At 36.1% G+C, this 142,850-nt stretch overlaps 12 protein-coding genes across 20 annotated transcripts; 6 read left to right on the top strand and 6 right to left on the bottom strand.

Moving 5' to 3' along the window:
- The first annotated feature begins 9,458 nt into the window (after positions 1-9,458).
- LOC103938295 (interactor of constitutive active ROPs 3) lies at positions 9,459-14,738 on the top strand. Of its 2 annotated transcripts, none has more exons than XM_009348301.3 (4): positions 9,459-9,683; positions 11,037-11,124; positions 12,190-12,400; positions 12,712-14,738. In XM_009348301.3, exons 2-4 carry the CDS (start codon positions 11,105-11,107, stop codon positions 14,380-14,382), a joined length of 1,902 nt encoding a protein of 633 aa, XP_009346576.2. In that variant the 5' UTR covers positions 9,459-9,683; positions 11,037-11,104; the 3' UTR covers positions 14,383-14,738. The 2 variants fall into 2 exon arrangements, with proteins under 2 accessions (XP_009346576.2, XP_048444795.1); XM_048588838.1 differs by lacking the exon at positions 9,459-9,683 and adding an exon at positions 9,719-10,813.
- Positions 14,739-15,855: 1,117 nt separating this feature from the next.
- On the top strand, positions 15,856-17,511 carry LOC103938297 (40S ribosomal protein S23). The gene is made up of 4 exons (XM_009348303.3): positions 15,856-16,006; positions 16,708-16,863; positions 16,946-17,072; positions 17,186-17,511. Exons 1-4 carry the CDS (start codon positions 16,002-16,004, stop codon positions 17,324-17,326), a joined length of 429 nt encoding a protein of 142 aa, XP_009346578.1. The 5' UTR covers positions 15,856-16,001; the 3' UTR covers positions 17,327-17,511.
- Positions 17,512-31,331: 13,820 nt separating this feature from the next.
- LOC103943778 (dof zinc finger protein DOF2.1-like) lies at positions 31,332-33,615 on the bottom strand. The gene is made up of 2 exons (XM_009354127.3): positions 33,164-33,615; positions 31,332-32,402 (listed from the first exon to the last, which is right to left on the bottom strand). The coding sequence occupies exons 1-2, from the start codon at positions 33,194-33,196 to the stop codon at positions 31,521-31,523; spliced, it is 915 nt and encodes a 304-aa protein (XP_009352402.1). The 5' UTR covers positions 33,197-33,615; the 3' UTR covers positions 31,332-31,520.
- A 20,246-nt stretch (positions 33,616-53,861) lies between these two features.
- LOC103938299 (arogenate dehydratase/prephenate dehydratase 2, chloroplastic) lies at positions 53,862-58,695 on the top strand. Of its 2 annotated transcripts, none has more exons than XR_007260065.1 (11): positions 53,862-54,226; positions 54,323-54,390; positions 55,709-55,801; positions 56,239-56,439; positions 56,520-56,600; positions 57,059-57,154; positions 57,229-57,306; positions 57,443-57,532; positions 57,630-57,706; positions 57,907-57,988; positions 58,106-58,235. XR_007260065.1 is itself a non-coding variant. In XM_009348306.3 (11 exons), the coding sequence occupies exons 1-11, from the start codon at positions 53,929-53,931 to the stop codon at positions 58,163-58,165; spliced, it is 1,215 nt and encodes a 404-aa protein (XP_009346581.2). In that variant the 5' UTR covers positions 53,866-53,928; the 3' UTR covers positions 58,166-58,695. The 2 variants fall into 2 exon arrangements, 1 of the variants encoding a protein (XP_009346581.2); XM_009348306.3 differs by having other exon boundaries at positions 53,866-54,226; positions 57,630-57,697; positions 58,106-58,695.
- Positions 58,696-59,210: 515 nt separating this feature from the next.
- Positions 59,211-61,585, bottom strand: LOC103938300 (NEDD8-specific protease 1). 2 transcript variants are annotated; one of them, XM_009348307.3, is made up of 2 exons: positions 61,426-61,585; positions 59,211-60,346 (listed from the first exon to the last, which is right to left on the bottom strand). In XM_009348307.3, the coding sequence occupies exon 2, from the start codon at positions 60,320-60,322 to the stop codon at positions 59,648-59,650; it is 675 nt and encodes a 224-aa protein (XP_009346582.1). In that variant the 5' UTR covers positions 60,323-60,346; positions 61,426-61,585; the 3' UTR covers positions 59,211-59,647. The 2 variants fall into 2 exon arrangements, with proteins under 2 accessions (XP_009346582.1, XP_048444841.1); XM_048588884.1 differs by having other exon boundaries at positions 59,211-60,361; positions 61,426-61,573.
- Positions 61,586-65,045: 3,460 nt separating this feature from the next.
- LOC103943782 (V-type proton ATPase subunit a1) lies at positions 65,046-74,653 on the top strand. 2 transcript variants are annotated; one of them, XM_048588882.1, is made up of 18 exons: positions 65,046-65,316; positions 67,008-67,052; positions 67,877-67,999; positions 68,146-68,253; positions 68,617-68,730; positions 68,824-68,997; positions 69,145-69,282; positions 69,555-69,662; positions 69,801-69,908; positions 70,020-70,168; positions 70,946-71,099; positions 71,821-71,981; positions 72,738-72,944; positions 73,056-73,239; positions 73,332-73,415; positions 73,687-73,880; positions 73,969-74,028; positions 74,449-74,653. In XM_048588882.1, the coding sequence occupies exons 1-18, from the start codon at positions 65,173-65,175 to the stop codon at positions 74,651-74,653; spliced, it is 2,460 nt and encodes an 819-aa protein (XP_048444839.1). In that variant the 5' UTR covers positions 65,046-65,172. The 2 variants fall into 2 exon arrangements, with proteins under 2 accessions (XP_048444839.1, XP_048444840.1); XM_048588883.1 differs by lacking the exons at positions 73,969-74,028; positions 74,449-74,653 and having other exon boundaries at positions 73,332-73,489; positions 73,687-73,828.
- An 899-nt stretch (positions 74,654-75,552) lies between these two features.
- LOC125479520 lies at positions 75,553-79,560 on the top strand. Its single transcript, XM_048588968.1, has 4 exons — positions 75,553-78,176; positions 78,321-78,434; positions 79,104-79,184; positions 79,340-79,560. The coding sequence occupies exon 1, from the start codon at positions 76,393-76,395 to the stop codon at positions 77,347-77,349; it is 957 nt and encodes a 318-aa protein (XP_048444925.1). The 5' UTR covers positions 75,553-76,392; the 3' UTR covers positions 77,350-78,176; positions 78,321-78,434; positions 79,104-79,184; positions 79,340-79,560.
- A 1,342-nt stretch (positions 79,561-80,902) lies between these two features.
- Positions 80,903-82,189, top strand: LOC103943824. Its single transcript, XM_048588710.1, has 3 exons — positions 80,903-81,606; positions 81,721-81,729; positions 81,964-82,189. Exons 1-3 carry the CDS (start codon positions 80,903-80,905, stop codon positions 82,187-82,189), a joined length of 939 nt encoding a protein of 312 aa, XP_048444667.1.
- Positions 82,190-84,306: 2,117 nt separating this feature from the next.
- Positions 84,307-94,483, bottom strand: LOC103943826 (protein NRT1/ PTR FAMILY 2.3-like). Its single transcript, XM_048588709.1, has 5 exons — positions 94,381-94,483; positions 91,368-91,585; positions 90,559-90,676; positions 85,663-86,089; positions 84,307-85,147 (listed from the first exon to the last, which is right to left on the bottom strand). Exons 1-5 carry the CDS (start codon positions 94,481-94,483, stop codon positions 84,307-84,309), a joined length of 1,707 nt encoding a protein of 568 aa, XP_048444666.1.
- Positions 94,484-100,198: 5,715 nt separating this feature from the next.
- LOC103943783 (protein NRT1/ PTR FAMILY 2.6-like) lies at positions 100,199-105,279 on the bottom strand. The gene is made up of 4 exons (XM_009354136.3): positions 105,076-105,279; positions 104,707-104,924; positions 102,533-103,077; positions 100,199-101,110 (listed from the first exon to the last, which is right to left on the bottom strand). Exons 1-4 carry the CDS (start codon positions 105,170-105,172, stop codon positions 100,267-100,269), a joined length of 1,704 nt encoding a protein of 567 aa, XP_009352411.2. The 5' UTR covers positions 105,173-105,279; the 3' UTR covers positions 100,199-100,266.
- A 19,533-nt stretch (positions 105,280-124,812) lies between these two features.
- LOC103943784 (protein NRT1/ PTR FAMILY 2.7) lies at positions 124,813-129,633 on the bottom strand. Of its 5 annotated transcripts, none has more exons than XM_048588803.1 (6): positions 128,997-129,633; positions 128,642-128,857; positions 127,238-128,522; positions 126,889-127,106; positions 125,971-126,509; positions 124,813-125,753 (listed from the first exon to the last, which is right to left on the bottom strand). In XM_048588803.1, exons 3-6 carry the CDS (start codon positions 127,326-127,328, stop codon positions 124,934-124,936), a joined length of 1,668 nt encoding a protein of 555 aa, XP_048444760.1. In that variant the 5' UTR covers positions 127,329-128,522; positions 128,642-128,857; positions 128,997-129,633; the 3' UTR covers positions 124,813-124,933. The 5 variants fall into 5 exon arrangements, with proteins under 5 accessions (XP_048444760.1, XP_048444759.1, XP_048444761.1 ...); XM_048588802.1 differs by having other exon boundaries at positions 127,238-127,760; XM_048588804.1 differs by having other exon boundaries at positions 127,238-127,550.
- A 670-nt stretch (positions 129,634-130,303) lies between these two features.
- LOC103943786 (mitogen-activated protein kinase 3) lies at positions 130,304-132,835 on the bottom strand. The gene is made up of 6 exons (XM_009354140.3): positions 132,610-132,835; positions 132,403-132,532; positions 132,014-132,151; positions 131,568-131,900; positions 131,008-131,191; positions 130,304-130,892 (listed from the first exon to the last, which is right to left on the bottom strand). Exons 1-6 carry the CDS (start codon positions 132,765-132,767, stop codon positions 130,723-130,725), a joined length of 1,113 nt encoding a protein of 370 aa, XP_009352415.2. The 5' UTR covers positions 132,768-132,835; the 3' UTR covers positions 130,304-130,722.
- Between the last annotated feature and the right edge of the window lie 10,015 nt (positions 132,836-142,850).

Here is a 142,850-nt window from a genome sequence, read left to right as displayed (position 1 = left end):
AGAAATAGAGAGTAATATTTCTGCCTATAAAAATAGGTTTTATCCAACCGTTATGTATTTTTATTTTTTTTTTAAATACTAGCTAGTCGTTTTGCTACGCTAGTTCACATTTTTCATGTACCGGAAAGACTCACAGGTGCATTTCAAGCTCCCTATGACCCCATCATGGGATTCACCATCGCTAGAATCAAAAAAGAGGTTTTACCCAACCGTTCTATTGGATAATAAAATTCTATATCAAGAAATATAAAAATAATATACAATTTATATGTGAGAGTTCCACTTCTAATATCACCAAGGTTTTTATGATAAAACTTCACGCCTAAAAAGTTTATCAACTTCAACATACTTTCTCTTATGAAAACTCTCAATTACCCTATTCTCATTGTAACATAAATGTAACATCGCTATCATTATAGTGAAAATATAACTCTTGGACGGCGATAACAAAGCCTAGTTAATGATGAACCATGAAAACAAATTGCGTTAATGATTTCATCGAACCAATCTTTGACATCCACAGTTAGTCGTCAAATCTCTATTACCCATGCTAACCACTGATTGAACTAAACCAACTCCTTAATAGAATGTTTACTAATTCGTAATCAATTTGAGAGGAATTGAATTGAGGATAAATCAAAATCGGATTCTTATGAAAGTTGTTTAGGATAGAAAGCAAAAGGTCGCAAGTGAAGCTTCTGGAGAGAGCAATGAAAGAGTGAGACTTGGACCCCAAAGATCCATAATCTGTCTCTCATAGAGATACTTAGATCCAACCTCTAAAAATTCCTTTTTAAAAAGCTAAGAATATCATTAAGGAGAGGGCTTTTGCCAGCTAATCGAGTGCCTTTGCCTTCATCGTTTCCAGGTAGGCTGGGTCAATCATAACTCCCTTGACTGACCTCTTTAATTGGGTCGCAGTCAGCCCTTTGTAGTAGGGTACACTGAGAGCACCTTTCAAGTTAGTTGACAAAGAAAGAAAAAAGGGTTTCATCGTCTTTTTCTCGCTTTCACCTGTGATTGCAAAGGGATTTGAGGCACAAAATTGTTTGGATTCAGAATAGGAATGCTGGTGATTCCATAAAAGTTGTTTACTAAATACTCTTGAATCAGAATTAAAATTTATACTAAATTGCCCACATTCTAAATAAATTAATTTTGGTGCTAGGTAATAACTTAAATTTCCATAACAACAAATACTTATAAATTATAAAAACTTTCTTATAAATTATAGAAACTTTCTACTCTTTATAATAAAATCCATAACTTTTTTGCCACTTTTTCACCTCTTTAAAACCTGATTTTTTTTTTCCTTAAAAAAGATAAATTTTGTTGCGATCTCACTTTGCAATTAAACATTTTCCAAACTGGTATAAATACACCCAAGTCAAACTTCGCATATTATAAAATATTTGGGGTACAATAGATATAATAGATAAAAAATCATGGATTCCTGAATTCAATTTCCACCTCCCGCCACATAATCCAATTCCTCATTTGGAAGAGTTGAATTCCATTTTTCATGTACGCTCCACATAATTTTGATTCTTATATATCTTAATATACACATGAGTAATCCGCACTCAAAATCAGAATTCTTTATTTTTATTCCAATTACAAGTGCGTAAAGGCATCCTCAATGGGAGCTTTATCCTTCATGAGGCTACTAAGAAATTTCATCTCCGATGAGTTGAAAAATGGGGCTAGATCCACCATTGAGACTAGCAACTTTCTTTCTTGGTTAACATAAAATTGGCCTACATCTAACCCCAAAAAAATGGTGGGTCCCACCCAAAAAGTAGCAACTCATATTTTTTAATTCTTTTTGCTTACATATTTTTCTTGCAGTTTGGCAAATTAATGATTGTTTTAAAGTCTATAAGAATTAAAATTTCAAATTGATTTTAACGTTCATGGGCATTGGTGGGTGAAATTTTTAAATAAATTTATTTCAAAATTGTCTAATACTAATTTACCAATTGGTGCTAGGTAAATTGTTGTGTTATACATGAAAATCAAAATGATTTCAGATGGCGAAGTGGGGGTTTGTATCTTTCAATAGATGAGATTGAGATATGAGAATCTAATCCAATAAACAGTTCATAAGTGATGAAATCTAACTTCGTCAGAATTTGGGAATGATTCATAAATAATAAAAAAATTAAGATAGTACGTCCAAAAATCCTCTTAAGTAAAGCTAACACAAGAAAAAAAAAAGAAAAAAAAATCATCGCACGATCAAACTACTACGTAAATAAATAAATTTAGCCAGAAATGGAAAGAAATAACCTCTTATTAGGAGAGTGTTGAAAACATTGGCATTGTTATGAATGCCCACACACAGATTTTTCAATGCCCACAAATGTGATGTAGACTTTGAAAGCAAAAGGATTGTATTTTCAAAATCAGGTGATGTAAATTTCAAAATGTAATAATGTGAGTTGCTCTATAAATAGAGCACTCGACTGCAATCAAAACACATAAAAAGAAAGGAAAGATAAATAACATCAGTATCTATTCCTTCCACTTTTATTAGTTATTCCCTTGTATTATAGTTATAGTGTAATATTTTAACCTGCTTCGATCCTGTTACTAGTAAAGGTTATCTTTCCAACTTTTACCTATTTATAACACGTTATCAGCACGACTCTTTAAATACAACCATTTCTCATTTCTCTTCGCCGAAAGAAAAAAAAAAAAAAAAAAAAGTTTCCTCTAAGGATTCTGCCTCAACTGCTGAATATACCCCCGCGAAGAACTGTTTGCACCATGTCTACTTTTAGTTCTCAACCTAACAGTTACATATATCTTTGATTTCTTGTTTGGTGTAGATCTTGATTACTAACCTAATGTTTATTTATGTTAATTTTACTGCAATTCAAGATGGTGCGGTACAATCGCCCATCTTGAACTGCAAATTTAATCTTACTGCAATCCAAGATGGTGCGATATCATTGCCTATCTTGGACTGCATATCTAAATTTACTGGAAATTTTAGGTGGTGCGGTATAATCACTCACCCTGCTCTGCGTATTTCAATTTTCCTACTATTAGAGTGGTGCAGAATAGTCGCCCATTGTATGCTATGAGAATGGTGCGGTACAATCGCCCTCCTCATTCATCATGTAAATCTCGAGCCAGAAGTTTCGAGTGCTTATCATTTTGGCCTGAAGATCAAAATGAAGAATTTGTAAGAACCAAAAGTTTTAACACTACATCTCTCATATTACATATTATTGCAAGTTCTTACACATCTTAGTTTTCTTTCAGAAAAGAAAATGGCGAACTTGGCAAAGCTTGATTTTGTTGCCCTTGATATTACTGGGAAAAACTACCTTACCTAAGTAGTGGATTTCAAGATCCATCTGAAGGCAGAGAATCTTGCAGAAACAATCAAGGAGGAGAACAATGCATCTTCTCAAGATCAGGCGAAGGCCATGATCTTTATCCGTCGCCACTTTGATGAATGACTAAAAAGTGAGTACCTAACGGTTGAAGATCTGTTAGCTCTCTATAAGGCATTAAGAAACAGATACAATCACCAGATAATGGTGATTCTTCCAAGAGCTCATTATGAGTGGACTCACGTAAGGATCCAAGATCAGTGGCTGAGTATAATTCTACAATGTTCAGAATTAATTCCCAGATGAAACTCTATAGGGAAACAATCATTGAGGAATATATGCTGGAAAAGACTTTCAACACCTTTCATGCCTCTAACGTGCTCCTGCAATAGCAGTATAGAGCGCGAAGTTTCACTGAATATAACCAGCTGATCTCTGTGCTTCTGGTTGCTGAACAAAACAATGAGCTCTTGCTGAAAAATTATCATTCCCGACCTACTAGATCTGTAGCATTCCCAGAAGTGAATGATACTTCCCTCGAAATGAACACCACATCCTTTGGTGGCAAAAATCATAAACAAGGACGTGGCCACATGCGAGGACGGTGGAACGGGAAATGCAAGAATCATAGTGTCCTGTTTCACAACCAGGTTCTAAGGCATAATTCAGGCCTAAGCTTCAAAAATGTAAATCGCCACAAAAGCAAAGCTTATATAAACAATGCTCTCAGAAACTTTGAAGGAGCATGTCATAGGTGTGGTGGCAATGGGCACTGGGCGTATACTTGTCGTACCCCAAAACATCTAATAGATCTGTATCAAGCCTCCCTCAAGGAGAAGGATGTCGAAACCAATTTTCTTGACTAGGCTAAACCAATGGATATACTTGATCCAGTGTGTGACTTATCAGGGCAGTTGAACACAACCCACTTAAAGGTCTCGGACTTCATGATGGAAAGGGAAAATAAAGTATACCAGTCCGATTGAATCATTGATGTTTGATGTACTTTTATTATGCTGAACTTGTAGTTTAAAAACTAGCATTTCAGATTCAATAAAAGTGGAATTTAAATTTCATGTTATAAATTGCTTTTAACTGTGATTCCTTTACTCAGAAAGCATGGATAAAAATTATGGCCATTCTCAAAACATGAGAAATGTCGGAGATATTTGTCTTGCAGACAGCGCAACCACGCATGTAATACTTCGAGATCGAAAGTATTTCTCAAGCTTGATGCTTACAAAAATAAAGGTAACAACAATATCAGACCAATCAGATGTGATTGAAGGCTTAGGGAAAAACCAAATTATGTTACCAAATGGAAAAATATTGTCCATACAGAATGCGTTATACGCTACTCGATCTACTCGAAATTTGTTGAGTTTCAAAGACATACGATTAAATGGATATCACATTGAAATAAAAAGTGCAGAAAATGTGAAGTATCTATGCATTACCTCCAATGATACACACATAAAGACAGTTGAATCATATATTGTCATGAACCAAAAATTCATTGATTCAAAAGTCTACATGCTTTGGCATGATTGTCTGGGTCACCCAGGATCTACCATGATGCGTAGAATCATTACCAACTCTAATGGACATCCATTATTGAGCAGACACATTGTTATCTCAAATGATAACCCTTGCAAGGCTTGTTCTCAAACAGAGTTGATAAGTAGACCATCACAACTAAAGGTTGATGTTGAATCCCCATCATTTATGCAAAGAATTCAAGGGGATATTTGTGGGCCTATTCAAGCATCATGTGGACCACTTCAATATTTTATGGTTTTGGTTGATGCATCTACCCCATGATCACATGTTTGTCTCTTGTCTACTCGGAATGTAGCTTTTGCGAGATTTCTTGCTCAAATAATCAAGTTGCAAGCACAATTCCTTGATTATCTCATTAAGTCAATCTAACTTGATAACGCTGGTGAATTTACGTTTCAAACTTTTGTGATTACTGCATGACATTGGACATTGATGTTGAACACCATGTTCTTCATGTCCAAACTCAAAATGGTTTAACAGAAGCATTGATTAAGCGGCTTCAATTAATAGCTTACACTTTGCTTATGAAAACAAATTGCCAGTTTCTACATGGGGACATGCCATCTTACATGCAGCATCATTGGTTCGATTGAGATCTATAGCCAACCACCAATACTCATCGGTATAACTCGTGTTTAGGTATCAGCCAAACATTTCACATTTACGAGTTTTTGATTGTGCTGTTTATGTACCTATTACACCACCACAACACACTAAAATGGAACCTCAGTGCAGATTGGGAATTTATGTAGGTTTTGATTCACCATCTATCATTAGATATTTGGAACCCTTGACAGGTGATATGTTTACAGCTCCTTTTGCTGATTGCCACTTTGATAAGACAATATTCCCGTTGTTAGGGGGAGAAAATACCGTTCCAGAAGAACGGCAAGAGCTGACATGGGTTGTTCCCACCTTATCTCATTTTGATCCATGTAGCACTCAATGTGAAAATGAAGTGAAAATGATTGTTCATCTTCAAAGTATTGCCAATCAAATGCTAGATGCATTGAATGATGATATGAAAGTGACAAAATCACATATACTAACTGCAAATGCACCTGCAAGAATTGATGTCCCTGTTGGACAAAATAAAGTGGCAGCAAATGATTCATCTAGTGCACGCCTAAAGCGTGGTAGACCACTAGGTTCAAAATATTCAGCCCCTTGAAAGAGAAAGACGAGGGAACAACCGAATCCACATGAGATCATTCAAGAAGAAAAAATGAATGACACATCCACAATTCATGATTCTATACTTTCAAAAAAAGAAAATGTCTTTGATGAAACACATGTACCTGAAGAAACAGAGGTACATGAAAGCAAAGAAATCTCTATAAATTATGCTTGTATTAATGAATTGTGGGATTGGAATGAAATAATCATCGATAACATGTTCGCATTCGCAGTCACCACTGAAATCATATTAAGTGATGATCTTGAGCCTCACTTTGTTGATGAATGCAAACAGAGGCATGATTGCCCTAAGTGGAAAGATGCAATCCAGATAGAATTAAATTCTTTGGAAAGGCGAAATGTTTTTGGTTAATAGTCCAAACCCCGTCTGGTGTAAACCCCGCATGTTACAAATGGGTATTCACAAAAAAACGCAATGAGAAAAACGAGATTGCGAGATATAAAGTACGACTCGTTGCACAAGGCTTTTCGCAAAGACCTAGAATTGATTATGGAGAGAAATACTCCCTTGTAATTGATGCAATTATGTTCCATTAGTTAATAAGTTTAGTGGTTTCAGAAAAACTTGACATGCGACTTATGAATGTCATCACCACGTATCTATATAGAGAATTAGATACTGACATATATATGAAAGTCTTAGAAGAACTTAAGTTGTCTGAAACAACTAATAAACCACGAGGTATGCTCTTAATCAAATTAAGGCGATCATTGTATAGGCTGAAACAATCTGGACGAATGTAGTATAATCGTCTCAGTGATTATTTGATCAAAGAAAGGTATATCAACAATGTCATTTGCCTTTATGTGTTCATTAAGAAATCCAACCGTGGATTTGCTATAGTGGCAGTATATGTCAATGATATGAACCTAGTTGGAACCCCTAAAAAGCTCAATAAAATTGCTGAATATCTAAAAAACGAATTTGAAATGAAAGACCTTGGAAAAACAAAATGTTGTCTTAGCTTGCAGATCCAGCATTGTGCTAGTGGAATTTTGGTCCATCAATCAGCTTACATTGAAAAAATCCTGAAGCGAATTTGGTATGGACAAGGCTTATCCACTCAGCACGCCAATGGTCGGTCGTTCTTTGGACATTAAGAAAGATCCATTTCGTCCAAAATAAGATGATGAACTGGTCATTGGTCTGGAAGTACCATATTTGTGTGCAATAGATGCTTTATTATATTTAACACAATGAACTAAACCATATATAGTTTTTTCGGTCAACTTGTTATCAAGATGTAGCTCTGCTCTAGCAATTCGTCATTGGAAGAGAGTCTAAGATGTATTGAGATACCTTCGTGGGACAACAGATATGGGTCTCTTTTACTCAAAGAAATCCAGAAATGATTAGATTCTTGTTGAATATGTAGATGCTGGTTTTCTCTCTGACCCGCATAAAACCCGCTCACAAACTAGATACATGTTTAAGAATGGAGATACAACAATCTCATGACGCTCAACAAAGCAAACATTAGTTGCTACATCTTCAAATCATTTAGAAATACTTGCTTTACATGAGGCAAGTCGTGAATGTTCTTGGTTAAGATCAATGATCCATCATATTCGAAATTCATATGGTCTACCTTCAAAGACAGATACTCCAACTGTCATTCATGAAGATAATGCATCATGTGTTGTCCAAATAAAGGAATGATTCATTAAGGGCGATAAGACTAAATACATATTTCCAAAGTTTTTCATTGCACATGAGCTTTAGAAGGTTAAAGTTATTGAAGTCAGACAAATATGTTCCAATGAAAATCTGGCAAATTTGTTCACTAAATCTCTACCAAAGTGCACATTTCAGAAGATAGTGCAAAGTATCGGATTGCGTCGACTTACCAAACAGCTAAATTTGGAGAATGCGGAATCAGGGGGAGATACGTATCAGGGGGAGCATCCATGATATATGCATGTTGTATTTATTTCCTTCGATTAAGATTTTTCTCACTGGGTTTTTCCTATTAATATTTTAACGAGGCAATATAAGCATATTTAACACTATATCAATAATCCAAATAAAGTTGTACTCTTTTTCCTTCGCTATGGTTTTTTCCCACTGAGTTTTTCCAAGCAAGGTTTTAATGAGGCAACTGATGTTGATATGTGGGCATCCAAAGAGGAGTGTTGAAAACATTGACATTATTATGGATGCCCACACACAGATTTTTTAATGCCCGCAAATGTAATGTAGACTTCAGAAACAAAAGGATCGTATTTTCAAAGTTATGTGATGTAAATTTCAAAATGTAATAATACGAGTTGTTCTATAAATAGAGCACTCGACTGCAATCAAAACACAGAAAAAGAAAAGAAAGATAAATAACGTCAGTATCTATTCCTCCCACTTTTATTAGTCATTCCCTTGTGTTATAGTTTTAGTGTGATATTTTACACCTACTTTGTTTTTATCACTAGTAAAGATTATCTCTCTAACTTTTACCTATTTATAACAAAGAGATCCTTTATAAAGCTCAAAAGATTTCTCGAAACTTTTAGCAACTACATTGACCAAATTAAAAAAAAAAATTAAAAGAATAGTCACCAAATGTAGTTTGGCGCCTATACATAGTGACCAAAATTTTGAATCCGTGATTAAGTGGGTTCATAAAAAGAAATGGAAAATGACTAAACAATTATACAATAATTAGCCTTGTTTTTCTTCCGAAAAATGATGATGACACTGAATTTCACTTTTTGTCAGAAAAACTTACAGAATCATTTAAATCTCACTTGATTATCATCGTGTGATTTAAAAACGTTAAAAATCAAATCAAGATGTATCATATAAAATACAAACTTGAAATTCATAATCAACCATTAAACCACTCCGCATTGGTTATACAATCCTTAGCTTCAACCAACTAAAACTTTTTCACGTTTTTTAAACCAATAATTTATTGTTCACATTCTTATCTTCAGCTTCTTACTGAATTTGTTTCCCCATTTCTGGGACCTACTACATGAATGCACATGCAAGTAATATAAACTTCGATACAATTATACAAATTGTCCATTTATCGGTATACATGTATTATGTAAATTGTTTTTTATTTTAACGAATTTTTTTTAATGTGCCTGTGAAACCGTGGAAACAATTACGTACCAAAAATGCGAGACACAGAGTGATTAGACATAGAATTTTGTTTTTTTTATAATGCCAAACTGTTCATAGGAGTTTGAAAAACACAAGAGACGGATAATATATCCAACTTCGGACGTAAAGGTCGAATCAAATCCGGTTTTATGATCCTTTTCCCATGAAACGACAAATATGTCCTCCTCTGTTTTCTCTGGCACTGCGGTTTTTAACTTTTACATCTCTCTCTCTCTCTCCCCTCCGCTCCTCTCCTCTCGTACACGCACTCAAAAAACAGTCCACGCTCTCCACTCTTCAAAACTCCCCCAACACACAAAGCACAAAAATATCCAATTTAGAGAGAGAAAGCCTCGAAAACTGCAACAGCAAAATTGGAAGAAGAAGAAGAAGAAAGTGAACAGTTTTCATACTCTTCGGTTCTATCTGCTTCTCTGCATTGTCAAAATATACATCATTATCTCCCACAAGCTCACCAAGTAAGTCACATTTCTCCCTTTTTTTTTTTTTTTTTTTTTTTTTTTTTTGGGTAATTTTTTGTGACCTCTCTCATTTAATCTGTCTTCATTCAGTCATTTGTGTGATGTGAAAATGTGGGAAGACAGATAAGAGCCCTATTTTTTTTTGCATTTTCAGCATTTTGTTTTCTGATGTTTAATGGGTTTTCCGTTTCGAAAATGGGTTTCTGTTTCTTTTTCTTTTCCCACATTTTCTAGGCAACCAAACATGGTTTGTTCTTGTTGTTTATCCTCATAGTTTACTGGTTTTTTATTTTTGTTTTAAATTTATGTTTGTAGAGTCTCAAGGGTAATGATGCTTCTTTTTAACTTCTTTTCGGATGAAATTTGAGCATAAAAAGAAGCTCCTCTGCTGTGTGATACATCACAATCCAGCAGCTTCTCTTTTTCTGCTCAAGTGCTTCAACATTTGCAGGCTTTTCATTGTCTTTTTCCGGCTTCAAAAAAGCAGAATCGAATCTCAAAAAGTTGTTCTGTACAATCAAGTTCTCAACTTTCGCTTTTCCTCTTCAGTTTTATTTAGCTGCATTACTTGCTTTTCTGCAGATTCTGATTCCATTTTTTTATTTTATAGTCGTTGGGTTTATGTTGTCTTTAGATCTGTTTGTTTCTTGGGAAAAAATGATACACTTCCGAGAAAATAGTGTTTTCTTAAAAAATCAAGACACAACCTTTGAGAAAAGAAAACTATTTTTGTGTTCATCAACTTCAAATTAGTCCCCCCATTTCACGGCAGAACTGGAGGAGGCGACCCTTCTTTTTCTCTCTCTCGAATCCGAAACTACCCTTGTATGAAACAAAGTTAACAAATGCTCGTTGTGAGGATTAGGGGTATTTCTGTAATCATGATTGGCTAGCTGTGCTTACAATGATGGATCATGAGCACATGTGGGACTAGTTGCAAGAATTTTTTATAATACGAGCGATGTTGCCACCATAAGCTACACAAAGGAGATAAAAGAGGGCTTGGGCCCGAGACTTTGTAGTGGGTTGAAAGCGATATTACTACGTTAAGCTACGCTAACAAGGGAAAGAGGGTTTGAAACTGACAGTACATAGTGGGTTGAAGGCAATCCACCACTTGCAACTCGGTACCAAGCTTTAATTGGTTTTCGAGATACTATTTTTATTTTCAATTTTTGGGTTGGATAAAATGGTTGGTACGGATATATAGTTGGCACATCTTTGCCATAATGTCTTTCCGTGTGAATGATAAGAAGCACATGTCCCTCATGAACCCGCTTTATTTCTTTGAACATTTAAAACATTGGATTCCCTCGTCCCGGTCTTGTGATCTTGTTTCAACTGTTTCAGGTCTTGGTGGGTCGAGGGCATTCAAGTAGCGAAGCGCAACTTTTGCAGGTAGAAAAGGCAGTTGCATTATGCAGACCCCTAAAGCAAGGTAACTTTCGCTTGCCTTTTTATGTGATTGGCATCTTGTTCTCCTCTAAATAAGCTTGTTCGTGTGTTTGCTTGTTCAAATGCGTCGTTGGTTTGTTTTTTCTGAGGCAGGAGGTAATGATGTTCGTTAATGTTGCATATTTATCTGTATTGCTATGTGTAATCTAATGAGGTTTAGTAGTACTAGTGTTCAGCGATGCTGCAAAACCGATGTCATAGCAGTTTCTCTTTTTTCGTTCAAATAAACTCAAAAGTCCTTGGTAACCATATCTGTCTATCTGCATCATCGTAAAGATTTGGCAACTTGTTGTATCCTTCCTTTGAGGTAACTCTGAGGCCTCTTGACAGCTATACTGCAGCATTCAGGACCCACTGGAGCTATCGAAGGACCATAAAGGGCTCCCCTTGGACCAATTAAGCAACTTTAGTTGCATAAACTCCTCCGGCATTAGATTGATTTATTTGTTGTGAAATTTGTTTATACTTTGATTTTTCGTTCAATGTGGGAAAAGAATATTATCATTACTTGCTATCAGTGTCATTATTTAAAACATCTTACCTAATGAAGGAAATTCATGTCACCATGTTGCATTTGGCAAACTCAAAATTTAACTTTCCTGGTAACCAATAAATCTCATCACAAAATTTTTGTAATTTTCCGCATCGTTCTCTGTGGTCATTGCAGGAAATGTTTTCTTGACTGTGCGAAGTGTGGCAACAAAGTTTATGTGGTTTTCTTGGTCTTGGTTTGTGCGAATTGTTCCATGTTATGTGGGATTATTACTTAAGGATGTTGGCATTTGACGATTTCAATAATTAGGATTCTCAAACTTTGAGTAATTTTTTTAATGGAGAGATAGAATGCAAGTTTTGCTGTAATTCAAACTGGATAGAATATAGAATTAAAACATCGAAGCCGAAAAAAAGGAAGTTATAACTATAGTATGTTCGTTGACAGAAACCCCGGACTGCTTCTATAGTTTCTGAAGCTGAGGATTCCTGTTGCCATTTTGATTACTAGAAGCTTTTGATTGTTATTATTTCACTGATTTTTAATTTTTATCAGAAGTGGCTCCTCTGAAGTGCCTCGAAGGGTCTCTCCTCCTCGAAAGGTCTCTCCTTCTCAAAAGGTCTGCTCTCGAGTTGTTCGCCAACTCAGGCCAACTGCATTGGAGACTGCTGATTCTGCATCTACTTCAAGTCAAGCTAAAAGAACACCTAAAGAAAGAAGCCCAAAAGTCACTGAGCGGCGGTCACCCAGAAGTCCATTGTTTGAGGTATTAACAAACTCCATGAGTCCTGCTCTTTCACAATCTATAGAATGCTGTAACCACTGGAGTGCACAGTGTGTATAGTCTAAACCCTGGGTGGAATTTTTTTTTTCCATCTTAAAGTTATCTGACACAATTTGACACATTAATATGAACTCGTCCTATATCTTTCCCAAAAATTACCTTCAATTGGGTACTTTTTTCTGTTAGTGGCGGGATTTGCAAGTATAAGTGCTTGGATTGCATGCACCGTCTATGTCTTTCTTGAGATAATTTGCAAGAAAAATTCTAGAACTTCATCTCTGTTCTTGACACAGAAGAAGGGCCCAAGTAGAATATCTGAATTGGAATCTCAGATTTCTCAGCTCCAAGAGGATCTGAAGAAGGCAAAGAACCAGCTGCAATCATCTGAATCATGCAAGAAGCAAGCTCAGCAAGATGCCGAGGACTCCAAGAAGCAAGTACTGGCATTGTCTTCGAAGCTCGAAGAATCCCAGCTGCTGCTTCCTGAGCTTTCTATTTCCGAGGAAGCTCGTGTTATCAAGCTTCACAAGATTTCACAAGAAAGAGATCAAGCGTGGCAGTCCGAGCTTGAGGCTGTGAAGAAGCAGCACTCATTTGACTCAGCTGCCTTGGCATCTGCCGTTGATGAGATTGAGAGGCTGAAGGTGCAGCTTGAAGCGGTAGCTGCATCTGAGGCTGATCAAACAAAGCATGCAGAATTAACAAATGCCGAGCTTCAAAGCTTGAAAGAAAACTTGGCAGAAACACTTTCTCTTGTGGAGAACATGAAAACACAATTAAAGGACTGTAAGGCGTCTGAAGCTCAAGCACAAGCAATGGCTAGTGACACCCTACTGCAGCTGGAGTCCGCGAGAACAACAATGGAGGCACTCAGGTTAGATGGCACGAAATCGACAGAAGCTTACAAGTGCATTTCTTCAGAGTTAGATCAATCAAGGGTGCGTGTAAATTTACTAGAAGAACTTGTTAGCAAACTCAAGGCTGACCTGATTAATGCAAGCAGCAACGTTTCACAAAATCAGGGTGGTGACAATGACCTTCAGCAAAAATTTGGAGAAAAGCAAGAGACTATGGAGTCAAACCAAACTGAGGCAGAACTCCATGACTTGAAGTCCGAAGTGGCACGGCTAAGATATACTCTTGAAACTGCTGAGACCAAATACCACGAAGAAAAAATTCAGAGCACCGTGCAGCTAAGAAGTGCTCATGAACTAGTGGAGCAGATAAGATCTACATCTAGTCAGAGAGAGGGGGAACTGGATGCATTATTGACGAAAACCAAAGCTGAAGTTGAAGAGTTGAAAGCCCACCTGATGGATAAGGAAACTGAATTACAAGGCATTGCAGAGGAGAATGAGGGGCTCAATTCGAAGCTTGATAAAAGCCTGTCATGCCAGAGAGAGTATGAACTGGAAAAGGAATTGAAAGAACTAAAAGGGCATGTTACGGATTTAAGGGCTCATTTGATGGACAAGGAAACGGAACTGCAGAGTATTTCAGAAGAGAATGAAACACTCAGGTTGGAAATCAACAAAAGCCAAAGTAAAGTTAACAATGAGGTAGAGGTGGAAGTAGAGGCTGCAAGGTTTGCAGAACGAGAGGCTCTCGTGAAGCTTGGCATTGTGATGGAGGAGGCAGACAGGAGCAGCAAGAAGGTAGCAAGAGTGGCGGAACAGCTGGAGGCAGCACAGGCAGCCAATGCAGAAATGGAGGCTGAACTTAGAAGGTTAAAGGTGCAGTCTGACCAGTGGAGGAAGGCAGCTGAGGCAGCTGCAACCATGCTTTCACCAGGAAATAACGGCAAGCTGATGGAGAGAACTGGATCATTGGACAGCAGCTATAATCATGTCACCGGGAAGTTTGGCTCGCCTGACTCTGAAGATATGGATGATGATTTACTGAAGAAGAAAAATGGAAACGTGCTAAAGAAGATTGGGGTCTTTTGGAAGAAGCCGCATAAATAGAAAATGCAGCCGGGCAGGTTGATAACACGATACATCCATCAATTATATGTGTCTTCCATGTTTGCAAGTATTGTTCTTGCTCATATTTTCTAACTAGCTTTCTAGTTTTCGGGGCATGGCTACCCCGGTTTGTTTAAAAGTTGGCAATCTACTTAGCTTCCATTGCCGGTGTAGTGGCTGCAATGCAGAAATATTTTGGTTCATTGTGATGAATTTTGCTGTTTTATTCGAATATTGATCTTTGCTACCATGAGTGATGGAAGGTATATGTATGTATTGGTCAGGGACAAGATTTACTGTTATGCGAGACAATATTTGATTAGTAATGTATTGGTCAGGGACAAGATTTACTGTTATGCGAAACAATATTTGATTAGTAAAGTGTCTGTTAGTTGCGCTGTTATTTTCCCTCAATTTTTAGGTTCTGTTTGCTTAGTTCCTCTGTTAATTGTTGAACAGTAATTTCCTATTTAAGATTGGCTGTATGAACTTTAAAATGCCACCGCACATGGTTTTATGTCAAGTCTTCCATTAGCTCGAAGTATTCCATGTCTTTTGTTTGAAATTATTCTCCCAAGCAAAATGTGACATTGGATTGCAAGATCACGTAGTTTACAGTTCCTCTTCATTTGGAAGTGAGAAGTTTTAAATTCGAATCTAATGAATAGCAAGTTTGATACTAACTTATTCTTTCTATCCTTGGTGTAGATATATTGTTATAATACCAATTTATTTTCCCATCACATGTTTTAAAGTATAAATTATTATTTACAGAATTTTGAAGTGCACAATTCTGAAAACTTTTGGAATGAAATGGATAACTTCTAAATTTAAGGTAGATATTGAAGGAACATGAAGAAAAAAAATTTCCTTTCTAATCCTATTTTGGGAAAATATTAGAATGTATAAGTTTTCATCTTGAGTAATCTATCTCCTACCCTTAAGTTGGTCGCAGTTTTTCATTTTTATCTTCAATATACCTTGAAAATAGTGTGTCATCCATTCCAATTCAATTATCTATACCAAACGAGGCCAAAAGATAGCCATTTAGTATGAAAAATTTATGAATTGCGGCTAGAACTCCTTGATTCTAGAGGCATTTTTATGTGATCCGGAAATATTGTCACATACTATAATATTGATGAGCGACATAATTGATATATTTCACTTTTAATTTATATTTATAAAAAACAAATACATACAGGTATGTGCAATAATAACATCACATGACAATGTCCTCATTGCTAAAAACTCTCTCAAATCACCAATTCACCATGTGAAAAGCGCCCGTTAAACGAGTAATACACTTTTTAAAATACGTAATAAGTATTTATATGAAAAGAGCTAAGATAGAAACCTAAAAATCAAAATAGAGGTTTTGTGTGGATATTTCCATCACAGTGGGCTTATGTGTTGGAAGCTTATATGAGTTCACTATGAACAGGCCCATTATGTCCGCAAAATTCTAACTTGTAAGCCCAACGGGAAGGCGTGTATTTAAGCAAGCGCGATAAGCCCTTAGGGTTTCTTATTGCTGCTAGCGACCAAGAAGCTCTTCTTCTTCCTGCGGCTCCAAGTCTCTCCCTGCTAATCGCCCACTATCTTCTTGTTCCGTCACCATGGGGTAAGCTTCCACTTCCTTCTTCCTTTCAATCTACTGTTCGCTCTCTGTTTGTTTTCTCTGAAACTGTATTCTCGATTGAATTTGTCGCATAAATCTGCTTGAAATTTCTGTAAATTTGTAAATTATGGTTAGACAAAGTAGCTTAAGGAGGAGATAGATTCTTTTGCGACTGAGATTATATTATTTACTGGAAATTATTAAACCTGTTTGGATCCGAGTATCGAATGTATATATGTTCGTGTTTTGAGGATTATTTCGATTTGTATAGTTTCAAATCATCTGTTTGTTTCGATGGATAATGGTCCTAGTCGGATTACTTTTAGTGATTTTTATTTGGAAGGACAAGCTTTTTTAGTGTTATTTTTTGTGAGGAAATGTTTTTTTTTTAAATATTACGAGAAGATTTATTTTTATGACATTAAAAAGCTGTAATCTTTCAAAGAAAGATTTTCAGTTGAAGGGTTTACAAGTTGGGTTTTAAGTTCTAGAAGATGATATTGTGAATGTATTAATGCAAGTCATTAACTTCCAGTTATTAGACGCCGAGAAAACAAGCTGGTGTTGTACATTTTGATATTTGAAGTGGTTTGTTATTTGATTCTTTGCTTATTCATCATCGTTGCAATAACCAATGTTTCTGTTATAGATTCTAAGATGTTGTAGGACTAAAATGCCTTAACCCTGTTACCAAATTTCTACAGGAAGACGCGTGGAATGGGAGCAGCTCGCAAGCTGAAGACCCACCGTAGGAACCAAAGGTGGGCTGACAAGTCCTATAAGAAGTCCCATCTTGGAAATGAGTGGAAGAAACCCTTTTCTGGATCTTCCCACGCAAAAGGCATCGTTCTTGAGAAAATGTAAGGAAAATTCAGATAGATTCATTTTCTTCCAAATTCCTTTAAAGACGATAAAACAATATTTGGGTGTTTAATTATGCAGTGGTATTGAAGCTAAGCAGCCTAACTCTGCCATTAGAAAGTGTGCTCGAGTTCAGCTTATTAAGAACGGAAAGAAGATTGCTGCCTTTGTGCCAAATGATGGTTGCTTGAACTACATTGAAGAGAATGTGAGTATAGATAGTGGAGACAAAATTTGTTGCCAGAATTTGGCATTCATGTTAAATCATCTTAGCTTCTTTAGGTTTTTTTCGGTTGTACTGATTATTGTGGCTGTTTGCAGGACGAGGTTCTTATTGCTGGATTTGGTCGTAAGGGTCATGCTGTTGGTGATATTCCCGGAGTTAGGTTCAAGGTGGTGAAGGTTTCTGGTGTGTCACTTCTTGCCCTCTTCAAGGAGAAGAAGGAGAAGCCAAGATCTTAAATTTCTTAAAAAATGTTTTATCTGTTGTGCTACTTGGACATTTTGATTTAGAGACAATTTTGTCAGCATTTCATGCCCTTTTTGTTTCCCTTTTCTCCTGCTCCCTTACTCTATGTTCGGATGCTTCTGTTTTAATGATGGAAATTTCTGTGGCTAAATATGATTTTCATTTCCTTCGTAGTGAATTGTTTGTGTTCACCGTTCTTGTTTGTGCGAATTGCGCATTGTTTTATTCCCATTTGGTTCCGTTTGGGTTCTGAGTTTGCGGTTCTGCTCTTGTTCTTAGTGAAATGCGCATTGTTTAACCAGAGCTGTCTCTGAAATTTCAAGAGCCGAAGGGGCCCTTTTATAAGATGGTTTTTCAAAACGAACTTTAGGACAGATTAAATAAAAAGTAGTTTTTCAAAACGAACTTTAGGACAGATTAAATAAAAAGTAAAAAGAGGCATAATCATAATTTTCACTCAATAATCAAATGCACTTCAATCTAAAACAACCAAACAAGAAAAAAAAAGTTTCAAAAACTCTATTTTCAAAGTTTCACTTCAATATATTGTTGTAGACTTATTTGACTGAAGAATTATAGAGAGATTGAGAGAGAGGGTGTGGCAAGTATAAAGAGAATTGGGTGAATTCTGAGGTGTGTTTACTCACCCTCACTGGCCTTTATTTATAGTAGTAGGAGAGGTTAGTTCCTTACCCCAATAGATTCACAACTCTGATAGAATATTATCTCAATCACAACTCTAATAGAATAATACTTAAAGATGCAATATGATAGAATCCCATAAATCCCCTAAGAATTTCCTAGGATTTACACAATCACATTTCTGACTTGATTAGTACTACAACATACATAACATTATTATATAAATAAATTGAAAAAAAAATCGTTTTTAGGTTGTGATCGACATTTCAAATATCTAATTCTGTACTCCAAATTTTTATATTAAAAAAAAAATTACACCTATAATGAGGGCAATGAGATTTTAAAGTGCTAATAAAAACTTCAAATTTGGGGAGTGTGCAATTGCACCTTTCACTCCCTCTCAATGCCCCCACTGTGTTTAACCCCCTTGTGGTGTTCCATTTGGGTTCTGAGTTTGCGGTTTTATCAAAATATATATTTTAACTGAATACGCTATTTGTTTTAAATTAGTATTTTCCTTGTACTCTAGATGTGCCATGTACTCTTTGAATAACAACATCAAGATTTCTTCTCCCCAATTACTTGGAATGAAGCTTCGTTGTTGAAAAATCAGCAGCAGCTCATGTTGCTAGCAAGTCATGAGTGGACACGTGTCCAAATAATTGATTTTTTTAATCATAAATTGAACACGTGTGATTTGCTAGCAGCAAGAGCTTCTGCTAATTTTTTTTCAGCAGCCAAGCTTTGTCCAATTACTTGGGGGATGGGGATGTTATTGTGTGCCTCTCGAGCCAATAATGCCGCGGCATGTGAAAAAATTTAGAACTTAAGGCAGTCCGTCATTAGATTGGGAACCACCGCAGTGGCATAGGTAACTTTCTCTTAGAGTGGCATACATGTTTCCTCTAAGGGTTATAGATTCTAATATTCCTATCCTCAATCTTATTCGATATTGGTACTTCTCGTCGAGTCCCATTCTCCTAACCTCCGTGTTTATTATAATTGTGGTTACTTGCCGTCCAATCTAATTAAACGGTGAAGGGAAAAGTACAACAGCAAAAGTTGAATGACCATTGTTCAGTCTGATACACAAATATAATCAGGTCTTGAATATAGAAGGATGGTTTGACAAAATGTTGGCATCCTAGTCATAATTAGTTAGAGCTCTTGTGCTTTCCACTTTCACTAGCTTTTTACTTGCATAAGTGTGTTCAACTACTTAGTATTACGATCTAGTGGTATTTCTCTTTACTTCTAAGTGAGAGGTCTTAGGTTCGATTCTCGTCAAAAGCGAATTTGAATCATATTATTGTTAGCTCATTGTAAGACTAAGCTCATCCCCTGTCTTAGTGTGTAAATAATATCATTCGTTTAAAAAAAAAACCAAAAAAGTTACTTTTTTCTGCTCTGTTTGTGTGGTTGACCCAACTTCAGCCAACCAATTGGGCCGGAAAAAAGCCCAATAATGAATAAAGCATTTTATCAACTGATTAGTAACAAATAAAGCATTTGATCTATGCCACCTTGAAGGAGGAAAATCCAGCGTCCAACGGAACACTCAAATCACAAGTAGAAGTTTTGCATTTGATCTTTCCTTGCAATTCCAGTTTAAAGGTTTTTCCGATATATAGCTGGAGTAAAATTCTAAATGTTTTCTGGGGATGATTACTGGTGCTATGCATCCAGAGGCTATGCTTGAAAGTATCTTATCCGATATTAGGCGTTTAGAACAACAAGGTCAGTAGGATGGCCTTCATAGGTGGGATTGTCTTAAGCTGGAGTGGTTATTCAATAGCTTGGTTTCTGATGTAAACGTTTCCATTCGAATTTAATCAAATTTCTCTTTTGTTTGACAAAAAAATAAGGTAAAAGTCCTAATGTGGCATTGACAAGTGACAACAAATGTCAACAACAAAAGAGTTAATTAATAATGTTGAAAGCTATTAACCACTTACCCTTGAAATTATTAATATTAAAGTCTTGAACTTAAAAGATTAAAAATTGCTATAGCTAAAGCTGACAATTTTGAAGTGTCATAAAACCTTTTTGAGTTTAAATTCCAAACACGATTATGATTTTCATGGAGTGTTTTGGAAACAATTTCCATCTCCAATACATATAAAGAATTCGATCTTATACAAATTAACAAAACATATTGCCAAAATACCATGTTTTTTGTAATCTGACTTTGTGATGGATACTTTAATTTCACTGGAACATAAGGTGGATGGAGTCTAAGTATGATTTTAGACAGGGCCAACCCTAAAGGTAGTCGAAGTAGGCAAGCCGTATAGGGCTCGCCAATTTTATGTGTGTGCGCGCGCACGCATGCTCGAATAAGACGCGAAATAATAGCTTAATTACTACATTTGCGTCTAAAAAACGCGAGATATTTGATATTTAAGTAGTGTTCGTATATCTTTTTTCTTTTGATATTAATTTTAATGATAATTGATGTAGAAATAAATTTTTTCATATATTTATTTGTACTTTTTATACATATCAATGTACAAAGGATTTGGCATCAGAGAACTCGACCCCATTTCGAACGCTTGCCTTGGGCCCCAAATTCTCAGGGCCAGTGTTGGAAATGTGCCCTAAAACCAATCATATGATGATACTTTACGGACATTTCAAACTAATGTAGTTTAAAGGGCAAACATTATTGTTTGAGCCGTCTCATATAAATGTTATATGCTTAAACGATAAGTCCAAGGAATATGTGATTGGAAGAATGCGATCTAAAGAAGTTAGATTCATGAGACCATTCTTTCGTTGACACATCCTAAACGTTCCTGATCATAGGATTGTCAATTGGGCATTGACAGTCCGTTAAGATCAGTACGTGCTATGTCTTCTCTCAGGGAGAGTGACTAGTCTCGAGTCATTGGTGTGTGTGACATCAAGACAAGTACGTAGGTGCTCAATAGAGAATGAGTTCACTGAACACGATCAACGAAGAGTTCTCATATTCATGTCACATGAGAACTCATGGTTGGGATAATGCAAATTAGTCTTTTGACCTGAGGCATCACAGTTGTCTTGTGGTTAGGTCCTTAATCTTTGATTATGTCAACGTCACTCTATCAGGGTGTCCACGGCATCGTTGGGGTTAAGCCACTTAGCCATGGAGGCAAGTGAATGCGCAACAAGGGATCTCTAACCTTCAAACTGTTTGAGGGAGAATACTCTATGATATGATTTGGAATCTCTGGCCAGAGTATGAATGAAATGTTGGAATGCGTTCCAGATCACATTCAAGGTAATCATATAAGCACAAGATTCACATTGGATAGTAGACATGAATAAACTATCAAACCAAACAATGTGGTCAAGAGTATTGTATTAGAGAAAGACCGTATTGCATTTGTAATCCTAAACTGAATAGGTTCTCCACCTCTTCTGATTAGCTTGGGTAACCATGATATGCTGCTAGGTGTCACTCATGGTTTGTGGAAGCCCTAAAAGTGTATTATCACTAACGGGAGAATTGAAAGTAAGTTTCAATTCACAATCGATTTGAAAGAGTTTGAATCGCCCACTGCCTCGCTAAAAGGAACCTAATGGATCGTACACCGTGTAAGGTAGAGATTGAAGATTCAACGGAGATGAGTAAGAATAATTAAATGGTTTAATTATTTATCTAAGGCTAGGATTAATTAATATGTTAATTAATCAAACGAATAAGTTCGTTAAAGACCTCGGGTTAGTTTTGGGCCGCAAGGCCCAATGGGATTTGAATGTCAAGCCCATTAACTCAAGTTGTATGACAACTTGAATAAAACAAAGGGCTTGAAAGCCCAATAAACCTATAGGCTAGCCATGTGTAAAAGAATAGGGCTTTTGGTCCATTAGGTCACTTATTTGAAGGGACTATATAAAGGACTTTATAGCCTAAAATTTACTAAGGGTTATTTTTGGGGAAAGGATGAGAACACAAGCTCTCTTTTCTCTCTAAAATTTCAGCCACCCTTGAGGAAAACATCTAGCAATCTTACTTCCTCAAGGTCACTCATTTCTTCTTCAATCTTACCTTGGTGTGGAGACTTAGAGGTTCTCAATTTTGGGAACTTGGAGAAACCTTTTCATCCATCCAAATCCATGGATCTAAGATGCAAGGAATGAAGGCCCTCTCTTTGGGTGATTAGCCTTTGCTTATGCAAAGAGGAATCTACAAAGGTATTGATTTCTCAACTCACTTTGTTTTGAGTTGAGTCTTGGTTCACCTATCTACTAGGCTTTGAATTTCATGGGTAAATGTTTTGTTTTAAGTGCATACAAGCATGATTCCGCCTTTAATTGTTAATTGCATGCTATTGATGTTGCTTAAATGAACATGTTTTTCACAAATTTTCCTTCAAGTGGTATCAAGAGCCTAAGTCTAGTAGTTGGTGAATCCTTTTGGGTTTTGTAGTTCATAGTTTATGATTTGAATGTTGTAATTGTTACAAGCTTTATTCTTGCTTCTTTGAATGTAAATTTTGTTAGAAAATTTGCCATCTCAAATGTTGTAGATGTAGTTCATATGAGCATGAATTTTGGAGCTAAAATTTGGTGCCATGTTTTTTGGGAAATTCGGCCAAATCCAAAGGGTGGAATTTTGGGTTCTTGTTTGACTTGTTAAAATTGTTTTAAAGTGACTTTTGGAACCCCTATGTACCCTAGTATGGTTGTATGTTATTTCCCTTAAGTTTGAGTGGTTTTGGGATGTTTTTGGGTGAAGAATGTTCATGGAGCTCTTATGGGTTTTCATGAATGTTCTTCATTGTTCTTGATATGTTCTTGCCAAGAACAAAAGGTTTGGTGTTTTGATTCAAAGTTTTGATTTATTTCATAAAGTTTTTGTTTTGAAATATTTCTTATGTTTAAATATATTAGATATTTATTTTGAAAAATTAAAGAAATTTTAGTGGGTTTGGTGTGTAATGATTTATTCCATTACACACACCCCACTTACAAAAACTTTGAAATTTTTTTTTATTACTTTGCTTCAAAATCAGCTACCCTACTCAATTAGGGTCCTTGTGGGGCTTTCATGCAATTATATAAAGTTTTGATACTTTTGTGTATTTGCATTTTGACCCAAAAGTTTACGTTTTTACGTAAAGGTCCAAAATCACTAAAAGGACAAATTGTTTTGCTCCTTTAATGAAGTTTTATTTTTTTGTGGAAATTTTGGGTTCTAGTTGTAATTACATGAAGTAGTGGACTTTTGTGTTTTTACAAAGTGACCCCAAAAGTTTAAGTTTTTGCAAAATAGCCCAAAAGTTGAGGTTAATTGCACTATGGCCCAAACAAGTTGAGGTCATAGCATTTTGGCCCAAATTAGGTAGAGAACAAAATTGTTTTGTCTCTTTAAATGAGAATTGGATTTTCATTTCATTTAGCTCCATTTAAATCAATTCTATGGATACAAAAACCAAATGAAAATGTTGCATTCAAGTTTAATTAGTTAAAGCGTTAATTAATTAAAGAAAGGGTGATTATGAACCTTAGCCTACGATAATTGAGCTATGTGAAAGGCCGTTTCAAATTTGTTTGAACCATGGGAATGTGTAGATTAAATTTTGGTTGTAATTTGATATGATCAATTGTTGTAAAAGAGCATAAGCTCTTCTTTACTTTAAAGTAATTTGATTTGATCAATTGTTGTAAAAGAGCATAAGCTCTTATTTACTTTGAAGTACTCCTTTCTTGTTTTATTCGATATGCATGAATTTGGAGTAGTTGGGTCCAACGCCCAATAAGACAACACGCCTTAATGTGATTAAACGCGTAACTAAAATCAATCACCATCCCTAGACCGAGATTCAACACTAGGCTCGTGTTGAATCGAATCAAAGGTTCATAGTCATCCTAAGGCCCTAAGGCAACTATATAGTCCATCAATGAATGCAAACCTTATGTTAGTAGTATCATATACTCTTGCTTTAAAAACCGTTTTAAAAGCTTAGTGGGAGTATTATATACAACTAAATCAATCAAATGGACCAATAGTTGTAATAGGACCAAAATGTTTTAATTGGATTAAAATGTATGTTTATATGTGATGAGACCTAAAAACCCTCAACCAAATCAATATTAAGTTGATAAGCGAGAGATGCTTTGAATATCTCTTCGTGGCCTTCCACCGTGGTAGGCTCCAATCGTTTGTGACTTGTACACCGGCTTCACCCTATCATGGGGGAGTACAAAGTGCATGCTTACACTCAGGAGGAGTCTATACGCATATGATGAGGTGAGTGTAGGCAACGAGGATGGCCAATATCATATCATTGTGAGGCTATTCTTGAACCCCTTCATGAACTAAGCATGGTGGGAATAACTTAACTAAGTGCAATGGCGCCGATATCATATCATTGTGAGGCAACATTCTCTAGAGGCCAAATAAGATGGGTACTTGCATGAGATGCAAATGAGTAAGCGTACTCTCTCATTATTATTAATGCTAGCCAATATCGTATCATCGTGAGGTGGGCTTGGTAATAGTGAGCCTCCCATACCCTACTAAGAGTTTCCTCCAAAACTCTCGAATTCCGATGAGGGATATGGAATTTGCCAAAAATAGTGGGTGGTGCTATTTGATTTAAAGACCCGAATCAAATGGCTTAAAATCAATCAATTTATATTCGTTATGTATTTGTTTACCAATATATTTGCAAACGCTATCCAAAACTTGACAAAGAAAAACCGAACGCTTTAATTTCCGGACTTAGTTCTACAATCCCAAAGATTGTCTTTAATGACTTGTAGATGTAACTAAGTAGTCTCATCCTCACAATCTTCCTATTGATAATGTATCATTGGAAGAGTATGTTAGATAAGTCTAACATGAGAAGGACAACACTTTTAATGTCATAATTCTTCAAATACAAATTGTTGTATGAAGAAATAAAAGTTGCTTTGAACAACCCTTAATCAACACAAACTTTAGTGCTTGTCTCTTTGTTACACGAACAAGGAACTTGAGAAGTAAGCACAAGGGCATGGACACTTTATGTGCCATGATTCTTCACTTACAAAATGTTGTATGAAGAAATGAGAGTTGCCTTGAACAACTCTTGAAAGTTTGTTATTATGTTTAGAACATAATGGTTGGTTGACAAAAATAGTCCATTTATATGGACTTATGATGATTTTGAATCATTGAGTGTTGAAGTGTTAAACCACTTAACGAGACGGAAACTAGGCAAGGACTTCACCTTTGTGTCCCTATCCTAATGGTTCACTAAGTTTATTGTAAACTATATAGTGAACAATAACCGCACGCTCTCCAAATCGTTTGATGTGTATAACACATTTGAAATGAGTTTCAAGAGAGATAGTGGGAGTTTAGGGACCATGACTATTGTAATCAAAAGGGAAGTCAAATGAAGAAGGCAAAATAACTCCAAGGGAACAAACTTTCTTTATGAAAGGATGGACATTGGAAGGGGTATTTGCAAGAAATGTCTTGCAAGTGTCAAGAACACACTTTTCGAAGGTGTTGTAATATGTTCTTGAAATAGTTCAAAATAGTTGGTTCTTCTACTTGAATGCATGATTCCGTATTAGTAACTATGTTTTACAATTGTTGTAAAAGTGTGCTAATAAAAAGTAGAAGATTAATGAGAGAAGAGAAAGTACTTCACATTCGGAAAGTGAATAAAATATAGATCTCTGCGAAAACGGATTGTACTTACTTCCTCATATGAACTACCAAAGAAATTGGAAAATACTAAAGATTGTCTTTACATTCCAATTTTAAGGAACTTAAATCCGTCACTATAGTAGAGATGGATAAATGTTTTGTTTGACAAAAACATTGTTCTTTATTAATCAATAAATTAGATTATTGTAAATTGGTTGTCTCTATAGTAGAGATGATGTGGTAGTTTAACTGTTTAGAATACGATGATGCTTAAAACCCAAAAGGTTGCAAGGTAGTGACTAATCCCAACTGAGTTGTGATACCTCTAAAACATAAGTTACGAGTTGGTCATAGATGGATGCTTTGGATCGTTAGATCCGGATCCAATACCTTCTTGTTAAAATTGCATAGAGGCGAAATGTTCGAATCTTTATTCTTTTGGAAAGAAGAAAGAATCACAAAGTTGTTGAGGTTGATTCACTTAGATGTTAGTGGCACTTGTCCACAACATAATACTACTCATATTGTATGACATTCACCGAAGATCACTCTCGGTTGGACTATAGTTTATTTTGAATAAACACAAGTCCGAATACTTTGCAAAAGGTTTCAAAGAATTCAAGAAATGTAAGTAGATGAGTAAGACGTCTAAAGTATTTACCTCCTTAGATTTGATCCAAGGAAAAAGAAACACTTTAGATTAATTTCCTTGAAAAATATCAAGGAAAGTAGCATCATAAGATAATGAATTTCTCCATTAGGAGAAGAATGAACATAAATAAGATTTAGTTCGTTGGACATTATCAATTACCCATATATATATATGATATATACTTCTAAGACATGATTAGTTGTAGAGATTCATCCATCATGGATCTTAGCAAGCTAGTGGGAGCCATAAGCGTCTTATGAGAAAAGATCAATTGTTTGATTTCTCATAAAGATGTAAATGAATCTTTTGTTTACTAGGTTTACAAAAGATTAGTGGGAGTTGATCATATTCTTAAATTTGAATATATATATATATACATGATATATATTAATTTTGAAAATGAAAGGAATTCTTCATCGTTAAAGTTATGACTTTAAACATTCTATAATGATAGAATGTATATGGGAGACATGGTCTATATACATGGGATGGAAATCTATAATGATAGATTTCAAGATATAATTGGATTATATCAATCCCTAAAATAGACAAGAAATGCTAGGAAGTTTCTCATATGATGATAAACTTCAATTAGAATGACAATTCTAGTGAGACTAGGAAGTTGTTCTTCTCAAAGGGAATGTACCCTTTGACTCCCAAAGAAATAATGCGTAAATAGAATCCTTTATGCATACGCAGAAAGGTGATTTATGTATTTCATATTGTATGAAAACATTGATATAAGTCGTACCTAGAACGGTACAAGATGATATCAGTGCAAGCCCAGGATCAGAACCATGGCAACTGTCAAGTGAATCCTTAGGTATTTAAGAAATACTAATGATGGATTCCTCAAGAATGAGGAAGAATTAGAGTAACGTAATGGAAGCGTAAATGTATTAGATTATGAATCTAATCCATCATAGAATATCTCTTCATTATGAATGAAGTGATAATGAGATATCTCTTTATTATGACTAAAGAGATATTTGGGTGGAAACGTTAAAAGTAAATGACTTTAATGTGTTCCATCATGTATGCAAAATATATTGCCATATAGAAGCTTACAACATTGTTGTTTGGATGGGAAAGTTCATTCATGAACTCTCCATTCGGTTCCAACCAGAAAGTGTATGACACTAATGGGGCGATAGCTCAAGCCAGGGAATCAAGGTCTCATCAAGGTCCGAACTAAATGAGAGACTGAACCACATGATTGAGAATCATGTATAATGGTGAAGTCGTTATTCTCAAGGTTGCTTCTATGGATAACATATAGATATCCATTGTTTAGGCCTACTACTCAGCCATTTATGAAATGAATTACAGAAGAGGTACAATCATATGATGACTAAGCTGATTGGCTCTAGTGCAAGTGGGAGATTGTTGGAAATGTGCCCTAAAACCAATCATATGATGATACTTTACGGACATTTCAAACTAATGTAGTTTAAAGGGCAAACATTATTGTTTGAGCCGTCTCATATAAATGTTATATGCTTAAACGATAAGTCCAAGGAATATGTGATTGGAAGAATGCGATCTAAAGAAGTTAGATTCATGAGACCATTCTTTCGTTGACACATCCTAAACGTTCCTGATCATAGGATTGTCAATTGGGCATTGACAGTCCGTTAAGATCAGTACGTGCTATGTCTTCTCTCAGGGAGAGTGACTAGTCTCGAGTCATTGGTGTGTGTGACATCAAGACAAGTACGTAGGTGCTCAATAGAGAATGAGTTCACTGAACACGATCAACGAAGAGTTCTCATATTCATGTCACATGAGAACTCATGGTTGGGATAATGCAAATTAGTCTTTTGACCTGAGGCATCACAGTTGTCTTGTGGTTAGGTCCTTAATCTTTGATTATGTCAACGTCACTCTATCAGGGTGTCCACGGCATCGTTGGGGTTAAGCCACTTAGCCATGGAGGCAAGTGAATGCGCAACAAGGGATCTCTAACCTTCAAACTGTTTGAGGGAGAATACTCTATGATATGATTTGGAATCTCTGGCCAGAGTATGAATGAAATGTTGGAATGCGTTCCAGATCACATTCAAGGTAATCATATAAGCACAAGATTCACATTGGATAGTAGACATGAATAAACTATCAAACCAAACAATGTGGTCAAGAGTATTGTATTAGAGAAAGACCGTATTGCATTTGTAATCCTAAACTGAATAGGTTCTCCACCTCTTCTGATTAGCTTGGGTAACCATGATATGCTGCTAGGTGTCACTCATGGTTTGTGGAAGCCCTAAAAGTGTATTATCACTAACGGGAGAATTGAAAGTAAGTTTCAATTCACAATCGATTTGAAAGAGTTTGAATCGCCCACTGCCTCGCTAAAAGGAACCTAATGGATCGTACACCGTGTAAGGTAGAGATTGAAGATTCAACGGAGATGAGTAAGAATAATTAAATGGTTTAATTATTTATCTAAGGCTAGGATTAATTAATATGTTAATTAATCAAACGAATAAGTTCGTTAAAGACCTCGGGTTAGTTTTGGGCCGCAAGGCCCAATGGGATTTGAATGTCAAGCCCATTAACTCAAGTTGTATGACAACTTGAATAAAACAAAGGGCTTGAAAGCCCAATAAACCTATAGGCTAGCCATGTGTAAAAGAATAGGGCTTTTGGTCCATTAGGTCACTTATTTGAAGGGACTATATAAAGGACTTTATAGCCTAAAATTTACTAAGGGTTATTTTTGGGGAAAGGATGAGAACACAAGCTCTCTTTTCTCTCTAAAATTTCAGCCACCCTTGAGGAAAACATCTAGCAATCTTACTTCCTCAAGGTCACTCATTTCTTCTTCAATCTTACCTTGGTGTGGAGACTTAGAGGTTCTCAATTTTGGGAACTTGGAGAAACCTTTTCATCCATCCAAATCCATGGATCTAAGATGCAAGGAATGAAGGCCCTCTCTTTGGGTGATTAGCCTTTGCTTATGCAAAGAGGAATCTACAAAGGTATTGATTTCTCAACTCACTTTGTTTTGAGTTGAGTCTTGGTTCACCTATCTACTAGGCTTTGAATTTCATGGGTAAATGTTTTGTTTTAAGTGCATACAAGCATGATTCCGCCTTTAATTGTTAATTGCATGCTATTGATGTTGCTTAAATGAACATGTTTTTCACAAATTTTCCTTCAGCCAGCCCTAACTTCAAACACTCCCATCAAATGCGTCAACACACTAATCTTTTTTTTTTTTTTTTTTAACAGACGATATTATCTACATGGAGAAGAGAGTGGGTTAAGCCTCACAATGAGCTAACAATAATATGGTTCAAATTTGTCTTTGGCGAGAATCGAATCTAAAACTTCTCATTTACAAATAATAAGGAATACCACTCCATAGTACCTCGACACACTAACCTTTTGAGTGTGAACAAAAGCATCCATGTTGATAAAAAAGAATAAAATCGTCCATCGCATTTAAGTTCAAACTTCGTACAAACTTTGAGGGGGAAAAAAACAGGTTTCATACTTACAAAAGCATATGGTACAACAAGATTTCGTCTATCTTTGACAAAAACATTGCACAAATGTAACAAATTGGGATGCCTTCACATACAATATAATATGGAAATATTGGACAAACTTTGTAGGGCATGTTTGGCGATCGTGAATAACGACGAATTGTCATCAACGACACCTGTCACTCTCAGCACGACACAATCCAAACATACCAAATCATATAAAATCAAATTGGAGTAAATTGCTGCTTAAAAAATTGAACCATTTGAAAATCTTGTCGCATTTACAATTCAAATGTCCCAGTGAAATAAAATTAATTAATTAATAAAACTATCTACTAAAATAAAAAAAGGAGACGCAAGTCGCACAACTGCCCCAATGGAATTTTCAAATGGATGCTGCGGTGCTGACTAATTCTCACGCCCAAATCCTAACTTAGATTTTGTCTGCTATAATATAAATAAAATAAAAATAAAAAATCGACTAAGAAAATGGTGGTTCATGCAGTCATGCTTCACTGAAATTTGTATTGCTCCGGGAGAAGAGAAACCCTATCAAGTTTCAATTATAATATAATTAATTTATTCCTAGGTAATTTAATATAATCCCGAGATTAAAATATTCCAAGAATATCTACCTGAAAATAAGATGTAATCATAGCAGAATATGTTGAAAACTCCACTAACTCCAAATCCAAAGCCTGTTGCTGCTGCAACTACTTTGGCTTTTATATCAATCAGACAGTTCAGACTGCACAATCCATGAAACATCTCTCTCTCTCTCTCTCTCTCTCTCTCTCTCTCTCTCTCTCTCTCTCTCTCTCTCTCTCTACCAGAAGAGATTTTTCAATGTTACCGATGGTACATCACATGTTCTTATATAAACAGTGATATATGTTTGTTAAAAAATTAATAACTTAAAAATTAAAATTTTTCACTACTTACATAAAAACACGTGATGTATCATCCGTGTCTCTGTCATAACTAAAAATTTCTCCCCTACCAGAAAGATTTTTCAATGCGACCAGCACATGATGTGGTACACCACATGTTATTATACAAATGATGGGATCCGTGTGTTAAAAAGTTAATAACTTCAAAAATAAAATTTTTCATCACTTATATAAAAATACGTAATGTACCACCCGTTTTCCCGTCATAATTAAAAGTTTCCCCTTACCACCGTTTTCTTTGAAATGGATGAATGGATGAATGATTCCTTAGCAAACCTTGCAAGGTTCTTGACAAATACATGGATTCGCTGTCGCAATTAAAATATAGTTCCAGTGGTGTTCAGACTATACAATTGAGTAATATTTAGGAGATTGATGAGGATGAAATTATTATTTATTCGTTGATTAATGTATTTATTTTTTTATTATTGATGACATAGTACATGAATTATTTGATATAAAAAATTAATTAAACAAGTATTTAGTTTTAGTGACGTATTCGGCTTAATAGATATTTATTTGTGTTTAAGAACTGATTCATTTGTCTAATAAATATTCGTCATGGAATGAATTAGTGATAAGAAAAATCACTCGCAAATATGAGATTTCTTTAGTTTACCAACGAAAAAAAGGTAGATGGAAATACAAAAGATATATAAGTTATAACTAATTAGTACAAAACTTAAAAGCACTAAAACTGACATTTAAGTCTGATAATTAAGTGAACAAATTAAATTAAAACCTATGCTTTTCTCGTAGTTTTTGTTTCTTGGTGATCACCAACACACTAAATAAAAAAACCTTGCTGCTCAAGCGTTTTTATTACACGAGGGGAGTAGTGTGCAGAAGTCCATGCTGCCAAGATGAAGCAATCCCATTCCAGCTCTCTCTTCCTGAATCATACTCGTGATTACCATTCCCCACCATGTTTGAATGATGATCTCCACCGTTCATCTGCCATGGAAACCCCCACAGAACTTTGTTGCTGCTCTCACTTTGGCCATTGAACAGTTCTTGCTTCATTGTTGTAACTGTCACTGCTGTGGTGGTTGAGTTGGTGGTGGCTTCTTCAAATGGGTGGTGGATTCCCATTCCGCCACCACAATCTTCCACCTCACCCAAATTCCCATTCCCATTCCCATACCCATAGTTATACAAGTTCTCGAAATTACCATTGTGGGTCTCAAGAAACCCAGTCCTCAGTGCATCAAGAAACCCAGGAGCTGAAGTAGGGTTTCCAAGAATGTTATGATCAGGGGCATTTGTGGGATTTCCCAAGAGAGTAATGTGGTCATGGTCATCAAATCCTAACTGCCCACCACATGATTGTTGCCTTTGGAGCCTAGCAAATGCAAGGGTGAGGTCATTTGAGTCATAACCTAGGGCTGGGAGTGGGTTGGAATTGGGTGTGAGCGGTTGGTCCTGAGCTCGTTTCGTTGACGATGATCTCTTGTTCTTCCTGCAGCCTCCACCCACAGGAACGTTCCTGAGGGTGCCACCTTTGGTCCAGTACCTTCTGCAGGACTTGCAGAAGTACCTGGGCTGAGAGAGGCTGTAGTTGTTGTAGTAACAGAACTTCGTGTTTGTGGAGTCACATCTTGGACACTTTAGGGCTTGTTCTGGCTGAGGCCTGGGCTTCCTGTCTTGCTGCTGCTGTTGGGATTTTGAGCAGACCAGCATGTCCAGTGATTCAGCTGACATTTCCTGAATCATTGATGATAATAAAAAAAAAAAAAATTAGAAAATTGAGAATTTAACAGACAATTACATGTGTCAAGACATGAAGTAATAGTGTAATAGATAAATAGTATATATAAAATATATATTCTAAGCTTTGCTTTTAAGTTACATATGTTGCATTCACATGTATTATACTGGCAAACTTGTACGACGACAAATCTTAACAGTTTTAGACTGTGAATCTGAATTACACATTTAAATAACTCTAGTTGATCAAATTGTGAGTATGAACTCATGGCATGACCTAGAACTGAATGTAATTATTAACAGCAACATAATTTCATGTTTGCTTGCTTTTTAAGTTTACTATTTCACCAAAAAAAAATTCATTATTCCTATCAACAATGAAAATTCAATCCAGAAGAAAAAATAAACTGTAAAAACAGAAACCGACTCTATGTATTTATAGAAAACGCGTTATGAATTATTTAACAAATTAAACATCATTCATAAATAACATAAGACACAACTAAAAGATGAATTATTTTTCTGGAAAATTGAAGAACAACTCGAAGCCAAAAGCCTTCTTTAAGAATTGGACCCAAAACCAAACAGAATCAGCCACCAACTCATAACAATCAAGGTAAATTACATTAATTCAAAACAGAAAAGTAATATAAATAAAAATTTAAAGAAATTAAGGACCACCATCCTATAATATAATTGGAAACTGGACACAACAAAAATGAAAACAGCTTCTGATGAATTCTCATGAAATATCCTACCTGGTGTTGTTGTTGTCCACTTGCCGGATCCATCAGTTCATGCAATCAATCAAACACTCCTCAATTTGCAAGAAAACACTGTTTTTTTAGAGAGAGAGGGATATTGAAGAGTAGAGAGAGAGAAAGTTTTTGGTTTAGGCAGAGAGAGAGGATTCACATGCAGAGTGAGGTAATAAAGAAGCTCAAGTCACCACCCTACCTCTCCAATCCAATATATAACAAAGCAAACCCAATCGAGAGAGAGAGAGAGAGAGAGAGAGATGGGGTTTTGATCCCGTACAAGAAGGGAGATGATCGATGAGGTTGGATATTGGTTTGGCTTGCACGCAGAGAAAGTGTGTGAGTTGTGTGTATGTGGTGGGTGGTTGAGAAAATTCGAGTCCCTCCTCCTGTGCTCTGCAACGGTTTCATATATAGAACGAGGCCACCACAACACGCCTCAGTGTCTCTCCGCTGCGCCAGCCCCCACTAGCCTTAGGCTTTAGCTGCTACTCTCCCATCCCATTCTCCTGTGGGTCCCACTCTCGCGTGGATGCAACTATTTTGCGGGCCCCCTCCACCACTACTTCTACTATTTCCAATTTTTTCATATTACTAACCGCACCTCCCGTCATACGTACATCCACCGCCCAACCCAGTTCCTCGCCTCCTCCTCGAAGTCGTCACTCGTTTTCCTGCAGACTTCTGCTGCACAATCCTCGTGTAAAATTTTATAAAACAAATTTTATAAATTGTTAAAAACCAAGAAAAACAGAGATTTGGGTAGGTGATTCTGGATTGTAGTGGTGAAGGATGAGAGAGGATTCTCACCGAATCTTCTTTGTGAGGATCTTATAGATCTTCTAATCAATTTTTGTTAGGTATTGTTTGTATTTAATTTTAAATAAAAAATTACAAAGATTTATTATCGCACGATGTACGATGAACGAATGTGATTTGAGGATCCTTACAAAGATGATCCGACGAGAATCCTCTTGTGTCAAGGATGGGCCAGAGGACAATAATATACTTTTTTATTCATTATTTTTGGCTTAAACACGAGGATGACTTACATATGTTAGACCAACTCCAATGGTGGGCTAAAAGCCAAATTACCCCCCAAAATTTCCCCCCAAACGCACTCCAACCCAAGGGGAAATTTTGAGCTAAATGCTAAATGCTAAACCAATGCCAAATTCCCCCCGAAATTTAGCTCAGAAATCGGGGTGGACTCTACCCAATATTTATCGGAATTTAAATTTTTTTAGATTAAAATGTTTATAAAATTAATTTACGATAGTCTACATATTTATTTTTTTTAAAATTAATTTAACAAAAACAAAAAAGCCTAAATTCATTCTTTAATAATCCCGGGCTAAAATTTTAGGATAGAATGGTTGGAGTAGAAAAGCTGTTTTTGGGCTAAAAGCTAAATTTTTCGGGCTAAAAAATTTGACTTTTAGCCCAACCATTGGAGATGGTCTTACATGCTCATCCTCTCGTTGTACATACGACATTGTATTATTACATCAAAATATGTAATAAAACTTTTTTTTTCTTCTAATTTTTCATAAATACTAGCAATTGCACACACTTTATATGTTCAACTGAATTTGTTTTTTATTTTGCTATGACTTATCATTAATGAGCACGGTTGACAACTTAAAAAAGAAAAATAAATAAATAAAGGGAAGAGAAGAGGTAGGAGAATGTGGGGAATGTAGAGAGAGGATGAGGGGAGAAAAGTGGGGTTTATCTATTTATTTTTTAATTTTTAAATATGATATGCCATATTTACATGGTTGTGATGTTAGCATAAGAAACAGTAAACTTTATGTTTGGCATAATTACCAAATTGTCCACGTTTTTTTTTGTGTTAGTTCTAGTGAGAGGGTTAAAGTGGTAATTTGATAAAATTTTGGTTGACAAAAAAAGTTTTATTAATATGTAGTTTAAATTAGTGAACTGAGAGGGAGTTAAAACTCTTCCTTTTTTTTTTTTTTTTTAATTTGATATCTTAATTGTAAATAGCTGTTGTCTTTTACTGTGGTTGTCTTGATTGAAGGTTCTTATGATGTGGACCGTATGATGATGCTTGGGACAGGAAAACACTGGTGACTGTGACACACTGACACAAGGAGAGAGAGAGAGTGACGATCTTCATTTTTCTTTTCTTCTTATTAACTTTTTTTAGAAATGCGCATGGTAAGATTTTTTTTGAATTTTTTGACATAATATATTTTAACATTAATTTTCGTGTTTTTGTATAAAAAAATTATGTCAAAAATATGACGTGTCAGAGAGTTTATGAAAAATTAGAGAATCACACTTTCAATAAAATCTATTAGGATATCTTTTCTTTCTTTTTTTGGGTCAAAATTTTTTCTTCTTTTGTGTTTTGAGATAAAAGAGGAAAAGAAATAGGTAGGTAGAATTTTTCAGTTTTTTGGTTGGTCTTGTGGTACTCGTGGTCCAATCTTTTGTTGATAAGTCCTTATCAACCCTAAAAGCAATACCACTATAATTTAACCACCATTATTTTGTACTCTGTACTTGTGTTTACGCCTGCTTTGGCATGTGTGTGTGTATTTATGTCCAATTGTAAGGCAATTATTTGTATTTAGTTTATTCTGTGTGTAACCTTGTTTGAATTGAAAACCCATAGATCAATTTATTGGTAAGTGCATTCCAAATGCAAGATGCAAAATGCTTTGGAATGCGCATTTTACATTTTTTGTTGGTCGAAAAGTTCTCTAATGGAAGAAATATAAAACACTCGTCTTGACAAGCAAGAAGACTTAAATAAAAATGTAAATTTACATTTTTTTTCTTCATGTTTTGAGGTGGACTCAACTGATTAAAGAGAGAAAATTAAATGAGATACTAAATTTACATCTCTTCCACTGGAAGAGAATTAAAATATGCCTCTCCGAGAAATGTAAAATGAGATGTAATGTGGCTTTACATCCTAAATTTGTATCTTCTATTCGAAGAAGTGCTATTACACGCAATACAACTATAATGTAATTAATTCGATTGGTATTATTATGTGCATTGGACGAAAACTTAATGAAGAAGAAAAATGAATTTGACAAGTGGCGGATTGTTCAGGTGAATATGATCTTACTTTTTGTCCCACTCATCTTGCGTTTAAACCCCTTCCTTCTCTTAGTGTAATTTAGAATAAAAATATCACTTATAATTAAGAAAAAACAGAGTTAATTCATGAATATCAAATAAAGACTCATTGGGCAGGACAATGTGTAAACCATGTATATGAGTTTTTCTCTCCCAATATATTTGAGTGCTTTAAATTACCATATTCTTCTTGGTTCTTGTTTCCTAAGTTTGTTTGGGCAAGCATAAATTTTGTCAATGTGATCTTATCATTTCTACGTACGGTTACTAATTTATTGTGTTATAATATTGGACGACATATTTGTACATATTTTAGTGTTTGTTTTAGTTAAAAAAAAAAACACGTGTTACAGAATGTGGTTTTATAACACTAATGTTACAACACGTAAAATCTTTTCGGGCAAATGGAGTCTTATATATCAACAAGCTAATAGTTCATAAACATGAAGACTAAACTTTTATCATAAAAATGTTCGTTGTTGATCAAATCAACGTGATCAATAATTCATATTCACATTCTATAAAACTATATTGCAAGATAACATTTTTCTTAATCCATGCAGCTTTGTTAGCTTAAACAACATCAGCCTGCAAAGGTGCAATATCGGGCCCAGATCAGATCAAATATCAGCTCAACAACCAAATCTTGTCTTTTTGCTATGCCCGATAACTTAAACAAATGTAATTACCATCTGCTTCGATTGAGGAAAGTTCTTGATTTCTGCAACATATATGTATATATTATATATTATATTTATATATATATATATATAATATATATATCATCTCTAGTAAGATTTTTTTGTGTACAAACAATGACATGCTCATCTTAAAAATAAACAGTACAGTTTTCTTTCCTTTTCCCAGTAAAGTGTGAGACTTGCCCGTTTTCTTGAAACCAATGCCTCATTCTTGATGGCTTATATTTGGTACACCGTCTTATTATCACAGTATTGTCTCGATCTAATAGCATGATGTGAGATTAACAAGTGATATTGTGTTATTAGATAACAATGCGCATGGACAACTAATGAAGATTATAATTATACTATATACATGCGCTATTTATGAAGAAAATATATGTATCTAATATTTAATATACGTTCATATTACTTATGCTCCGTATCAAAATATTGTATGAGCAAAAGTGCTCTTGTTATGTCATTCAAACCGAAAAACCCATCTCCCATCTATCATGTATTAATATTTTTTTCATCATTTTGCCACTTTCCACTATTATATTGAATTTTTTGTAACATTAAAATTATGATACATCATCATTTAAAATCGTCCTTATTATCACATTTGGGTATAAAACTATACTATAATAAGATTTTTTTAGTTGTTTTTCGGATGGTCCCTATTAGGAGAAATTTATAGCTCTGTTCCTAACGATGCGACGGTGGACCTAATCCAAATAAAGCTGCTCTTCTCACTCTCACAAAACACCAAACAAATTCTTCTTTTTATTTTTATTTTTTGTATTTTTTAATAGTAAAAACTAATAACATCAAAATCACACATGATTATAAGGCGAGTCTGGATGTTACGTATGAAATTTGAAATCATTTCTTGTCGTTTTCACTCTAGCAGCAACTTTCTTGCTCTGGAATTAAAGTCTAGCTAGAGTCATCATTCCTTAATCTAAATTATTAGCTCACTAATTGGCTTGTTTTATTAAACAAATTTATATTAAGCATCATAATCCCTATTTTGTTATCCACATGCAAGTGATAATCTAACGGTTGATATCCAGCCATCTTTACATGCGTATGGCCCAAGATTCTGGGAGTACTTAGCGGGACACACCATGTTTCCAACCAAGATTTCAATTATAATTTGCATGTTATTATCTGTCAGAAACAAAGTAATAAACAAACAATGATTGAGACCAGTCCATCTTTGGATCCCATGAAACAAGTTTTTGGCTTTAATTGGCTCCAAATTCCATTTCAAGAACATTGATAAGCATTTTTATAATCAATTATAGGCAAATTAGGGTTAAATAGGATATTAATTCGATGGTAAATGTTTAATTTCACACAAATCATGTGGATGGAAAGGAATCCAGGATTTTGAGTGTAATTGTGTATGAGAGAAATAGTAACGGGACTTTTTATATACGTCCTGTTATCTCACAGTTTAACGACAATTTTCGAGACATAATTATAAAATATTGTGCAAAAACATAAGGTGGCAGTAAGTTTATGGAGAGTCTCATTTTTTTAAAGTGTCTCTTCATCATTTCTCTTGTGTATGAATAAATACGTTTAACTGCTTTAGCTGTAAATTTGTATATAATAATGATGGATGATATAGTTGAATGATAATTCTACAAAATATATGACATATCACAAACGAATTGAATGCGTGCAACCAAAAATCTTAGGACCTAAAATCCAACAACTAAACATCTCGTACTATCAACCGGTACCTGCGACTAAAACGTAGTTTTCACAGGTTAAGCAGCATAGCACCTTTGGTGTGAACTGCAAACATCGCGGTGGGGCCAGGGAGGAAATGTGGGGCTAACATGGGAATGAAAACATGGGGATTGATTAGTCAAGTTAGTTGACTGGTCAAATGTAACGGTCAAAGAAATCCTGATGGGGGCAAAATTTAGAAAAAAGAAGTCAAGTGGGATAGGAAACTGTGCCTGCAGGGGCAAAATGTTAGCAAAAAAAAAATTTTGTACTTCAAAATTTTTATTGTACACTTTTTACAAGAGTAGTTTTGTTTTTAAATATAGAAAGTTTGGAGTGTAGAATAAGAAATTTGAAGTGTCAATAACAATTTTCAAAATTAATACCTGATAAATAAAAATAATAAATTAATAATATAGGAGGAGGAGGAAGAAAAGAATCTAGCATGCATTCTCACTCTTGTAGAATCTCTTCGGACTTTTGGGGTTTTGGTTTAAATATATCACGCATTCACATCACACTTGAACACTTTGTTGGTTCAAGAACAATTGGGAATCACAACGTTTTGAGCTTTAGTTTTTAAATGGTGTGACTTTTGGCTTGATATGGCTATGGTAATTTTTTTAGTCATGATTTGGATGTTAATCGATATTAGATTTGTTAAGTTCAACTTTTGACGATTATGTTGTTGGTTAGACCTTGTAAGTCGTTATGAGCTGGAATTTGTTTATGTGCCTCATCAACTAATCTAGCTCACTCAACATCGTTTTCGACATATTTATATTGAAAAATTCTTGTGTTTTGCTTGACAACATTGATTTTTCAATTTAGCACCATATTATTCTCAACGCAAATTATATACAATGAAAGAGGAATGCTAAACATGACTCTTTTTAAAAATAGGATTTTCCATGAACTCTCTATCATCTTACAATTTAACGTCAATTCTCGTGCCAATATTATAAAACATTGTGCCAAAAACATGAGGTGATAGAGACGAGAGTTCCACTTTTGAGAGTCTCCTTACTATTTCTCTACAATGAAACTACGATTTTCTTGCCTTATCTTCTCCAAACATTACCCGTTTTAATTTAAAATATGCAACATACTGTTAATACATGACACCTCAACTCAAAATTCAGTATTTGCAAAACTAATGTGACTTAATCCGTTGATGTCGTTTACCGCATAAGGAATCACTTATTATGTTTTAATAATCAATGTTTTAAAATCTATAAAGATGAGCGTAATTACATTAACTAAAACGAATATGTTGACCCAAATTACATATTAAAAAAAAAAAAAGGAAATACTTAGATTAAAATAAGGAAATACTTTGGAATATAGCTTATTAAAAAAAAAAAAAAAGTTCGAGAGTAATGGAACGGAGTGAAGTTGAAGTGTGAACACAGTAGAGGCTCGTTGCTGGAAATTCCAAAAGCGAGAATAAGAGCCGACTTGGGGAAGCACATAAACAAGTAGGGACAGCTGTGAGTGACATGGTCAGCTTAGGTGGGCTCCACCGGATGAATGTCCTACTCCCTCTTACTCTGACACGTGGCACCACTATTGCGGCTCGTTGACGCACATTTCAGTTTACGACGAAAGCACAGAACAGTCCCTACGCCTCATATGTCAAGTCCTACTCTGCCGCCTCAGTGGGTTTTGCCCGTATGTCCCACACGTCTCCTCCCTTCCCAAGCAAAGGATAATTCTCCACTATTTCTCTTTTATTCAAATTTTTATTTATTTTATTAATACTTATTAGTTATTCAATTTTGGATTTTTGTTCTAGGTTTAATATGTATTGTCATGTGTTTTGTTGTCCTAAGTGATTGTTTGGACTCAAAATAATATTATTGGGCCGAGCTTAGGTTTATGTTCGGCCCAAGGCTCTTCCAAAATTGCTATGGGCCGTCCAGTGGTCACAAGCCGCCCAATTAGGTTGGCCAAGTCCTTTTGCAAGAAGAATTGATCTGGATAAGAGCAAATAAGTCGAATCCTGATACAACAAGGGGATTTCAGAGTTGAAGACGTTGAGGAGACGGGAGTGAACTGGGTTCATTATGGAGCTTGGTTCATAAACCCATTGGAACTCGGGTTGGCCGAATCCTAATCAGATTAGGCTTGGGAGTTTTAGTCTGAATACAACTCTGATTCAGCCAGGAGTAGGTCCGCTGCTATATGTATAGAGGGGAGTGCATTATTGAAACCCCTTCCAATTCAACACAGAAATTGTCATGCGCAAACTTTCGCTCAATGCGAAACCTCTCAACAACCTTGAGATTTTTATTTTTTCTTTTTCACCGACACATCTTCAGTTTGGATAAACATCACTGTGAAGGCAACCAGCGAACATCTTCAGTTTGGATAAACAACACTATTGCCGTAAAATCAACTGACCGCGGAGCACCTTCAATTTGGATAAACAGCACTGCGTCGAGGCAGACTGTTTATCTATCCATGTCTCGGTTGAGAAGGATTTTTGAATCCTTATTGTCAAAGGTCATCTTATTAGCCTTCTTGGCGAAGTGAGGTGTTACAGGTTATTACATTTGGCACATTGAAAGCCGAATTTGATATTGAACTTCGTAGAACTAGCAGCCTTGTCTTCAGGCTCTAGAACTTGAAGGCCGAGATGTGTTCCTTTCTCGGCCGCAGTCGCAAGATCAAGAAGTCAGCAGCGCACACAACGCAACACCAACATATTTTACTCCTCGACCGAGCTTGGCCGACGAGTTGGCACGCCCCGCATACAACCGAAGAACGTAGTTAGCTTATTAATTACTCGGCTTACTCGCCACGTAAGTTTGGTAGATTTTAGGATCAACCGTAACATTACGTGATTGGTTAGAGATACAATTATTATGGTTTTTGTAATGCGTGTAAGTTCTTTTTGTTGTATACACCTTAAAAGAACAATAATATCCAACTAAGATAACATTATTAGTTTGAGATAACCGTTTTTTATATTGCGAGTAAGTACTTTTTTTAGATTTTCTCAGGTACATTGACGGAAAACAATCATTCCAATGCACCTGTGAGTTTATTCCTACCAAATTCTTCCCTACTAACAACTAATTATTAAAGTCATGTTCTCTTAACGTCTTTCTTTTTTAAGGACCTGTGAGGACCAAGATTTTATTAATTTAAATTCAACTGTTTCAAATATTTACGAAACCACAATTATTGGATGAACAAGGGACATCGGTGTGCCAGTATCAACCCTTCGCTTTTGTGATGGTAGAGAAAGATGAGGTTTGGTTGGTTATTTGCCACGTGGAACAACGATGGGAGGTCACGCGGTTCACGAGAGCGAAACAGGAAGACGTCATCACGGGCTGAATGGTTACGAGATTATGATTCGGTAACGGATTGGGTTTTGTCGGATTCGGGGAATGGGCTACCGGTAAAAGTCAATTGCGTTTTTTGGGGTCAAAAGTACAAATTTTATTTAACTTATGAGGTTTTTGGTAACGTATAACTCAATGCATGCGTTGCATGATCTTAAGCTCAATCTTGGTGTATATGCATAAGCATCATACATGTTGATAACCAAATCCATCCCCTTTTTCACAAAAAAAATTGACAAGCTTAAAATCCACAAATCATCGATTCGGTGGCGGAGTTAAAAATTATTCAGTGGGTAACCTAAACTAAATTTATTACTATGAAATTAAATGCTTCATTTTTTTGTTGCCTACATAGAGTTACATAAACTTGAAAATAATAATTTGATGCAAGAAATTAATAGTCTATTTTCTATGCTTCTAGCCTTCAAAAATTTTATATGAATAAAATAAGGAACCGTGTCCGGTATGAGAGTTTTAACATTTTACCTTTATTTTATTTTATTTTAACAAACGATATTATCTACAGTAAGGAAGGGGGTAAGCTTAGCTTAATGTGGTGCAAATTTGCCTTTGGCAAGAATTGATCTTAAGACCTCTCACATACAAGTGAAGAGGAATGCTACTAGACCTAGCACTAAGTGACTACTTTTACTATGAGTATATTTAACATTTATTAACTCCTATTTTCCCTACAAACAGCCTTAAGATTTGTGTTCTAAAAATCAGCCTAGGCGGCCGCCTAGGTGCCGTAGTGACGGTCCGCTGCGATTTAGGGCAAATTGTTTCAAAAAATCGTTTCGGAGCTAGACGGGCTAGGCAAATCTAGGCGGCTCTAGGCGGTTTGGGTTTTATTTATTTTATTAATTGTGTTTTTTTTTTCTTTTTTAGTTTCATTGTGGTATACCTATGGAAATGGTGTACCTAATTTGCAAAGGATGGATAGACTACAAGTTCATCTAATTGTGAAATGAATTGGAGCACTTTTGAGGGGATACATACAAAGAAAAGAAATAAACTACACACAACAAGGTTAAATAATTTAGTCTATGTCCAATGTCCAATCCAATGCAAGGATCATGAACAAGAAGAATTTAGTCTATCATCCAAAAATACTTCTCATTATGATTATATGCTTACTATTTTTTAAATATTGAACTTGTTGGATAGATGTACTTTGTGTATTCTTCTACTTTTTTTTTTGCATTTTATCATTCTTTTATTATCCATACAAATATAGTTTTTTTCTTTTAAGTGTAAATAGACACTTATTTACAAGATATATAATAAATTTACATAAATCTACCTAGGCGTCTAGGCGCTAGACCTTTGTCCATCGCCTGACTAGCGCCTAGCATTTTTTAGAACCTTACTTAAGATTCAAACTTTTCATTTGGTAGGTGTGTTGCAACAATTAAAAATCATTAAATAGCCCAAATGATTAGTGTTTTTAAGCTTAAAAAACCTGAAACTCTCCCTATGCTATAGCCCACCGGAGCCTTGTACTTGGCTCCACCAATGGGTGCATTACACATTCATTGTTACATATGTTGTAAGTAAACATTTTAGTGACGTTTGTTAGAGTTAGTTCAGATTGAACTTTCCATTCAAATTCCCTAAGTATTTAAACTAACTATTGCACTATTACCAAAGTGACTGACGTGGTTTCTTGCTTAACGTGTTTCAATAGCTAGCTAAGAATATTGACTTTGTAAAGATAAAATAGCTCGATTTAGAACTAGCATATTAGAGCCTTACCCCTTTCATGTCTATTATGTTAAAAGACACCAATGTCATATCAAACATTTTTACGTACAATAATATTACACTAAAGAGAGAAAAATTAATTAGTCAAGAATTCGCTGTCCACGAGACATCATATCAAACATTCCAATTAAAAATTCCAACTCGAATAGTTTGGTCTACTCCAAGTCTCCCGACTTATTTTTTTCTATTTTCCTTTTCAATTTTCAAGTATTAAAGTTGTCCATCAAGTTTTAAAGATTTTTTCACGTGATTGAACATAGTTCTTTCTTTAGACGACTTTCATAAAGATGGAGAAGACTACAACAATTAAGAATATCGATGAAAAATAATATACTATAATTAAAATGAGATAGACTCACGTATATATATATTCCCTCGTTTTGTTGAAATAATTAAATATATTTTCTTATACGTTAAAAAAAAAATGTGAGAGCATGGGTAAAGCATATATGGTTTCATTTTATTATGCTTTTGCCATGTGAAACGTCCCTCATCCTCTACAGAGTAGAAATTTTTTTGTGTACTCGAAACAATAGTCCGTATACCACATGTTAAATATAAGTGGAAGGAGTGTATATTTTCATTGTTCTTCACTGATATTACAACATGTGGTACAACGGCTTGAATTTCGATTATATTGAAAAATCTTTCTTTAAAGGAGAAGAAAGCCAAAACACGTTTAAGGAGTCTTTTCTGCAACATTTCGGTTGATCTGATATAGGTCGGACCTCACGAATATTTCGCTTGAGGGAAATGAAAATCATCACTCTAGTTTTGTGAAAAACTTGTCACAAAATGTGCACTTTGCGCAAATATACTGCTAGATAAACACTCAAGGGGCACAAAAGAAAAAGAAGGGAGAATGAATTGGATCATTCTTCATTTTCGAATGCTATCAATCTCTATATTTTTTTTGCAGGTAAAATGAATATCCGTGATTTAAAAGTAATTTTCGTATGAGACACTCAAGAAAACTAATAGATAAGCGTTCATTGATGAGCAAAAATATGTTGAATTCCAATGGCATTTGGTCGGATTCAATTGGTATAGTTAATAATTACAGCAGAATACAAAACCATAACGATACATAATAAAATAAAAAAGGCAATAAGATTTTGCAAACCTTCGATTAGAGTTGTTGAGGAAAGTAACTCATGATAGTGTCATGTCGGGCTATGTTTTGAGAAGGATAGTGTCATGTCCTCTGATATTAGCTTTTGTCCTGGATGACATTTGTGTTGTAACCTCTTGTTTTGGTGGCTTGCTGTTTGTGAGTCGCGGTATATTTTTTTTAAGTGAGAAATCAAGTAGAAATCATGCTTAAATAAAGGCCTTGATTAATTTTTTTCCTTCTTTTGGATGAAATAAAACCCTTATTTCTCTATTTACGGCCGAAAATAAAATAATTTGCAAAAATGAAAATCATCGTATAATCCTCCTAGAAAAAACCACTTCAAACAAATACAACACATGGTGATCAGATCGACCCATTTATGAATTCAAATCCAGTCAAATCAAACCATAGTAAGTACAGTTCAATTCTAGCATACTGTTGAAAACAGATGCTTTTAATATAGTTGGCCTCTTCATTTGTTTAAGTTAGATTCAAGGTGGTTAGATTTTTATTAGCCTTAAGTCGTAAAAGAAAAGGTTTACTCAAAGAAAACTGAAATGTTTTGACCAAAAAAAAAAAAAAAAAAAACTGAAATGTAGTCCTTATCGGTTCGGTATTTTTATTTATTTATTTTTACACAACATATTTACACTAAGGTGTGGAGAATATAATTAAGTTCAAACTCATAACTCATGAGATTTGAATTAAAATCTCATTAATATCTTAATTAAGTAAAAAAAACTTTCATTAAACTGTAATACTAAGTAACCGTGTTTACTGGTTCAGTTTGGTTCAAAAAATATACAGTCAATGAAGCCATAACTAACTTGAACTGTAAATAATCCGGTTTGATTAGGCCGGTTCAATCGGTATGGGCACAAAGTCCATTTGATTTGTTTGCGTTTGAGAATCATAAACCCATAAAACTCCAAGCCCAATATTTGTTTCTTACGAGTTTAAAATAGAATAACGGGATCCGGATATTATATTTGCTAAAACATTTGACTGCCTTTAAAATATATCGAAAAGTATCTCACGCGCTATTAGAACCTTCACAGATTTAAAATTTACTGTTTTATTAGCCTACAGGTGATGTTAAGATAATCTAATATATAATAACAAAAAAACAAAAACAAAAATTTTCCGCTCCCACTCCCATCCACGTCCTCTATCTCTCCTTCCCATTTTAAAAACAAATATATTAAGTGTTCATACACACAAGTGTGTATGCATATGCTAGTTTTATTTAACTTTCAAGGTTTTGACAACGTATAATTCAATAATGCATTGTATCATCTTAGCTCAATCTTGATGTATATGCATAAGCATTATACATGTTGATAGAACCAAAAAACAATAAAAAAAAATGAAAAAGTTAAAATGCATAGATCATCGGTGCAATGCATTACACGTATCATTTTTACTTATGCAGTAAATAAATTTTTTAATGACGCTTGTTAGCGTCAATTCAGATTGAACTTTCCATTCAAATCCCATAGAATTTAAACTAACTAATGCATTTTTACCGTAGTAATTGACGTGATTTCATGCTTAACGTATTTCAATAGCTAAGAATATTGACTTTGTAAAGATAAAATGGCTTGATTTATAACTAGCATATTAGAGCCTTATCCTTTTCACGCTCTATTACGCTCAAAGACACTCATACCATATCAAATATTTCTTATGCAACGATGTATGGACACTAAAGAACGAGAGAAATGAATTGGCTGAGACCTCGCCATCCACGAGATACCATATCGAACATTGCATTTGAAAATTCCAACTCGAATAGTTTGGTCTACTCCAAGTCTCCCAACTTCTTTTTTTCTATTTTCCTTTTCAATTTTCAAGTATTAAAATTGTCCATCAAGTTTTAGAGGGGTTTTCACGTGATTGGATAGGGTTCTTTCATTAGACGACTTCATAAAAAAGGAGAAGACTACAACATTGACTTAAGCATGCCAATGAAAAATAACTAGATGCTATAACTAGTGTGGGTTATTCGGCCACTGATTTTTATGTTTGGGATAGAACTCTTCCTTTGAAAGTCCGCCAGGACTTCCTATTTGATTGTACTCAAATTGGTTGTCGTCGGGGCTTTTCTCTTTGATGAAGTTTTTTTCTATCAAAAAAAAAAAAAAAACAAAAAGAAAGAAAAATATTTAAAGTCAGAGAGACACCCCATTTTTTGAAAAAAAAATGGGGATTAGGTGTGGGGCCCACTCCACATCGAATTTCAACGATCCGAACGTCTATTTTGTAAGTCTCGATCATAGATTATCCTTGCAAAAATTCAATTCAATCCGAAACCATTTGCCTATTTAATTATCAAGATCAAATTTCATTGTTTCTTATAGAACAAAGTATTCATTCATTTCTTTGAACCCAATTAGATGTCTTAAATATTTTTGATTTGGCTAATATTTTGCAAGGATTATCTATGAGGTGCAACTTGAAAAATAGACCATTCAGATCGTTAAAGTTCGATGTGGTGTGAACCCTACAACTAATCCCTATTTTTATAAAAAAAAATTAAAAAAAAAAAAAAAAAAAAAAGGGGATCCCTTCCATTATATGTTTCCTATATATAGGCCATTTATGCAAAGGGATCCCCATTTTCTTGAAAAAAATGGGGATTAGGTGTAGGGTCCATTCCACATCGAATTTTAACAATCCGAACATCTATTTTGTAAGTCTCGATTCATAGATCATCCTTGCAAAAATTCAATTCAATCCGAAATCATTTGCCTATTTAATTATCAAGATAAAATTTCATTATTTTTTACATAACAAAGTATTCGATAATTTTTTTTAACCCAATTAGATATCTTAAATATTTCCGATTTGTCTAATATTTTGCAAAGATGATCTATGAGGTGCAACTTGAAAAATAAATGGTTTGGATCATTAAAGTTCGATGTTGTGTGGACCCCACAACTAATTTCCTTTTTTTTTTAAATGAGGATTTATTCTCTTAAAGGCTTCATATATATATATATATATATATATATATATATATATATATATATATGTAGGGAATTGTTATTGACACTCCAAAAATCTCATTCTACACTCTAAACTTTCTATATTTGGAAAAAAAAAATACACTTGTAAGGAGTGTATAATGAGATTTTTGGAGTGCCAATAACAATTCCCTATATATATATATATATATATTCCCTCGTTTTCTTGAAATAAATAAATAAATTTTCTTTTAAAAAAAGGGGAAATGTGAGAGCATGGTTTCAATTTGTTATGATTTTCCCATGTGGAACGTCCTTTGTCCTCTATAGATTATAAATTTTTTTATGTACTCGAAACAAAAGTCAGTATATCATGTGGCATAATATAAGTGGAGAGAATATATATTTTTTCTTGTCCTTTACTGATATTAAGACATGTGGTACAACAACTTGTATTTCGTGTACATTGAAGCCAAAACACTTTTGAAGAGTCTTTTCTGCAACATCCCCTTTGTTCTCAACTTCTTATATAGGTTAGACTTCACGAATATTTTGCTTGACGGAAATACAAATCATCACTCCAGTTTTGTGAAAAACTTGTCACATAATGTGTGCACATATTTACTGCTAGATAAACAGTCAAAAGGCACAAAAGAAAAAGAAGGGAGGATGAATTGTATCATTCTTCATTTTGGAATGCTATCAGTCTCTATCCTTTTTTAGAAAATGAATATCCGTGATTTAGAAGTAATTTTTGTATGAGACATTGGAGGAAACTAATAGACAAGCGTTCATTGATGAGCAAAAATCGGTTAAATTCCAAAGTCATTTGGTCAAATTCAATTGTTATACGTTGACATCCTGCTAACAACCTGTTTGGGCCCAAAATATTATTTTGGGCCGAGTTTAGAGTTATTCTTAGCCCAATATCATTCATCTAGAATCTAGTTGTGGGTTGTCCAGTAAGGGTTGGTCGAATCCTCTTGCGAGGAGGATTGGTTTAGATAAGGGTGATATAGTCGAAACCTAATGCAACAAAGAGTCTTAAGGCTAAGACTGAGGATGTTGAGAATTAGGGGATGAATCTAGTTTGTTAAAGAGCTTGGTTCAAAGTCCTAGTGAAGTTAGGATTGGCCGAGACCTAATCAGATTAGGTTGAGGAGTTCTAATTCGAGTATGATTCTTGCTCGGCCATGAGGAGGTTTGCTACTATAAATAAAGAATGGAGTACATCATTCAAGGCCCCTCCAATTCAACACACAAATTGCCCTGCGCAAAGCTTCTCAACAACCTGAGATTTTATCCTTTTCCCCTTTCTTCTGCCAATACATCTTTAGTTTGGATAAACAACACAGTGAAGGAACCCGACGACATCTTCAGTTTGGATAAACAGTACTGGAGCCGTAGAATCAGCCGATCAAGAAGCACCTTCAGTTTGGATAAACAACACTGCTTTGAGACCGACTGGTTATTTATCCAAGTCTCAGTCCACAAGGGTTTTTGAGTCCTTGTTGGTAAAGGTCATCTCATTAGCCTTCTCGGCGAAGTGAGGTATTATAGGTGACTAGGCTTGGCACGTTGAACACCGAGTTGTTTAATGATTGGATATTCACAAGTATCTTTTAGAGTTCAACATTTTGATGGCCGAACCACATTCACCATCAAGACATACATCTCATTCGAGTACTTGTGTTCGTATAGTTTGGTGCTGGTTCATCGTGCTTATACTCTTACGAATGTAATCACCATGATCGAACCCGGCGTCGACGATTCGTGAACTTCGCAAGACTAACAGCCTTGTCTTTGGGCCCTAGAACCCAAAGGCCGAGACTTGTTTCTTCCTCGGCCGCAGTCGCAAGATCCAGAGGTTAGCAATGTGCTCAATGCAACATCAACACATTTTACTCACCGGTCGAGCTCAACTGTCGAGTTGGTACGTCCCGCACATAATCGAACGATGTAGTTAGCTTATTAGTTACTCGGCCTGCGCGCCATGTAGGCTTGATAGTTTTTAGGGTCAACATAACCACACCATAATACAATACCGTAATGAGACATAACAAAATAAACAAGGTATTGAGATTTTGCAAATCTTTGATTAGAGTTGTTGACAAAAATCTCGCCTACTTATCAAAGAAAAATCATTCTCAGAAGCATGCTAGTCAATGTTGGGTTAATAGACCACCACCCTCTTTAGAGTTATTGACATGTTTGGAACAAGAATATAGATATGTCCTCTGATAGCTTTTGTTCTGAATGACCAGAGGCAGATTTATTAGAGCAGTTCCACCATGTCTAAGGCCCCTTAGGGCTATCCACTATTTAATCCACCTAGTGAACAATAATTGCCCTTAATGAACAGTAATTGTCTTTTGCATCTCCACTCCTACACTGAATAACCCTGACAATTAACAATAAAATATTAGCATTTTTTATTTATAAAATAATACAAAATAATTTTTTAATTTTTTTCCATTTTCCTATTCCTTTTCCTTTTCATTTTTTTTTTCTAGAACACTCTTATATTTTTCCAGAACACTCTTCATTTGACTGGTTCCCTCACCTCACCTAGCCCTCTCTTTCATTTCCCTTACACTTTCTCTCTATCTCTTTTTATCGACGCAACCATTCCCCCTCATTTTTGAAACCTTTCTCTCTTTAATCTCTCTCATTCTCTTTCTACAGCTCCGAGAGCTCTCATCCTTCCTCTTCTTCGAAACCGAAGCAAATCAAACTAACAAATTCTGAAATCTCAATCCCCTGGATGAGAGGAACTTGAATATATCCTTGCATGCATCATCAGAGCATCATTTGGGTGATCCACCATTGAAGCCGAGAGCTTTAAGCTTCCATTGCTAAAACCTATATGAGGTTATTGCCCTACTTCGATTGCTTGAGTTATTCTCTGGTTTTTGATGTGTTTCGAGTTGAAACCCTTGGGTTTAGTCTCAGCCATTTGTTTGTGGGTGTATTATCACCCTCAGCAACAAACTCCGACAAGAGCCGTTGAGTTCGAAGCCTACTAGGTTTTCATTTTTTAAAATTTTTTATTAATATTTTATATTGTGGTTGACGTCACCCTAACGTCAGCCCACATCACATCCCCTTCGGGCGCTCAGGTCGGAACGAATAACCGGGCGTCTTCCTCGAGCCTGCTCGGGCTCGCTCGCCAGCGCATGCTGGGCTTCATCACTCGAGCTATGTGGTCCTGTTCCTGTGCATGTCCCTCGAGCTGGAGCACACGGTGGAATTGCTCGTAAGGGACCTGGGTGGTATTGGGACCGAAAGTTCGAAAAATGGTTGTGAAGACGTTGGAGAACTACCCACGTCCAAGCAGTGGTGGGGGAGAAAGAGCAACAATGGCTGCTGAGGTTTTGTAGGCAGTTCTACAGAAGGAAAAAAAAATTGATTTTTTTCCTGACTTGCCAAAAGATGTCGTTTTGGGCAAGCCATTAAAAAAATAGGAAATTAGATTATAGTCCCTAAATAAGATATATATTTCATTAAAGTTAGGTGTAAGATTAAATACTGATTTTGGTCCTTTGAGTTTATATATCACCTAAAATCTAGCTAATAATTATTAACTTTAGTTTAGTTTTATTTTTACTATTATAAATTAAAGATTTTTACTTAATGTGTATTCAATATGGGTAAAAAATTGCTTAAGTGGTAACAATGCATATATGTTTATATGCATGTATATAAATTAATACAAAATTTGTGTACCTATCCATATGTACATAAATATATATTCATGTACCGATATATATATATATATATATATATATACATTTGTGTACCTATACATATAAACTTATGTATATATGTGTACCTATATATATGCACCTATATATACATTTCTGCACCTATACATATGAACTTATGTATATATGTGTACCTATATATACGCACCTATATATATATATATTCATGTACCTTTATTATGTATATTGTTTATTGTGTCTGCATATTAGTTTATTTGTTTGGTTTTGTGATTGTCTATATAAATTTTTATATAGTTTAATTCTCATTAGAAAAATATTTTAAAAAGTCTTTCATTTTTTTTTTTAACAAACAAAAAAAAGTTTTCCGTTTTAAATCGCTAAATTTGATTTGTAGAAATAAAAATTCCTATTTTTAAGGCCTAATTGATGATTAAGTTAGGAATTTTAGAAAGAAAATTTGAAAATAATAAAAGTGGGCAGGGGGTATTTAATATGATTGATAATGAGTTTTAAAGTTAGGGACTAAAACTAGATTTATAAAAGCATCCCGGTTATAATGAAAAAATAATAAGTCTAAATGCCCCTTAAAAAAATTTAAATACACGTGCAGCACAAAAGAGATTTGAAATCAGGAATTAAATGACTTGGCACCTTCAGTCCAACTCACATTTTTTATTCAAACAATTTGAAGAAAAAATTAAGTGAGTTTTAACGAAAAGCCTACGGTACTGTTTATTTTAACGAAAAACCACATTTTTACACTACAAAGTCAAACCTGATACTTCATTAGTTTTCGTAAAGATTAAATCCTAGAAGACTTTAAAGGTTCAGACCTCAACTCATCCAACCCAATCTCATTTCACTTTACCATATTCCAATTTCCTAATTGGCTATCATCGCTCCCCACCCAATCGAACTGATTTTTCTAAATTGCAAAAGATTAGTGATCTTCCAAAAAAAAAAAAAAAAAAAAGTGAAAAGGGGTTGCATCGAGTATTTCAATATGTGTATTTCCTTATTAAATTAGCTTTGATTTTACCAATTGCAACACCGTCAGTAGAAAGAGCATTTTTTGTCATTAATATCATTAAGTGTCCACTCCCCAACAAAATAGAGGATCAATGGTTAAATGATAGCTTAATTGTTTACACATATAAATATGTTTTTTCTTGTATTGACAATGAAACTGTCTTGATACATTTTCAGAGTATGAAATCTCATCGTGGACAAATTTACCTTTGTAGCTTGTATGTTGTCTGCACAAAGATTATGAATAAAAACTTGTTGTTTATCATTTAATTTTTTCAAGTTATTTTCATCTAATTTATTTAGAATTTCTATATTAGGATAATCTGATGTTACAATCTTGAATCCACCACCGTGAATGATGTTAGCGGTTGTAACATGTATTTTTGTTCTAGTGAGAAATCAAGTGTTACACACAACTATAAATCATTCACTAATAAAGCCTTTTGAATTATTTATTTTTTGCTCTTTTGAATGAATTCAGCCCTTATTTCTCTATTTAACCTGAAAATAAAATAATTTGCAAAAAAGAAAATTATCATAGAATTGTCTAAAAAAAAGCGCTTCAAAAAATTACAACGTCGACCCATGTATAACATCAGGGTACAACTGTGGTGAATGGGACATGATCAATAGAACTTGGCTGGATCCGGGTTGGGATAGTGGCGCCCATTCCTAACTAGTTTCGAAACTTACAAAATAAATGATTCGAATCGTTAAAGTTCAATGTGGAGTGAGTCCCACACATAATCTCCATTTTTATTAGCCTTAAGTCATAAAAGAAAAGGTTTACTCAAAGAAAATTGAAATGTAGTGCTTATCGGTTCGGTGTTTTTATTTGTTTATTTTTTACAACAATATATTTACACTGGAGAATATAAATAGTTTAAACTTGTAATTCATGAGATTTGAACTAATATATTTGTAATTTTTTCTAAAATAAAGAGAAATATCACTATATTGTAATACTAAGTGACAGTCTTTACCGGTCCCGTTTGGTTCAAAGAATATACAGTCGAAGCCGAACTAACTTGAACCGTAAATAATCCGGTTTGATTAGGCCCGTTCATTCGGTATGGGCAGTTGGGCACAGTCCATTTGATTTTTTGGGCTTTGAGAATCCTTAGCCCATAACACTCCAAGCCCAATATTTTTTCTTGAATTTTAAAAAAGAATAACGGGATCTCGGATATTATATTAGCTAACAAATTTGACCGTCTTTAAAAAATCTCGGAAAGTATCTCAGGCGCCATCAGAACCTTCCCAATCGTCGCGCCATGGCGGCGTCTTCGGTGGAACGATCCGGGATCGCCACAACCCCTTTCCCACGACACGTCGTATCGAAGCGCTTCCCTTCCGATCACTTCCCCAAACCAACTTTGAACTTCGAAATCCGCTCCAGACGCTGTCGTATAGGCCTGGCCCTGGCTTCTCTTCGCTCATCAGACGAAAGCACCAGTAACAGAAATTACGGCGGTGGTCACAGAAACCTGGTTGGAGGCGCTATGGAATTGGAGAGCGCCTTGGAGGACTTCCCTTACGACGTCGAATCAAAAGACATGCACACTCTCCCGAGTACCAATTTCTTCCCGTTGTCATTGTTGTCCATGCTCTGTAATTTGGTGGAAATCGGGTGTCATATTTTTTTATTTCGTTTGTTGCTTGATTCAGGACCTTTGTCTTCGAACCATCTCTCCAATTCGGTCTCTGATGGCTCCCGCCTTCGCGTTGCATATCAGGTAGCTCTATATATATATGAAACAAGCATTCAATTTCAAACTGAAAGGACCCAACTTTTTTTCCCCTTTGAAAGTTAGTTAAGTTGGTTAGTTTGAACAACTGATATTCAAATTTTGACAATTGGGTTTCTTATAAAAAGTAAAACAATTAAAGTTTGATGAACAAAAAATGGATATTGATATTTATGGATGGGTAAAATATCATGATTGCATTATATATAGTATATAGATGTGTATTTTGTGTATGTATATGTTGATAAAATTTACAAAGTGCACCTGTGTAAAAGTAGCTTTATACTTATCAGTTGCTTTTATTTGGTTGGTTTTATTAGAAACCAAGCTTTGGCTGAGCATTCTTCTTATATCGCCCTTGTGCGCCAATTTTACTGTAATTGGAGATGATGAGCTATCTTATCTAAATGTGTATGAAAATTGTTATTTAGTAACTTTTTATTTTGTTATCTAGATAGGATGGCAATAAGGCCGTCGTATGCCACTAAAGCTTAAGGTAAAATTTTATAAGACGGCCAGCAATGCTTTATAGAACGGAATCTTGGGTGGTGAAGCATCAACACGTACATAAAATGAGTGTAGCGGAGATGAGTATGCTTCGTTGGATGTGAGGGCACACGAGAAATGATAGGATTAGGAATGAGGATATTCGAGGTAAAGTAGGAGTAGTCGAGATTGAAGGAAAGATGAGAGAAAATTGTTAAGGTGGTCTGGTTAAAAGATGCCATTGCAAGACAGAAGTTCAAGGCCAAAGGGGTAGAGGAAGACCTAGGAAGACTTTGAAAGAGACTCTAAGAAAAGACTTGTAGTACTTGGATCTAATGGAAGATGTGGCACAAAACCGAGCGCAATGGCATTCTTGGATTCATACAGCCGACCCCACTTGGTGGGATAAGGCTTTGTTATTGTTGTTGTTGTATCTAGATAGGAAAAGTTAGATTGGTAGCGGTGTCCAATTTGAGCTAAAACTTGCTTCTCGTTTATTGGCAAATATGGACGGCTGAAGTCTCACCTATTGTGCCTATTAACTATCTAGAATCTAGATTTGATCTAAATAGCTGAGAAATATATCCTTACTTAAGGCTTTTGTTAAATCTGATCTGAGTGGTTGATTTAGATGAGGGTCATCATCTGGGCTGCACTTGAGAATCTTCAATTCAGGTTCTCAGTAGATCGTTTTTTAGTGTATATATGTGTAAATAATTTGGATAATGCTAATTTTTGGCTTTGGTAATATGAGTCTGGAATTGGTATGAGAATGAAAGTAATTCAATTGTTTTGAGATTGTTGAATGTTGAAATTTTAGGGGGTTCGTGGAGCATACAGTGAATTAGCTGCGGAGAAAGCGTATCCAAATTGCGAAGCAGTGCCTTGTGAACAATTCGATACCGCTTTTGAGGTGCATACCTCAATTTTCTTCATCACCATTGTTTTTCTTATTGCTGGATTAAACTGTGAATCAGCAGTATTACATTCTTTTTATGTTTGCAATATTTGTTAATGAATAAGACAGACTTGGATTATGGAAATAAAATGATCACAAGGCTCTCACTTACATATTATTAAGAGAAATTACATTTATAAAATCTTATGGATGTGATCCTTGTTATGCATTTTTTTTCGTTAACCTGAAGCCATTGGACCTTGCTAAGTCGAGCTACAGGCAAAATGGTTTTCTTTAGGGGCATGATTTTGTGAGAAGTAATTGAATAACATGATTTTAAAAAGTTGGAATCAAGTTGATTACCAAACAGGGCCTAGTAATCGCTCTGTATTTTCAGCCTGGACTCTTCAATCTTTTGCTTCGTAATTTCTTTTCAATTAAACTCAATGCAGGCTGCTGAACGTTGGCTTGTGGACAGAGCAGTCTTACCAATTGAGAATTCATTAGGTGGAAGCATCCATAGAAACTATGACCTTTTACTCAGGCACAGGTTGCATATAGTAGGGGAAGTGAAACTTGCAGTTCGCCATTGCTTACTGGCTAACCATGGTGTTGAAATTGAAGACCTGGAAAGGGTTCTTAGTCATCCACAGGTGTATAAAACATTCCATCTAGATTCTCTGGCCATCTAGTATATTATCATGGTTCTCCCCCATAACTAGTCATATTTCAGGCTCTTGATCAGTGTGAGAACACGTTAATGAAGCTGGGATTGGTCAGAGAAGCTGTGGATGATACTGCTGGTGCAGCAAAGGTAAGCCCTTGATCAGATAGTTGGATAGCTGATTCTCTACTCCAGTAAGTCCTGACGCCAAGTATACCTCATGCGTCATGATATGCCTGTAGGATTTGCTTTTGTTACCAACTCCCTGAAGAATGCGGACTTACATATATAAGCTATAGAATAGAACATCACATTTTATATTCTAAACTAGAACAGTATATTTAGTGAAGTGAAACGAAGTGATTTGGCCAGAAGCTGCTACCACAGTTTTTCATTTTTTTCTTCGCTGAAACTATAATTTGTGGCATCTTTTATGTGGAGCCACTTTCATAACTTTCGGCTGAGAGGGGCCTTCTGGTCCAATACGGTTGGCGTCGGTTGCATGATTTGACGCTATAGATCAAACTACAATCATCTTAATCAAATTTTAGATTAACTATGCTGGCTTTTATATTGATCTGGTTGATGGTGCATTCTATAAATTGTAGCATGTTGCTCTCCACAAACTGAAAGATACAGGAGCTGTTGCCAGCTCAGCTGCTGCAGGCATATATGGTCTGCAAATACTTGCGCATGATATTCAGGTTTGTCTCAAAGAACATCTGGTGTTTTCCTGAATTAGACTTCACTCTAGTGGTAACTTATTTGAAATTTACAGGATGATTCTGACAATGTTACTCGGTTTCTCATGCTTGCTAGAGAACCAATTATTCCTGGCACAGATAGGCCATTCAAGGTTAAGCCCTTTTAAGATTAACAAGTTTTGGCTGTTGAATTGTTGAATTCATTGGTAATCCAGTTCACGGTGGCCAGACCACCTTTTTGTGAACTGACTTTTTTATTTTGTTGATCGCATGGTTATGGAATTTTAGACAAGTATAGTCTTCTCACTAGAGGAAGGCCCTGGGGTCCTTTTCAAAGCTCTGGCTGTTTTCGCTTTGCGTCAAATCAATCTTACAAAGGTAGTTCTTGGGGTTTTTCTTTTCCCTGTGTCTTTTGTGTAGTTTCTTTTGCAAGTGTGTTGCACCTAATGATTGCTTAATTTGTTTTGTTAACCAGATTGAAAGCCGTCCTTTGCGGATGCAGCCCCTGCGAGCGTCTGATGATAGTAACGGTGGATCTCCAAAGTAAATACAGTAACCATCTCAACTAAATTATACTTCCATGTTAATGAAACACACGCTCACACACTCTACGGCATGAATATGATTGACAGGCGTTAATTCCCTCCCCCAATTTGATTTTGGCGCCAATTCATAACTGTTTGATCTACTTAAGAGTTGTCTAGTTTAACCTTTTCTATATTTTCCTGATCACGTCCCATATTTTCGTACAGGTACTTTGACTATCTTTTTTATGTGGATTTTGAAGCATCAATGGCTGATCAGAATGCACAAAATGCCCTTCGGCATCTCAAGGTTTTCGTTGTTTTTCTTTTTCTTTTCTTATGTTTAGGGGGGTTTTAGCTTTTAGTTGAACAATTTCGTTAACCTACGAAGGAAATAAATCTTAACCAATATACATTTTCTTGGCAGGAGTTTGCAACATTCTTGCGGGTGCTAGGGAGTTACCCGATGGATACAAGCATGACATGACCGACTGACCTACAAATGTGTAAGAAACTAGTGAATCTATCATACATATTATACACAAGTTTGAATTCCATCAAGCTTTAGTAGCACCACAAAGTCACAATAAAAACAAAACCGGAACTGCCTACATACCTCTAATCATTGGCTTTACCCCATGAAACTTGTTCACGAGCTCAAGCTGAGGGAAACTTCGCAGGGAACTGGCTACTAGATGGTTTGATCTTCACTATTCTTTTTCATACCGATCATTTGAAGGCGGCACCTACTATTATAAGAAACATCCATTTCATTGTTTTCGTCAGTGCAGTAGTACAATACTATTAAGTTGAAAACTTGTCATGTTCAATATAATTGATCATATGCATCAATGTTTTGAAAATGTTATTGTAACTGCTAAAATATACGTTGTCGTAAAAGGTTCGTGTAGTTTTTGGAAACGGTAAGAAGTTCCATATAATTTTCTTAAAACCTCAACGCAGTTTGATGTAATTTCCCTACAAATATTTATGTCATTCGTGTGGAACGCACCTCAATGTCATTTTCTTCTCATTTCGTTATAGTGAATATCAACCGCATGACGTTTACACCAATTGAAGTGCAAGGGCGAATGCTCTTAACCGATTGAGCTACATGTCACTTGCAATTGCTAGATGTATTCTGCTGAAATCTGTTTGCAAATTTGGGAAAGTAAGTTAATTAAAGCGAAAAAACCAGGATTGCATTATGTTCCAGTACAATCGAATAAATATGCATTCCTTGTGAAAAAACAATTTAGGATTCATTTTATCTGTGAAACGTGCCGAGGCATTGATCACGTTAACATGATAATTAGAAAATGAATTTCCTTTTCACTTGTAAATGAGAGCAGAAATTCGATTCTCGCTAAGGCAAATTTGAACCTTATTATTATTAGCCCATTGTAAAGTTTAACCTACATCTTCTTGTTAGTGCAGATAATAGCGTTTGTTCAAAAAAGGGAAAAAAAATTATCTATTAAACTAAATAACTTATTGCCTTTATAAAGACTAACTCAGAAAACAGAACACAATTTAGTAACTTAATTTATTATTTCCCTATTAAATAATAAACTGTTCTTATTGAACCCATTTCATATGATGGGACTTGCTGGGATAAACTTTGTCTTTACCAAACATCCCACAGCATAAAGAATTCGATGATCACCAGGACCAGTACAAAGCAGATGAGGAGGAGGAGGAGGAGGAGGATGTTGGGGTTCAATTTCACAACCAATGGCCGGAAGAAGTGGGCATGTTCGAAGATTTCCACAAACATCCCACAGCGAAAAAAAGATAAGGAAGATTTCTACAAACATCTTGTAGCAAGCAGAATGATCTATGGTTCTATATGTGTCAAGAACCCGAGACAGTGAAAGCTAAACTTTGTTTTTACCTAAAACAAAATGGTAAACTTTGTCTGTGGATAAGATTACGCTCTCCCCTTCGACTCTCACTTTGTAGGCAAACTTCACTTCACGAGCATGAGACCTCTGATCAGCTCCAGGATCTCGTTTCGCATTGCAGCAACAACAGATGGAGTGACCTGCTCGCGCACATCATGGAACCACAAATTCCGTTCACCTGTGTCTTTATTTCCGTACCAGCTGCATATAACCCTTGCAATAGCCAACACATACAAGCCACAATCATAACCGTTTACTTGTTGCGGTGAATCACTACACTCTTGATAAGTGGGCTTGGTTGCTGAACTGGAGACACTCATGAAGTCAACAACCGCATCATACAGTTTTTTAGCGTGCCTTCTATTCATCCCTCCATTGCTATCATGATGAACAAAGACGTTAGAATCTCTCTCAAATGCAAGTAGGCTCCAGTGAGACCCACCTCCAGCTTCACTCACATCCTCATTGTCATTGACTGGAAAGATTACCAGTTTTTTATCCGGCAAATTAAGAGGTACCAGGAACTCGTGGAGGCCTTGACCAACTGCATTCATCATCCAGAATGCAATTGAAGGTGGAATGAGTAATATCTCCTCAGAGCATGATGACAGATAACTGAAATAAAACTCGATGAGTCGATCATTGAGAAAATACGGGCCACTGAGGATATCCAAGTCTGATCGTCTGAGTACAACATCATTGTAGCTAAGAATCTTTTCATCAGGATTGGGTTTTCCCATTTGGTAGATATCGATTGTGTATTCCTGATCAACCAATCACCAGAAACCAAATTCGGCGATACATAGAAAGCAACGATTCAGTACTTGCGAAACATAGTATCAAATAACGAAAGCAATCCTCAGAAATAGAAGTAATAATAATGGGATAGTAAGACCACGAACACCCTGTGCCAAGTCTAACCTCATAAAAACCGTCCTTGGCAACAAAATACTAAATCTTGAAACACTAAAACTTAATCAAAACAAGGACATACTCACAAACACTTATATTTTCCCAAATTCAACTTCCCGCACAAACTGCATTCAACCCACAACCAAAAGATCCAATGCACCAATCCATTGTTCTTTGCATACGAATGGTAGCAAACATACCAACATATCCTTTGTTACTAAAAAGAAAATCGACGGATTTCCTCAGTGACAAATGAAGGCACAACATTCCCAAATAGTAGCCTGCCCTAAATTGGATCAGGCCAATTTCTTTGTTACCAAGTAAACAAACACCATCGCCTTTCCCGGATTTTGCTACTAATTTCGGGCATCAGATGCTCCTTTTACACTGCTATTCTCTATTCACAAAAAACAACTCAGCAGAAAAGAAACAATGAAACCCAGGATTCGCAATTCGTAAGTCAACTCATATAAACAAAATCAAATTCCAGTATTAACATACAGTTCTTTCGATTCTCAGGATCCGAAAAAAAGGTTGAAAACTAGGAGCATAACATAGCCTAAACCCTACTTACTTGTCTATAGCATTTCACCAAGTAAAATCAACAAAAAGCCCACAACCCCATGAGACCAACTTCACCCAAAACAAATCCCATTGACTCACGGTCGTCACTAAAACCCTTTTTACTACAAACCCAAACCTAACCTAGAGAAATTACCCACATCACAAACAGCTTGGGGTAAACAAATTATCAATCAATTTCAAGCAAAACCAAAAACACAATCCAATTTTCATATTTTCTTCAATTTCTCGAATTCTTTAAACATTTTTTGAGATCATAAGTGTAACAATTCAGGGATTGGTGGTGCCACCATTGATGCGAGCGAAGAAGTCGAAAAGAACGAGAGGAGGAGAGAAGGGAGAAACTTACAGAGTGATTTGAAGAGATAAACGGTCGTGATTGAGAAGAAGAAGCTCTCGCGCGCTCGAATCTTCGTACGGACACAAGGAAAGCGACTCCGATCGATCTGGTAGACGAGCTAGGCAGTGCCACGCCGAGGCCTGCGAATTTGAAAATATAAGCAATTTTATAGTCACTATTTAATTTTATGATAATTATAACTAAAATTTAATATAAAAATACTAATATACCCCTACCATCACCTGCCATTTTTTGTTTAGTTTGTGTTGAAGTAGAGAGAGTACTGGAATTTACCCGATTAATTTTTCACGTCTTATTGTGTTATGCGGTCCGGTCCAGTCCGGTCTGAGTCGGTTGTAGGTCCACATTTTTATCGCACACAATGGAACGGTTGGTTCGTTTTAATGGTAATGTTTGGGATAAATTATATTTTCATACCTCAGGTTTAGGATCTGTTTCAATTCATTACAACATCTTTAAAACATTTCACTTTCATACCTTAACTACTAGTTTATTTCAAAATAATACATCCGTTACATTTTCTATCCATTGATCCGTTAATGCTGACGTAGCTGCCACATATATGTCACGCGGCTGCCAAATGTCTGCCATGTGGCAAATAAAATAATTTTTTTTTAAAAAAACCTGAATTTTCTCAAAATAATAATAATAATAATAATGGAAACCCACAATCCCTTTCGCCCCCTACAGCGACCCACATCTGCAAGAACAAGAACAAGAACAAGAAGAAGAAGAAGAGGGAGGAAGAAAGAAAGAAAAAAACCCCAAAATCCCACCCAAGCCACCCCTCCCAAAAATCTCCCATCACCCACCCCATAAATCCCACCCAAGGTTACATGGATCTACCACAAAACTAGTCCAAAAATCATCTCAAACTCAAAGTATTTTCAAAACTCACCAACACTGAAAATCACTAGATCACGGAGGAGGGTCGCGGGGAGGGAAGGGAGCGGGGTCGAGGTGGGGGGGGGGGTGGGGGATTGAAGGGTTCTGGGCTTGGGTTCTTCTTCTTCCTCCTCTTTTTCTTGCATACGTGGGTCGCTGGGGCGGGGGATAGTTTCAATTTTTTTCTTTCTTTCTTCATCCCTCTTTTTCTTCTTCTTCTTCTTCTTCTTCTTGCAGATTGTCTTCTTCTTCTTCTTACATACGTGGGTCGCTTTTTGGGGGGGGGGGGGGAGGGATAGTTTCAATTTTTTTTTTCTTTCTTCCTCCCTCTTCTTCTTCTTCTTCTTCTTCTTCTTGTAGATTGTGGGTTTCAATTTTTTTTTTTTTAATTTTTAATTTTTTTTTTTGCCACGTGGCAGACATTTGGCAGCCGCGTGGCATAAATGTGGCGCCACGTCAGCATTTAACAGATCAATGGATGAAAAATGTAACGGATGTATTATTTTGAAATAAAATAGTATTTAAGGTATGAAAGTGAAATGTTTTGAAGATGTTATAAGGAATTGAAATAGACCCCAAACCTGAGGTATGAAAATGTAATTTACCCTAATGTTTGGGTTAATGATTTTCAAATTCCAAAGTATGTAGCCAAGAAAAGGATGGTGAGAGGTTAATATAAATGCTTAATTAGATAAATAGTTCATGCAGTTATAGGGTAGTCGAAAGAGAGTTTATGTGGTAAAAAAAATTAGGATTTAAGTTCCTGTGGTGAAACATGTTAGGATTTAAGCGAACATTGAAAATTTTGTCAACTCTTCATTAATTGGTAGTACGCTCACATGTGAGGCAACTTGTAGCCTAACATGTGCGACTCACGTTTTGTTTCATGAAGAAAAACTATAGTTATCCCTCTAATTTCCAAAGATTTTTATGAAGATTAGGGCCTAACCAGAGGGGAGAGAAGAAGTAGGCGAGAGAGCTAGTTCTCTTAGAGTTTAAACTTTTTCACATGGTGCTAGTGGTTTTTGACAAGCTTGAATTATGCTTCTAAGTTCTATCCATGCGTGATTTTCATGTTCTCGTTAGCTCTTTCTATTAGGTTCTTTCCTTCGCCAATTAACACGTCTCCCAACTGGTCGGAACGTACTGAGGAAATGGGGTGGAATTGAAAAATCAACACCGTTGTAACCGAACAAACAAATATCAGAATCAGACAAATAATCTAGAGAGAGCACAACTGTGAGAGATTGAGAGAAAAGAGGGATCAATGATGGATTTCGATGATGGATGACACAATGACCAGACAATGGCTGAGAGTTGGATGAGCGAGTATGTTGCAATGTCGTTGTAGATATAGCGTTATAGGTGGTGTTGCATCTTTTTTTATTTTTTACATTTGTGGGAGGACCTTGAAATTTTGGCTTCGCCAATATGGTTCACATGCTAATAATTAATGAAGAGTTGCCAGAATTTTCAATTTTGGGCTTAAATCCTAACAAAGTTCATCACATTGACTTAATTTCTATTTTTTTTTATCACATAAGCACTTCTAGTGTATTTCTAGAAATAACTTGCATTTTATTAATGATTAATTTAAAAAATGTTTTCATTCAAAATGTTTTCAGTCATTGAAAAACATTATTCAAATGAGCCCTAAGCCGAGTTAGTAGCATTGAAGGTTGTCAACCGCAAGGCGTTGAAGTATGAATAAACTTTTAAATTTAGTACACTTTCAATGCTAATCCTTGATTTCTACTAGCCATTATGAAAGTTCGGGATGGCAGACCAGGACCGCAGTTTAGCCACCGTGGCTCCCACCGCCAACCTTAAAACTCTTTATTTTAAATTGTATTTATTACATAAATAATATAACCAAACTTTTCTACATTATTTTTTAAGGGTGAAATGTCGACTTAATATCTGAATTATCATTTCAATGAAAATTAGGTAATTGAATTAATTTTTGGTAAAATAAGTCCTCAAATTCATAAAAAATTGCTAATATCATTTCTACTACTATATTCAAAGATCTTTTATACAATTTTTATCAACTCAAGTCAATTAACATACTTTAAAGTGTAATATCGTCATTTTCTCGTCTCTAACCCCTTAACATTCATTGTGAATCTAATGTCTAATTTATTCTTTAAAGTTAACTCCATACACTATTTCTTTATGAAAAATTACCAATTTACCCTTCAATGTGTACACATGCAAGTAACGTGACTTAAATTGACAGAAAACTGAATATAATAGCTTCGAATATAATATTAGGGATGTAATTAGCAGATTTTTATAATTCAAGAACTAATTTTTCTGAAAAAATAGTTTAAGGATCTAATTTTCATTCAGGGGATAATTCAGAGACTAAATTATCAGTATACCATTTTCTTTTAATGTACACAAAAGGTAAACGGTTTAACTAAAAAATTTTAGAAAAACTAATAAAAATGATTGAAAAATTTTGAATTTTAATGATAGTAATACAATAAAAATACAAAAATTAAAATTTTAATGTAAAAATATGATTCTTTATTAAAACAAATCTTTCCTTAAATTTCCAACCATATTTTCAAGTCCACGTCGGGGCATTGGAAAGTGATGCGAATTCTCCGATTCTAATGGCAGTTGCCAAGAAAAAAAGCGAAAACCCGCAAATGAAAGCCTCCGAATAACGCACTCCAAAACGCACTCTCTCAGATCACAACCAGAAGAGAGAGAGAGAGAGAGAGAGAGAGAGATTGAGGAGAGAGAGAGGGAAGGGGAATTTCAGATCCAAACGAAGAGTTTCAGATCCAGAGGCAAAAGGAAACGAAAAGCAGAGGACTTTTCTGTTTGGTTGCCGAGAAAATGGAGAAGTTCATCGACAACTTACCAGCCATGGATCTGATGCGCTCCGAGAAGATGACCTTCGTCCAGCTCATCATCCCCGTCGAGTCCGCCCACCGCGCCATTTCTTACCTTGGCGAACTCGGCCTCCTCCAATTCCGAGACGTAAGTTTTCGGAAACTCAGATCCGACTCGCTCTTTCGTGAATTCGGTTTGATTTGGCGTTGTTCAGTGACCGGAAGTTGGGATTTCATTGTTTGCATTAGGATTGATGATAATTTTTGCATCAGCTTGTTCAAATGTGTGTTTTAAGTAGTTGAGTGGATAGCGGGAGTTAGTGATTGATGAACTTAATTTTAGAATTTATGATTTATTTAGTGGAATTCATCTTAAAGTTTTATATTTTCGGGGGGAGAGATTGCGGATTTAGGTTGATCTAAATTGGAACTTACTCACATTGTATTTGATCTCTTTTCGTTCACCTTTTTTTTGGCCGGAAATTCTTTAGATCTCTGTGTGTTGCATAAATTCTCACTGAGGAGGGGTTTCCATGGGGGCCACCTCCTGCATTCCGAGTGGTAAATTCGATAAGAAATGTTTAGTGATATGTTCTAAGTTATAGATTAAGAGACCCTCTCCCTAAAGATAGGAGATTTGATGCCTTACCATCATTGTGCATGACAACTGCGTGTTTTTCTTAATTGGAGTAATTCTCTAGTAAGTATAAGTTCTTGTACTTGTCAATATTGAGTTCGTGTACCAGTTTACTCTACTGACGGTTAAATAATATCGAACTTCGTCTCATTTGAGGGGTTATAATTTTAGCTTTGTATTCCATTTGAGTTGACTATGTCCTTTATGCTTATATCCTATTCTGATTTAGATCACGTTAGCTAACTTCATGTGATTGACAAAAGAAATAAAGTACTTTTGGGTATGAAGGATTGGAACCTTTGCAGCTTTGGCTGAATTGCTTTGGGTTTTTTGGATAGCACCCTCCGTTGGTATAGACTAGTTGGGCTTTGTTTATAACGTGGGATTTCACATATTCCAGTTGCCAAGTTTTATTGATTTTTGGAATTGATTTGTTATGACAAGCCTAGTTTTTCCAAAGGTTTTTTTTGCTGTCATGTAGATGGTTTCCTGCACATCCACATGTATTTGTGGAACTAATTTAAATTATAATATTTTTCCATGTTTTTCTATATTGATCACATAAATAGAGTTACTTGGATTACTATATATTGTGCAAATTAATTTTGTGGATAGTTTTGAACAAGTAGCTATACTCGTTATAGTTCCAAAGGTTACAGGAAAATTGAGGATGAACATGGTCAGTGGTTATTATTTAGAAGTTTGTTATGCTCATAGTTGTAACTAATAAGTGGTTTGAGAGTTTGTTATGTTGTTACCTTTAGAGATCTACTGGGCTTTTGTAGCACCTAACTATTCTAAGACTTCAAATTGCACATTGTCAAAATCTATCTTAGTCATTCCAGGGAACCAATTCTCCATTTTTATGAGTGTGGTGGTATGTCTGGAAATGAAAATGCAAAATTGTGAAACTGAAAGCTTTAAAACATATGCTGTCTGAATTATAAGTAATTTGATATTTTTTTTTCTTGATAAAGCTTCAAACCACGGGTGGTCTAACTGGTAAGTGGCTTGAGAATCTTTCTGATATATCTCTTTGAAGTTAAGCAATGTACCCAGTTTCTGCACTGCTCTATATTTATTTTCTGGTTGCTGCGCATACATATAAGTTCTTCAAAGGAATATGCAATATAGTCCTTTTTTCTAATTTTAGTATCTGCTGATTGTCATATTTCTTTTCCTCTCTTTTTTGGTTTTTGCAGTTAAATGCTGATAAAAGTCCTTTCCAGCGAACATTTGTTAATCAGGTATATACTCGGATTTGATTAGAACTACAATTGCATTGTAATCTGAATATTTAGGACTGCAGCATCTATCTTTCTTGAGTAATGGTGGAAGATTTTGCCAATTTAATATTTCCATGTTTAAATCATTAAATTTCTGATGTTTTAGAGCCTTTATGCTTTCTCTTTTTAGTGTGCAATGTGCATATTCTTAAATCCTGGAAAAGAAAACCTATGGTCCCCTCAACTTTTTGCTCTGTTCCAATCTGTTCTCTAAGAAAAGGATTAGTTCATTTGCCCTGTTTTATGAATTTGTTGCAAAGTGGGCTTTTGTGCAACTTCGTCCAAAATTCTTTAAAAAATGTGCAAGTATAATGCAAGGGATCTAACAGAATCTTGGATGGGGTTGGACGGAAGATCACGTTGCAGAGAATTCATAATATGCAGGGTAATTGACTCAATCTCTTTTTAGGGGATAAAGCGGGGTAGTTTCCAAAGTTGAAGGGGCATAAGTGAAATTCTTACCATATCATTGTAAGTTTACCTTCATTATCCATCATTAAGACTGGATTGTGCATGCCCCCTTTCTTGGTTATTTACCAGAAGTTAGAAAGGTATGGGTGTTACACTAGGAATATTTTTCTATGGTAGTCCTTTTCTCTGCCTAAAATCTGTGCAAATTGCCCCTGTATAGTTGACCTCTATATATTCTCAAAGTGATGAAATTTGGAAGTTGGAATTGAATTTCAGAGAAGCTGGTGATCATAGTTTTACTATTATAATTCTATAGTTGATAGTGATGGATTATCATTAATTTTTGTCCTATATCCTCTTGAGGACTTCTGCAGGTAAAGCGATGTGCAGAAATGTCAAGAAAGCTGCGGTTTTTCAGAGATCAAATTAGTAAAGCTGGTCTACTTTCATCTGTACATCCTGTTTTACAACCAGATATTGACTTAGAGGAATTAGAGGTCTGTTTCTACCTCAGTGCTCTTGCATTTATTGTTAATCTGAAAGTTAAAGTCCGAAATGACACTGACCAATTGAGCCCTTGGTTAGGGAGCATTTGATTATGTAAAACTGATAGTTTGAATTACGTTGCTTGAATCATTTCCAGATACAATTAGCCGAGCATGAGCATGAGCTTATTGAGATGAATTCTAATAGTGATAGACTTCAACATTCATACAATGAACTACTTGAGTTCAAGATGGTATTGCAAAAGGTAACTGGCTTTATCTTCTATCTTCAGTATTCGTGATATATTGCCGGCTTCCCTTTCTTTTTAGTATATTTCATTAGTGTCTCTTGTGCACGTGTTGCATTGATTGAGGCTTGGCCTATGATCGGGTTTTCTCCAACCCCATTTTGTTCATGAATCTCCTATATATTGAATTTATCATTTTTAGAAAAGAATAAATTATAAAACGTTACTCCCTAATTCTAGGTTCAATGCTTTTTCTGTGCCTTCCTGTATGTTGAAGTCACCAATTTTAAAACCGAATCAAATTACAACACCTTACTCTCTAATTCTAATTTCATATACATTTTTTCGGTTCCTTATAAATCTTTATGTGGACAAGTTCAGGCAAGTGGCTTTCTTGTTTCAAGTAATAGCCATGCGGTTTCGGAGGAGAGAGAACTAGATGAGAATATTTACTCAAATGATAACTATGGTGATGAAGTTTCATTACTTGAGCAGGTACTTGTTGATTATGCCTTACTAGCTTTGATGTGCTTTTGGTGCAAAACCTTTTACTATGGTTTCATTTATAATTGATTTTGTATTTTACAGGATATCAGACCTGGCCCATCAGATCAATCTGGTTTGAGATTTGTCAGTGGAATTATTTGTAAATCCAAAGCTCTCAGGTTTGAGAGGATGTTGTTTCGTGCTACAAGGGGCAACATGCTTTTCAACCATGCCCCAGCAGATGAACAGATCATGGATCCTTTATCTACTGAAATGGTTTTTTTTTTTTTTTTTTTTTTCTGCCTCTATAAAAGGATCTATTTTTTATTTATACGTATCTTTCGTGTGCTTTCTCTTAGTTTTTATTATTTGTAGAATGATAATGTCTATGAACTTCTTTAGTAATTCCTTAAAGTTGTGCAGGTTGAGAAAACAGTATTTGTAGTGTTCTTCTCCGGGATGCAGGCAAAAACAAAGATTTTGAAAATTTGTGAGGCCTTTGGTGCGAATTGCTATCCTGTTCCTGAAGATATAACTAAGCAGAGGCAAATAACTAGAGAAGTATGTATTTTGTTAAGAATGTGGGAAATTCTTTTATTTTTAATTTGGAGACAAGTTTCAAGCTGTAAGAGGGAATCTATTTCTTTCGAACATGTTTACAAAACTTTAATATGTTTCGCTGTTCTTTTGCATCTGATGTGTGCTTGATGCATCTTTAGCAACTACACTCCCTTTATTATTTTTTGGGGTGTTATAGCTTATACTTGCAGGCCGTGCTAATTGTAACAAAAGCTCTATTCTGTTTTGCTGAAAGTTCAGGTTTTGGGTTGCAGGTTTCATCACGTCTTGCTGAATTGGAAACAACCTTGGATGCAGGGATTCGTCACAGAAATAAGGCCCTTACATCTGTAGGGTTTCACCTAGCAAAATGGATCAACATGGTAAGAAATTTCTGAAGCTTGTCTCTGGTTAACTGTTATTTCTGACAAAAAATATTGTGCTAATGTATAACTAACGACTGCACTAGTGATTTAGTTTTATCCTGACAACTTTGTCATGTTTTCTACCCTCTCTCCCAGGTAAGAAGGGAGAAAGCTGTATATGATACCTTGAACATGCTAAACTTTGATGTTACAAAAAAATGTCTCGTTGGAGAGGGCTGGTGTCCTATATTTGCAAAACCTAAGGTAACTTGTGTTGCTTTCTGCATCAATTTTTTTTGTTATGAAGTGGGTATAATATATCAAGTCCTATATTTTCAAAAACTGAGGTAACCTGTATGTTTTATGGTTCAACAGATTCAGGAGGCACTGCAACGTGCTACATTTGATAGCAGTTCGCAAGTGGGAGTAATATTTCATGTGATGGATACATTAGATTCACCTCCTACATATTTCAGAACCAACCGCTTTACAAGTGCATTTCAAGAAATTGTTGATGCATACGGGTTAGTTAAAATATGCCGCTCAGACACTTTCTTCTGTTTTTTGAAAGAACATTGTCTTTGTAAACGATGGGTATTCAGGATTAAGAATTACATTCTGTTTGTACACGGTTCACAACTGGTAGGTGTTTATGGTTGACACATTTGGAAGGAAGCCAATGTGCTGGTACAAGTGATTCAGTACACAGAATGGCTATTTTCAGTTGACAGTTAAGAATAGAAATTACCTGCTGTCCAACCTATTAAAGGGTGGAGCTTAGATAGTTAGGGTTTTGTTTAGGTATGGGATGGGAGGGACGGGAAGGTGGTGATTTGCTGCAAGTTATTACTTAACTTTTATTTTACATCTAAACAATCAAATTGTTCTTTGCTCTCATGTATGATGTGAGAACTGAATTTATTAACTTGGTTTGAAAAAATAGCTAAATTCTAGAAGGTGGCGCTTTAAGAACTCATATTAAATCTTTATAATTGATAGCGATCCTAAAAAGTTGTGAGTTGTCCAAGTTATCTATAGTTGTGGTTAAAAAACATAGGTATAAGCGAGGGGATCCATTGTAAATATGATCAGGCAACATTTCCCCTGTTTAGTAGCAGTTATGCTAACATTTTCATGACCTTGTGAAAATTGTAAGTGAATCAATTTTAAAAAATCAGCCCAATTATTGTTTTCTGCTATCACTTCTTGTAAAAAAAAAACCCAATAGTTGTTTAGATGATGAGCAATACTGGAATTATGGTCTAGCAATAGAACTGATCTGTGTCTAATGAATTTGGCAGTGTTGCAAGATATCAAGAAGCCAATCCTGCAGTTTACACTTGTATTACATTTCCATTTCTTTTTGCGGTGATGTTTGGGGACTGGGGTCATGGAATATGCTTATTGGTCGGAGCATTAGTTCTTATAGCTCGTGAAAGTAAACTCAGTGCTCAGGTGCGTCCTTACTACCAGAAAATTGTAATGAATCATATTGATATGGTTATAAATAAATGTTCTTCTAAATGCTTCCAATCATGTACCATTTTCCAGTTCATGACTAGCAGCTGTTACTAAAAGTACATCTTTTGCACTCTCCAGAACCTGTCGAAAGATGTGTTGTAATCCTAGTCACTCTTACTTTTACCCTGAGCTTTTTCACGGCTGCTACTGTTTCTGTGTCAACACAATTCAGCAACATATCATAAAACAGAGCCTGCATTTATTGGGGTCCAAGACAACACTGCAGCCATGGTTTAGTTAGCAACTTAGCACCAATATGATATCTTTACCTAGATTTACATATCCCATGTCTTGGACCATTCTTATAGTGGTACCGATGATAGTGTTAATTAATAAAAGCAGTAACAGCAGTAGAAGTAATAATTTTTTTCATATGGGAGCAAGTAGGATAAGCTTTCATTTCTTATCAGGTGAATTGCTGAAACAATTCCTAGTCCTAATAGCTATTGTTTGAGAGGAATGACCCTAAAAGGACAAGGACTTGATGATAATGCAGTGATCTTTGAACATATGACCTGATGGTTCAATTTCGTCTGAACGAAAATATTCTAGTGTCTCAAATGCAAGCACAAAACATGCATTTAACATGTAAAATAGGAGATTGTATGTATTTCCTAAGTTTATTAACAATAAATTTCGTATTACTTCCTACCAGAAACTTGGGAGCTTTATGGAGATGCTATTTGGTGGGCGATACGTACTACTCTTGATGTCCCTATTTTCAATCTACTGTGGGTTGATTTACAATGAGTTCTTTTCTGTTCCTTTTCACATATTTGGCGGGTCTGCTTACAAATGTAGAGATGCTGCTTGCAGGTAGTCTTTCTATATTAAGTCTTCTACTCTACAATTGCCTTTATGTGTTGTATCTTGTATTAAAGTCACCTTCAGCTGGGTTGTTTAGAACGAGTTTATGTTTCACAGTGTACCACTAATATATTGTTTTAGAGAATTGAGGTTTCTAGAATCCATGTGCTTATACCCCCACTGCCTGTCTGCTCTTGCACTGCTTGTTTTGGCTTAATTACAGATCAATGCTTATAGAATTTTCAATATTTTCCAAATAATCTAAAAATATAAAGATAATAACAAAATTTGTTAATTTAAGTTATGTTTCACCATGGTTTTGGATGGATTGGGGGTTTCATTGCCTCCTCCTCTAGGGGTCATTTCCAGGGTGAAAACGGTCACCCCTTGTTTGATTTATGGGGGTTTTCTCCATCTTGATTGATGGAGTTTGGTTGTGTGTTCTTTTGGAGTATTTGTCTGGTCCATAGTGCACTATTGTTGTGTTCTACAGAATGTCCAACTCGTCAAAGTGCGTCACTGTGGCACCTCCTTTCTTCCCTTCTACAACCCTGCATTTCTGTTAAAATCTGTTACTGACTTTTGATCTACTTAATTATTAACTGTTCTTTGTTGGGCATTTCTGGCGCTCTATTTGGTTGACATATTCTCTGTCACTTTTATTTGTGACTTGAAAACTATCCCCTAGTGTATGATTAATTAATATAAAGACCTTCCTCTGAATAAAACTGACTACTTATCATAAATTTGTCTTCTTTTGAGCAGTGAGGCGTACACTATTGGCTTAATCAAGTACAGAGATCCATACCCATTTGGTGTGGATCCCAGTTGGCGTGGAAGTCGTTCTGAACTCCCTTTTCTGAATTCTCTCAAAATGAAAATGTCAATTTTGTTGGGTGTTGTGCAAATGAACTTAGGAATTCTACTAAGTTACTTCAATGCAAGGTTTTTCAGCAGCTCGCTTGATATAAGGTGTGTCTCTGCTCTTCAAATGTGTTTTTTTTTTTTTTTGTCAGTTTGCCGTTTGTGTTACTTTGAAATGAAGTGCACAGAAGTTTGACTTATTCTGCATCTTGTCGTTAGGTACCAGTTTGTGCCACAGATGATCTTTCTTAACAGTCTTTTTGGATATCTTTCACTTCTTGTTGTCATCAAGTGGTGCACAGGATCTCAGGCAGACCTCTATCATGTAATGATTTACATGTTTTTAAGTCCAACTGATGATCTTGGTGAAAATCAATTGTTCTGGGGCCAAAGACCACTTCAGGCATGCATTCTGCTCCTCTTTTCCTTTACTTCGTATATGCAACTTCTTATGTGGTATTTTATGTTATGGTTAACAAATCTCTGGTTTTGCAGATCATTTTGTTGCTTTTGGCTTTAATTGCCGTTCCATGGATGCTCTTTCCAAAACCTTTTATATTGAGGAAGCTTAATACAGAGGTACTGTGGAGTAACTTGCTTAGGCATCTGTCCTTGAGTTCTAAGATGGCAATGGAATGGAATAAAATTTACTAGTAATTCTCTTTGACGTTTGTGCATTAGTAAATATTTTTAAAATTTGACTACGTAGTGATTAGTATTCTCACTGTTTATGGGGACTCAATTTACTTATGAGAGGTATACTTGTCTTCGACTCGCATAAGTATTTGAGGCAAGACTTAAGGAGCTTGAGAAGATGTGATACTTATGTTTTTCTTATGTTCGTTTTCAGAGGTTTCAAGGTCGTGCGTATGGGATGCTTGGCACCTCAGAGATGGATCTTGAGGTGGAACCTGATTCTGCGAGGCAACATCACGAAGAGTTTAATTTCAGTGAGGTATTTGTACACCAGATGATACACTCCATAGAGTTTGTTCTTGGCGCTGTTTCAAATACGGCATCATATCTACGACTATGGGCTTTGAGGTATACCTATATTTGTTTGTCGTCTTTTTCCGTGGTTTCTTTCATCTATGGGGTCGTTTTCATTTGATATCTGTTATTCCTATTACAGCTTGGCGCACTCAGAATTGTCGACCGTTTTCTACGAGAAAGTTCTCCTCCTTGCCTGGGGGTGAGTTCCAACCCTTTCATTCTTATCATTGCATGCATGTGCATATGAATGCTAGTTCTTCTCCTCAAACCTTTTCCTGCTCTTGGACACACGAAAACTAACCCGGATTGTAGTCTAGATCTACTTACGATATTTTCAAGGGTCACACATTATGGAGCTCCCCCACCCCAAAATCCTCTCCCCGGACCTTAACTACATACTTGCCCTAATCTTACTATTGTATTTTCCTCAGTTTCTTAGCAAGCTTGTAATTTGTCTCACCGTCTTAGAGGCTTGCTAAAGATCATTTCTTTCATCTGGCATAGTAAATATCTTTAATTCTAAATTGGCTTGCCATTCCCCAATGGGACAGAGACTATATTGCATTTGATGCTGCACATATTGGTCAATTTTTGATGTACTTCTGAAAATTTATAACAGGTATGATAGCTTCATTATCCGGTTGATTGGGTTATCAGTTTTTGCCTTTGCAACTGCGTTCATACTACTCATGATGGAGACGCTAAGTGCTTTTCTCCATGCGCTGCGTCTTCATTGGGTGGAGTATCAAAATAAATTCTACCACGGAGATGGCTACAAGTTCAAACCTTTTTCCTTCGCCTCCATAACCGAGGATGAGGATTAGTCCACATTTATACCAGTTTTCTTGTTCTTTGGAAGGAATGGTATATAGCGCAAAGAAATGCAGAGTTCTATCTCCAGCCTGAAATGGAATTTGAGAGAGCGAGCCATATTTCAGGCGGCATAGAGGGGGAAGATGCTCGATTTTGACCTGGAACTGTAAAGTCGTGGCTCATATTCTTTGGTGTAATATTGGTATAAAAGGGTTCCAGATACGAGTCATGGTTAGTTCCCTTCATAGTTGTGTGTACTTCGATTTGTATTCCGTTTATTACGAGGAGGGAAATTAGATTCACAGTTTGTAAAGAGGAGCTGGGGAATCGTCATACCGTGTATCTTTTCCGGTACTTTAGTTTATTTAGCTTACACACATGCACGGTAAGTGCGGATTTTGCTGGGAATTGGTCCTGGATTTTTTACAATTGTGACATTTACAAGTTTATGAAAATCAGAGATTCAAAGGAATTGGTTTTGTAACAGGACTCCAGTTTATTTAACTTGCATGTCGTGTTCGTTAATGGGCCATGCTTGTGTAAGTACGTTAAGAAAATGGATCATGTCATTGTCAACACGATGTGAATAAGAGAAATGATCCAATTAAATCATTTATCTAACAAAAATATTACTTTTACTATCTCTCAATACCAGCATTTGTACTTTCTTTCTAATAAAAATGAGATCGTACGAATATAATAGTTTGTAAATGTAGCATTACGAATGATCCACACTTCCATCACACTTATGCCTCCAGTTAATCGTCATAGACTCGAAGTTGACCACGTGGACTCTTTGGTCATTTCCTCTCAGCAGTCACGTGCTCGCACGGTCTCTTTGTCCCCCGTCCTCCCTATCCATCATTTTGCCGCTCGTCGATCCTTTGAAAAATTGAAGATCCACAAACATTTTGCGGACTCCATTACTCTACTCTGCACACCCATTCGATTCGAACACTTCACCCAACCGTAGCAACTGTCTCCGATCATTCGATCTTTCTAGAAACCCAGAGAGAGAGAGAGGGATGGAGTCTGACGTACTTCTCATCGAAATCGCAGGAGAAGACGACTCGCAGCTTCAATTGCCTCCAGACGACGCCGTTTCAAGCAGCAGCACCAACAAAACCTCCAAAGATGATGCCTTTTCTTCTGCCCGCCTCTCCCAACCCCTTAGATCCAAGCCTTTCGGTTCGGGTTTTCTCTTATACTTCCGTTGAATCCATGCTTCGTCTCTTGTACTTTGTTTTGGCTGTCTACGGTTTTTTTCCCCTTTCAAAATAAATAATGTGGATTCAATTTGACCTCTGATTTGCTCGGTAATGCGAAATTCACCTGCTTATTGATCGATAGTAACAGATATGCAGAAGGCAGCTCTGAAGGTTAGTCTAGCTCAAATAGTTGTGATATGACAGACAGTCGGCGGAAGTTGGATAGAATTCCTGTTCATGAAGACCAAATATCTATGGGACAAGAAGAACCATATAATACTAAAAAGGTTGTTCACATGGAAGAGGTAGAATTTCAGAGGAATGGGGATAAACTTCTTTCACAGAGGGGATCCTGTGAACTATTGGATAAGGATGATAATAGCATGAACGTTGCTTTTGTACTCGCTCCAAGAAGATGCAAGTTCTGTCAACAGTACTTTACTATCATGTGTTGATCAGTGTAGTGGTAATCGTGTCAATAAACTGCATGGGGAACAAGTTGATCTGTCTAAACCTTTGACCTGTGAAGGAGATCAAATGGTATGGGAAAACAGTGGTCGTTTCACCAAGGAATGTCAAACTTCTCAAGAGATCCAGAGCTACAGTTGTTTGAAGGTTGCAGACGTCAGTTCGAAGTCCAAAATTCTAGTGCAACTGACTCTAATGATTTGTATGACTCTAGATTTGATGACCGATCAAATAATGATGGTAGTACATTTGACAAAATGAGTGAGAATCCACATGAGGAAGATGCACAAATCCCGACTTTAAGTGGAAGATTAAAAGATGAAATGGATGAGGCTGACCTGAGGACTTCTGCTCCAGATAATTGTCGGTTGGTGATAATTGATTGTGGAAAAGGAAAGCCTGGACCGCTAGACCTTCCAAATACCTGCTATACCGGAGAACAGGTTTTCGAGGAATGTAGATTGCGCTTAGATGATTGTGTATTGGATGGATTCAGTACTATACCTGAAGAATCCCAGCAGAAAATTACTCTTCGGTGTGTTGAATTAAAAGAAACAGAGGGAACTGGTGTCAGCAGATGTGAATCAGAATTTTCTAAAACCCTTTCTTTAATGCCACCTGCTATGTCAGAATACAGGTTCAATGAGGCAGAAATAGTGAAGTCCAAGGACAATTTTGCTTCAGTGTCGGAAGACAAAGCAATGGTTGAGAGTTACAACCTTGACTCAAGGAATGACTCTCAGTTTAATTGCCAAGATTGTCGTTTGGAGTTGGACAGTGTGGATGAAGTTCAAACCATACGTGCAGTGACGGCTTACAAAATGGATGCCAGTTTCTTGGAAACTGGAGATTTCACGTCCCAGATAAACTTGAATCTGCTAGTTGAAGATACTTCAGGAGAGCCGATTAATTTGATGGGTGATAAAATCAATTTCAGTGGAGAGGAAATTAGTGTGATGAGTGCAAGTTGCTTAAATGCAGAAGATAAGAGTCTTGAATCAGAGTCCAGAGGTTCATGTGAGTTCATTTGAAGGTAGAGAATCTTTTGAAGAGTGCCTTACAGATAATATTGGGAATTGTGTAGATATGAGCTCAAAGGTGAGCGATTTAGGTGGAAGCGGGCCGCAAAGTCCCCATGGTAAGTATAAAAGCTTGGATAAAAGCTTGGATGAAGAAAATAAACAAGTTGATAAAGGTAGTGACATGATTAAGGAACGAGCTCTGGGAGATCTGCGAGAACATACCTCAGTCTCAAACTACGCATGCTCAGCAGTTGTTAATAACGTATATGAAGAACTAGCTGGATGTCCTGAGCTTCATCGTCCAAATTTTGATGTCATACGAGGGTCCCAGGATATTAACCCCGGGTCTTGTTTGAATGGTACCTTGCTTTCAAACAACACTTCCTGTAAGGATTTTGTGGAAACTGTTCACGAGGTTGTTTTTGATGACTATAATGCTCATGGAAGCGAATCAAAGAGTTCCAAAGTAGGACCAGCAATGCATGATTGCACACCAGATTTGGAGGAAAAGGCTGACTACTTACAAATGGAAGTTGCAGAGGATTTTAGTCTTGACTATAAGCCAAGCAACCAAGCTGCTTATCTGGAGTCTGTTTCATCTGCAAAAACAACCACCGGAGGAATTTCAGTGTCAACTCTGGCATTAAATGCCTGGGGAGGAGAATTATGCTCTTCTGTCATTTCTGATCGGACATCATCAAGTGCAAGTATTCTGCAGGATAATGATGTTATTTCATCGATAAGCAATTTAGCTGAGGAATCCGAAATTAATATATGAAATAGAATTTTCCTTGCCCCCCCTCCCCCGGAGAAGATAAGGAGGCAACTAACGAGCTGTATGTTCCAAAAAAGGCCTAGATCAGTTTTATCTGCTTACATTTGTGTCTGTGTTGCCCTTGTGTCCTTTAAGCCATTTGGTGCACATCTTTTGTGGATTGAAAATTCCATCCGAAATTCAGTTATCCCGTCTCTTTTTGCAGTAAGAAGCCGGGGACAGGAGTGATGGGAAGCCAGAGGGCCTTGTAATAAAGCCTCCATCAGATGCTCTTCCATTCTCCGATGAATGGTTAGCTGCACTAGAAGCAGCCGGAGAGGTAATACTTTTACTACTAGTTTTTCATCTGCACACTATAACTTATAACACTCGAACCGCTTTGTTATCCGTGTCAGCATTTTATAACTTTTTGTTTTGACATACCAATTGTCTCCTGGGACTACAACCACGTAGTTCTTTCTTTATTTGTTTTGGATCTTCAAGCGTACGTAACTGTTGCTCTCTTACTTTTTCGAAATCAATGAACTGCAACTTAGTTCTACAATTCATGAATATTCCTTCTTCATTTGTTTGCATCTTTACATAATGTACATAAATGTACTATGTCCTGCTTTTTGAAAGGGAAAGATCGAACTTAAACATAACTCAACATCTCTACACCGTGTGATTATATGAAAATGATCATTTGTCTTAAACGAAAGTACAAATTGTTAAAAAATAAAGGGAGAGAGTTATTCTTGTCCGCTCATGTAACTTTTTTTTTTTCAAACCGGTATCATTACACGCCACTAACCAAATTTAGAAGAGGAAACCAAACCTTAACAAGTAGTTCTGAACTTCGGATTGATCCAATGCCTATGGGTATTGGATGCCTCTATTTCATTTTGACCGAACACTTCGATTATTTTCTAGTTCTCAGTTTTGATACAAGACACATTTTGTAGTCTTTAGCATGATAATAGTAATCTTATACCAAGTGTTTCTGCAGGAAATTTTGACAAAGAAAAGTGGTGCAGTACAAAATTCACCCCCCAACAAATCTCAACCTCAACGGGGTCCATGGTCTCCGGTATGATTTTGCTCCCTAGACGATCCTCTATTCATTGTTTACAGATAGAGAGAGAAACACCATCGTACTCTTTGCACCTTTTTCTTGATTGAATTTTATTCGTAGAATTACAAATGTTCCAATGAACTGACGTGCTTACACTGTATGAATTTCAGGTGAAGCGAAAGGTTAATCATGTAACTGGACCGTTCGATTGTACAAAACATACCAACAATGGCCTCCCTACTTCTCAATAACCTTGGAGAGTAAGAGGAGTCCATCCACCTAATCATTCCATGTCACACTAACTAAACACACCATTCTTTTTCTTCGATCCTCTCCTTTCGTTGTAGTCACTAGCTAACTATCTGTGCAGACACTTTCCACATTATCTTGCTCCGAATACATTCAAAATCTGAAATTTTTTTCATTTCTTACATTATACGACTATGGTTTGCCTGCATTTTATTGATACAATGTTAGCTGAACACAATCATTTGACTCGTATGTACATATTTATAAAGAATTTAACCCCAAAAAGTGTCATTGCAAATTAGATTTAAAGATAACAGTAAAGAATGAAGCAGATTTTAAGCACTTAGTTAAAAGTCGAGTCCACCCGGAATCAAAAGATTACAACGATCATAGAATCACCAATATCTTGTTTTCATGTATGAAGAAACTCTTAAATCATATTGGGACAAGGAGTACGATCGTAACCGCATAACCTAATCAGCACCAGGACACCAGGACTCCCATTGTCGTTAATTCCACACAACTCGAATGCATCTTCATTCTTCTTTATAACAAGGTATTTAGAAAGAACAAAATACAATCTTAATTTTTTTTTTTTTTGAATGTATTATTATGTTGGGGGAGTTTTTTTTTTTGGTCAAGAGATTGAGAGGGAGTTCAGAACTATTACAATAATTTAGTGGATGAGAGAGTTTTGAATTCGGAACGCATGGGTGGAAACCAACACCCTATTCACTAAGATATTAGACCACATGCGAAAATACAAACTTAATTGAATAAGTAAACCTATCAAATAAGTAAACCAAATTCCATAAGGACAATGGAACCTAAATAAAAAGAAAACACAAGCTAATTGAGTTAGTCAACCAAATTCCTTAAGAACAAGGAAACATAAATCTTAATAAAATAACATAAAACAAAATAGTTAAGTAAATTAAACTTTTTCCTTTTTAATTTTCCAACATCCAGCCATGTACTGGAACCCAAATCTGACATAATTAACGACTATTCTGTCGATTACGTACAGTGTTTCATGAAAAAATCTACAACAAAAATAAAATAAGATGAAAGGGAGAAAGGGAAGGCAGGCACAGAAGGATTATGATTAAAATCTTGATATTGTTTGGGAACCAAAATTGGGTTAACAATTTGGGGATTGTAACAGTATCCAAAAGACTGGGGAATACAAAAACCAAAATAAAAAGGAATGTGAATTACCTGTCGATATTTGGATAATAAGGGTATTGAAAGGCTAATACAGTAGTAAAAGTATAAACCCTTTTACGTGGGAGATTTTTATTGGGTAACAGATTAGAGTTTCCCTTTTCGGCAACTATTAGAATTGTTATATAACAAGGTGTGTGGAGAGGGAAAACCTTGCTTATCACTGAAATATCAAGGAGAAAACCTTGCTTATCACTGAAACCCTAACCTGCAGCCCTTTCAAAAGCAAACGCTCCAAGAGCACTGGCACTTGCATCATCATGGACATATCATCTTACAGAGCCTTTGAAGAGCTAAAGCTATTCCATTCCATCGATCGCACAATCTACGTTCGACTGCTGGGTTTACGTTTTGATCCTAACCAATCTAAGCTTGTCCTAGCATTTTGGTATTTTCTGGACACAGAAACTCACTACAAGTTTATGGCGGGCACGTTAGATTTACATGACCAGGACTTGTATGCTTTAGCGTGTGAGTCGATTATCTGCTTACAGTATCTGTATTCAAGTTGCGCTCCTCCGGGGTCAGAGGAAATTGATAGCAAGTTCCGAACACTGTCTCTTCTTCTTCTTACAAAAAATATTCCACTCGAGTTTGTGTTTGAGAACAAGGAAAAGGCCCGGGAAGAGATGAAGAAAGTTATGGACAATGTCTTCGATAGAGCTTTATGGGATATAATTATAGTCCCACCATATCCATATTTGGGTCATATACCCAGTGGTTTCCTGCAAACCAATTTGTTGAATGGTCCAATATTACAACAATGGTTTCAGCATAATTATTCACTTAATCAGCAGGGTCATAATATTGTTGAGGCTCAACCTTTATTGCCACCCCAAGAAGCAGACGATGATGTGCCAGATCAGTATCAACCTAGTGTTGACAACAATGATAGAACTTTATTCTTGACATTCTCAAAGGGCCATCCTGTTTCAAAGGAAGAACTCAAAAGCTATTTAAACTGGTAGTTCTCTCTAGTCTCTCTCTCTCTCTCTCTCTTAATTATTGCAACTTATATTGAATGGTTACACGTCTTATTGCACTGAGGTGCTTTGTGATAAAACCCAATACTTATCAGGCTGTGCAGGTAGTTAATTGAGACAATATTAGTGTGATTACTAGCGGATTGTTGGTCTAATTTGGAAAATAAACAATTTGTATCATCTTAATTGACCTTATCTTGTCGAGTATCAAATTTAAAGATGGCACAACATACGATCAATTTTATATGACTAGGTATATATAGCTTTAATAGTGGTTTATTATTATCAGCTTCAACAATATCTAGATTAACTTTTTTTAACTCGTCATGTATATGCAGGAAATTTGGAGATTGTATAGAGTCAATCTTTATGAAGAAGCCTGTTCATCCAAGTGAACAATCACTGTTTGCTCAAGTTGTTGCTAAGTCTGCGTCAGATGCTACCAGAATTCTTGATAAACCGGACCACGAGGGCAAAGTAAAATTCTCCGTTAATGGAAAAGATGTTAAAGCGAGGCGATCTAAGCCAAGGACAGAACTAGTCACAAGACTGGAAGGGTTCTAGCAGCCAACCCTAACAAAGTACAACCGAGAACGGCCATTGACAAGATAAAGTGGCTGCACTCAAGATTTTTGTCCAGCACAAAGAACAACTTTTTGAGAGAAAAAATAACTTTTTTGTTTTAGTCTGTTGTATATACTACTATACTAGATGAAGTTTTTGGTTTAGGCAAACAAAGGCAGGTTCGTTGTATATGTCTTATTTTTGTTTTTCTTTTTGGCAACTAGTGTATAATATCATTATAATTATATGTTATGTCATGTCATCTTTTTTAAATATAACCTTATATTTACATTAAACGGTAAGAGAATTAATTAATACAAAACAAATTTTACACGTTTGATGGAGGAGTCTTCAAGTTAATTTTGGGGTTTTTCGTTCCCTCTGTTTCTCTACGTTTATGAATTTTTATTTTTGTTCATTATTAAAATAAAAAAAAACTATTTGATTATTTCTGCTAATGATTCTAACCAATATATATATATATATATATATTTGTTTTTGTTTGGGGGGAGGGGGAATTTACTCCTCAACTAAACAAACGACTTGCACTCTATATATGGGGAAGTGGAACTTACTTGACCACGCCGTGCCTATGATGGAGTGACTTATGCATCATGAAGAAAATCAAGGGTGGTGTGGGACTTGGTGGCCCAGATTTCAAATGACACAATTACTCTATAAATTCTACTGCAATCGTCTCAAACAGTTACCAACTTGAAGATAAAAAGGTGTTTTGTAGACACCCCCCTATGGCAAGCGAAGATGATCTATATCTTCTTGGCATCAAAATTACTTGTTAGAGAATTGTAGGACCTGAATTTTCCTTTCTAACATTGGGGCGTGTAGGGGAGCTTTGGTTGCTTAGGATTTTTGTTTAGGTAGGAAATTTAAAATTAAAATATACCTTGTTTATTCTTTAATGAATGGGCATGCCACGTCATCTACCCATATAAGGTAGTTTATGATTGGGTCTAAACGAGGTGTCCTCATCGTTATTCTTGTTAGACTTTTTAGCTAAAATGATTCATGAGATTTGTATAACTCATCATTTTGGTCCTTAAAATTTGAAATCAATAGAAGTGGTCCCTGAGTTTGTCCATTATCAATCATTTTGGTCATTCCATGAAAAATTATATTAAATAAGAACGAAAATGACAAAAATATCCTCAATTTAATAAACAATGGGCCAAACGATTTGACAAAAATTGAGGGTATTTTTGTTATTTGAGCCTTATTTAATGGAAATTTTTCATGGAAGGACCAAAATGATTTATGGTGGACAAACTTAGAGACTGCTTCTATTGATTTCAAATCTCAGGATCCAAAGTGGGGAGTTATGCAAATTTCAGAGACAATTTTGGCTAAAAAAAAAAACCTTCATTTTAATGTATTCTGGATGAGTTAAGATTTGGTCCCTGACTAGAAATTCGTGAATATTGATCTCTAAATTTTCGTCCATTATTTAACAAAAAAAAAAAAAAATCCTAGTTTAATTGTATGTAAGACATTTTTTTAGTCAAATGATAGAAGCTTTTATTAAATATGTGAAACAAAAGATACCATTAGATGTGCTGCCCTATTAAATTCTTGACTAGGAGTAAAAAGAAAATCTATTGATCACAGTTGTTTTTAATAAAATTCTAGTTTAATTGCATATAAGACATTCTCTGGTTAAAATATTTATTACATTCTGAATATTTGTAAAAGTTGGGACATATTAGAGCATCTCCAATGGAGACGTCAAAAGATAAACGTTAAATGTTAATTTGATGGCTGATGTGGCAATGTTAGATTTTCTCTTTTTCCAACCAATATTTTCTTTTTGTTATAAATGATATTTGTAGGACTCATTTTAAAAAGAAATCAATTAAAATAAATTTTCAAGATCTATAATTGGTGCATTAATGGGAACCACATAACAAAATAATTAGAAATTATTTGACATATGAAAACTCATATGTCAATCCACATAGGATTGACATACTAGTTGAAGCTTACTTCTACCTTCAAATTTGATTACATGACATTCCACTTAGGATTTGACATTTTATTTGAAGATGGTCAACTTATAACCCAGATAAAATTTCTTTTAACCACCAACAAACACTAATAACTTATCACGCACTATCAGGGTCAGGACTGCCATCTGCACCCTTTACATTTTGATACTTGTAAAACTTAGCACACACCAAATAATAGCCAAAGTTTATCACCCCCACCACAGCGAGCATCCAATAAACATTGTCCAGCTTGCCGTCGCTTATATTGTTTAGTAACCATCCAGTAATCCTTTGGACCAAATTAATCACACCTGTGCTTAGGTAAAATGAAATCCCAATAATCAATGAGGTCAAAGCCGTCGATGTGCTTCGCAGCGACAATGGAAATTCTTGATAGAAAAATTCAACTTGCCCTGGAAAATGAAATGCCTCTCCAATGCCTATCAAAGTTAACTGTGGGAAAAGCCACAAAGCTAGCATTGGTACAACAGCACCGGGCTGGTCATGGAGATGGTGGTCTTGGAATACTTTAAGCCTTTTCGACTCCACCATTGCCGCAACAGCCATACTGAGAATGTTTAACATGTGGCCTAATCCAATACGTTGTAGGGGCGTTGGAGACCGGCCAATCAACTTCTGCCATGCGGGATATAAGAACCTGTCGATAAGGGAGAGAGAGATGACATTGGAGATTAGAATAATGACTACAACCGAGCCAGGTGGTATCCGAAAATGAGGTCCAAGGTGAGGGTCCATGGTTAGAGCCTGCAGGATTGATAAGCTGGATTGAATTGCTAACGGGGTAGCTAAGAATATGCCTATTGACCACATTGGAAAAATTCTTATAATCGTCTTGAAATCTTCCACCTGTTGCATTGTGCTCAGTCTCCATGGTTTTACAATTGAACCATCTGATCTGATGTCTCCTTCAGTTTTCTGTGCTGCACGGTTAAGAAACCTACATAGAAAAAATAAGGCATCGTATGTCTACAAATACTGTCCAACTTGGAAGATGATCCTCTACTTTTCTCTTTATTTTAATTAAACGAGAAAAATTTAATAGGTGTCTTGCCGACGTAGCAGAATGAGTGGCAAGTTTTGTCTAATTAGAACAAATCATGCAGCTTTTATATATAATTCAAAAAATTATATACATTGCACACTTGAATCTGACATAATACGGCATTCATTATCTCACGTGACATGATACTCTATGTAAGTTTTCTCATTTTATGCAGTTCAATTCATGTTATTTTATTAAAAAATATTGCTTAAGGGAAAAATATCTTTATCTCCTCAGAATCTCAGTTAACAATTTAGGTTTTGAAGGAGGAAGCAATAACTCAAGAGATTTAATTACCACACAACCAAGAACTCAATACGATGAACTGTTAGGTATTGTCTAAATAAGCTGAGCAGATGAGATTTCATAAAATATGGAAATGTATATAGGTAACCCTATAATGTTTGTACCTCAAACTCCTGCTAGATGCTGCAGCCTCCACCCCCGTTACTCCATAATTCCCATAGTAATAATCTTTGCTTTCAGAAGAGATCTGGAGATTCCTTTTCCACGTCGCAGCAACAATAACACGAGCTAAACCCACAAATGGACTCCCTTGTGGCTTATCATATTTATAGAAACGGGTTCCAGACAAGAAAATGGCTATGGCAACTAGGTTGGTGATGACAGCTAGGCCAAATCCCCGTCTATAACCCACATTGTCCTCAAGATAGATAATGACTGTTAGGCCTACTATTGAAGCAGAGTATATAGAAACGAAGCACCAATTAAAGAAAGTTGCTTGGTCCTTACGTCTGTCAAATTGATTAGCACCCAGTATTGCCATGGTAAAGCGGGTGCCTCCCAACCCGATAGATGTAGAAAAAGGTATGTAGGCTAAAAATATATTGATACGTGAATGTGGAAAAAATGGAAGAGAATGCTTTTTTTCTCATTATCTTTCTCTACAAGATTACAAGGATATATATACATGATACAAGTGTGTAGATAGGACAAGGTAGCCGTCCTAGTGTGTAGGTAGGACAAGGTAGGACGGCTGTAGGACGACTTGACGGTTGTAGGACGGCTAGTGTGTAGGTAGGACAAGGTAGGACGGCTGTAGGACGGCTTGACGGCTGTAGGACGGCTAGTGTGTAGGTAGGACAAGGTAGGACGGCTGTAGGACGGCTTGACGGCTGTAGGACGGCTAGTATATTCCTTATTTGTCTAACACTCCCCCTCAAGTTGGAGAGTGGATGTCAAGAACTCCCAACTTGCGTAACATACCCGAAAACTTTTCTTTCCCAAGAGGTTTGGTAAACAAGTCTGCCAACTGTTGTGCCGTACCCACATGCTTGGTCTCTATTGTGCCATCTACAATCTTATCTCGTATAAAGTGACAATCCATCTCAATGTGACGAGTTCGTTCATGAAAAACAGGATTGGCAGCTATATGTAACGCTGCTTGATTATCACAAAATAAAATGGAAGGACCATCCAAAGGAATGTTCAAATCCTTCAACAAAAAACGAAGCCAAACTATCTCGCAACAAGCACCTGCCATGGCCCTATATTCTGCCTTTGCTGAAGAGAGCGAAACGGTTTTCTGTCGTTTCGTCCGCCAAGAAATCAAAGAACCGCCCAAGAATACATAATACCCAGTAGTCGAACGGCGAGTGATAGGGCAACCTGCCCAATCAGAATCACAAAACGCAGTTAACTTGGTCTGGTTGTCAGAACGAAATAATAAACCTTGACCTGGAGTAGCCTTCAAATAACGAACAATACGAAGCGCAGCATCCATATGAGATATCCTTGGCTCGTGCATAAAACGGCTTAGAACATGCACAGAATAGGTGATATCCGGCCGAGTGATAGTGAGATATATTAACCGACCTACTAATCGTCGATACTTTTCAGGATCCTTGAGAAGTTCTCCTTTATCAGATAATTTTGTGTCATCCATAGGAAAAGCAATGGGTCGTGCTCCCAAAAAACCATAGTCCTTGAGAATCTCTAATGCATACTTGCGTTGAGAAATATAAATCCCTTGTTTGGAACGAGAAACCTCAATACCCAAAAAATATTTTAAATCACCAAGGTCTTTTATCCGAAAATGATCACGGAGAAAAGACTTCAAAGAATTAATGGCACTAGTATCATTGCCTGTAATCACAATATCATCCACATAAATGAGCAAAGCTGTGAAAGAAATACCAGACTTTTTAGTGAACAATGAATAGTCAGCTTTGGATTGTTGAAAACCGGCAGAAATGATGGCACTAGTGAATTTGGCAAACCATTGGCGATAAGCCTGCTTAAGACCATAAAGTGACTTGTGAAGGCGACACACAAGATTCTCCCCCTGTCGCCGAAGACCAGGAGGAGGAGACATATAGATTTCTTCATGTAAGTCACCATGTAAGAAAGCATTATTAACATCAAGCTGATGAAAAGACCAAGACTGACTAGCAGCAAGAGCAAGAAGACAACGCACCGTAATCATCTTAGCAGTAGGAGAAAAAGTGTCATGATAATCAATACCTTCAGCCTGAGTGAAGCCTTTAGCAACCAAACGAGCTTTGTAGCGGTCAATAGAGCCGTCGGAATTGTGCTTGAGTTTGTACACCCACTTACAACCAATGGGAATTTTGCCAGGGGGCAAGGAAGTTAAAGTCCAAGTACCATTAGCATGTAAAGCTTGAAGCTCCTCAGTCATAGCACGTTGCCAATTGGGGTCAGTGGCAACCTCGGCAAAGGAGGAAAGCTCCACAGTCCGACTGACAGAGTTAATGTAAGAAAAATGCCTAGGAGAGTAACGGTGATAAGAGAGAAAATTACAAAGTGGATATCGCGTACCTTGTGTAGAACCGGGTTGCGAAGTCGAAGATGGGTGGGATGGCAGAATCACCTGCGAGCAAACGTAGTCTTTTAAATAGGATAAAGGTTTATGGGCAGGGGAAGAGGTGCGGGGAAGGGGAGGAGTGGTAGGTAGTGGGGGGGGTAGGGATGTCCGTGGGTAAAGGGGCATGGAGAGGAACGGGTAATGGGGCAGCAAGGGAATCTGTGGGAGGCGTGGAAGGGGAGGAAGGTGGAGGAGGGTGAGGGGTCGGGGCAGGAAGGGGTGGGTTATATGTAAAGTCCAGAGGGGGTGGGATGGGTAGGGTAGGCGAAGAGGATGGGATAGGAGGGTGAGAAACGGCATAAGGGAAAGTAGTTTCGTGAAAGATGACGTCTCGACTAGTGAAAATGCGGTGATTGTCGAGATCGTAAAGAGTATAGGCCTTTTGTCCATGAGGATAACCGAGAAAAATGCAACAATGAGCCCGAGGGGAAAATTTGGTGGTGGGAGTGATAGAGGTGGCATATGCCAGACAACCAAAGACGCGGAAGTGGTCATAAGATGGGGTTTTCGAAAAGAGAACCTCAAATGGGGATTTATGATGGAGAAGACGGGTAGGGAGACGATTGATGAGATAAGTAACGGTAAGAACACATTCCCCCCAAAACTTGATAGGAAGATGGGATTGAAAACGAAGGGCGCGAGCGGTTTCAAGAAGATGACGATGTTTTCTTTCAACAACGCCATTTTGTTGGGGGGTATAAACACAAGAAGTTTGTAAAAGCACCCCATGATTAGAGAAAAAACTACGAAGAGATAAAAATTCACCACCATTGTCAGTACGAATGCATTGGATGGTAGTGCGGAATTGGGTAGTGACATAAGCAAAAAAATCCTTAATTAATTGTTGAGTGTCGGATTTATGTTTCATGAGGAAGACCCACGTAAAGCGAGAAAAATCATCCACAATGGTTAAGAAATAATGAGCACCAGAAAGAGAAGATTGACGATTCGGGCCCCAAATATCACAATGAATTAAAGCAAAAGGGAAAGTTGATGAAATTGAACTCAAAAGAAAAGGTTGACGAGTTTGTTTTGCCAACGGACAAACATCACAAATATGACTAGAATCAAAAGGACAATTAAGAGAGCTAGATGCTAAAGCTTGCAAACGAGTGGAGGAGGGGTGACCAAGACGCCTATGCCAGAGGGAGGAGGGGATGGTAATGAAGTTGCAGAGAGGTTGACGGGTGGGGAGAGAAGAGGTAAGGGCCACAAGGTAATACAGATCGCCACGTCGCTTACCCACACCAATCATCGCCTTCGAAACCAAGTCCTGCAAAACACACCAAGAAGGAAAGAAGGTTATGGAACACGATAATCCATCTGTAAGTTTACCAACCGATAAAAGGTCCACTCGAAAATTAGGGACACATAAAACATCATTCAAAGTAACTGATGAATTTAAAGGAAGAGTGCCGGTAAAAGTAATGGGAGCGGAAGCACCACTAGGCAAAGAAACAGGCGGCAAATGTGAAGGAGAATGATTAACCAAACATGAGGCGGAAGAAGTAATATGATCCGTAGCACCACTGTCAAGAATCCATTGACCATGACGAGAGGTGACAGGTAACAAACCTTGGGCAAAATCAGTAGTGAGCACGGCATTGGCCTGATGAGGGGTGGTGGTGTCACGTAGAGCAGCTAGAACACGGGAGTACTGCTCGGCAGAGAGGTCAGGCATGGCAAGCTGCAAGTCATGCAAAGTGGGCTGGGCCCCGTGCAATTGGTGGGTCGCTGGAGTAGAAGAGGAGGCGGGGGCCTGGGTGCCTTGCACGTGATGGGCCTGGGTGAAATTATGGGGCCGGGAAGCAGAAAACCGTGGCTGCCGGGGAGGACTGGAAGGTGCATGGCTGCGGGAAGAACTGGAAGCAGTGGCACGACGCGATGGTCGCCACGGTTGGCCATGGAGGGGATGGCCAACGGGATAGCCATGAAGTTTATGGCAGGTGTCTCGGGTATGATAATCAAAATTGCAGTAGGTGCAGTGGAGGGGAGGACGAGCAGAGGAGGGACGGGACGGGCCACGAACAGCCATGGGAACGGCAGAGAAAGCTGCCGAGAAAAAAAAAATTAGGGCTAGGGTTATAAACCTGCTCTGTATACCATGTAGAAAAAGGTATGTAGGCTAAAAATATATTGATACGTGAATGTGGAAAAAATGGAAGAGAATGCTTTTTTTCTCATTATCTTTCTCTACAAGATTACAAGGATATATATACATGATACAAGTGTGTAGATAGGACAATGTAGCCGTCCTAGTGTGTAGGTAGGACAAGGTAGGACGGCTGTAGGACGACTTGACGGTTGTAGGACGGCTAGTGTGTAGGTAGGACAAGGTAGGACGGCTGTAGGACGGCTTGATGGCTGTAGGACGGCTAGTGTGTAGGTAGGACAAGGTAGGACGGCTGTAGGATGGCTAGTATATTCCTTATTTGTCTAACAATAGATGATAGAGCTATACCCGCATACGGGATTGCATACTGCAATGTCGAGGTGGGCTGGCATAATTCGGAGACGATAGCACAAGGTTGAGGCTTCAACGAATTAAGTGTCGCGGTTAAGGTCAAGAGAATTATGCCCTACAAGTCAAGTGATCGGTATTATTAAATCATAAATGGAGTTTAACTAGCTACTTAAACGTTCATATTTGTGATATTTGACATATTTAACATTACATGTTGAAGTCACAATCACCTCATAGGTAGATCAGCTTAACAATCAACATGATCTATCTCGGATTAGATTGACAAATTGAATACAATATTATCATAAACTATTTACCCAAGTAATTTTTTTTTTTGAACATATTATCTACGCTAAGGGAGAGGAAGTGGACTCCTCACAATAGGCTAGCAATAATGTGGTTCAAATTCGCTTTAACGAGAACTGACTACATTTATGACCTCCCCTCTGAAGCTTTAACGTATAAGGTGTATATGTAGTCCACCTCTATGAGAGATTTTTCAGTGTGACTGGTACACAGGGTGGTATACCACGTGTCACTATATAAATGGTGAGATATGTGTGTTAAAAAGTTAATAACTTAAAAAATAAAAATTTCCACCCCTTGTATAAAAACACGTGGTATACCACCCATATTCCCGTCACAATAAAAAATTTCTCCACCTCTATTAAAGAGGTAGTCAATAAGTGATCAGTTATACGATACATTTGTCTATTATATTTTGTGTCCCTGCATATAAATAATGAGTATAGCAAATAGGCATGTAATGAGATAAATATATTAACATAATGGTTATATTTTATTACCAGCAAAGAAATGCAGGAGGAAACTGAGATAACGGAGAATGAGCCGAAGAAAGAGTCGGCTATGATTGCAGCAATGATTGGGATAAAACTGGAAGAACCGTTAACCACGTTTGCAATCTTAGCAGCATCAATGCTGTTTATATTGAATTCTTGAATCAGAAACACTATAAAATTTGAGAGCCATCCTCCGACTGTAAGTGACAAGCCTATCACAGCCCCTGCTCAAAATTGTACAAGTCCATCTTTCAAATTTTAGTGCGAAACATTAAGGCTTTGGCCCAAAGAAAGTATGTCAAAAATACGTCCCTTGATCCTGATCCTATACATATGTGTGTGTGGGGCAATTAATGTCCCTTCCTCACATGCGCAGCCCATTTTGCATGTAAGGATGCTTGCACATATACGTTCTGCACGCAAGTGGAACTCTATGTAAAACTATGCACGTAGATTAATATGAAAAGTGATTGATAAGAAATAAGTGTCCGATGTTTCAATCTAATAGTGAAATTGAATCTCAAGGTGTTAAAAAATGCTTAGATGTTTGTGGAGTTCAATTTTGAAAACTTTTGAACAAATTTATAACCGATAATCAATCAAGAAAGTATATCACCTGCATATAGGTATCAAGCCAATTTTAGAAGCATGCAGCCAACTAGTACAATTCACTCCTCTAGCTCTAGTCTACATGCATGCATATGAATGATAAACAAGATTACGCTAAACGATTACATATCAAAAGCTCAAGAGACAACAAGATTAGGCTAAACGATTACATATAAAAACTCATACTTATCTAAGGAAATTACAAACTCAAGCATTTTGAAATTTTCTTTGAATTGTCAAATTTTATACTTAAATACCATGTTTTTTTTTGTTTTTTGGGGGGGGGGGGTGGGTGGGTGAAGGTTCAACAATTAATCTAGCTCAAGGCTCAAACCTTTGCTTTGTGATATTCTTCAACATGAACACACTGTTTATAAATAATGCGAGAATGCTTCTAATTTACACAAACATAAATTGAATATACATACACGTTTACCATCTTTGCCATTATAAAATGTAGAAAGAATTAAAGAACTGTCTCATACATTATAATACTTTTTTCAAAAGAAAGTAGTTTTGTCACTTAATGCAACCACCTTCATTCAAAAAAGGTACTCACTACCCACTTAATACATCCAGAACTATTCAAGTGCCATTTGGATTATGTGGCGATTTGCAGTCAACAATATAGGCCTAAGATGAGACGTAAAGATAGTCGGGACAACGCTTGGCGAGATAGAGTAGAGTAACCAAGGTCAGAGTGGGACACTTGCCTCGCATGAATCTAAAAAGGTGTGCCACCTCGATTGCAAAAACGTCACTTCACTGATGGTGAGTCTGGCTGAATAGGTGGAAAGGTGTTAGTGTGTTAGTACAAGTTAATGGCGCATTAAATGCCGGTTTAAGAGGCTCCAAAACTAGGAGAAATTTTTTAGAGTACCCGGTACATGAGACAGAGAGCAGGCGAGCAAGATGAAGGCTGTGAAGGGCGAGGCGATCCGGTGTTGTCGGTTTTAGGCTGGTGAGGAGGGTGGGGAAGTTGATGGACGACAAAATCTCGTCGTTTATTAGGCGATGGAGGCTCTGAAGATGGCGACGTTGGGGGATTACACAGCCGACGAAATTGGGGATTGACGGTGAAGAAAATGGTGGAGTGTTTAAGTTCAAATCAGATCGTGAATGTTAGGGGGCCAGTAGCCAATTTCAATGATGATTAAAAGTTAGAAGAATTAGGGGTTGCGGATGAAGTTTTAGAATAAATTTTAATAAAAATAATAAAGAATGAATTAATTTTCAACAAAAAGAGCAAGAAAAAAAAAAAAAGAATTTTTGTTATGTCATAGGCCTATTGGTTTGGTATTCCACCTGTCATGCATGAGGTGGAGTTCCTGGAACAAGGAAATTTTTTTCCAAAACTAAAGGCCTAACACACACACACACACAGGGATGAGGACCTCCAATATGGGGTCGGACAAAAAGGAAAGAAAAGATTGAATATATTAGCCGAGTGCTATTAAGTCTTAAAATTAATATATTATGAGCAACACAGTGGATGTAGCCCAGTTTTGAGGGGTCAACCATTTATATCTCTAAGTCTATTTAATTTTAGTCCATATATGTAACGACCCATCCTAAATTTTTCGAAACATTGAGGGCAAGTTGGTATTTTCACTTTGGTTGAGTTTTGTATTTTAAATGTCTGCCTTTGGTCTTGTTTGGTGAGCCAAGTGGGGCCCACTTCCTTTTTGGTTCCCTGGCCCACTCCTTCTTCTTCCTTTCTTTCTCCTCTCCTTGACAACTCTCAGATCCCTCTCTCATACTCTCCTATCTATTTCTCTCTCATTCTCTATAAGCAAAGACCGCACCATCACCCTTCACCATTTCCTCCGGCGAACCCCATAAACTACCACTGTCCATGAGCCTTCTCTCTCCCTCATTCTTTGTGAAGCATAGAGACCACCCAACAGAGCTAAACGCACCTACCACATCGGTAAGTTCCACTGTTTCGACTAGGTAAGGCTCGGAATACCCTCGATCCTTCTTCTTTTCAACGTCTTGGGTTGTTTTAAAGAATACAAATATGTTTTATGGATGTTTTGTGACAGAAAATTGATCGGGGACATTTTTTCAGCAAGAACCCGTTCCTTCTAGGCTAACTCCGGCCACGACACGTCACCAAAGTGGTACGAACTTCTTCCTCCCATCTTAAGCTTTATTCCCATAGCTTGTACGTTGGAAATGGTGAAGCAATGAGCTCGAATGAAGCTTTAGAACTCCTGCCTAGTTTTCGGCTGACTCACGGTTTGAAATCGGGTCGACCCAACCCGAAACCCATAAACCAAATCCAAACCTAACCTTGCTACCCGGCCCAAACCCTTGAACCATACTACCCGGCCCAACCTAGAACTTTGGCCCACTAAACCAAGCCAAAAAATCGGCCCAACCCAGAAAACCCAAAACCCAGACCGACCCGAATTCAACCCAACCCGACCGATTCCTAGTTTCCAGGTCAGCGTGTGGATGGCGTGTAGAGCACATGCGCCTTCGCCGGAGGTACTGTGCTTTGCCGCCATGGACGGTGGGGAACACAACGACACTGTTGACTTTTTCAGCCAACTTTTCGACGACCCAACTCAGCACATAACGGCACATGGGGGTACCCAAGGTTCCCCTCTAAGTTTTTCGACGTCCTGAATCCATTTATGACGTTCATTTTCCTAAATTCAACCGTTTTAGTAGATTTTTATTAATTGGTCCCTTTATGTGCTTAGGTGCGTTGTTAATGGTGTTTCCATATTCTCTAGTTTGCACAGGCCTTCGACGACGAAGTATCTGTGAGTGGACCCTTCCCAAAATGCATGATTTTATTACTAGAAATGCATACATGAAAATAAAGATTTTATGACTACGTTTTATGAAATGTTTATAAGTAAATTGGATTTACGCTTTATGAAATATCATGCTTTAGCAAATTTACATTACTCAGATATTATGATATATGATGTTTGAGCTATTGAGCTCCGATGAGATATATTTTTGAAAGATTATGTTCATGATTTTCTGTGCTTCCTTAGTGGATATTCATACATATGTGCCTTTGGGTGGGCGATGTAGTGCTTTTGGGTGAATGATATATGTGCCTTCGGGCGGGCGATGTAGTGCCTTTGGGCCGGTGATGTAGTGCCTTTAGGCGAATGAAGATTTATATATGCCTTCGGGCGAGTGAAGATTTATATATGCCTTCGGGCAAATGAAGATTTATATGCACCTTCGGGCGGGCGATGTAGTGCCTACGGGCAGAAAATGTTTATATATGGCTTTGGTCGGCTGATGTAGTGCCTTTGGGTGGAAGATATTTATATATGGCTTTAGTCGGGCGATGTAGTGCCTTCGGGCGATTGTGAAACCACTATTAAGCACACTATATATGATATATGTTTTATGAAGGTTTTATGGCATGTTAGGGTTTTCGGAAAACTTATTACTTATTATGCTATATGAGTTTACATAAACTGGGGATTAGTACATTAAAGAATAACTATTTTAGTTTACTTGTATATAAACTTGGTCTACTCATGTTTTGTTTTATGCCCACTCAGGACTTAGAATTGAGGCATACAATCTTGACGTCAAGGCACTCCCGCATCGGTATCTTCGAGTCTTCTCGATGTAGGACCCATTCCTTTGTTCGTACATTTTTATAATATTCCTTTTATAGTGTTCTAGATTAGTTGTATGCTCTGAATACGTTCTACAATTGCATATTCATTATAGTTAATTTACGAGTTTTATTTATGTTCATCCCTTCTTCATAGTTCTCATGCATGTTAGTGTGGCTTCGTCACCTTTTGTTCAGAGCATACTTAGGATCTTCTATTACTGTAGTAGTGTGTCGACCTTGACATCATTTAGATGTCACAGTTTCTGGATTTGGTGCCATTCGACGTAGTTGTGCAAACCTTTTTCTGTCTGAATTGTCACATTCTATTTGAAATACAAGAATTCATGTCGGGATTGTGCCTCATCGATGATGAAATGGAATTATGGACGACTTTCAACAATGGACCGATACTTTGCGACATGCATTCCCTAGGAATGGCAAGCATAGTCAAATTTACATTAAAGTGACGTGAAATATTATCAGAGGCAATGAAGTTGGTTGAAAAAGACATAAAAGCAAAGAAAGCCTCAGATAAGGTTGAAAAGAAAAATAGCCTCTCTACTTCCAGTGTTCAAGATGATGATCAACATATATTGGATCCTCCAACCGTGAGAGCTAAAGGGGTAACCAACAAGAGATTGTAGAGTGCTTTGGAAAAATCGAAGAAAGTGGCAAAAGTTAGATATACCTCACAAATGTCACCACCTAATACTATAGTTTCTAGTAATACTCATCCAATATGGTACTTTTTACTTTTTATTGTGAATTTACTATATTATTATGTAATGAATATATGTACACTTGCAGAACAACATAATCAAGAAACTATCAATGCTACATCAAATATGACAACTCGTATCCATCATTTCAAGACTTTTATAATCAAGTTTGTATTGAAACTTATATTTGGGGTTATAAGTCACAATTTGTGTTATCATTCTAACATTTTGTTTATTGATTTAGGTTAATGGCAGTAGACATCTTGGATAACACAACTTTAGCTCTTCAACTTCAAGAATTCTTAGAAAAATGCGCAGATGCTGGAAACATAGAGCTCATGGATTGAAGATGGATGAATTGAAGAAACGATGTGGGATTTTTATTTATTTTTATTTATATAGTCTGGCTGCTTGACAATTAGTCAAAATAACTATAAGATCCACCTTGGATATCAAGTTTTTTAATAGCTTATGTTTTGATCAAAGTTTTATTTCAAATATTATTATCTTTAGTTCTTAATTATATTTGGTAGAGATGTACTTTCTTGAAAATAGAAAGCTACTATGATCAAAACGAAGTGAAAGATAACAATCGGTTATGAAAAAATTAACTCAATAATCTGGAGTGTGTACTTTTGCATTTATAGAGAGGAGAGAAATAGTGAGGGAAAAGAAAGGTTTGTATTTGGAAAGAGGAGAGAAACAGTGGGGGGAAAGAAAGCAAAAAAATTTTGGGAAGAAAAAAGTGCAGAATTTCATAGTGATGCACAAACTTATGGTGGAGGAACATACATCTATCACTAGCTTAACTAATGGTTTTTGTCTTGCGGTGGCACTCTTGATTAAATATGTATATACTTTCTTACTAGTTATAGGCTTATACACTTTCACGTGATTATTCTAATCACAACCTAAAAGAGATGAGGAGATATCTCAAGAAATATATAATATTAATTAGTAGAAAAATAATTATGAGAATTTTAAATATAAAAGAATGATAAAATATTATATTTAAGACTTGTCACGTGGTAAGTTTTGAGTAGATTGTAGTGCCACTCAACGACGTCCAGTGGCAAACCAAGCACCACATAAGTTTTTCTTCCGGATAGAAGCCTGCCGTGATCCTCATAAAATAGGGATTAGGACTGTTATAAGGGACACACGAAGGTTTTTTGTGGTGGATTAGCAAGCCCCCCCTCAGGTGCGGTTCAGTTTTGATTGCAAAGGCCAATGCTGCTATATATCCAAGCAAATAGGTGTAACATTCTCACATTTTGAGCTAAGACGAGTTCTTTGTTAGGAAAAGAAGATGACAGGAATTTGAACAATGAAGCTTTTTTTCTTTTGTTTTGAGAAAAGTTTAGGATTTGTGGGGATAGAAATTTTATCTCAAGTTGCAAGTAATATGTCCACACGGTTAAAAATCTCATATCTCAACGTGGGATTCCACTATAAAACATATTGATAATATAGAAAGTAGTCAATTACTTATAAGCTCATGCAAGATCCATGCATTTTTTCCTTAATGTGGGATTGATACTCAACATGCCTCTTCTTGTATGACGAATTTTCAAGCCTAATACGTGGATAACACAAAACAGGTGACATGGAGCACGTGTGGCCGTTGGGCATCACACGTGCGACAACATGTTCTGATACCATAAAGAAAGTTAGGCCATCTCCAACTGATCCGACCAAAGGGCCATATGGCTAAAAAATAGCTTGAAATGACACTAAAAAAGTCTCCAACCGAGGGTTAGGCGAAAGGACTTGTGGGCTCCACCGAGCCAAAACCACCAAATCAGGCTAGTGGCCTGGCCATCTCTAGCTAGCCAGCCAGCCCGATGAGCCCAGCACGCTTTTTTTTTTTTTTTTTTTTTTGGACGAATTTTTTTTAGCCCAACCCACTTTTATTTTTTGGAAATATATATATTTTTTTTTAATTTCTAATTTTTTTTCCTACACAATTTCTCACATACTTTTCACCAATCCATATTATCTTACCTCATTTTATTTCAATTCTTCATATTCTATTCTCTTTCAATAATCTTTCCATTAATTTTTTCAATAATTTTCAAATGACCACCTATTTCAATAATCTTCCAACATGTCCGAAAATCTTATTTTAATATGATAGTTTAATTTAATTAACTATATTAATTCAATTAAAATAATAAATTATGTTTGGCCTAGGACCTTTTGGCCTTCTTGGTTAGAGATGATTTTTTGTCACAGGGCTATATTTGGTCTATGACCCTTTGACCCCTTTGGTTGGAGATAGTATAAAATATGGCCTCGCACTGTTTATTAAAATAAAATTTCTTGGAGGTCTATAGGGCTAAAGAGAGCCTAGTAGCCATTGGATTTGAATTTTGGGCCGACCTTGGCTGGCTGGCTCATTTGGACCAGCTGGTTGGCCTGATTTGGTATTTTTTGCACCGTGAAGCCCATGAGCCATTTGCCTAACCCTCAGTTGGAAACGGTTTTTGTGTTATTTTGGGCTATTTTTAGCCCTATAGCCCTTTGGCCGGATTGGTTGAAGATGATCTTAGGTTCTACTATAAAAATAATTGCTAATATAGAGAGTAGTCCAACTTATTTATAAACTCATGCAAAGTTCATTCTCCGATTAACGTGGGATTCATTATCAACAATTCCAAACATTTCAAAAATAACAAATTCAATATGTAATAAAACTCAAAACTAACAGATTCACTGTTCATAAGCACAGTGTGCTTCCTATTTTGTCCCAACTAAGTTTGCTTTATTACGTTTCAGCCACTGTCTGAGAAAATATATATACAATTTTTTTATTTTTATTTTTTATTCTTCTCTGTTCCCTCTTCCCGCTCGCTGCCGCGTTGCGACTAACCCTTTGAACGAGAAACCCAAAAATCATCAATTTTATCTCCTTCTCCAAACCAACACAACCATACCTTCCATCAATCTTAATCCGCACCCGAACCCTCGAACCCAGTTTGGGTTCGACATTCCCGGCGACTTTCATAAGTTTTCCGGTGGCGGCCGGCCCTGCAACCACATCTATTCGACTCAGGAGAGTCCCAACAACAATTCGAGTTTTTCATGCTCAAATCTTCCCCCTAGACTGAGGAGTTCCATAAACCCAGCTCGTGGTGGGTTTTTCCGACGAAATTTGAGTTTTCTCCGACCGGTTTCAGGCCTTTTCGACCTTTTTTTGGGTCCGGCGAATGCGATAGTCTTACTCTACACCCCCAAATTAGTTTATGTTGTGAATTTGGTGTGCAATGGTTGAGTTTTAAAGCTAATCGGAATCTCTGTGTTTTCCGGCAATTAGCACTCCCAAGGTATGGCGTAAGTTGCTTTTCTTTTCCAGCAAATTAGCACTCCCTGGGTATGGCCACATTCTGCAGATCGATTAATGTGGTGGTTAAGTGCTGAAATGATTATGTTGCACTGATTTCATCTGTCGTAAAGCGCAAGACAATGGGGTTAATCCTTAAAATGGAGAAGGAAACAGGAGCTTAATAATTTAGAATTCTGAAAAGGCGAGATGTTGCTATAAAAATCCTAGACATATATAGACATGTGTTTATAAAAATTATGATGAGATCCTCAAAAATATCCGGCTGGAGGCCGCGAAACCCGACCTTTTTTCGTTGGGAAGCTGGTGTATTTGTAGCATGGGAGTCTGATTGCTGCATATTGCATGGATATGTGCATTTCTTGAGTTTTTGTTTTTTGTGTGTTGGATTAGTTATTGTTGTTATATAACCAGAACTATACATAGTTAGACGACTGAGAATTGTAGTTCAAGTTATTACATATTGTTCAGAGAAAATAAGATCATTGCTCCTTTTCCACATTCTAACCTATACATACATATATATATATATATATATATATCAAAGGTGGTTACTTGTGGAAGGTGGGGACTTGGAAATTACTAATTAGTAACCCAGATATGGCTTTTAATTTTATTATCCCAATAACAACATCACTTATCACCTTCAGGGCCAGGATTTTCGTTTGCTCCCTTTACATTTTGATACTTGTACAACTTAGCACACACTAAATAGTAACCAAAATTTAGCACCCCCACCACAACTAACATCCAATACACATTATCCAGCTTCCCATTGTTTATATTGTCCGGCAACCATCTTGTCACCTTTCGAACTAAATCAATCACACCTGTTCCCAAATAAAACGATATCCCGACGATCAAAGCGATCATCGCGGTAGATGTGCTTCGGAGTGACACTGGAAATTCTTGATAGTACAATGATACTTGTCCTGGAAAATGAAATGCTTCTCCAATGCCTACCAAAACCAACTGTGGGAAAAGCCACAAGGCTAACATGGGGACAATAGCCCCAGGTTGGTCTTGGAGGTGGTAGGATTTAACTGCCGTGAGCCTTTTTGACTCCACCAATGCCGAAACAGCCATGCTGAGTACGTTTAACACGTGGCCTAATCCTATACGCTGGAGAGACGTCGGAAACCTACCGGTCATCTTCTGCCACACCGGACATAAGAACCTATCAATAAGGGTGAGAGAGATGGCAGTGGAGATTAGGACAATGACTAAAATAGAACCAGCTGGTATTTTAAAGTGAGGTCCTATGTGACGGTCCATGGTAAGAGCCTGCAAGATGGTCAAGCTCGAGTGGACCGCTATTGGGGTACCTAAGAATATGCTTGATGACCATAATGGCAAAATTCTCATAAGGGTCTTGAAATCCTCTACTTGTTGCACTGTGCATAGTCTCCATGGTTTTGCAATTGAGCCGTCTGATTTAATGTCTCCTTCAGTTTTCTGTGCTGCACGGTTGAGGAACCTGCACATAGAAAAGAGGCCATCAATCTATTTTGCTAGTCCAAAGATTGTTACCAAACGGACCTTGACTTTTATAGTACAATATAAATTGCAACTGACATAAAAAAAAAAGGGCAGAAAAGATAAATAGAGACTTTGTGGATTATTTCAGGTAAAGCTTTCGGGCATTTTTTTCTCTCAATAGTAATTTAGTTACTTATCCATGTTGCCACTATGTATATCAGATCAAAATGCGCGACCTTTCTAGTGTTGCTGTCAGTCACAACTTTCAAAAAAATGAAAAAAGAACCGTGCTGCCTGAACTGCTCTGTCATGTCTAGTGTTGTGCGGTTTCTTCATAGGGAACTAGTATATATGCTCACACACAAAGTGGATGAATTTTTTATTTTTTATTTTATTTTTTTTAATTGAAGGAGAGAGGAAGAGAGAGAACATGAGAGTGGGGAGAGGGGGTGAGAGGTTTGTTTTATATTTTTTATTTATTTTTTCAATTAGAGATGTTAAAATTATCGGCTTAAACAAAACACAGTAAAATTTTGTTTTGTGAAATTACGTTACTGCTCTTAATTTTTTTTTGTTGTGATAGAAGACTAAATAGTATTTTTACCATCTTTTGGTTGATAAAGAAAATTCTATTAATATTAATTAATATGTAGTTTAGATAAAGGAATAGGTAAAGAAAAACATTTTCAATAGCTTTTGTAGCTGGACAAGAAATCCCGTGTCTATATGAAGAAAATATTGGGCAATACATTTTCTTCCACTAAGAAATGTACGACACCGTCGAAAATTGTAAATTACATAAATGTATAACATACCTTGCTAGCTAGTTGTGCGCTTGAAATCCAAGGAATTTAATGGTTGGATTTGAGCCACTTAAAATAGAATATGTACTTTATATTGGTGTAGCCCATAAATTGGGTTGTTTGAGATGTAATAAAATTAAAAGAAGGAAGTGATGTTGAATGGTGGAAAGTGATTGGATTGTCTTTTCAAAATTTGCCATAGAAAAGTGGCTTCCCTTAGGCAAAATACTAAGATTTGTAGAGTTTGTTGGAGAGTGTAATTCTGAATTAGTAAACTTTAATCTTCAAATTGCTACGTAGGTCAACAAATTTGTATATAAAAGTCATGTTTATAAAAACTCTTGGAAATGCTCAACAAATAAAAGATAAATAGATTATACAAAATCACTAGACCCCAAAAAGTAGTTTAAAGGGCTATAAGAGAATTAGTCATAACAAGACACACACACACACACGAACCTAGCACCTCACGTGCAACTCAATTTGTGTACAGAGAGGCAAAGAAAATATGAGTTGTAACGGTTTATCTCTTAAGAACCCAAGTTTATACTCTAGTGAATGAATAGAGCTAATGTCAAGCTAACATCAATAAAGTGTAAAGTAATGCTTGTGCGTACCCGAAGCTTTTGCTAGGTGTTGCATCCACCATGTCTGTCACTCCACCGTGCCCATAGTAATAATCCTTGCTTTCATCAGAAGAGTGCTGAAGATTCCTCTTCCAAGTTGAAGCAACGACAACACGAGCCAAATCCACAAACGGACTCCCTTGTGGCTTGTCGAAACGATAGAAACGGGTCCCGCATAAGAAAATGACCAATCCAAGTATGTTGGCAATGACACAGAGGCCAAACCCTAATTTCCAACTCACGTTGTCCTCAACGTAGACAATCACTGTAATGCTTACAACAGAAGCAGCGTAGAGAATGAAGAAGTACCAGTTGAAGAAACTTGCTTGGGTTTTAGGGTTTTTGAATTGATTTGCGCCCATCGTTGCCATGGTATAGCGTGTGCCTCCCAAGCCAATAGTTGCTAGAGCTATGGATGTGTACAAGATTGCATACTGTATTGTTGAGGTGGGTTTGCATAGCTCTGATCCGTCGTTCACACAAGTTTGAGGCTTCAACGAATTAAACGTGGCGGTTAACGCTAAAAGAACTATGCCCTACAAGGCAAACAAGCAATGAGATCACATACATGGTGTTTAATTTAACTAGGTATGGATCCATAACTATGTTACCAATAAAATAGTCAGCTAGGAAACTAAGGAGTAATGGTTTCTTTGTTAAGAAACTCTCTCACAAGTGGGACTCTCTGTGGACTTTCTGTCACCTCATGTTTTTGGCACAATGTTCTATAATGTTGGTATGATAATTAACGTTGTGAGATGACAGAAAGTCCATGAAGAGTCTCATTTTAAGAGTCTCCTTAGCATTTCTCCTTTATCTTTTTCTTGGTCTCAAAAGAGAAATGCAAAAAGTCTATGAAGAGTCTCACTTTAAGAGTCTTCTTAGCATTTCTTTAGTATATTTTTGTTGGTCTCAAAAGAGAAATGCTAGGGACGCCTCTTTATGACCACATAATTAATCTAGTTAGAAATTATGATTCCTAACTTATTATATTTATAAAAAAAAGAGTACCTAGTACCTATATATATATATATATCTTACAAAATTAAGACCCATTAGTCACTTATTAGCTTTAACAACATGGATATTAAAACTTTCGTCCACAAGCTTAAAAAAAAAAATCCTCTTTGAAAGGAGGCTTGTATATGAAGTCTACGGTGCAAAAGCAATCAAGTGCGCATGCACGTATCAAGTATATCATCAAACATGCGTCTTACATAAGTTAACTAAGTATCAAGTAGATCATCAAACATGCGTCTTACATAAGTTACCAGCAATAGAAGTAGAACTTTTTTAGGGATTTTTGAACACTAGTCTTTGTAGAAGATTAAAATTAAAAAAAAAAAACTCTAGTACTAGATTACGTATTCAATTTAATCCCTTGAAGTGTACTTTTATTAAAATTTACTTTCAATTTTATTTTTTAATGTGCATTTTTATTTAATCTCTCCACATTAAATTTTAATTTTTATTAATATGCACATATTTAGTTCTTTAATTATAAATGAACCTAAATGAGAAAATATTAAAAGAAATTTGTGATACAAAAATATGTAAATATGCAAGTGTACATAAATGATTGTACCGAAATATATAAAATTGACTTCTTTGTCCCAAAATGTTTATACCTAAATGTTTGTACCGAAATATATTATAATGAACCTAAATGTATGTACTGAAATGTATTAAATTGAATTAATGTACTCAAATGCATATACCGAAATGCACGTACCAAAATATAGTATATTGAATTAATGTACCTAAAAGTCAATACCTAAATGTGTGTACCAAAATGTACATACCAAAATACATTGTATTGAATTAATGTACCTATAAGTTTGTATACGAAACATTCAAATGTATTAATATACCTAAATGCAGAACATACAAAATTGTTATTGGAATATATTACAAAAAATAATTTAGTTTGCCTAAATTTAGACATTAAAATATATTATGATGAATGAAATGAAAATTAAATTTAAATGAAATTAATACATTAAAAAATAAAGAAAAAGATAAATAAAACATCAAAATATAAATAATAAATGAGATGATTAAATGTACTAGGAACTAAAATTGGATTTTAATCTAACACAATGTTATAGTCTAAAACTCATTTTTTAAGGACTAAAATGAAGTTTTCCAACTTTTTTTATAATTACCAGCAAGGAAATGCAGGAAGAAATGGAGATAACCGAGAACGGGCCTAAGAAAGAGTCAGCTATGATTGCTCCGATGACTGGGAAAAAACTACTTGAACCGGCAACGATGTTTGAAATCTGAGCAGCATCAATGCTCTTAACATTGAATTCTTGAATCAGATACACAATCAAATTTGACAGCCATCCCCCAGCTGCAAGTGTCAACCCTGCTAAAGCGCCTGCGCAGCACACTCAACATGTATAGCAACAAATATTATTAGGGAAATCTTCTCTTGTTGGCAAGTCGATAATATAAGATTACACGTTAGTTCACACTCGCATGTGTAGTCTAAGAGAGAGCAAGGGAGAGAGAGAGAGAGAGAGAGAGACCAGTGATGAAGGGGAAGGTGTTCCAACCACCGCGTCTTCTACCGGAATCTGATGACGTATGAGCTTCGTGATCATTGTGGGAGAGGGAGCCATCCATGTTGGAAGTTGGTCAACTTGTATTGAAGCTCAAGCTTGCTGGTGCTGGTGTACGGGTCTATTGTTTAATACTTGTAGCGAGGGTAGTGTGATGTTCAACAAGAAATGTGAACCCACTGCGTCAAATATATAGTGGTGGAAATCCTAATTAAGAATCTAATTATTTATTCTTAGGGAACAAGAGGCTTAAAAACAGACTAATGAACACAAAACCCGAATATATATGTTTGACCACGCACAGTAACTTAGGCATAAACTGAAATGGGAAATGATAAACACATACTATTTTTTTCTACTGCACACTCATATTTAATTATAGGATAAATTACACTTTCATACCTCAGGTTTATGGTCTATTTCAATTCCTTACAACATCTTCAAAACATTTTACTTTCATACCTTAAGTACTATTTTATTTCAAAATAATACATCTGTTACATTTTCCATCCATTGATCTGTTAAATACTGACGTGGTTGCTACATATATGCCATGTGGATACCAAATGTCTGCCACATGGCAAATAATATATATATATATATATATATATTTTTTTTAAACCTGAATTTTCTCAAAAAAGAAAAAAAAATTGAAAAAAAAAGGGTAAATTACAGTTTCATACCTTAGGTTTGGGGCCTATTTTAATTCCTTACAACGTCTTCAAAGCATTTCACTTTCATACCTTAAGTACTATTTTATTTCAAAATAATACCTCCGTTACATTTTCCATCCATTGATCTGTTAAATGTTGATGTGGCTGCCAAATGTCTGCCACGTGACAAATAAAATAATTTTTAATTTTTTTTAAAAAAACCTGAATTTTCTCAAAAAAAAAAAGAAAAAAAAATGAAAAAAAAAAAAATGAAACCCAATATCCCTTCCCCCCCCCCCCCCCCCCACCCTCTTCGCGACCCACATCCCTATCCCTAACCTAAAACCCAAAAAACCTATTGCAGCAGCAAGAAGAAGAGGGTGGAAGAAGAAGAAGAAGAAAAAAAAAAAAAAAAAAACTGCAGCAGTAGCAGCAAGAAGAAGAAGAAGAAGAAGGAGGAAGAAGAAGAAGGAAAAAAAAAAATCCCAAACCCAGTTCGGCGCCCCCACCCCAACCCGGGACCCACCTCCCCTCCCTCTCGTGACCCATCTCGTGATTTTCAGTATGGGTGGATTTTGAAAATACTTTGAGTTTGAGATGATTTTTGGATTGGTTTGGTGGTAGATCCACTTAATCTCGGGTGGAATTTTTGTGGGTGATGGGGGATTTTTGGGAGGGGTGATAGGGGATGAGAGAAAGGGGTGGCTCGGGTGGGATGAACTGGGGCTTCTGGGTTAGGATCGTTTGTTTTGTTGGGGGGGGGGGGGGGGAAGGCATTGGTTTCAATTTTTTTTTCTTTTTTTTGAGAAAATTCAGATTTTTTAATAAAAATTAAAAAAATATTTTATTTGCCCCGTGGTATATATGTGGCAGCCACGTCAGCATTTAACAGATCAATAGATATAAAATGTAATGGAGGTATTATTTTGAAATAAAATAGTACTTAAGGTACGAAAGTGAAATGTTTTAGAGATGTTGTAAGGAATTGAAATAGATTCCAAACCTGAGGTATGAAAGTGTAATTTACCTTTTTTTTTTCTTTTCTTTTTTTGAGAAAATTCAGGTTTAAAAAAAAAAAAAATTTATTTTATTTGCCACATGGTAGACATTTGGCAACCACGTGGCATATATGTGGCAGCCACGTCAGCATTTAATAGATCAATGGATGGAAAATGTAATGGAGGTATTACTTTGAAATAAAATAGTACTTAAGGTATGAAAGTGAAATGTTTTGAAGATGTTGTAAAGAATTGAAATAGATCCCAAACTTGAGGTATGAAAATGTAATTTACTCTTAATTATATTCATTGTTTATGTTCGATTTATTTTTTACGATTACAAAAGAAAATGGAATGTGTGAAAATCAACTCTCAACTCAAAATTAGCAAATGTCTAGTAAGAAAAGATATTTTTAACAAAGATCAAATCCAATATTTTTTACAAAAGCTTTGGGCAAAATTGGAGTCACGCTTTGCGATGGCGTCTTAATTGCACATCCATGAACTCCAATCACGTCTACACATCATTTCAAAGGGCAATTGCATAGCTACTCAATATCTTCAACAAATTGAAGATATCGTTGATGCTATTGCCAGCATCGGTGCTGCGGTTGAGGACTCTGAATTAATCTCTGTAACACTTCACGGTTTACCACCAAAGTACGAATCTTTTGTTGATGTGATACAATTCTGGCTTGGTTCCACCACACTTAATTAGCTGCATGGTCTCCTTCTCAATAAATAGATTCAGTTAACAAATCGGAAGAAAACTACTTCGACAGTGCCAATTCAGGCTTATAACTCCACCGTTGGCATTCTTCCTACTCCACATTCTCAGGCATTTGTTGCTCAACATAATCTTCTAGGTCGTGGTGGTGATCGCAATTTCTATCACAGTCATGGTGGCGATTGTGGTTTCTCCAACCCTAGAAACTTCCAAGGACAAGGCAACTTTCGTTCTAACAACTATCGTCCAAATTCTTCTCACAATAACTCTCAGCGCTACAATCGTGGTGGTCAATCATCCTTCAATTTCTCTGGAAGGAGGATTCCATGCCAAATTTGTCGCTAGTTTAAGCATCATGCAACTGAGTGTCCCCAGCGCATGAATCCACACTATTCCAGCAATGCCTCTCATTATGCTATCTGTAAGCACACATTCTCCTCAATCAACTTGGATCGATGACTTTGGTGCTAGTGTTCACATGACCAATTTTTACAACACTCTTCAAAATCCAGAGCCATATTCTAGACCTGAGCAAGTTTACATTGGAGATGGAAAAGGTTTGCCTATTCTCCACTCTGGTTATTTTACATTACATACTCCTCATCATAATTTTCAAACCTCAATCAACTTGGATCGATGACTTTGGTGCTAGTGTTCACATGACCAATTTTTACAACACTCTTCAAAATCCAGAGCCATATTCTAGACCTGAGCAAGTTTACATTGGAGATGGAAAAGGTTTGCCTATTCTCCACTCTGGTTATTTTACATTACATACTCCTCATCATAATTTTCAACTTCAAAATGTGTTACATGTTCTTGATTTGAAACAAAATCTGCTTTCTGCAAATCAGTTTCTTGTTGATAATTGGTTCTTTATCTTTTTCACTTTGCTGTGAAGGATATTTCTTCGGGGAAAATGCTATTTAAAGGTCCTGTGAGAGATAACTTTTATCCATTTCAACCACAACCTTCCAATTCTATGATCCATAATCACAATGTGTTTGCTGCTTCTGTTAACACACCTAGAGATATTTGGCACCAAAGACTTGGCCATCATTTAGTGAAGATTCTCAATAAGTTGGCCATTAAGTCTTCTATTTTGTTTTCTAGTGTTTCTAATAAGTATTTGTGTAATGGTTGTGCCTTTAGCAAAAGTTCCAGATTGCCATTTGCTTATGTACCTTGTCATACTAGTAAGCATTTGGAGCAACTTCACACAGATGTTTGGGGGCCAACATCTGTCATTTCTGTGAACAATTTCAGATACTATATTATCTTTGTAGATGATTTTACAAAATATTATTGGCTTTATCCTTTGCAATATAAATCTAATGTATTTCTTACTTTTGTTAAGTTCAAAAGTCTTGTTGAGAACTTGTTGCATACTAAAATTGTTGCTCTCAGATCAGATTTTGGTGGGGAATATCTTAGCACTCAATTCTTTAATTTCCTTGTTGAGAATGGTATCAGTCATCAACTAAGTTGTCCTCACACTTCTCAACAGAATGGTTGTGCTGAACGCAAACACATACACATAGTTGAGACTGCCAGAACACTCTTAGTAGCTTCTAAGGTCCCTCATACCTATTGAGATCATGCTTTTTCAACTCCTATGTTTTTAATAAACATATTACCTACTGTATCCAGATTGTCTCCATGGGAACATCTCTTCTATAGATCACCTAACTATGCCATTTTGAAGGTTGTTGGGTGTAGTTGTTTTCTTTGGCTGTAACCTTACTCTGAGTCTAAATTGGATCCCAAAAGCAAGCTTAGTGTGTTCCTTGAAGACAGTCTTAATCACAAAGGTTACAAATGTTTGGATCTCATTACCAACAAGTTATACATCTCATAAAATATGATGTTTGATGACAACAGTTTTCCCTTTCACAATCCTGCAACTTCACAGTGCTCTACTTCCTCAGTAACAACTTCATCTCTTAATACCATTCTCGCTCACCTCACATTCACTCAACCACAAATCCATTCCTCCATATAATCTTCTTCATCTTCTATATTGCCAAGTAGCTCTTCTTCAATAGCCCTTATACCTACATCTCACTCAGTTCTTACTAATACTCACCCTATGCAAGCCATGTCCAAATCTGTTATTTACAAACCAAAAGCCTTTTCTACAACCAAACATCCTCCCCCTTCTCATATTTCCAATGAATTTGTTTCCACTACACATCTCCAAGCTTCCAAATATCCACATTGTGTTAAGGCAATGTAGGAGGAGTTTCTTGCCTTGCAACAAACTGGTACTTGGTCTTTAGTACCCAAAACTGCTGTTTTCAGGATTAAAAGAAACATGATGGTACCATTGATAGGTACAAAGCTCACTTAGTTGCCCAATCTTTTCATCAACAAGAATGACTAGATTATACTGAGATCTTTAGTCCAGTGGCCAAGCCTGTGACAATTCAACTTCTACTCACTCTTGCTACCCAATTTGATTGGAGTCTCAGTCAACTAGATGTAAGTAATGCATTTTTGCATGGCACATTGTCTTAATCTGTTTATATGCAACAACTGCCTGGTTTTGAAGATGTTATTCATCCTACTCATGTTTTTCAATTGCATAAATCCCTATATGATCTTAAACAAGCTCCCTAAACCTGGTATGAAAAAACTCCATGGAGCATTGCACACCCTTGGCTTCACTGGTTATAAATTAGATCATTCATTGTTTGTCAAAAGGGATCCTATGGTCTTTGTTCTGGTATATGTTGATGACACTATTGTCACAGGGCTATTTGCAACAGCTTGCAAGCATGTTATTTCTCAACTTAGCTCTCTCTTTCCCATTAAAGACCTTAGTGCAATTCATTATTTCCTAGGAATTGAAGTCGAGCGATCCTCCAAAAGCATCTTCATTTCACAAACCAAGTATATCTTGGATTTGTTAAAGAAGGCTAACATGGCTGGAGCAAAACCATGTGCTACCCCACTCAGTACATCCGAGCTGGATCATTATTCTCCATTGCTTGACAATCCTGCAAAATATCGATATTTGGTTGGTGCATTACAATATCTTACTTAGACTAGGCCAGATTTATCATTTGCAGTCAACCTTGTTTGTTAATTCATGCATAATCCAAGGCAGTCTCATTTTCAAGCTGTCAAAATGATCATTCAACATCTTAAGGGTTCTATTGACATTGGTCTTTGGTTTACAAAATCTGTCTTTGTTCCATCTCTCAAAGCATTCTCAGATGCTAACTGGGTAGGTTGCACACTTGATCGAAGATAAACTGGTGGTTATTGTATTTTTCTGGGTTCATCTATCATCAGTTTGAGTGCTAAAAAGCAACCAACAGTGGCTTATTCTTCAATAGAGGCAAAGTATCGATCTCTAGCTAATACTGCAGCTGAAATTACATGGATATGCCAGTTACTTGCTGATATTGGTTTCCATCTTCCATGTACTCCTCAACTCTGGTGTGATAATCAATCAGCTATCTCTCTTGTACTAGTGGCAAGGTGGTTAGAAGGTTAGAGTTATGTGAGAGTGTAGAAGGTGTACATATATATAACACAACATTGTAACATTATTCTTTCAATCAATGAAATTCATTTTCTCTAACAGGAAATAATATTTCTGACAAACAACGAAGTTATAGGGTGAATCGAACCACTTTTTAAACGGTTTGTCAACGGTGAATTAACAACAAAAAAAATATATTTTAAATCTTCTAATTTAGAAAAGGTGGGTTGCCTCGTCGTTAGGGCCTTTCTCTTTAACTTACTCTGTTTTAGTTTCAAACCTTCCTCTTAGTGTACTAAAAACATCTCATTTAAATCAAAGATTTGGCTTATATTCTTCAAAACAAAAAAGTAATTATCAAAATAAAGGTAACATGAAGCTAGTGTTTCAATATAGAACCTACTCGGGCCCTATTTTGGGTGAAGCACATCCCCACGCAATGGCAGCTTTGTAATTAAAGCCAAATTGAGACCCCATTCCTTAGGCAACATGAATAGTGCCAATTTGGAACTCTACGATGGACTAAAGTAATTACTTTAGTCTAAAGAAGAAGGAGAAATTACACTGTACAAATGAACAGTGATTTGGGATGAATTTTAGTTTATTTACAAAATTGTCACTGAGGCATAAGAACCGATTTTCAACCTTAGGTTGCATCTGAGCTTTGACTCAGGGAGAGAGAGGGGAGGGGGACATAAGGGATGACATATTGGAGAGAGATGGTCGCTGCGATTTTTGACTCAAAGACAAGTGGTTGTGGCTGTTGCATCGGTCAGAGGGTCGTTGGGGGAAGGAGAGGGGACAAAGGGACAGACATATTGGAAAAAGTTGGGAGTTACAGGTTTCGACTGAGTGAGAGAGAAATTTAGCTAGGTCCTCTGCTATGACCTATGGGATTTTCTCCAATTTTAGAGAGGGAGATAGATAGGGAGATAAAGAGGGGAAAACATAGCTGTGTGCATTTTTTTGGGTTAACGGGTTACACATAGAGTCGGTGAGGAGGGGATGGCTAAGGAATGTATGGCAAAGTGTGGGTTTTTAGTTTCATCCCCTGATTCAAAAGGAAATGCACTGTTTTTAATTCATTGTTTAGTGTTTGATTTGGCATTTGCTTTGTTAAAATTGTCATTGATGTTTTGTTATTTCATTAAAATTGTAATGCATGTTTATAGGTTGTTTAGTTGGATGTTAGGATATGTCTCTGTTTTTTGTAAATTAGGGGGTTATACTGATTTAATTTCTTTGTTTCTTGATTAGTTTTTGTCCTTTGCCTATGAGAAAGCCAAATTCGGCTTTGTTTTTCGGTTTATTGTTTTTGGTTCATTCTTTACTGTTTGATTGATCAATTGCATTTTTTGAATTGTTATAAATATTTTGTTCCTTCATTAAAATTGTCATAGATCTTTGCAGGTTGTTTAGTTCACCTCTAGGGTTAGCTGTATGTCTTTGTAAATTGGGTGGTTGTGCTATGTTAATTGCTTTGTTTCTTGGTTGTTTTTTGTCCCTTTCTCCTAAGAAAATCGAATTCAGTCTTCTTTTTCAGTTTATTGTTTTTAATTTGCTGTTCACTGTTTGATTTGCCATTCCCTTTATTAATATGGCCATAGATATTTTTTACTTGATTAAAGTTGTCAGATATTTTTATATTATTTAGTTAACTATTAGGGTTAGCTCTTAGTTATTGTAAATTAGGGGGCTGCACTGTGTTGATATTTGTGTTTTTTGGTTTTTTTATTTTTTATTTTTTGGTCCTTTGCTTATGAGAAAGCCAAATTTAGACTCCTTTTTAAGTTTATTATTTTTAAATTAAGGAGTTTAGGTTGTTTAGTTCACTATTAGGGTGAGGTTTCTGTCTTTATAAATTAGGGGGTTGCACTGCTCATTTCTGTGTTTCTTCATACTTTACTGTTGTTTGCTTCTCAACAAATCAAATTTAGGTTCCTTTTCCACTTCACATCATTTGAATATCTCTCTGTTGCTAGATTGTTTTTCCATTTCTTGGTTGCTTTTGTATTTCTGTGATGCATTTTTTTATTTGATTCTTGACATGCATGTAGATCAAACACAAGCATACAAATCAAAGCATGCATTCACAGGGCAGGCACCAAAGAGACCATTACTAAGGTATTTGTCTATCCATTCTTGATTTTGGTAGGTGCTAGACAAAGTAATTTATAATGAAAATCTCTTTACTGTGTTTGAATACAAACTCTTATTCTCTTTAATTCTTTGCTATGTGATGTATTCTTGCAGCTCAACCATATGCACGTTTTTGAGAAACAAAGAGCCTCATCACTAGAATGTGTAATTGATGGTAACAGGTTCATCCTAACCCTTTCACTATCATCTCCTTCAGTCATGAGAAATTTTTTCTCTTCTATTTTTTTTTTTCTGTTGATACAACAGTGAATGATTGTGAATGGTTTCGTAAATCTTTATGAATGAGTTTGATAGCAACAGTGTTGGTAAATCTCTGTGCACCAATTTGTGTATGCGTGAGTGTGACTAATGAATGAAAACATTAGTTTTAAGAATGAAGTTTCGTCATTACTCTTTTTTACACTTTCTTAGTGCAATTCTGTTTTTAGTAATGGATATTTTTGTTGACAATGATCTGATCGTGTTAGGATTATGTTTGTGTACTTATATTTTAGTGCATTTCTGTTATTCATCAGTATTTTCTTCGTTTATGTAGTTTCATGGCTAAAAAGGAATTCAAATGTTCTTCTTGCATTAGGTTGGAGAGCATGATCATTTTCTGTTTGCACATCACAATGTTTGTTTTGAGTACTTCTCAGGCCATTGAGGCATAAATGTTCTTCCTACATTAGTTAATTTTCTTTATATCAAATTGAATAAATTTAATTTTCCTTTGTATCCAAATGTATTAAAGTAATTGTGATTGAAGTTTGTTTATGTTTGCTTTCGAAGATTTATTTTTTGGTTACATGTCTTACTCCGTTTATGGGTGCTTTTAGGTTAACTGAAAGAACGCTTTTCATTCTTCAGTTTTCAGGACTTCATCTACCGTTTATAAGTCAACCCCACAATACCAAATTAAAAGCGAAGCAAAGATTTAAGGTGATTTTTGCTCTAACTTCTTTGGACTTTATATTTGGGGTTAATTATCAACTAGTTTCTGTTACTAGATTTAGAATTGTAATTTGGTACCACTGTTGCCACCTGCTGCTTGAGTTTTCACAACCTAATGGCATAAAATGGAAAATTTAAATTCTAGGTTATGGGTAAGCATTAGTATTTGGAGGCACAAATCCTTTTCAGCCACTGAACCAAGTTCAAAATCTTTTTTCGCATAGTTTAAGGCTAAAATATCATTAGAATACCATAAAAAAAAAAAAAAACCACTTGATTCTCTTTATCTCATTGTTTCTTGGGTAGTTTTCTAGAAATAAGGTTGAAAGGTTGCACCACTTCTTTACTCCATATATATGCACATCCTTATAATCGTTAGACTAAATAAAGCAAAGAAACATCATGATATTGCTAATGGATTTGCTATGTTTTGGAATTTCAGGATTTTCGATTGTTAGAAGGAGAAGTTGGTTCCTTGGCATTTTCAGTTATATAATTATGTACTCTGTTTTTATTCAAGTATTATTTAAATGTATGATTGGTTTGTGTGAAATGAATGAAAAAGAGAGTTAGAATACTCAGTGAGATGACCGATTCCAGAACCCATTTTAAATAAAACGTATCAAAAGTGTTGAGCGAAGAAATTCTTTGCATGAAAAACGGATTTCACTTTGTTTTCTTTACTCAAAGTGCTCTTATTTGATCTGGTTCTGTTTTGGTTGTGTAGTCCGTAGTTCACAGCGATTATGAATCGTTTCCTAAGAAATCTATTGGGCTAAGTTCTTTTTGGTAGGAAATTATGGTTGCTGATGTTAGCAATGGATTGAGTCTTTCTGTTTGGTATGATTATATCTGTGGACAAGCATCAATAAATAGAATGATTTTGATAAATAATTTTATTTGGCCAAGATACGATATTCGCAAATAGAGGGATACGTGCATCCCCCACAGAGGGATGCAAGTATTATCCAATGTGAAATCCATGCCTTAATTGGTTCAACCATTTTTACTAAATATGGATTTATCCAACATTTTAAACTTGCATGTACTAGACTAGAATTTCCACAAGAATAAAATAAGGTTTCACATGAACGACCATACCATGTAATAAGAAAAAGGTGTCAACTTCATTTAAACAGAAGACCTGTTTAATACTGAACTACTTGACTATTGGAACTCATGCATATGGCTTTTTAACTATTATATCTTATTACAGAGGCCTAAACTTGGTCATTCTAAACTTTTGAGCTCCTTTCGTCTCTTAAATGCTTGAATATAGTCGTCTTGAGAGTCTTGGTGTGATCATTCTTCTATATCTTAGATTCAAAATGTTTTCATTTCTCATTTAATTGGTGTAGCTTTGCTCATTAGATTTGGTCCTCAAATTTCTCTGAATTGCTAATGGATTTATTTTCTTTGGAAATTTTAGAAATTCGGATTGTGGGAGGAAGAAGTTGGTTCCTTGCCATTTTTAGGTATATAATTATGTGCCCTTATTGCATATTCAAAGCCTACTTAGTTATATGGATTTTTTATTTATCTTTTCTAAAGCTTTCATGCCTGGATTTTAAATATGTGATTCGTTTGTGAGAACATGAAAAAAATAATCATGGGGGCATTCTTATTTTTGGATTTTCTTCTCTGCATTTTTTCTTCTGTCCTTTGTATGTTTGCAGTTAGATCAATGGGTTCAAACCCTTGAACTGAAATTTGTTAGACAGCCTTGAAAGGTGTTTGGCTTTTTGGTGCTCTTTAATGTGCACTTTCTTTTGTTTATCTAGATTAGTGTTTTTCCGACCCTTTTAATCGTTGCAATTCACAAAGTCCTTATTGATCCTGCAATTGTTGTTTATAATTTATCTTTGTTGGGTAGAGGGCATGTGCTGTAGGTTTTGGTATTTAGGGAATATACTGAGCTTCATTACTATTTTAATGTTTCTTGTTTGTCCTACAATGAAATGAACATTAGAATAACCAATATAACAATGAAATCAGTCACAAATTCTAAGCATAATGCATCAAAAGTGCACTGAAACATAATTCTAAATAAAATGTAGTTAAACAAGAACTGGGTAAATAAATATACTCTGAGATGACCGATTCCATAACGCATTTTAACAACTTTATCCATATGCTAATTGAGAACATTATCAAGTATAAATGATTGGTCGTCAGCTGACAATGGATCCTCATCATTGTACATGGATAGAATAATTTAAAAACCCATAGTGGGTTAGAGCATTGCCAAGCACCAAGCAAAGATGTCTCAATAAGATTCATTAGTTAGTTTTCATGACACAATTTCAATTTATTTGCTTTGTTTGGAAATTTGTGCATTTATCTTGAACACTTAATTGATTTAGCTTGCAGTTTAACTATTGATGATTTTTAATGTATTTTGGTTTTACCTGGATTCTATTTCTATGATGGGCATGTGTGTCTCTGTGTGTGTGCGCGGTTGTGTAAATAAATAATTTTGGGTTTTGCTTCTCTGATCAGAGCTCTAAACCTTTTCAGGGCTTTCGCTTCCAGAAGTTACGTAGCTATCCAGAGGGTTACATAGTGGAAATAGGATGTCATAGATCACGGTGAGCAGGGTGATAGGTATATTTCGTCACTTTTATCATTTTAGAGCTTAGATTGCTGATAGATTAATTCAAATCATGTGGTTTATTTTGTCATCATGAGTTACCATCATTTATTTTCTCATTGTATCTAGACATTATTTCAGTTGAAGTGACACCCTTAAAATGTATACTCTAGAGTTGCGTATCTAGCCTTAATGTGTTTTTTGGAAAATTTTAGATGGGGACTGGAAAATGCATCTGAGGCGTTTGACAAACTGTGAACTCCTTGGATTGGTCTTTCTTTTTTGTTTTTTTTTTTTGGGGTGGGGGGCGGGGGGGGGGGGGGGGGGGGGGGTGTGGGGGAAGGCTGGGGTGGTATCTAATAGGCCAAGGTTGCCAAATCTTGGTTGTTTTTTTGCAAGACATGCCACATTTGAAGTTTTAAATTCTTGAGTTTATACAAATTTGACTTCTCTTTAATGAATGCTTGCTATTTTGGCTTTTATTTTTAGAATTGAATGAAATTATTCCAATTTTGGTGTATTTTTAAATGGGATTTAGGTTTTTTGGTATACGTTTGACCTATGTGAGTGATGCTTTACCTAAAGCTTGATTAGCCGATTAAGCCTCTTTAAGCTCCTTACTCTGCCTAAATTTTGATTAAATGGGATTTAGGATTTATTTATATATTTTTTAAAACGGATTTGGCATTTCAAGCTCCTTGTTTTGATTGGTTGATAAAATCTGTTGATGTAATGCTCTGCCTAAAGTGTCTTTGTCATTTAACATGTAAGGTTTACCCTTGTTGCTTCTCGCTTCATCTCTTCGTTCACGGTGCTATGATCTGCCTTCCCCCTCCCTTTCGTCATGAAATGTTTAAATGTAGTGATTTTATGAGTGGGGATGAGTGCTAGAGATTTTTGGTATTAGCACGTGTTTATATTCATTGGAAGATCTCAATTAGTTTTTTTTTTGGATTATCTATCGCCTCAGATGGAAAAGTGGAATACAAAAAGGGTCATAATGAGAAATCAGACCTTCCCGTTATTAGCTGCTTAGATGGGAAGTGCCAAGTTCTTTGGTCAAATATAGGGGACAAAGTGAAAATTAATGTTCTGAGACTCATCCTTCATTTTGTTAAAATTCTGACGCTCACTGGATCTTACTCTTTAATGTATTTTGTAATAGACTAAAACTTAGCAAAATAGAGAAAACTAGAAAACACACAAGGACTTATACTGGTTCGGCAGAACTTTTGCCTACGTCCAATTGTGATTTCCCTGGGTAGAGAAATCACGGCTTCTTCAATTTATAATAAAGTATACATACTTTTGCAAACCCTAGAACTAATCTCTCTCTCTCTTTTCTAGGCTGTCACAGATTTTCCCACACTGCCTTAACCCTTGCCGCACCCTATTTATATGCATACGGTGCAGTTTACATGTCCTTTACATATTATAAGTCCTATTCTAAGTGGAATAGGAAATTAGACTTCCTTTCCAATTCCAAATAGACTGATAGGATTTCTAATCTAAATTGAATAAGGAAACTAAGATTCTTTCCTAACCCTTTTAGGGAAGAATTGGTGCACCCTTTATTTCCTAAAACAATCGTAAACAAAAGAGGACACTAATTAACGAGCCAAAAACCTAACATGTTTTGTGCACTGTCATAGATTGAGTCCATTGCACCATCACAGTTTGAGTTACTATTAATGTGTCTGTTTGTTTGGGCTTTGAATTCTTACTCTGAATCTCACTGATTTTTTGCAGTTTAGATCGGACTCTCATCACATCATCATAATTTGTTCTTGCTGCTGCCGTTAATCTATGGGTTCTGAGCCATTGCGTCAAAGCTTTGGTATGTCCTGAACTTCGATGCGTTGTTTCCCCATGCTTTCTGTTTTAGACAGCGCGATTTTATGATTTTTAATTGATTGTTTGGTTTTTTCGGCCTATATTATTCATTTGCTCTATGCTTTGTTTCTCATTCTTGGTTGTCTCTGTGACCTCTGATTGTCCAGAGGTCTGATAGTTTCTTTCTTTTCTTTTCTCTTTTTTTTTTTAATTTTGTCTATGCAATTTTGTTATTGTTCGAAGGTCTCTTGCTGTCTCTGTGATTCTGGTTTAACCCAGTGTTCTTAATTCTTTATCGAATGTTGTTAGGCATTTTATATGTTTTTTGTTGGTTGCTTCATTTCTTTGTTGCGTTCTCAATTTTCCAAATCGTTGTTCGGAGGTCAGTTGCTTTGGTTGGTTTGTGTTTTCGTTATGTTTTTCTAGTAGTGAATTGTCTCATCCTCCCCGAAGTACTTTAGTAAGTGTTGTTGACAGCTGCGCTCTCTCAATGAACCATAAATATTTTCAGAAAAATGGTAGTGAACTTCCACAAATCATTTGAGTGTAATGACCATGATTTCATAAACAGATTACCCGAATCATGGTAATATTCTTTTACACCTATTTTACATTTAATGGTTATATTAAGTTGTTGAGTCCTTTTTTATTTTCTTGCGATTACGACAAATTAGGGTGGTCTCCCCAATCATTACGTTTTTAATACTGTTTGACCCTTAGGGTTATATTAGTAACATTATTATAAATGTTCCTGCTATAATATGTTGGGGTAGTCTACAGCTATACTGTCTTCCGCACCTTTAAAGAAGAAGCTAAAGAGTTTCCAGAATAACCATAATGATAATACATAAATGGTCCTTCATGTATGCGAAGGATGTCCTTGTGGTGTGCATCCCAAGCCTTGCTTGTCTTGCTAGCTTCAGATGCATTATGCTAATAAATTTGAGGATGTCGCTGTTATCTTAAGAATAATTTCAAATGCTATTATCGTAGGAAAGAGTTCACACATTTATGGATTCACTTCATAAGCCTATAAAAAGATGTTTTGACAATCATTTGGAGAATTCCTCTTTGGTTCTCACTTTTTGCTTAAGAGCTATAGTTCTAAACAGGGCGATCGTGAGATATACTTTTAAATTCGTTCCAATTAAGTTGTAGCCTTGATCAATATATTTTGTAGACTTGGCATTCGTGTTGTGTTTTTCGTTTTCGCGTCATACCCGATATTTAACGAGTCGTGTCGTGTAACACTCGTTAAAATAAACAGGTAAAATGATCCAACCCGAAATCAACTCGATAATATTAACAGATAATATGATCCAAATTTTCGCTTACCTAAAGTCTTTAATAGTTTTTTAATTAATGTAGAAGTGTAAAAAATATATATATAAACGCTCATAATGACAAGCTTTATAACTTTCATGAAGAGCTTAACTTCGAAATTTGCCACTATAATCATATAAATCATAGACCAAAATTTAATCGTTGATTGTTGTTTGCATTTACACTTCAATGTTCTCATCAAATTTTGTTTTTTCAGATTTTTATTTTTGAAAACAAGATCTATTAGAGGATGCAGGAAGATGAACGGTTTTGATCGTTAATATTATATTTAGAGTTTTGCGATTAGTGAAAATATTACTTGATGTTTATAAAGTTTTTACAAACTATATAACATTGACTCATATTTTAGTTAACCGTAAATATTGAAACGTGATATCAAAGATCTGAATCGTTCATCTTCTTACATCTACCAGATGATCGTATTTTCAAAAAAGAAAATTTTAAAAATGAAATTTAGTAAGAAGAATAAAGTGTAAATGACAATCGACATTTAAATATAAATTTAAGGTTTATCGATTATAGTGTTGGATTTTGAAGGTGATTGTGTGTGTGTGTGTATATATTTTACATTTTTTACACTTCTACAATAATTATTATTAATTTTAGGGTAAATTACACTTTCATACCTCAAGTTTGGGATCTATTTCAATTCCTTACAACATCTTTAAAACATTTCACTTTCATACCTTAAGTACTATTTTATTTCAAAATAATACCTCCGTTACATTTTCCATCCATTGATCTGTTAAATGCTGACGTGGCTGCCACATAAGTGCCACGTGGCTGCCAAATGTCTACCACGTGGCAAATAAAATATATTTTTAATTTTTTTTTAAAAAACCTCAGTTTTCTCAAAAAAAGAAAAAAAAAATTGAAACCAGTGCCTTCCCCCGCCCCCTCAGCGACCATAACCCAGAACCCAAAAACCTGCAAGAAGAAGAAGAAGAGGGAGAAAAATTCCACCCGAGATTAGGTGGATCTACCACAAAACCAGTCCAAAAATTATCTCAAACTCAAAGCCTTTTCAAAACCCACCCATATTGAAAATCATGAGGTCCTAACCCGAGGGGGGGTGGGGAAGGAGGGAAGGTCGCGCAAGGGTGGGGGAGAGGGGGAGGGGGGACATACTGGGTTTGGGGTTTTTTTTTCCTTCTTCTTCCTGCTACTGCTGCGGTAGGTTTTTTTTTTTTTTTTCCTTTTTTCTCCCTCTTCTTCTTCTTCTTGCTGTTGCAGCAGCATGTTTTTTGGGTTTTGGGTTAGAGATAGGGATGTGGGTCACTGGGGGGTGGGGGGGGGGAGGGATAGTGGGTTTCATTTTTTTTTTTTTTTTTTTGAGAAAATTCAAGTTTTAAAAAAAATTATTTTATTTGCCACGTGGCAGACATTTGGCAACCACGTGACATATATGTAGCAACCACATCAGCATTTAACAGATCAATGGATGAAAAATGTAACGGATATATTATTTTGAAATAAAATAGTACTTAAGGTATGAAAGTGAAATGTTTTGAAGATGTTGTAAGGAATTGAAATAAACCCCAAACCTGAGGTATGAAAGTGTAATTTACCCTTAATTTTATTAATTTTGCCCTCAAATAAAAAACATTATTCATGAGAGTTTGGAGGATTTTAAAAATCTGAACAATAATGTAAGCGTAACTATTATCTACTCGTGGAGAAATAATGATGAATCACGAGTGTTTATATATTCTTTCACATTTTCATACTTGTATGTATGTCTCCTTAGTTCTTGCCTATACAAATATTATACTAGTTTATTTTAATTTTGGACAACAACATGTTGAGTAAAATTTATCTTAGTAATGATAATAAGGAACTCTCATAATAACAATAAATAATGACTAAAATTTTTTTTTTTAAAACTTATATAGAATAATAATACAAAATTATATATTTATAGAATATATTGTATATATTAATATGCCTATTGTATTTTACAATAAATCTTTTAGTAATTAAACTTTAAAATGATCAAAATAATTTTTTTCTTAATGGGTCGAAACAGGTTACCCACGTGTATACCCGTTAAGAACCCGTTATCAACGGGTTCTTAACGGGTCACCCGATAATGACCCGATAAGTTATCGTGTCGACCTGAAACCCGTTATTTTCGTGTCGTTTTCATATCGTGTCATCGTGTCGTGTCAGAAACTGCCAGGTCTAATATTTTGTGTGTCTTTTGGTTGTACTCATCCTGATTTTATGTCTTTTAGTCGTGGTAATTCATATTTACACTTGTTTATTAGTTTGGAATTAAACATGCAGTGCACACCTTTAGAGCCTCATATTAATTGTTAAAGTATGCCTTACAAAGTTTGGGCACCATCATTTCCATTTGTGCTTCTAATTTATAGAACTAGGGGCTAAAAAGAGTATATTTTGTTATTGCATTATTCATTTACTCAAACTTTCAAATTTACGCTTTTCATTATGCACAATATGTTGATGTGAAGTGAATTAAATCTAAATAATTTGTGCCTTTCTGTCTATTTTATTCATGCATGCCTTGCATTACTGTGGTTCTACTGCATTTTCTAGATTGCTCACAAGATTGGTATTAGCAATAATGGTTGCCTAACAACAAAATATCCTCATCTTGCATAGGTTCAAAATCGATCTTATAGTGCAAGATAGCATGAATCAACACAATTTCCTCATGATGCGAATGCATGCCAAAAAAAAATCTGTGTTTCTTGCCACACTCTGGTGATAAAGGATGGATATGAGGATCCTTTCGTGGTGCCGCCAACTCTGGAAATTTTGATTGGCGAGAAAAAAATTTCAGCTCTCTTTTGGAAATCAAAACAGTGACTTTGGGAAGATGGACTTCATCATTCATGGACTACTCCAAGACCAACCACTCTCAAGCCCAACGATTGCCTTAGTCAAACCACAAACACCTGCTACCACTGCAGGAAAACAAATTATGACTGAAGCAACCCCCACCCCATTGATGTCTTCCCAGCAACTAGATCAACAACCCCAATCAGCTGCACCCACCAAGACTTCAAAGAGAGCTTTGTTTCCTGATCAAGCAAACAAATTTGACAGGTAAAGTTTTCCTCTGGATTAATGTTCTCATGTGCAAATCTTAAGAAACATGCTTCTTTTGGGTATATGTATACGTTTTGCTGCTCATGAAAAACCTTCGCACCAATCTTTCGCACTCTTTTCCCTGGCTATCGCATTTCTCTCCAACCTTATAAGTTTGTGCCTTGGTTCACAACAAAAAACCTTGCGACGACCAAACAGAGAAAATCAATTCTGCCAGAATTGCTAGAGAATTCCATAATCTAGTTGTCCCCAAAATTGAACCAACCGACAAAGTGTCAATAGCCACACTCAGAACAAAAGCTCAAACCAAAAAAACCAAAGATAGGTAAATTACAATTTGTTTTTCGTGCACATGCCTACATAACATCCATCATATTAGCGTTTGTTAAACTATGATTTATGTTTTTTGCTATAGTGTGGAAGATGTCCACTCTCAGAAAAAATGAACACCACAACTACTGCTGCAGGGCGTTCTGCATGTTTTTGGCTTTCAACATTTTTTCTTGAAAACTTAGTTGCTTGAACAAGAACGAAACACTTTTTATGTTTTTTGTTAACTATTGAAATAGGTGCTTGGCCTGCAAGACATATGTTACTGCAAGGGCAAAATGTGTGAACTGCATGTTACTTCTATTTCTTATGAAAACAGGCGTCCTGCATGTTTTTTGCTTTGAACATTTGTGCTCAAAAACTTAAATGCTAGAACAAGAACGGAACACTTTTTATGTTTTTTTGCTAAAACCCTAGCCTATAGGACATATATTTTGCCACCTTGACTGTAGAGGCAAGATTTGTGTCAACTGCATGTTGCTTCTGTTTATTAGGGAAACATAACATTTTTTGCAACCACATATTTTGTAATCAGGAACCTTCATTTTCATCCTATTAATTGTACAATGTCTTTTCCTATCAGCTAAGTTGAATGTATATAAAAACAAAGCTGCTTATCTTACCGACCTCATTCACTCATCCATCTCTTTGTTCATTCATGATTGTGTTGAATTTATTCAGATAATATGTGTCTTATTCATGCAATTCAGAATGATGCATTCAAGTCCCGCAACAAAACGCGAGCATATTTTCTAGTTTTCTTCTAAATCCTGTGTTTGCATGATCATTTTCTTCTTCTTTGTGTTGTGTGGCTCAGGTTTTTTCAGGGTCCTTTACAATTTTTAATTGATTGTCTCTACATTATCTACTATGGCCTACAAACAATTGAAACAAGGGGTGTGATATCCACACACCCTATTTTACTTCTCACACCTTTTAATTTTCGGCCGTCGGATCGGATGAATTGAAGAAGATCAACGGACATAAATTATCAAGGGACGTGTGAGAAGTAAAATGTGATGTGTGGATAGTACACCCCTTGAAACAATCACCCTCGCAAAATAATATGATCGGTGTTGCAAGGGAATGTAGCTCGGTTATTTACAAGCAGTTATTTTTCTGTTAAAGAATGAATCTTATATTAATGAAATAAAAGATTTTGTATGTGCTTATAATAAGTGGTTGAGGTACTTTTCATATTGTCAATTAATTGGTTTTATGGTGGAACTTCAACTATCTTCATGGCATTGGAACGGTTGTCTCATGTATGAGGCATAACGGCATCATGTGCTCCACATCCTTCGAGTTGTGTTATCCACATATTAGCCTTAAAATTCATTACACATGAAGAGACATATTAAGAATAAATCTTATATTGATGAAAAGAGAGATTTTTATAATGAAATCTCAACTTTCTTTCATTTCCAACAATATGACCACACGAAAAGAGAGAAAAAGTATAACTTCGGAGATAAGAAATCAAATAAAAGGACAACAATACGACCACACGAAAAGAAAAGAGAGAAAAAAAGAGGAAACTTTCTTTGTGGGCAGAAAGATGTAGACTAGTATTGTCCAAATCAAGAACTTAAAACACTAGTCTTTTTATTTGAATGACGACATTCTAGAAAATTAGATTTAGGCCAATAAATAGTTCATATTTCAGTATAAGATCGATAGACATTTTATTTTCTAACCTTGAGAGACTGAGGAGCTACTATCTTCTACTCCCTTAACGTTCTGATACTTGTACAACTTGGCACATAACAGAAAATAACCGAAGTTGAGCACACCTATCACAACCACCACCCAGTACACATTGTCTATCCTCCCTTCGTTTATATCATCCGGCAGCCATTCCGTAACCCTCCGAACAAGATCAACCAGCGCCGTGCTCAAGTAAAAAGCAATGGCTATTATCATCGCGACCATTGCAGTTGCCGTGGTATGAAGTGACGCTGGAAATTCTTGATAGCAAAACTGAAGTTCCCCCGGGAAATGAAATGCTTCACCGATGCCCACCAAAACCAACTGTGGGAATAACCACATGACGAACATTGGCACCTTGGAACCGTGAGCTGTTTTGAGACGCTTTGACTCGACTAATGCGGAAACAGCCATGCCTGTGATATTTAGGACATGACCAATTCCTAGTCTTTGGAGGGGAGTCGGAGATTTATGGGTCAGTTTCTGCCAGACGGGATATAGGATACGATCAATTATTGGGAGAGCGATGCAAGTGGCGATTGTAACCACGACCAGGACAGATCCAACCGGGACTTTGAAATGTGATCCGATGTGACGGTCCATCTTTAGAGCTTGCAGGACCGTTAAGCTCATTTGAATCGCTATTGGGGTACTTATAAATATGCTGGATGACCACAAGGGGAAAATTCTAATGATAGTTTTGAGATCTTCTACTTGCTGGAGTGTGCACAACCTCCATGGCCTTGCAATTGAGCCGTCGGGCTTCAAGTCCCCTTCTGTTTCCAGGGCTGCACTGTTCAGGAATCTGCAACAAGAGAGCGAAAGGAAAATTTCTTATCATCGTTATATAATGGCACTGTGTTTCCTAAAGAAATAGTACCGTGTATCCTTGCGTACTTAACAACATGATGATTACAGATAGAAAACCTGTGAGCTTAACATTCCATTTCCGGATACTAGCAATAAAGAAGACACAAGATAAAATCAATGTGAGGATGCAGAACATGTGGAAATTCTGGTACCTGAAACTCTTTTTAGGTGCTGCGGGAGTTGTCTTTGCCTCTCCTTCGTTGTGGTAGTGGTAATCCTCCCTTCGGGGTGGGAGTTTAACATTCCATTTCCGGATACTAGCAACAACAACACGAGCTATATTCACGAATGGGCTACCTTGTGGCTTATCACGATGATAGAAATGGATTCCAGATGAGAATATAACCAGACCAATCAAATTAACAAGAGCAGATAGGCCGAATCCCAACCCCCAACTGACACAGTCCTCAATATACACAACGGCAGTAGCACTTACAACATGCGCGGTATACATGGCAAAGAAAAACCAGTTAAAGAAAATCCCTTGATTTTTAGGCTTGTCAAATTGGTTTGCTCCCATTGTTGCTATGGTAAAGCGAGTGCCTCCCAGTCCAATTGATCCCAGCGTTATACTAGCATATAGGACTGCAAACTGAACTTTTGATGGTGTTTCGCACAAGCTAGATCCATTCTCACATGAAGGGGGCCTCAAGGAATCAAGAGTTGCAGTCAAAGTGAATAGGACCAATCCCTGCGAAGAATAAATGTAATGAATTTAAAAATGAGACTAGACGTGTGTTGAAAAATTTTCAGAGAACAAGTTGGTTCAACAGGAAAATTGAAAAATGCGATGATATGTATTGCCCGCAAGTACCAGAGGTACAGCTCAAATACGAGAAGAAAGTAAGGAAACCTTCCTACCGTGTCTCTAGCACCAACTATTTAAGGATTCAGATGCTTCGTTGTAGGCTAATACTGCTCCATTAATCGAAGAATTGAAAGTGTATTATCCTATAAAACTCAACATTATGTTGCAAATTGGAAGTGTATTATCCCACATCAACAATTAACAGAACTATCATGGCTATGTGAGCGTGTGTGTTAGAGTAGAGACATAGTGAGGGTATTACCAGAAAAGAGACACAAGACGAGATCAGGATGACAGGGAAACAGCCAAAGAAGGAGTCTGCAACAATTGCTCCAATGATAGGAAATAAAGTAGTGCAACCATTGACAACATTTGACACCTGAGTAGCATCAATGCTCTTCACGTTAAACTCCTCAATCAGATACACAACTAGATTTGCTTGCCATCCTCCAGCAGCAAGTGTCAAGCACATTAAAGTTCCTGCTCAAAACAAAATAAGATCACATGGTTTGCTAAGAAAGAAGTTGTCTTTTTCACTTCCTTGTAGTCATAAGTGAAGAACAGAAGTGCATGAGAGAGAGAGAGAGAGAGAGAGAGAGAGAGAGAGAAACCTATGATGAATAAAAAGATGATCCAACCACCGCGTTTACCACCAGCATCCACCATTCGTCCTTCACTGTCCACGGAGAGTGATGCATCCATGTTACAACCCAGCTGGTGTAACTGTGTCAGAGTGGTTTCCTATTGTCGAGATGTATGTTCACAAACTCCCATCGTAATTTAAACGTGTAAACAAGCTAGTGCAGTCCAGTATATGCCACACTAACAGTGGTCCAGCATCCCTTCTGTTATTATCAAAGAACCCAACTAAGCAAGCTTTCCTATCATTAAGCACCAACTTTCAACTTTCCACTAGTTGTAGCACTGAGATAAATCCAGCCACAATCATTGAGATGCTGCAACTTTTGACTAATTAAGTTTTTGAGCACCAAATCAGCCTTCAAGAAGACCTATTTGAAGGAAACCTCAAGCAAGGGTTTTAACTCAAGTAAGCAAGTTCATGTTACTAGGAGCAGTTATGTGAATCTCTAATCACACCGTAATTTTTGCACTCATTTTCAACCTCCTGCACTCCTATGTGAGTAGAAAGAACGTAAAATATACAGTTTAGAGTGCATATGGTTAAAAAATGAGCTTGAAAATCGTAACCCTATGACAACGACATCCAACAATTAAGAATTGGCTTATTATTGTTGGCTAACATACTTGCCATAGTAGGTATACCAATAATGCTGGAAATGATAAATTATTCACAAGATAACAAAATCGATATTTGATTTTCCATCTCCAAAATCGTTCCTATAAGTAGGGAGAAAAAGTATAACTTCGGAGATAAGAAATCAAATAAAAAGACAATAATATGACCACACGAAAAGAGAGAAAAAAAGAGGAATCTTTGTGAGCAGGAAGACGTAGACTAGTATTGTCCAAATAAAGAACTTAAACACTAATCTTTTTATTTGAATGACGGCATTCTAGAAAATTAGATTTAGGCCAATAAATAGTTCATATTTCAGTATAAGATCGATAGACATTTTATTTTCTAGCCTTGAGAGACTTAGGAGCTACTATCTTCTACCCCCTTATCGTTCTGATACTTGTACAACTTGGCACATAACAGAAAATAACCGAAGTTGAGCACACCTATCACAACCACCACCTAGAACACATTGTCTATCCTCCCTTCGTTTATATCATCCGGCAGCCATTCCGTAACCCTCCGAACAAGATCAACCAGCGCCGTGCTCAAGTAAAAAGCAATGGCTATTAAGGATTCAGATGCTTCGTCGTAGGCTAATACCGCTCCATTAAGCGGAGAATTGAAAGTGTATTATCCTATAAAACTCAACATTATGTTGCAAATTGGAAGTGTATTATCCCACATCAACAATTAACAGAACTATCATGGCTATGTGAGCGTGTGTGTTAGAGTAGAGACAGAGCGAGGGTATTACCAGAAAAGAGACAAGATGAGATCAGGATGACAGGGAAACAGCCAAAGAAGGAGTCTGCAACAATTGCTCCAATGATAGGAAATAAAGTAGTGCAACCATTGACAACATTTGACACCTGAGTAGCATCAATGCTCTTCACGTTAAACTCCTCAATCAGATACACAACTAGATTTGCTTGCCATCCTCCAGCAGCAAGTGTCAAGCACATTAAAGTTCCTGCTCAAAACAAAATAAGATCACATGGTTTGCTAAGAAAGAAGTTGTCTTTTTCACTTCCTTGTAGTCATAAGTGAAGAACAGAAGTGCATGAGAGAGAGAGAGAGAGAGAGAGAGAGAGAGAGAGAGAGAGAGAAACCTATGATGAATAAAAAGATGATCCAACCACCGTGTTTACCACCAGCATCCACCATTTGTCCTTCACTGTCCACGGAGAGTGATGCATCCATGTTACAACCCAGCTGGTGTAACTGTGTCAGCGTGGTTTCCTCTTGTCGAGATGTATGTTCACAAATTCCCATCGTAATTTAAACGTGTAAACAAGCTAGTGCAGTCCAGTATATGCCACACTAACAGTGGTCCAGCATCCCTTCTGTTATTATCAAAGAACCCAACTAAGCAAGCTTTCCTATCATTAAGCACCAACTTTCAACTTTCCACTGGTTGTAGCACTGAGATAAATGCAGCCACAATCATTGAGATGCCGCAACTTTCGACTAATTAAGTTTTTGAGCACCAAATCAGCCTTCAAGAAGACCTATTTGAAGGAAACCTCAAGCAAGGTTTTTAACTCAAGTAAGCAAGTTCATGTTACTAGGAGCAGTTATGTGAATCTCTATCACACCGTAATTTTTGCACTCATTTTCAACCTCCTGCACTCCTATGTGAGTAGAAAGAATGTAAAATATACAGTTTAGAGTGCAGATGGTTAAAAAATGAGCGTGAAAATCGTAACCCTACAACAATGACATCCAACAATTAAGAATTGGCTTATTATTGTTGGCTAACATACATGCCATAGTAGGTATACCAATAATGCTGGAAATGATAAAGTAGTCACAAGATAACAAATTAAGCCGCACTAAGGACTGATGGGAAATGAGTTTTGGTATTAATTAATAGCAAAGAGAAGATTCTTTCATCAAAGAAAAATATCTAAAAGCATATCTAGTAAGAAACTCACTGCTCCACTCTATAACTCTGTAAGAGCAAAAGGTGAGTTAAAAAAACTGCTAAATAATTCATGGATAAGCCATGAGGGATCAACTACTTTCTGAGGGAGGGAAAATTGTGGGTGTGACGGTCACACTGTCACGTGGGGAGATTAATCCACAAGTTATGGTATAGGTAGACAACGGGGGACTGAGGGTTGACTTTTCTTGTCCTAGGGTATGAGATTACTAAATAGATACACATGCTATAACATGAATAGATTAGAAAGAACGCTCAAAACATTTCTCCTCCTTGAGGATTCACTTACTCATGGATTGCAGATTGTGTTATAAAATATCTACGGTAATCAACATGATACAGAATTTTCCTTCTGGTGAGCAACAAACCAGAAGAGAACTGATCAGCAGTAGAACAAATGTCACAACCATAAATTGATCCATCAAACAAAAGGTCGATAACTTGCGAACAAAAATCCCAAATTACCCTCACAAGGAATAAATAAAGGTATTTATTGAATCGTAGTTAGGTCTGCCAATACAATCGTGCTATACATGATCCGTTGGTACAGCAAAAAAACCAAAAAAAAAATAAATAAAGATACAAACAAGATAAATAGAATACAAACCGCCAAAAGGAAAGAACAAAGAGGAACTGACCTCAAAAATAATATAGAGGTCTATTAAAATTGACGTGCAATCATTGTTGAATAATCAGCAAACACACCTAAGTAATGATGTAGATGAAATAGGACGATCATGGTTACTTGATCAGCAGCCTACTAAATCTTTGAACACAAAGCTCGCTGATGATTGCAATATTTTGATCACAATAACCTTTTTGATCAAAGAGCACTGGAAGTCTAAGTCTTTCTACTTTGTCGACATAGAAATCGAGTAATGCTGCTTTTCATATTAAGCATACTCTGGATTGAGTGCAATAGCCTCTCTGTAAATCATATCTTTCATTTGCTCTTCAACCAAGGGCTGTTGCTCGAAATCAAAGGAGAACGGCTCAGTGCAGATTGGTTCATCAGCTACGTCATGTAGTCTTTCCAGGTAAGGATGAGCTAATGCTTGTTCAACTGCAGAAGCACAAGTTGTACAATTAAAACTCACAATCAGGACCTCAATGTGGAAGACATTCTATACATATTTTTGTCGGAAGCACCAAAAGATTGACATGGGAATAGAAATTACCAGTTATCCTTTTAGTAGGATCAAACGTCAACATTCTGTCAACAAGATCAATGGCCATTGGATTAACATGTGGGAAAACCCTCTCCAATGGTTGACGGGGATGCTGGGCGAGCTGCCTTATATATCTTCTAGCATCCTCATTCCGAACGGACCCCAGATCAGACTCAGTTGGTGTCCCAAGAAGCTATAACAGAAAATACAAAGTATGTATTAGTATTCATTTAGCAGATATTGCTTTCCAAAAATAGCTAAATAATTTAGTCATGTACGAACATGGATGAAAGTGGAAAGTAGAACACAACTAACTACTACAGATATGTAGGGATTCCAATGAAGTATTCAGTAGTGTAACATCATGGGTTTAATTGCTATGTACTTTATGTATGCACAGTAGCCGCTCAAGTTTGGGCACAGCACTTCATTTTTACAAATGTAGAATGAGTACTTTACAGGACAGTCACATTTCATTTCTTCTAAACCGGTGATTCTTAAATAACACAATCAAAGTCAGGTCATGTCGAATTCAACTTTTATTTATACTTGTCTGTAATTCATCTTACCTCTGTCAATAGGCGCATCTGATGCACATGATCTTTGCCCGGAAACAAAGGTTTCCTATTCATAAGCTCCATAAAGATGCAACCCACAGACCACACATCAATAGCGGCAGTGTAGTCTGAAGAGTTCAACAGAAGCTCAGGTGCCCTGTACCATCTCGTCACAACATACTCTGTCAATAACTCATTCTCTGCAGTGGGACGAGCGAGGCCAAAATCACATATCTTAAGATCGCAATTAGCATTCAACAAGAGGTTGCTAGGCTTCAAGTCTCTGTGAATAACATTCGCCGAGTGTATATATTTCAGCCCTCGAAGAATCTGATACATGAAGTACTGCAAGGCATTCCAACATATACCAATTAGTCCTCAAATAATACAACCATTTATTTCACTCACTACCAATGGAACTTGGTTGACGAAATTAAAATGTAAACACTTGCAAGTACCTGACAATGCTCCTCCGATAAACCCTGATTCGAGCGAATAATTTGATGCAGGTCGGTATCCATGAGTTCCGTGGCAATGTACACATCCGAAAATTCTCTCCTTAGAGGTGGAGGAATCACATCCCGGATAGCTATTACCTGTTTGACAATCGTAAAGTTTCCACTTTTAGCAAGTAATTCATGCAAAATCCTCCAATCTTTTGACAACCTTCTAATTCAAGCTGTTCAGCTAATTAACTAATACAGTAATTTTCTCCTTTTAGAATCTCTAACCAATAAATGTAAAACTAGAAATAGTAAAAATCTAAAGAAGTCAACTTTCTCATTAATTCAAGAAATTAGAGCTAAATCGAATCAATTAGCATTAATTAAAAGCAAATTAATCTCACATTTTCGTGATCCAAATGGCGAAGCAGCTTAATCTCGCGAAGCGTGCGCTTGGCGTCCATGTGATTGTCGAAAGCGTTGGCGATTTTCTTGATCGCCACCATCTCCTTCGTCTCCGAATTCAAAACCGAGCTGCAAAAAACACTCCGATCAACAAAAACCTAAATCGCAAGAAGAAGAAATCGATGCCGGGGGAAAAAACGACGTACCAGACGATGCCGTAGGCTCCGCGGCCGATCGGCATGATCGGAGGGCGGTATTTGTTGGTGATCTCGAAGAGGTTGCCGAAGATGTTGTACTGGATGTACTGGCCGCCGTGGGACGGCACCGCCGGGAAATCGCCGTTAGGTGGAGTGAGGTCGGCCATTTCGAAATACTGTTCCGAGTCCGAGACGCGACTTTCTCTCGCTAGGAGTCTTCAGTTTTCTCTCCCTAGAAATTTGCTACCGATGTGTTGAGTCGGTGGTGGTGGAGGAGTTGACGAAGAAGAGAGGAGAAGCTTTTAAAGCCGAGGGGAGGAAGAAGCGCGCCAGAGAGAATTGTGAGGACGCGTTTCGGGGAAAGGATCGGAGGGCTAGGATTTCGGCCGCCTCTGATGGACGGATGAGATTCGTTCAACGTTTTCACCCGCCATCACTTCGGTTTATTTATTATTTTCTTTTGTGACCGCTTTTTGGAATTTTTTTTGTTTTTTTTGAGTATTTTAAGGGGGAGTGATTGCGTGTGGGTGGTGTCAGTGTTGAGGCACTGCGTCTGTGGATAACTGTGGACCGTTGACTAGTATTTGTATTTGCTTTGCATGCTGATGAAAATATGTGCTAATATTTAATATTTCACTTTTTTTTTTCTTATAACAATATATTTACATTAAAGAGTTGAAAAAATAAATTAATATCAAACTGCCTTACGTAAAATTTGAATTTAAAAATTTTCACTTATAAGTAAAGAGAAATATGCTAACCACAACTGATCCAAAAAACAACAATTTAATTGGTTCATAATTTATCTCCAAAAAAAATTGTTCACAAGTAAATCCCAATATTATGTATTACGTACGATGGAGAAAACAAAATTGAGGACAATTATTATACATAGAAAACAAGAAATAGGATATCTACTTTCATTTTCCAAGTGAAAGAGATCAACAGATGGCGGTTTTTTTAATCCTAAAATTTTGTTCCATGTAGTTTTTATTAAGAACTATTTTAAAGAATTTTTTTAGTTTTTGAAGAGTTTTTATGTTTTGGAGATAGGATTGAAACTTATGTTTCTATTTTTATTAATTTTTTAAAATAATCTTTATTTTTGAAATTTAAAAATAAAAATAAATAAATAAAAAAAGGTTGAAGGGAAAACCAAATCCAAAACCATGTTGATGCTCATTGAGTGAGCAAAGTAGATAATTAGTTTAGTGAAATGGAAAGAAAGATAAACAAATCAGTTACTTAATTGTCTATTAGCATTGACAAGAACAGGATAAGAGTTTTAATGTGAAGAGCTAACCCACTTGTGAAAACAAGGACAAGATTCGAAGGATGAGAAGTAGTGCGTGGTGCTCCATTATTGGTCTACGTTTTCAAGAATTTGCGTGTCTCGTCATCATGCTTCGTCGCTTTCTGCGTGACCTGAAAACCTACTCATAAAAAAGTCAGTGTTTTAACAACACGTTTTTCAGCCAATTATTGGAAAAATTCACACCTCCGCTTCCCATATGAGATTTATCGTTGGAGATACGTTTGGCAAATGGGTTGTGTTTGTCATGTTCGTGTGGTTTTCACGACAAATCTGTTATTTTAACAGGTCATGCTGTATCGTGTCAAACTTGTTAAGATAACATGTGATCCAATAACAACTCAACTCGTTAACTGATCATATCATTTCGTGACTGGTTAATAGGTCATGCGAGAAATTGTCATGTCTAATGCTTAGATCTCACAAACGATTATTATCGGGTTCCTCCTAATATCACTTATACACCCAATGTTAAAATTCTAGATACGCCACTGCTTATATACGTGGTGTTTTACTCCTAATATCACTGATAGTTTTTGTGATAAGTCTTATCCTAATTAAGTTAAGGACAGTAACAATGATATTGCTGGTGCGAACCATCCCGAGGTTTACCATTTATAAAGATTGACTTTCTTGGTATCTTTTAGTGTTTGGTTTGGAAAACGTTTGGATTAGGGTCTGTTGAATTCTTCATTCAAGGTAGTTGATTTCATGAGGAAATTGCCTATCCATATTCCCATGTCACTAAACACATATAATATTTAGGTTAAAAGGAGTGGGAAAGGAGGAATGATTATTCATACAATGCATATTGTAGCTTCATTATTTTCTATTATTTTTTGGAAAGATATGCAGATCATGAAGCTGCATGCTAATTGATGATGACCAACTTAAATTGGCTTGATTTGTACTTTAATTGAATTATTAGGGCTAGGGTTATATCTTAGAGGATGCAAATGGTAGGTGTTAGGTAAGCATTGGCACTTTTCCAAGCACAAAAGTCCAAGTATATTCAAACTCTCTTTCTACTTCCCTTTTAAAAAAGATAATAAAATTATATCCTTTCCTAAAAGTTGATTTCACTTGACCATTTGAACAAAAAGGTCATTATATTCCCTTCTATGTGATTTAAAAAGTCTCATTCAAATACAGTCTATATTGAAGGCTCAAGCTATAATATTATCCTTTCAATTTGCAAAGATTTTAGACTTTAATCGCATAGATGAAAAGACGATATATAAATGTGAAAATTTTAATACCTAGTTGTGACTAATCTCGTATTAATAGGCACTTCCATCGTGATGTGTGCCATTTTAAAAAAATACGTATAGTACTCTAAGAACTAACATATATACCGTCATAAAATAGTACCCCTTCATTCTCTAAATAACCAAAGGCTAGAATATCGTAGAGATGAAAGGACGATATATTTTTAACTTACATCTATCCAATTATCCAAACAACTATTGAATTCTCCAATTTCAAATGAAAATTAAAGAAAATAATTCGAACTGTTTTGCTCTTATAATTTAGGGTTTGATTTGACTCCTAATTAGGTTCATAATTCAGATCGATGCTTAAAAGTGTGGCACCTGGCATTAGAAATCTTTTTTTAGTCAAGATTGAAACACAACGTAGAAAATGGGCAAAGTTGACCTTGACATTTATGCATGCAAGTCGATGAGCTATTTTCTGAGATGGACCCTAGCAAAGCATGCATGAAGTTTATACTGATCAACGATTGTGACTTACCTACATACATAGGAGTTTTTTATGGTGTTCCGGATATCGAATTAAATCGTTAAATCTTTACTCAAAAACACACAAGAATTAAAATTCAACAATAAAAAAATTGTTAGAGTTAATGTAGAAATATAGAAAATAATCTGAATGATGATTTTGAGGTATGACTTGAATCATTTCTTTGAAGTGTTATTTGCCCTCACTCAAATGAGTTTGCTAAAAGGTTCTCGGCAAATCACTTACAGGATACAACAAAGTATGAAATATTCGATTAGCAAAACCGAATTGTATTCCCCTAGAAATAACTAGAAATAAATTGTATGAATGTAATGAAAAGAGAAGAGAGAGCAAAGAAATTGTGTAGATAACAAATTCTGAATGAATCTTCTCTTATGCCAATGCTACCAATATATAGAGAGTATTGCACCCGTTAGACACATCATTTGGTTTGAGTATGCCTTTTTACCATGGGATACAACTTATTGTAGCAGTATATCCAATGGACATATCTGATACAAAACACCAATTACCCAAAGGTCATATATGTTATAAAGCATGCGGTCAGATGCCCAGTCAACAATGAAAAGTTGCAATGCTTCAAATTGAATAGCTTTAATTATTGGATGCTGACATATATATGAAAGTCCCAAAAAGACTTAAGTTGCCTGAAACAACTAACAAACCACGAGGTATGCTCTCAATCAAATTAAGGTCATTGTATGGGCTGAAACAATCTGGACGAATGTGGTATAATCATCTCAGTGAGTATTTGATTGAAGAAGGATATATCAACAATGTCATTTGGCCTTGTGTGTTCATTAAGAAATCCAACTCTAGATTTGCTATAGTAGCATTATATGTCGATGATATGAACCTAGTTGGAACCTCTGAAGAGATCAATAAAATTGCTGAATATCTGAAAAACGAATTTGAAATTAAAGACCTTAGAAAAACAAAATTTTGTCTCAGCCTACAGATCGAGAATTGTGCTAGTGGAATTTTGGTCCACCAATCAGCTTACATTGAAAAAATCCTGAAGCGATTTAGTATGGACAAGGCTTATCCACTCAACACACTAATGGTTGTTCATTCTTTGGACATTGAGAAAGATCCATTCCGTCCAAAAGAAGATGATGAACTAGTCCTTGGTCCAGAAATACCATATTTGAGTAGAATAGGTGCTTTATTGTATTTAGCATAATGTACTAGACTAGATATAGTTTTTTCAGTCAACTTGTTAGCAAAGTATAGCTTTGTTCCAACAATTCATCATTGGAAGGGAGTCAAAGATGTATTGCATACCTTCATGGGACAACAGACATAGGTCTCTTCTACTCAAAGAAATCCACAAATGACCAGGTTCTTGTTGGATATGCAGATGCTGGTTTTCTCTTTGATCCAAATAAAACTCATTCACAAACTGGATATGTGTTTAAGAATGGAGATACAACAATCTCTTGGCGCTCAACAAAGCAAACATTAGTTGTTACATCTTCAAATCATTCAGAAATACTTGTCTTACATGAAGCAAGTCGTGAATGTTCTTGGTTAAGATCAATGATCCATCATATTCGGAATTCTTGTGATCTACCTTCAAAGACAGACATTCCAACTGTCATCCATGAAGATAATGCAGCCTGTGTTGCCCAAATGAAAGAAGGATTCATCAAGGGCGATAAGACTAAACACATATCTCCAAAGTTTTTCAATGCGCATGAGCTTCAGGAGGCTAAAGTTATTGAAGTCATATAAATTCGTTCCAACGAAAATTTGGCAGACTTGTTCACCAAATCTCTACCAAAATGCACGTTTCAAAAGATAGTGCAAAGTATCGGATTACGTTGACTTACCAATCAGATAAATTTGGAGAATGCGGAATCAATGGGAGATATATATCAGGGGGAGCATCCATGATACATGCATGTTACACTACTTTTCCTTTGATTAGGATTTTTCCCACTAGGTTTTTCCTATCAAGGTTGTAACGAGGCAACATAAGCATAACAATCCAAGTAAAGTTGTACTCTTTTTCCTTCGCTATGGTTTTTTTCCCACTGGGTTTTTCTAAGCAAGATTTTAATGAGGCAACTGATGTTGATATGTGGGCAACCAAGGAGGAGTGTTGAAAATGCTAGTGGATTAATGAATGCCCACAGTGATATTGGAAACCTTGGTAGATTTTTTCAATACCCACACATATTGGATTTGCAACATTGGCAGTGTTGATATGTGGACTCGGAAATGAAGGAGATCATTTTTCAAAAGTTGTGTTGTAAATTTTCAAAATGTAATAATACGGAGTTGCTCTATAAATAGAACACTCCGACTGCTATCAACAGACATAGAAAAGAAAAAAAAAAAAAGATAAATAACATGAGTATCTATTCCTCCTACTTTTATTAGTCATTCCCTTGTGTTACAATTATAGTGTGATATTTTACACCTACTTCACTCCTGTCATTAGTAAAGGTTATTGCTCTAACTTTTACCTATTTATAACAAAATGCCTATTATACACACACACACATACATACATACATACATATATATTATATTCTTGAAACATCCTACAATCCTTTCCTATTTTAAGAATATATAATAAAAGGTATTACAATAATTCTCTCTTTATAATTAATCATAAACATACCGATATAATCATGCATACAATAAAGGTGTCTTTCGAATTAAACCCTTAATTAGTGTAAGTAATTCAAAGTTATAATGAATGCGATGGTGACCTAAGTTTAAACCTACTATTCTTATGTTAAAACCGGAATCACTACACACATGACTATGTCTTATTTTCTTAAAGAAATTTTTGAACTAATTAAGCATTATTATGGCATTGTGCCTCATCCTGGTTTCATAAACATTTACAAGAGAAACCCCAACTCTTGGCAGAAGCGGCACCACTTCTTATGTTCATATAGGTGAGGTTCCTTCCCATGTCCCTACTACTATAAACATAACTACAAATAACCTCATTAAGAGATAAAATTCATCCTCCTAAACGTAGCAGTCTTGCACCGATCATCCTGGAATAAGCTATATATTAATTTTCAATGCTTTTACAATCACTTAACAATAACTTGTTATTACCCATTAAACTTTTAAACTAGTAATATTCTAGACAAAGTCGGGTTACCATTTTTGGTGGCTAATTTTCAATAAAGGATTTTAGCCTCATTCCACTAGATGTACTAGCTACCAAAACTCTTGAAAGTACTTTCATTAACGGATTTGCCAAGTTATTACTTGATTTAACATAAATAATATTAATAACTCCATCAGTTATTAATTGCTTGACATATTCATGTCTCAAGCTAATATGTCAAGACTTTCCATTGTATACCTTATTATATGCTCTAGACAAAGCAGCCTCACTATCACAATATAAAGAAACAGATGGCATTGATTGTGGTCACAACTCTATTTCCAATAATAAATTTCTAATCCATTTCGCTTCTTTACCTGCTGTTGCTAATACTATAAATTCAGATTCCATAGCTGAATGTGTTGTACATGTTTGCTTCTTCGAAGCCCAAGAAATTGCTCCTCCGATAATTGTAAAAATCCACCCTGATGTAGACTTATTATCATTAGCCCTTGTTATCCAACTTGCATCTGAATAACCTTCAAGTACTACTGGAAACTCAAAGTAAGTTAAACTCAATTTAATAGTTCTTTTAAGATAACCAAAAATTCTATTTATTGCTTTCCAATGAGCAGTACCTGGATGGCTAGTGTATCTAGAAAGTTTGCTTACTTCAAATGCGATATCTGGCCTGGTACAATGCATAGCATACATTAAACTGGAAAGTTTGCTTACTTCAAATCCAATTACACTAGCATACTCAAGCTGTGCAACGGACCTACCAGAATTATTAAGCAAAGTTTCATTAGGTCATAAGGGGTAGTTGCTTCTTTTATTTGTAGATGCTTAAACTTAAGAAATATTTTTTCTATATAATATGACTGAGACAAAATGTAACCCCTACCATGCTTCTTTACTTTAATTCCCAAGATAGTATCTACTTCATTCAAGTCCTTCATCTTAAATTTTGAATTTAGATACTCTTTAGTTTCAGATACACCTTTCATGTTTGTACCAAAAATTAGCAAGTTGTCGACATATAAACATATAACAACACCATAATCATTTGTGAATTCAAAGTATATGCATTTATCAGCATTGTTATATCTACATCCATATGATAACATCGCAAAATCAAACTTTTTCATGCCAGTGTTTTGGTGCTTGCTTCAATCCATATAATGACTTTACTAATTTACAAACCTTCTTTTCATTCCCAGGGAGAACAAACTCTTCTGGTTGTTCCATATAGACTTCTTCATCTAAATCACCATTTAAAAAAACCGTTTTCACATCCATTTAATGCACATGCAAATTATATAAAGATGCCAATGCAAACAATATTGTAATTTATGTGAGCCTAGCAACTAGTGTATATGTATCGAAATAGTCTATTTCTTTTTTCTGCTTAAAACCTTTGGCAACCAGCCTGACTTTAAATGTCTGAATAGACCCATCTGTATTGTATTTTCTTCTAAATACCCACTTACAACTTATTGCTTTTGATCCTTGGGGCAAGTCTACTAAAACTCATGTCTAATTAGATATTAATGATTCAAATTCATCATCTATAACCTCCTTCCAAAAGGCTACATATCTTGGAGTCAATGCTTCGCTTAGACTTTTAGGATCATCCTCAACATTCAACAATATGGATATTTTCTTAAGAACCTTTGTTCTATTTCCTTCGACTAAAAATACGATAGATTGAGATGAAATAAAATTAGAACCTAGAGTCTTTTCTTTTCTTACCCTTTGGCTTTTCCTTGGTTCATTAACAGTTGCTTACTGTTTTCTTTTCTTACCTTGAGAATGATTAGTAGCCAGATTAGAGAAAGGTGTTTGATCATTCTCTTTTCCAGATATTGAGTAGTCATTATAAATTTATTTTCTATAAATTCGACATCTCTAGACTCAACTATTGTATTTGAGTCTAAATTAAGCAACCTATATGCCTTTAAATTTTTTGCATATCCTACAAATATGCTTTTAATTCCTCTTGGACCTAACTTAGATCTCTTAGGATCCAATGCCTTGTAAAAGACTACACAATCCCATATTCTCAAATATGACAAATTTGGTTTTCTTCCTTTCCAAATTTCATATGGTGACACGTGTGTCTTCGTAGATGTAATTCTATTGTGTATATGGCATGCAGTAAATAATGTTTCTCCCTATAAATGTTTAGGAGTATTAGCATTAATCATCATAGAATTAATCATTTCAGCGAGTGTCCTATTTTTTTCTTTATGCCAAACCATTTTGTTGTGATATATAGGGTGCAATTCTTTGATGTACAACACCATGCTCTTCACAAAAGATATCAAATTTATGGGAAAAATATTCACCACCTCTATCACTCACAAGGCATTTAATTTTCCTTCGCTTTTGGTTTTCAACTTCAGCCTTATAACGCTTAAAACACTCAAAAGTTTCATCTTTATTAGACAATAAATAAACATAAGTGAACTTAGAACAATCATCTATAAATGTGATCAAATATCTTTTTCCTCCTCTTGTTAAAACACCATTAAATTCACATATGTCAAAATGTATTAAATCTAATAAATTTGTATTTCTTTCGGCAGTTGGAAAAGGTTTCTTAGTTATTTTCGCTTGAATACATGTTTCACGTTTATCATTGTAATCATCATTGCAAGCAATTAAACCAAGTGTGCGCACGTATTTTAAAGATCTAAAATTTACATGTACTAAACGTAAATGTCATAAATGAGAGGAAGATTCAACAATATAAACAGAAGAATTTACTTTATTATTAATACTTAGTTTGAATATCTCATCACGAGAATATCCCTTCCCAACAAACATTCCATTTTTTGACATTATTAATTTGTTGGACTCTAGAACAGTCCTTATACCGTTCTTACGTAATAAATTTGCAGACACAAGATTCTTTCTAATTTCTGAAACATGTAGTACATTAAGCAACATCAATTTCTTCCTAAAAGTAAACTGAAGTTCAACGGTTCATTTTCCTAGAACGTTAACAAAATTATGATTCCCCATTAAAATGTCTTGATTGTCCGTTGATGCTTCATATATCTTGAATTGTGTCTTATCATTGCACACATGTATAGTAGCCCCTGGGTCAAGCCACCAATCAGATGACTTTATTGCCATTGCCATATTTAGTTCGGTAATCATGCCAATATGCATCATTGATACAATTGCAACAATGTTATCAATTCCAGAATTTTCCACCATATTTGCGATATTGGTCTTATTGGCATATTCCTCACTTACTTTTCTATGTTTACAATCACGAATGTGATGGCCTTTCTTTCCACAATGGTAGCATACACCATTTCCATTCTTTTAATTGTTGTTGGAATTGATCTTCTTAAACTTCCCTTTGTCAATTTTGACTTTGAAGTTCTTTTTGTATTTGTTTCCTTTGACAATGTGAATTTTGGAGAAATCTTGATTTGAAAAATTCTTATCACGATTTCGAATTTCTTCTTCAATTTGAATACCTTTTTGCAAATCCTCCAAACTAATATCTTTCACCATGTGCGGAAATTTCTTTCTATAATTATTTCATGTTTGGGGTAATTTTGCCATAATAGCCTCAACTATCACAGGATCCGGAATAACCATTTTAAGTTCACGAAGCTTTGAGACCAAGACCAATAATTCATGAACTTGGTCTAGGATGGGTTTGTTATCAAACATAAAGAACTCATAATATTTAAACATAAAAAATTTATTAGTACCTATTTTCTCCGTTGTGTACTTGTGTTCAAGTGCTTCCCAAATTTCCTTTGGAGATTGAATGTGTGTGTACAGGTCATATAAGCGATCAAATAATGCGCCTAAGATGTGTCCTCGACATACCAATTCATCTTCTTTATGCTTCTTTCGAATAATCCGAATGATGATTTTAAGGTACGACTTGAATCATTTCTTTAAAGTGTTATTTGTCCCCACTTGAATGAGTTTGCTAAAGGGTTCTTGGCAAATCACTTCCAGGATACAACAAAGTATGGAATATTCGATTAGCAAAACCGAATTGTATTCCCTGTATGATTGTGATGGAGAGAGAAGAGAAAACAAAGAAATTGTGTAGACAACAAATTTCTG

The sequence above is a fragment of a genome, unplaced genomic scaffold (genome assembly GCF_019419815.1).
Source record: "Pyrus x bretschneideri cultivar Hongxiangsu unplaced genomic scaffold, Pyrus_bretschneideri_v1 Contig29, whole genome shotgun sequence".
NCBI classification, from domain to species: domain Eukaryota; kingdom Viridiplantae; phylum Streptophyta; class Magnoliopsida; order Rosales; family Rosaceae; genus Pyrus; species Pyrus x bretschneideri.
This window is presented reverse-complemented; position numbering and strand designations above follow the sequence as displayed.

What these genes read in the sequence shown, in the direction of transcription:
- LOC103938299 (XM_009348306.3), top strand. Translation starts at nt 53,929, where the DNA reads ATGGCGGCGTCTTCGGTGGAACGATCCGGGATCGCCACAACCCCTTTC. An exon ending in GCCTTCGCGTTGCATATCAG is followed by an intron (nt 54,391 to 55,708) that starts GTAGCTCTATAT and finishes TTGAAATTTTAG; the next exon opens with GGGGTTCGTGGAGCATACAG. An exon ending in ATACTGCTGGTGCAGCAAAG is followed by an intron (nt 56,601 to 57,058) that starts GTAAGCCCTTGA and finishes TATAAATTGTAG; the next exon opens with CATGTTGCTCTCCACAAACT.
- LOC103943784 (XM_048588801.1), bottom strand. Translation starts at nt 127,328, where the DNA reads ATGGATGCATCACTCTCCGTGGACAGTGAAGGACGAATGGTGGATGCT. An exon ending in CATCTTTTTATTCATCATAG is followed by an intron (nt 127,107 to 127,237) that starts GTTTCTCTCTCT and finishes TGTTTTGAGCAG; the next exon opens with GAACTTTAATGTGCTTGACA. An exon ending in GCACCTAAAAAGAGTTTCAG is followed by an intron (nt 125,754 to 125,970) that starts GTACCAGAATTT and finishes CTCTTGTTGCAG; the next exon opens with ATTCCTGAACAGTGCAGCCC.
- LOC103943826 (XM_048588709.1), bottom strand. Translation starts at nt 94,483, where the DNA reads ATGGCGGCAAAGCACAGTACCTCCGGCGAAGGCGCATGTGCTCTACAC. An exon ending in TCGGGTTGGGTTGAATTCGG is followed by an intron (nt 91,586 to 94,380) that starts GTCGGTCTGGGT and finishes AATTTTGAGCAG; the next exon opens with GGGCTGTGATAGGCTTGTCA. An exon ending in CCTCCTGCATTTCTTTGCTG is followed by an intron (nt 90,677 to 91,367) that starts GTAATAAAATAT and finishes CTTGACTTGTAG; the next exon opens with GGCATAATTCTCTTGACCTT.
- LOC103938295 (XM_009348301.3), top strand. Translation starts at nt 11,105, where the DNA reads ATGCAGACCCCTAAAGCAAG. An exon ending in ATGCAGACCCCTAAAGCAAG is followed by an intron (nt 11,125 to 12,189) that starts GTAACTTTCGCT and finishes AATTTTTATCAG; the next exon opens with AAGTGGCTCCTCTGAAGTGC. An exon ending in CCAGAAGTCCATTGTTTGAG is followed by an intron (nt 12,401 to 12,711) that starts GTATTAACAAAC and finishes TTCTTGACACAG; the next exon opens with AAGAAGGGCCCAAGTAGAAT.
- LOC103943824 (XM_048588710.1), top strand. Translation starts at nt 80,903, where the DNA reads ATGGACATATCATCTTACAGAGCCTTTGAAGAGCTAAAGCTATTCCAT.
- LOC103943778 (XM_009354127.3), bottom strand. Translation starts at nt 33,196, where the DNA reads ATGGATCCGGCAAGTGGACAACAACAACACCAG. An exon ending in GTGGACAACAACAACACCAG is followed by an intron (nt 32,403 to 33,163) that starts GTAGGATATTTC and finishes TCAATGATTCAG; the next exon opens with GAAATGTCAGCTGAATCACT.
- LOC103938297 (XM_009348303.3), top strand. An exon ending in GGCATCGTTCTTGAGAAAAT is followed by an intron (nt 16,864 to 16,945) that starts GTAAGGAAAATT and finishes TTAATTATGCAG; the next exon opens with TGGTATTGAAGCTAAGCAGC. An exon ending in TGAACTACATTGAAGAGAAT is followed by an intron (nt 17,073 to 17,185) that starts GTGAGTATAGAT and finishes GGCTGTTTGCAG; the next exon opens with GACGAGGTTCTTATTGCTGG.
- LOC103943782 (XM_048588882.1), top strand. Translation starts at nt 65,173, where the DNA reads ATGGAGAAGTTCATCGACAACTTACCAGCCATGGATCTGATGCGCTCC. An exon ending in AAAGTAAACTCAGTGCTCAG is followed by an intron (nt 71,100 to 71,820) that starts GTGCGTCCTTAC and finishes ACTTCCTACCAG; the next exon opens with AAACTTGGGAGCTTTATGGA. An exon ending in TGAGGAAGCTTAATACAGAG is followed by an intron (nt 73,416 to 73,686) that starts GTACTGTGGAGT and finishes GTTCGTTTTCAG; the next exon opens with AGGTTTCAAGGTCGTGCGTA.
- LOC103938300 (XM_009348307.3), bottom strand. Translation starts at nt 60,322, where the DNA reads ATGGGAAAACCCAATCCTGATGAAAAGATTCTTAGCTACAATGATGTT.
- LOC125479520 (XM_048588968.1), top strand. Translation starts at nt 76,393, where the DNA reads ATGGGAAAACAGTGGTCGTTTCACCAAGGAATGTCAAACTTCTCAAGA.
- LOC103943783 (XM_009354136.3), bottom strand. Translation starts at nt 105,172, where the DNA reads ATGGATGGCTCCCTCTCCCACAATGATCACGAAGCTCATACGTCATCA. An exon ending in CACCTTCCCCTTCATCACTG is followed by an intron (nt 104,925 to 105,075) that starts GTCTCTCTCTCT and finishes TGTGCTGCGCAG; the next exon opens with GCGCTTTAGCAGGGTTGACA. An exon ending in ACACCTAGCAAAAGCTTCGG is followed by an intron (nt 101,111 to 102,532) that starts GTACGCACAAGC and finishes TTCTATGTGCAG; the next exon opens with GTTCCTCAACCGTGCAGCAC.
- LOC103943786 (XM_009354140.3), bottom strand. Translation starts at nt 132,767, where the DNA reads ATGGCCGACCTCACTCCACCTAACGGCGATTTCCCGGCGGTGCCGTCC. An exon ending in GCCATTTGGATCACGAAAAT is followed by an intron (nt 132,152 to 132,402) that starts GTGAGATTAATT and finishes ATTGTCAAACAG; the next exon opens with GTAATAGCTATCCGGGATGT. An exon ending in TCCTACTAAAAGGATAACTG is followed by an intron (nt 130,893 to 131,007) that starts GTAATTTCTATT and finishes GTGCTTCTGCAG; the next exon opens with TTGAACAAGCATTAGCTCAT.